Source organism: Ursus americanus, chromosome 26 (genome assembly GCF_024610735.1).
Source record: "Ursus americanus isolate L20-20 chromosome 26, mUrsAme1.1.p, whole genome shotgun sequence".
NCBI lineage: Eukaryota > Metazoa > Chordata > Mammalia > Carnivora > Ursidae > Ursus > Ursus americanus.
The window spans coordinates 35,543,524-35,685,905 of NC_142152.1; the positions used below are offsets into that span (position 1 = coordinate 35,543,524).

The following is a 142,382-nucleotide window of genomic DNA, read 5'->3' on the forward strand; positions in this document are numbered from 1 at the left end:
CTGGGGAGCCCATGAGCCTGGGGCCGGCCTGTGCTCTGCTCTTTGGACTCCCTCTGCTTGGAGGTGCGGGGCAGGCCACACCGCGGTGGTGCTCCCAGCCACTGGTCGGGTGAAGGGGTGCTGCAGACCAACTCTGGGGGCGGGGGCTGAAGTCTGGACACTGGACCAAGTAGGAGGCCACAGGCCTGACCCATCTCCCCTCCAGCGTGGCCCGCCGTGATTCCCATGAGCACTTGGCAAATGAGGGTACCCGGCTGGTCCCATCTGCCTGGTACCTGGACAAACTGGGACAGTTGGTCACCCTCTTCTCAACTGAGTCAAAGGTCAAGATGGCTGGGTGGGGGGAGGAGGGACAGGATTGGTAACGTGGAGTCCCCATCAACGCCGGCCTTGGGGTGTTCTGATAAAACCGTATGGAAATAAGGCAAGCAAGTTACGGAGCCCAGCCCTGGGTTTGTAGCAAAGCCTCCGGGAAAGGTCACAGCCCCACACTCAGCCGGCTCTGTCCTTCCCATGCCCCCCACTGCCCAGGACCCGCCCCCCGCCCCCATCCGCAGAAGACAATGGACAGTCATCTTTATAAGTATATTTTTATTGAAAATAAAAAAGGCATGGTACTTTCTTCCTTGTAAGTGGCATCCAGCCTGCCCCCCACCCCGGCGCTGCCTGTCCTGCTCCCTGGGTGGTCTCTGCACAAAATCCACAGTCGTGGCTCGCTGGTGGACCCGACGGCCGGACCCCACATTTGTCCATGGAGACGGAGCTCCTAGAGACAAGAGCCCTCTTCCTGTGGGTGCTCGGCACACCGTCCGGGAGGCAGACCTCAGGGTATTTACCTTCATGCATTAGATGGCGCACTACCTGGGCTGTTGAATTGGGACTTTGTACAGATCTGGAGAGTACAGTGATTTTATATAGATATAGATATCTCTTTAAATATATATATATATATAACTATATATAATATATATGTCTATATTTTTACAGCTATTAGTCTTTCTTCCAAAACTTGCTTTAGAAGCTTCTAAGGAACACCTAAAAACTCTGGGAGATCCTATGGGCCATTCTAAGTTGGGCTCAACTAGGAGACGGTTAAAAAATATCTATTTGAGAAAAGGCGGAGAAGAAATGGGCATTTCATTCTCGACCTCAAGGTTTGGGCGAGTCTGAGGATTGGTCTGTGTGGAGGGACTGCAGATACATTCCTTAAATAAAAGTTCTGAGCTCAAATACCAGGCCGTGTGGTTTTATGGACGCTTCTTGTCACTTAAGCCAAAACTCCCGTGAGGTTCCCTCACTGCCACATGTGAGAGTTTCCTAATGGCCAGTTGTAGGTTTGGTGGGTTGACTTCTCAAGTAGATTCTTTCTTAAGAACTGGGTTGGTTCTTCTCTTGGTTTTCACTGAGTGAGAAGAGACTACAAATGTGATTTGGGGCAATTTACACATAAATGTTAGCTTTTCCTGTGTCCCCAGGGAAGGGGACACTGGTCCCAGAGTGTGGTGGGTGGTTGTCAAGGTTCCTCACAGGGAGCCTTGCCAGGGGCTGAAGGATCTGGCTAGTGGTAAACCCTCCCAGGTGGAAGCCAGCGTCAGGGAAGGTGGGACCAGTGGGGTTGTGCAAAGTGGGCCTCTGCCCTGCCTCCCTGATGTCTCTTCAGGCTGGCTGCCCACCCCCTCCACGACCCCTTGGCCAGGATTCTCCCCTCCAACTGAAGGGGCCTTCCCATCCCTCTGAGCCCAGGGGGTCACGTGCTGAGGGCGGAGGTCCTGCCTGGGTGTCTGCTCAGGGAACAGGCAGGGGCTCGGCGGGAGGCTGCAGGCCAGGAGGGAAAGCACCCACTGCACACCCGCACCCTCTGGCCTCCTGCCCCCCCGCCCCGTGCATCCCTTGGGGGAGTGGAAGGCGTGGGCGGAGGGGACTGCCGAGCGCCCACCCGCTGGGGGCACTGAGCCTGGCCACCAGCGGCGCCGTGCCGCACTAACGTAGGTAGGGAAGCAAAATCCAAATCCTAACCCCGAACAGGTCCTCACACTGAAGAGAACTGAAGAGAAGAAAGAACGATTCTGGGAGGGTCTGGGCCTGGGCCTGTCTTCAGCCTGCTCCTGGTGACCTGGGGGAGGACCCGAGTTAGGGTCCCAGCAAACTCACCTTCTCCCCTCTGCCCTCCGAAGCACAACGGACCACAGACCCCTGCATGGACACAAGGGCTCCGGGACAACGGGTTTCCAAGGTTCAGCCCGAATGGGGACTTGTTTTCTGTCAGGCTTACCTGGATGGGCAAGTCTCACCGTGGCCAATACCCTCCAGAGAACTACGCCTGGTGGTCTGGAAGACAGGCAGGGCCCACCTAGCTAAGTTCCTACACAGAGAGAGTCGAACCATGACATGTGTCCAGTTCCTTCTGAGCAATGGTATGGGAGGTGAGGGAACCACGGGGTGGGAAGTGTTCTCCCAATCCACCAGGGGAGGCCAGACCACAGGCCGCTGTCTCCACGGGGCTAGTCGTGTGCCCACTGGGCCGGTGGACCGGGATTACCAGGCATGGAGCGTCTTCTCCTTCCATCCCCTTCCTTCCCTTCGTCCACCAACCCCCTCCGGAGGTTTTAGCACGTTTGGAACACAAGACCTTGGGAAGAGACGTTCCAAGGGGAGCACTGGGGAACACCACCTCCTCGTGGGTGAGGGGAGGCCGGGGGCTCTCAGGAGAGGGTCTGAGAACCTGGTCAGGGCCTCGGCGGGGAAGGGGTGTCATCAGGGGGACCCAGCACCAGGCCGGGTCGGCCTAGCCCGGGGCGCCCGCAGAGGGCTTGGCACAAGTGGCGGCCTCCGCCGGATGTAGGCAGGGCCTGGCTCACACGGAGCTGTCCGTTCCTAGGAGGATCGGCTGGGGGATGAGTCTGAGGACAGACAGAGAGGCTCGGTCCTTCCTGGCTCCTTGGCCTGGTGTTCAGTGAGTTGTTTTGCCCCTGGAAGGTCAGATGCTCAAAGAGCCCCCTTTGTCTGCTGTCAGGAGGGGGCTTTACGGGCTGGGCTCACAGCCCTCCGTGGCAGGGGGTCAGGGGCCAAGAGCCAGGGGCCCCGGATGTGGGTGGGAATGGGAGGGAGGAGGCAGGCCCCGAAGACTGAAGACAGTCACAGATGCGGTGACAGGTGTGTGGGAAGCACCTCTGGAAGGGGACGTCTCGTGGCTGTGCCGATGGCTTCTGTGGGGACACGTGGTGAATGGCGAAGCAGACGGTCTTGCTGGGGAGGAGGAGAGGTTTTCGAGCAGGGGAGTGGCCCCTGGATCACCCTTCTCTTGGCTAAAGTGGGATGCCTCCCTGGCCCAGCAGACAGACAGCCAGACAGACTCCCCGCATTTGTCAGAGCGCGGCTGGAAGACAGGAAAACGAAGACAAGACAGGGAGGAGACGTGCAGAGCCTGGAAGGGCGGCGCTGCCCCTGGGAGCTGCGTGCAGGGGCGCCCAGCTCGGCCCGCGGTCTGCACTGCCCTGCCCGCGAGCCGACCAGGGGCAAGGCTGGGAAGAGGATGGTTCCGCCTTCGGAAGTCCAGGACAAGCCCAGTGTCAGCTCGGGTCCACCTGCTTTCCCGGGTCCACTAACGCCACCAATGTGCCCCTCTGGCCAGCAGGTCCGGGTCCGCAGACTCACACCACGGCACTGTTCACGTCCACCCCTTTGTTGCTCTGCGAGGAGGTCATGGGGTATTCAGCGACACTGGTGCCGTTCTCCTCCTTCCTCAGGGGTTTCCTGGGAGGGGAGGCAGGGACAGACATTAATGACCAGTGAAAGGGTGCGGGTATCATGTCTTTCCAGGGAGCCCACCAGGCTCTGTTCTGGGTTAGCATCCTTGGGCTGCTGGCCCTGCTGGGGGCCAGGCAGAAGCTGTAGGTGGTCCCAACGAGGGTGACCACATCATGTGTCGTGCACACCAGGGCACAGCTGAGAGTGAAACAGGAGTTTTAATAATGAAGCAGGGACAACAGGCATGAATTGGGACTGTTCCGACAAATGAGAACTAGGTCAGCCTAGTAGGACACATGGTCGGGGTTCGATCAATCGCTTTGATTATGAGCGAGCAGACGTGAAGATGAATATTTGGGGTGCAGGGTGAAAAGAGAGGCGCCAGAGGTTGGACTTTGCAGCCTTGCCTCTGTGTGGTCAGAGGTCAGTGGAAAATGTGATGAAGAGGATGGTGGGGAAGGCGATGCTGGTGGTAGTGATGGGGGGTTGAGGTGGCGGGAATAGTGATGGGGGTGGACTTGGTGGTGAAGTGGTGGTCATGGTGGAGTGGGTGGTGGTGGTGGTAGTTATGGTAATGGTGATGCAGCTGGTGTTGGCAGGAGTCATGGTGATGGTGGCGAAGGTTGTGATGGTGGTGGTTATGGTACTGATGGTGGTGACAATGGTGGTGGCGGTTGGGGTGATGGTGATGCAGCTGGTGTTGGCAGTAGTCATGGTGATGGTGGCAAAGGTGGTGATGGCTGTGTTGGTGGTGGTTATGGTAATGGTGACAGTTTGATTGTGTTGGGGTAGTTACGGTGATGGTGGTGGTGACAATGGTGGTGGTTGTGTTGATGGTGGTGGTTATGGTAATGATGGTGGTGACAATGGTGGTAGTGGTGGTTGTGGTGGTGGTGGTGGTTATGGTAATGGTGATGCAGCTGGTGTTGGCAGTAGTCATGGTAACGGTGACAGTTTGGTCGTATTGGTGGTGGTTATGGTAATGATGGTGGTGACAATGGTGGTGGTTGTGATTGTTGATGGTGATGGTTATGGTAATGATGGTGACAATGGTGGTGGTGGCAGTTGTGGTGATGGTGGTGGTTATGGTAATGGTGGTGACAATGGTGGTGGTTGTGTTGATGGTGGTGGTTATGGTAATGATGGTGGTGACAATGGTGGTGGTTGTGATTGTTGATGGTGATGGTTATGGTAATGATGGTGACAATGGTGGTGGTGGCAGTTGTGGTGATGGTGGTGGTTATGGTAATGATGGTGGTGACAATGGTGGTGGTTGTGGTGATGGTGGTGGTTATGGTAATGGTGATGCAGCTGGTGTTGGCAGTAGTCATGGTGATGGAGGTGGTGGTGATGGTGGTTGTGTTGATGGTGGCAGACGGTGGTGAATGTCAAACTAAATGAGTGCCCGCTAGTGGTTCTCAAACACTTCATGTTGGGCCACCTGCAGCTCATTCCAGAGGCTGTTTAACCCCAAGAGCCATTGCTCCCATCCATACACGGCTCAGGAAGGCTGGGAGGGAGGCTCTGAGAAGGCTCTTGCCCACTCACAGAGGTTCCGAATCTGCAGTCCTATTTTCTGGCCTGGCCCCAATCCCACCTCCTCTCCTGACTGGTTCAGGTGGGTTCCGGCCCCAGCGCTGGGCCTGCTGGCTACAGCCTCCCGATCTCGGCCCTGCAGGCTGTGCAGCCCAATCCCATATTGCAATACTGCTGCCTCTTGGGTGACTCTGAGGCCTGTGGGGTTGTAAGCTCAGTCACTTCCTGTGTCCCCACTACCGCTGGGGCCGAGCCTGACCTGGCCTTTGTTGCGCGTTGTCTAAATTGAATGCCATGGCCATCTTTGAAAGCCTGGTGTTCGGTTGCTTTTGCCTTCTCAAACGTCCTCAGAGCCTCCCCAAACCCGGGCTGAAGAGGACTGTACCTGGTGACCAGTTGGGTGCCTAGGGGATAAAGCCTAAGGTGAATTAGTTTAGGGGAGGCAAGGTCTGCAGGGTGGTTGTCAGTAGTTTCATGGGTGGGATTATCAGGCCCGCTCAGAGGCAACACCCTGAGAACACATCTATTCACTGTTCCCTTTTTCCTCGCTGCAGAATGAGCTCACAAAACACAGAGAAACCCAAGAGCACTCCCTCCGGGTGTCAGGCTCAGCCACGGTGGCTTCTAGAAACGTGAGATGCAAACCAGCACTTTCTCCTGCGGCCCATCACACTTTGTGCAAAGCACTCTTGGTTACAGATTTTCTTGTCCCCTCTCACAATGGTCCCCTGAAGGAGCTCGGCCTGGGGTAAAGAGATTCATTTCATGGGGAAACTGAGGCTTAGGGAGAGCTGTGACTTGCCCAAGGACGCCCAGCTGGTTGGTGTCAGGGCCTGGACCACCATCTGTTCCTACCATATCCTGGTCCAGACATCTTTCCATTAAGTCAGCATCCCCAGCAGGCTTTTTCCCCCAACACAGGCTCTGGTCCCATCAGCTTGAGAAGGCCTTCCTCCACCCTTGTCTGGGGAGTTCCAAAAGTTCTCAAGAGTCTTCCAAGAGGCCTGTCTCATTTTGCTTGAACACAGCACATCCCAAGAACCCCATTTATGGAGACGCTCAGGGACACTTTCCGGAACCCCCAGGTTTGTAGGGGTCAGATAGATAGTTTGCCTTGTTTGTGACAGGCTTGTGGAAATGACAGCCTCTGAGGCAGCCTCCTTCCCTGGGCCTTTCCCCCTTCATCTCCTTCCTTTCTCCCCTGGGCCACCCACCCTTTCCAGGGGCTTCGAGCAGCTCTGACCTTGCTGGGTGGGCTTCAATCTCGACTCTGAGTTTGCATGGCCCGGGAAACCGGCTAAGGGGTGCATTTTCTAACAGAGACAGCCCATGTTGACGGGCTGGAGTCAGAGTCCTGCACTTGTCATCAACGTGTGAGGGGAGCATGGACGTCAGCATCAGGATTCCAGGAAACAGGAACAGACAAAAGTCTCTGAGCCCAAATCCACCCTGCTTTTCTCCCTAATAAATGTTCAATCTTGGGCTAGGTCTGAAAAGTCAACTGAAGCAGGTCTGGGTCAGGGGAGATAAGGTTGAAGGGCCTTCCAGAGTGGATAATGGAGAGATGAAGAAACTCCCATGGAAACGGGCAAAGCATGGAGGGCACAGTTTCCACCTGTTTAGGGTGAGGGTAGGAAGTCATCAGGGTTTCTTCTGCCAGGAGAAGAGGTGAAATTTCTAGAGCCAGGTTGTTGGCTAGGAGATCCCTTTGCATTCCCCAGGGCTTTGGAGGGAAATGTTGGCACAGAAGGCCTGGCAGGAAGCAAGCCTGGCTGGAGGGACACTGAGGACAAGGCAAGGAGACAGGAGACAGCCAGGGCCTCCTCGATGGCCCCAGCCAACTTCCAGGAAGGAAGAACAAAGGGGGTCTGGGCAGGGGCTCCACCTAGCAAAGTGGCACCTGTGGCTGATGCAGCCTCCCACCACCCCCTTCCGCCGCCCCAGGAGCATTCCAAGAGTCTGGGCATGGCAAGGGGAGCGAGGGCTGGGGGGTCGCTGTCCCAAGGGTTCTCCTAAGAAATGGACTTGGTCTGCTCCCCTCCTCCACCAGAGCTGAGCCCTCAACCACTCTACTCTGGGCTGCTGCCCCAGCCCACTCCCAAAGCCCTTCTGGGGTTCACGGAAGCCCAATGGAATCTGGAGTTTTAGCTATAGTGGGAGATGGCTCTGCCTTGCCCCTCCCCACACTGTCCTTCCTCCAGCAGGGCACTTCAGGGTGACGCTGCCCACAGGCGGGGGTGTCACAGCTCAGTAAACCCTGGCCCCACCACTTCCAGCTGTGTGATTCTGGGCAAGCCACTTAACCCCTCTCTGCCTCAGTTTCCTGGTCCATAAAATGGGCACAATAATGGTGTCCATTTCATAGGCTTGTTGGGAGGATGAAATACGTTAATGTGGGTTAAGCACTTAGATGAGCATCTGGCAAACAGTAAGTGCTCTGTAAGTGTTTGTTAGCTCTCAGTACTGCCGTTGGGAAGGTGTCAGCGGGGAGCTGTCTCGTGGGCGGGTGGCAGCCAGCGCTCTCCAGTCAGCACAGACTTCCTACCTAATGCGTGCCCCGTGGGGCTCCGGAAATGCTGGAGAGGCTTGCTGGGACCCAGCCTGGCTCCGCAGCGCCATGAGCCAGCCAGGGCTGGTCCCACTAAACCAAAGAAAGGCATTTGCACCCTGGTGCAGGAAGGGATGGCCACAGACGACGGCCTACAAGGCATGGTTCCTAAAACCAAGAGAAAGGCGAGTGAGCTTTTCCTTGGCCATGTCCAGAATTCCTGCCTGCCGGAGGGTGGGCCCCCCACCCTGAGACCCCTTCCCCCTTGTCCTGGCCCGGCCAGCAGCAGGCCTTGCACGTTCTTTACATGGAGCGCGGTGCTGACAGCTCGGGGGAGTCAGGCCATCAGCCACGGCCTCCGCGGAGCTGCCCCCGCCCGCACGCCGGCCTGGACAGGGAGGGCCAGGACCCAGGCGCGCCTCTTGGGTCCTGCTGACAGTGATATGACAGGTCCCACCCTCACTCAGCCTGCTGCTCTGCTGGGGGAGCTGGAGGCAAAGCGCTGAGGAGCCTGACAAGGGAGGGAGGCCAGCTCGCTCCTTGTGTCATGCCCCCCACGGAAGGGGCTCCTTCCCATGAGGTTTCGAGGTCTTGGCTCCCTCTTCCGAAAGCATCCACCCTCCCCTCCACCCACCCCTGAAACACACGTACCCCACCCACACCCATACACCTACATACACCTACATACACACACAAGAGCGCCCGTACACTCACAGCCATGCACCCCCCCCACACACACACCCTTTCGCGATGAGATGCCCTTGTCGCCTGCAGACTTCTCCAAACCTGGGTCAAGAAGCCAGAAAAGGCCTTTGCGAGCCGCCCAGGGGAGCTGCCGACCCTGAGAAGTAGCAGCCTCATTTCTGACCCAGCACAGCTCCTCCCCTCACCTGTGGAAGGTATGCGGCTGACCAGCGTCCTCACCCTCCGACCCAGCCCCCCACCCCCAGTCCCCGCCGCCGCCGTTGGACCACCTGCCTAGGGCTTCCTTGTTTAAGCCCCTCTGGCTGAGCAGGCCGAAGGTGGGCGTTGGTGAGGCTCGCGGTCTGGCCTTGGCCCTGGGACCGCGCCAGAGGGGCCGGGCATTCGGATCTCACGCTGAGGGCAGTGGGGAGCCATCTGAGGACTCCTTAAATCAGGGACTCCTGTCTTACCCCTCGCCCCGCCCCACACCTCCACCCAGCTTGTCTAAAGAGGTGAGATCAGGAGGGATGGAGCTTCCTGGTGACAAAAGGACCCCGAGGAGCAGGGACCTGTGTGGCTCTCCCATCCACGGGTGCCGAGCATGCCCACCACCAGCCTGCCTTTCTGGCCACGACTGGCCTGTGGTGCCACGTGCCCCACTGCGTAAAGCCGCTCCCCCCTGCCGCCGGCCTCCCACCAGCAGGACAGGATCCCACCTCCCATCACAGCAGGTGGGTCCCTTGGTGGGGGCAGGGAGGGGGCATAAATGAGCCCAAATGAGCATCTCAGCCCAAGGCAGATGGGGACACACAGGGCCCCTGCCCCTTCTGGGCCCCATCTCTTCTCCTTGGAGGGAGGACTGTGAAAGAGATAAGGATGAGAGATACCATGGCCTCCAGGACTCAAGAGAAGCCTGGGTGTTGAGCCCAGCTCCGGGGAAAAGCAAGCCCTGGGCCACCTGGAGGGTGTCTGTGGGCCCCGGAGGAAAGACCACCAGCCCTGGAGTTGGAAGACTGAGTCTTGGTCCTGCAACAAAGCACAAGAATCTGTTCCCTGAATCCAGCTGAGGTCCCGAAGGAAGTAAGATGGTCTCGGAGCGGCCACGGCCATGTTTCCGCGCTCGGCACTCGGCCAGAGGTGGTCCCTCCTCGGAGCCCACTGGCTCTGACTCGACTCACAGTACCGTCAGATGTGGTGGTCTCGACTGCCAGCCGAAGAGGCTGGATTTGGCATCTGGGGGGTGGTGTTGTCACAGGAACTGACAGAGGCAGCAGGGAGAAGTGACAGATGGGAACAGTTGGGTCTCAAGTGTCCAATCACTGCATCCGGCTCCGCCTGCCCAAGAGGTTTTGGCGCAGAGACAGCTCCAGTCTCAAGACCCCAGGGATCCGAGGTGCCTTCAAGGTGAATGTCTCGCTCCCAGCAGCTGATCCAAGATGAGTCTGGATGGTTCCACTCCTGTCCCCAGTCCCTGGGCCCCACCTGTCTTGTCTTCCTCCTGCCTAGCTCTGATCCTGACTGCGCAGGCCGCAGGGGGGCGGGGGTAGGGGCAGGGCCAGGCCGGTGGTGTGTGCGCTGGGGCTGGGGAGGAGGAGGCCGCCGATGGCGGGGCCTGCCCAAGTGTGTCATGCCCAGGCGGGAGGGAGGCCGGGTCACTTGGGGCACGGGCAGGGGGCCACTGAGTCGCGGAGCACGCACACCGGCTGCGTACAGCAAGAAGGCCGAAGGCACTGGGGCTTGGAGGGAGGGGAGCCGAGCTGGCGGCGAGAGGAGGAAGCCCAAACTGGTGACGCGGGGGGCCAGGCATTTAAAACGGGGCGCACGTTATCTCCTTGAAAAGCTGATTCTACTTCACTTACCCAGAGGGAGAGAAAAAAATGGAGTTCGCTGAAATTCTCCATAGAGTTTGCTAATTTAAAAGGTAGAATCTGGGGGCCCCTGGGGGGCTCAGGCGGTGAAGCATCCAACTCCTGATTTCAGCTCAGAGCATGATCTCAGGGTCTGGCGATCCAGCCCCCGTGTGGGGCTCAGCGGCTCAGCGGGGAGTCTGCTTAAGATTCCCCCCTCCCTGTGCCCCCCCCCCCGCTTGCTCTCTCTCTGGCTCTCCATCAAATAAATAAATAAATAAATAAATAAATAAATAAATAAATAAATGGTAGGATCTGGCAAGTCTACGTAAACAAGCCTCTATTCAAGCCACAGAAAGTCACGGAATTGTGACTACAGGCCAGATGCCACAGGGGAGAGAGATGAGGGAGACAAGACGACCCCTCCCCTCCAATGTACGTGGGAGTGTTCGCGTGCACACAGTCCCTCACTCACATGCAGGGGCACATGCACGTGTAAACATCAACATTAATCTGCCTAGAGCAGAAAGCAGAGACGTAAATCAGGGAAATCTCCAACTCCAGGGCGGGCGCAGGGAAGAAGGATCTAGAACAGCCCAGGACGCTGGTCAGAGGAGGGGGCGTCTGAGCCGGGGCCCGAGTGAGAAGCAGGGAGGGCTGAGCTGTGACAGGAGCAGCAGTGCGTGGCTAGACGAGCTCCCCGCGAGCTCGCAGAGCACCGACGGGGCTGGAAACCTTCGTGACCTGAGCCAGCTCTCTTCCCCAGCCGGGACTCAGTTTCCTCCCCTGACCTGGGAGGCTCATTCTGGCTCAGACCCCTTCCACTCCAGGCCACCAGGTCATCTCTACTTGCCACACATTCAGTAAGAGCCTACCCTTCCCGGACCCCCGTCCCAAAGCTCCAAAGAGAATGTCAATTCTAAAAAGAAAATGAACTTCGCTGGCTGATAGGCTATGGAGTCTCTGATTCAGGAAAGATCTTGAAACAACTCCACCATGCCGTCAGGCTGGAGAGACACACGAAGGATGGGAAAGGGAGAGGGCTGCGTGTGGCAAGTTCCCAGGCAGCTGCCATCTGCCTGTCGGCCCCGGAGAGGACAGAGGCTCCAGGCAAACCCGGCCCCGCGGGATGGATCACCTGAGGTAGCAGCGTGCACTGAGAGGAGGTGTCGCTGGCTCAGGGCAGCGAGGTGACTGAGCCGCAGACAGCACGCTGTCTGCTAAGGCGGACTCTGGTCGCGATCCCCACCTGGGAGGCACCTGTAGGTGGGGGATGGGGACAGGGCGGTATTCTGTACCTCTGTGGGCCCTGGGAAGGCGCTGAGCCTTGCACCTTAGAAAGTCAACAGATAATGCGTGAAACGGCAAGAAAATCCTCAAGGCCGTATACACATCGCTTAGAGCAGGGAGAGAAAGACCGGAAGAGCTGACACCCAGAAGCGGTTGTCTCTCAAAAACGTGGCTGCGGGGAGACGGGTACAGTCAGGGGGCTGCTGTTTTTCTTACCAGGCTTGTGGCACGTTTGACATTTTAAACCATGTGCCTGTATTACCTCGATAAAAATTTAAAAAGGGGGTTGTGGATGTACGAAGCAGGCACAGCACTCCTGACTCTTGGGGTGCAGGGAGCAACCCTGCTTCCAACCTCTTCTCTTTCTCTCCTCCAATTCTCTCGGATAGTCCCCCTCCTTCATAGCACTCAGGTTTTTAAAGCACCTTATTTATTTATTTGCTAACAGCTTTTTTAAAAAAATGATTTATTTGAGAGAGAGAGAGAGAGAGAATAAGCTGGGGGGGAGGGAGGGGGAGAAGCAGACTCTCTGCTCAGCCGGGAGGGAGTGGGACATGGGGCTTGATCCCCAGACTCCAGAGTCAGGACCTGAGCCGAAGACAGACGCCTACCGGTCTGAGCCACCCCGGCGTGTGTGTGTGTGTGTGTGTGTGTGTGTGTGTGTGTGTGTGTGTATTTGTTCTGCTTACACTGCCAGTGAGGAGTCGAGGGCTCGTCTTGCGTATCTCCACATCCCTGGCACCCGTAGTTGCTCCACAAATATTTGCGGGCCGAGGAGCATCAGAGCCCAGTGACAGTGTGTGCTCGGCCCCCTCGGGCGCACGCGCACGGGAGCTCACTCCCCGGGAGCAGCGCGATTGCTCACCGCCTGCGATCAATGGTCTGCGGGTTCAGCCACACTGCGCTGCGGCCTCTCGCTGTCTGTCCGCCAATACCTTGTAAATCAGAATGAGATGGCCGTCAAGTGGCTTAATGGCAAATCGATGACAGAAGGTGAAGGCCCCGTGCCACGGACGGCCGGAGGAGGAGGAAAGGTGTTCTTCGTGTGCCTGGGGTGTGGGGGTGACTGGAGGAGGGGGGCCTGGAGGGGATGGGCATCCCTTCTCTGCAGCACGAGTGTTCTCTGCACGGAACGGTGTGGTTGTCAGAGAAGCTGCAAATGCAATTCCCCCCCACCCCCACAAGGAGTCTCACCCCTGAGAGTCCAGGGGCTTGTGAACTTCCTCCTGCTGGCCTGGCAGGGCTCAGGCCTGGCCCTCCTACCTGGACAGCGGGCACCTTGCGCCCTGGCGCTTTGTCTTGGTGACTCACACCGATCGTTGCTTGTTTGAGGTCCCTACCCCGTCCTGGACCAATAGCTTCTTTCCTTGTGTCTTCTTTCCTTTATCTCCGCTTGGCAGCCCCTTCAGATACTCCGCTTCCGAGCGTGGTCTGATCAACACTGTGTCCTCCCCCTTCCCGCCCCACGAGGTGTGTGCCTCGAGGGTGGGGACTATGCCCGAGCACCCACGATGGGAGCCCCTGCGCCAAGCAGAGCCCTGCCACCTGGCCTAGACCTTGGCAAGCACTTCCGTCAGCATTTATACCTCTGGGCAGTGACATGCCCTAGTGGCCAGTCCTCTAGCTATCTAGGGATGGAAACAAAGACTTAGGAGCTGGACAGAGACTTAAAGGACCCTCGTTTTACAGGTAAGGAAACAGGCCCAGGGAGGGCAGCGACACCCGCTGAGCTGTGGGGTGGCTGGGAACCGAGCTCAGAGGTCTGGACTCCCAGTCCCGGGTTCTTTGAACAACTCCAGGCTGTCTGAGGCCCCGTGCGTGCCATGTCTGGGGGTGGGGAGGAGGCCTGAGAGGAGGCTCCGTCACCCTGCAGCTGTGAATGAAAAAGCTGCCTGGGGCGCCTGAGGGGCTCAACCAGTTAAGCGTCGACTCTTGGTTTTGGCTCAGGTCATGATCTCAGGGTCTTAGGATCTAGCCCCGCTTCAGGCTCCATGCTCAGCTCGGGGTCTGGTTGGGACTCTCTCTCCCTCTGCTCCACAAACCGCCCCCCCCCCCGCTCTCTCTTTCAAATATATAAATGCATCTTTAAAAAAAAATACAGAAAAAGAAGCTGCTCATGGCAAGGACCGCTGAAATGTGAGCCGCGTGGGCTCCCACGGCTGGGACCCGGCAGAGTTTGGCATCATTGGCAGGGGACCTGGGGGCCAGTGCATAAGCTAGTCCCGCTGTGAGCAACTCCCCTTCTGAGCCCCTTGGTCTGATTAACACCCTCCCCCTTCCAAGAAACCTCTCAGGGCCCTGGGTCTGGGGGAGGTGCCCCTCCTTGGGCTCCCCGCCTTGGAGCCCTCCACCCCCGAGCACCATGTCACCCAGCTTGGAGCTGGGACTCTGGGTGCACTTGTTGACTCACAGGATGCAGTCTGATTCACTAAGTCTGTGAGTAGGAAGTGCTGATTCGACCCCACCTCCCACCAAGGTCTACCCAGTGAGGGCCCTGCGGGGTGCCACTTCTGCACCTCTCCGGTCTCCTCCCACTCCTGCGGAGGCCTGTGGACCCTGAGGCCTGCACCCCAGAAGCCAAACCACGCTGGCGTCTCCAGAACCACCTTCCTACTCCAGCTGATTCTAGAACCATCCTCCCAGCAATCTGGTTCCCAAAGGCTGTTTTGGGGCCATTCACAAAGATCTCTTGGAAATCCTCCCCTAAGACTCCAGGCTGTGGGAGTTAAAAAAAGACCCGGGTTTATCACTGAATTTTTCTTTTAATGGTTTTACAGTGACATGAAATGCTTTTGTTTCCTGAGAGAAGAGGCATGTTTCAAATGAATTATTAACCAAAAAGAATTGGCCGTGAGCAAGAAATCCTCCATTGACTCTGGAGACAAATGCAGACAGACAGCTGGCTGGCCTGATGCTATCTCTTACAGCCCCCAGCAGAGGTCAGCCCGGGCAGCAGTGGGGGCCATCTGCTCACAACAGGACTATAACTTGGGCTGCCCCCCCCTCCCCCAAGGGGTTAAGCCTCTCCCACACAGGCCTCCTTCCAGGCCACTTCTGGGAGTGCTGGCCTCTATTTCTGCCTCTGCTTGACCCTGAACAGAGCCCCCTCCAGTCACTGACTATCTGCCCTTGTGGGCTGGGATGCCCTTGCTGGATGATGAGGTCTGGAGGAGCGGAGGGCTGGGTCTTCTTCCCATACCCCAGGGCTTGCACAGAGAAGGACGTGGATCATGGGGCTGTTGCAGAGCAGGGGCTGTGCTGGTTTCTATTTCTGTCCCCACTCACCCGTTCTGTCCTCTCCCTGCCCTCTGCCTTGGCAGACTGACACCTACCACTGCAAGTCCTGGGCTCCCCTGTTCCTTGGGTTTAGCCAATGAGACGCGCCCTCAGGAGACGAGGGAGGGTAGAGAGAGGTTGGGGTGTTTTTCCCATTCCTTTCCTGTTTTGGGGCTCATCTCCATCTGTTCCAACCATAGTTCCTACTAAGCGGCCCCTCTTTTGAGTCTCGGGCTCTCTAGGTTCTCTAGTTTCTGTGGCACGATTTCCTCCGCTTGTCCTGGTCCTAGGGGCGCTAAGGGCCCCCACTGCTACTAGTCCTGGAGTACTTCACCAGCCCCCATTTGCTCCCAGGACCCGCCCAAACTCCTCGAGGAAGCCCCGCCCACACCTCTGGGTGGGAGCCACGCCCACACTCCTGGAAGGAGTCCAGCCCACATTCCTGGAAGGAGCTCCGCCCACAGCTCTGGAAGATAGCTCCGCCCACACCCCTGGAAAGGAGCCCCACCCACACTCCCGGAGGGAGCCACGCCCACGCCCCTGGAAGGGATCAACTGAGCCACGTGACCTGGGTTCTGTGTCTTTCCAGGCCCCTGACAGATCCAGGAACCAAGAGCTCAGAGCCTGTGGTAGGGGACAGAGGGCAGAAAGGAGGCCCCTCAGGCTGCTCTGAGGGGAGACGAGGGGGCACCCCCACAGGCCTTCCTGGGAAACCCCCAGCTCCACTGAAGCAAAGCCCAGCACCGCTGCCACAGTCAGCTATTAATGTGAGTTAGTTCTCCTCTTGCCCTCCTGACGCTGGAGCAGACAGCACGTTTCTTCAGAAGCTTGGGGCAGAGAGGGAAGGCAGAAGTGACTTCTGGAAGTGACCTGAGAATGCTGCCTCTCTCCGAGGGGAGGGCCAGTGGGAGGGGCGTCCTGGAGGGGACAGTGGCCCCCCTCTCTGGCACTGCCACTGCTGGGTCTTGCATGCTCTTCCCGGCAAACCTCCAGTAGCTTCCTGTGCCTACCGAGAGTACCCCCCCCCCCGCCCCCCGCGCCTCCCCAGTCAGACACTCAGCTTCCTCCAGCCTCATTTCCCATGGTGGTCCGGGAGCTTCCCAGTGTCCTGGGGCTTTTGCGTACACAGGTGGCTTTGTGTGGAAAGCCTCCCTGCTGGGCTTCTCAAAACCCTCCCCCCATTGCCGCAGGCTCTTAGCTCAAATGCTTTATCATCCGGATCAGAGCTAGCCATGACTCCTCAGCGACACAGGCTCCCAGCAAGCCTCCCAGAGCCTCACCATCACCTGCCTCGTAACGTGGTCGTGGTCGTGCACACATCTGCCTCCCACCGCCCTTCGGTCAGATGAGCAGCCCACGGGCACGGCCTGGATTTCACTGTCTGAGGGCCAGGCACACAGTAGGCGCCTGCAAAACACCTGGGAATCAGACTGGCTGTGTCCCCGGGAGTCTCCTAACGCATCCTCTTTGGTTTCCAAGGCCAGGCCTTCCCCTGAATTGCAGGGTCTGGGAGCCTTGGGGCCTTTCTGTCCATCTGTCCTTCCAAACTCAAAGGAGCACAGCCACACCCCAGGTCCCCGGGCACCGTTGAGGAAGGGCAGACAGGAATATTGAGGTCTGCTCTTCAGTGGTAAGGAGCCGCAGTCAGGGCTGGGCTTTGGAGTCACATGGTTCTGGGTTCAAATTCGGGGTCCATGGCTCCCTGGTTGTGCCATCCTGGGCAGTTCCCTTTACCCCCTTGACCCTGTTTCCTCATCTGTAAAACACAGCGGATTGGAAAAAGATGTGACAAAGATGAACTGAAGGAATGTTGGGGGGCCAGGAGCATTCCCCTCCGCACTTGCTGAAGAGAAGCTGGGCCACAGCTACTCCCTTGTGATTTGTCATTGGTTTTGGACATTATCTGACAGCATGAGAGCAGGCGGCAGAAGGGGCTCTTGGCCGGGAGGCAGATACCCAGGGCGTGGCCGATCCACGTGGAGCGGCTGTACCTGGACCCTGTCCCCCTCGCATCCTGCCAGGATGTCCCACTTGATCTGGCCCGTCAGCTTCCGTGCCTGAACATGAACTCGTCATCAGACTTTAAACCTGATATTTTACTCATTCTACTTTTGAATTATTCAAGTGAAATCACATAGAACAACGATGGAAAAGCTAAAGTGAAATAGTTTAGGTGTTACGATTGTTCTTAATAGAGACCCCCTAACTTCGGGCCTTCGGGAATTTTCAAAACCTTTATTAGAAATATATGAACAGGGGCGCTTGGGTGGCACAGCGGTTAAGCGTCTGCCTTCGGCTCAGGGCGTGATCCCAGCGTTATGGGATCGAGCCCCACGTCAGGCTCCTCCGCTATGAGCCTGCTTCTTCCTCTCCCACTCCCCCTGCTTGTGTTCCCTCTCTCGATGGCTGTCTCTGTCTCTGTCAAATAAATAAATAAAATCTTAAAAAAAAAAAAAAAGAAATATCTGAACAATGCCTAGGACCCTTAGGTGTTTTGCAACATTTTTGTCTTTTGACTCTACCTTCCCCCAAGGTCCCGGGAAGCTAGGTTAGAGGGGGGACGTTTTTTGGAGGCTGGGAAGCCTGGAGGTCAGGGGACCTAGGGAGAGCTGCTGTGCTGTAAATCGGGGTGGGGGGGGTGCGGGCATCCACAACATGGCCCATTCTACTGGACTTAGGGCCCCGATGCAGCTGAAACCTCTTCAGACCCCACCCACAGCCACGCTCCGTGGCAGATCCCAGCTCCATGAGGGGGGTGGGGACTGGTGGTCGGTTTTGAAAGGCAAAGTGGGTTGAGAGTTACAGAAAGGACCGCAAGCGTTGGTGAAAGCGAGCCTGCTGTTTGGATCATTCACGACTCCCCTGTTCATCCCCCAGGACCCAGCTGTGATCACGTTCCCCGAAAATCTCTGAGGCATCTCAACCTCTCTCTTCCCCCCAGAGAAGCCTGGCTCCCTCAGTCACCCTCCCTCCTCTATCTGCAACCAACGAAACAATGGACGCCTAAGGAGTACTTGGCGAGCACTTACTGTATGCCAGGCACTGCGGAGTATACATGGAGCGCATACTGTGGACAGAAGCACCTCACTACGCCTCACGACAGTATACGGTTGTCATTCTTTCCTCCCCGTTTTACAAGTAGGGAAACTGAGGGTCAAAGAGGTTACAGTGATTTCTTCCTGGTCCCACAGTTTGAACTACTGTCTGAATGTAGATAGGACCCCAAAATCCAGTTCCTGCGCCAAACCAACATGGCGCCTCCCTCCAGTGGCTCCATCCCCAACCTTGCAAGGACTATTTCCGTACTCCTAGGTCCTAGGCGCCTTGAGTGAGCCTCCCAAAGACAGGGCCTGTTACTTTCAGAGGCGGGGGGGGGGGTCACTATATATATAGATGGGCATTTACTATTAGTCTTTCTGCTTATTACACGCTTAACAATTTTTGTGTTAAAGAAACATGACAGGCGTGGGCGGAGCGGCCCCCAGCCCAGGAGGGGCCCCCTCAGGGCTCAGAGCCCCGTGAGCACTCACCTTTTGATGGCTTTGTAGCAGATGATGACAAGCACAGTGAGAAACACCAGGGAGGCGCAACATACCGCGATGACGATGACCAGCCCCGACCACCAGCTTTCCTCCGTGGGGCACGAGGTAGAGTTGGGGGCTGAAAGACACGGTAACAGGCTGAGTCTCCCCCGAGGAGCAGGTGCCGGCCGCGCCAGAGGTGGACCATTGTGGGGGACACCAGCGGTGGCCTCACCATCATCAGTCCTCCGCCCTCCAGGAGGAAGCTCTTGGGAACCTGTCCTGCCATCCCCACCCCCATCCCAGCGGCAGGTGACATCATGGCTGGCCCCCAGCCAGACACGTGCTCCGAGCAGGGGTTAAGCGCTGAGGCCCGGGCCATCCATCCTCCCTTGGCATGAGCTAACTGACAGCAGGGTCAGGTTTAATTTCCCATGAAAAATAACAGAACATCTCATTCTCTCAGTTGAGGCATTAAATCCGCTTCCCCCGAGGGTGGGGGTGGGGAGCAGGGCTCACGGGGCACACTGCGGGAAGAAGGAGAGAAAGGGAGGCCCATCAATGTCAGTGTGGTAAGCTGATTTCTTCTAAGAGGCAGGCTCTCTCCTTCCTTGGATTCGGCCCAGGCGGTGAGCACCTACAACCACCTCATTCTGCATGGGTCGCCAAAATCCGGAAAAGTCTGTCACTGACAAAGCATCTGACCCTGGGTGCCATGAGGCCCCTTGGTCATTACTCAATCCACGGAGTCTCCGGGGTGAACCTGTCCTCCCCCCGGCACCAGTTGTGTGGGGTGGACCGCAGCACAGGGGTGGATGAGGCTGGCAGCAAAGCTGGTTCGCTCTTCCGAGAAAAGCAAAGACATCACACAGCCTCATCCCAGAGGTTCCGAAAGGTCCAGACACAACTGGAAAGAAATGTCCCGAATTGCAAGAGAAATGGGAGAGGGAGAGAGAGGGTGGAAGAAAAGAGAGAAAGAAGAAGAGAGAAGAAGGAGGGAGGGCAAGAGAGGGGGCTGGTGAGGGAGGGAGGGATGGATGGATTGACAGATAGACAGACACTACTAGCTTTGGGCAGGTCTTCAAGACCTGTGACTATAAGAAAAGGGGTCTAGGTTCTGTGTCCAATTAATAATAGACACCTTCAGGGACGCAACAGCACGTGGGGAATATATGACTGATTTCCCAAGGATACCGTGGGTGGCTTCATCTCCGTCGTCATTCTCATTATGGACGTTGTTGTCATGATCATCCAGGTGTAAATCCCATGTGGTGACGCTTACCCGTATGAAGTGTGTGGTCTGATCGGCTTTGACAAATGCGTTCACCCGCCCAAGCCACACCTCTCTCATGACATGGAAGAGTTCCATCAATCACCCCAGAAAGTGTCCCTGTGCCTCCTTGAAGTCAGTCCCGCCCTGCAGGCCACCACTATTCTGCTTTCTAAAATCATAGCTTAGATTCACTTGTTCTTGAAAGTCAGAACATGGAACCAGGCAGTATGTATTTTTTTTACTCCTTTGTGTAGCAAAATGTTTCTGAAATGTATCCACGTTGCTGCACATTTCGTCGTTCCTTCTTTTTTATGGCTGAGAGGTGTTCCATTCTATGAATAAACCACAATTTGTTTATCTGTTCACCTGTTGTGGACTCTAAGCTGTTCCCACGTTTGGCTTTTGTGAATAGAGTTGCTATAAGCATTTGCATACGTGATTTAGACATGTTTTCATGTTTTTCTTGGCTAGACATCTGGGAGTGGGTTCGCTGGGTCCTAGCCTGTGTGTGTTCAGTAACTTTATTTTTTTTTCTTTTTCTTTTTTTTTCTTATTATGTTCAGTTAGCCACTGTCTAGCACATCGTTAGTTTCTGAGGTAGTGTTCAATGACTCATTAGTTACGTATAACACCCAGTGCACATGTGAGTAATTTACAAGGAGCTGCCATGCTTGTTTTCCCAAGTGCTTTTTCTCTCGTATACGCCTGCCGGGAACAAGGAAAGAGGGACCAGCAGAGCAGAGTGGTTATAGGTTACCGAACTGTTACGGGATTGTGGCATCGTTGGAGAGACGCAGGAAGCCATGATGTGCTTTGCACCGAGCAGGTGCTAAAGCCCCTTTAACACATGCAAGGTCCCCAGAGGTGGGGCTCAGATCACCGCACAACCAAGGAGATTCGGAAATGCTTCCTGAGAGATGCTCGGGACGAGGATGTCCCAGCCACAGGGCTGTTCTCAGCCAGGCGAGATCAGGCCTTTAGAAACCCCAACACTGAAAAGATATAGAATACGAAATTCAAAATAGGAATAAACTCTAAAATAAGGGAAAGGAGATTCAAGAGGATTCCTCATTGTTTTTTTGGTGAGATATCAAACATAATCCTCTCTCTTCCCCTCCCCCCCCCCCCCCGAGAAGCCTGGCTGCCTCCCCCGGCCCAGTTCCTCATTTTGGGGTGTCCCGGCTTAGCCGAGTCTTCCTGGAGTGACCCAGCACAGATCCAGGCCCCGTCTTCCCTACAGTGGTCACTGCAGGTCAGTCTGAGATGCAACCAGATACATGGGGTCCCTACCCCAAAGGGCTTGCCTCCTGGTTTGCACTGCAAAGGGAAGCAATATTGGTTTCTGTCAATTCCACCTCAGGTTGTAACATTTCCGGGCCAAGTCCCAAAGGGCCATGCCTGCAGCCCAAGGGGACGCTCACACCTGCCCACCAATGGCCCACAGGTGGCTGGGGCTCACATCACCAGTGTGTGTCCTCAGCTGGGGGCAGACCCCCTCCAGAAGGCGCTTGGAAATATGGCGGCAGGGGCTGTCTTTGGTTGCCACAGTAAGTGAGCCCAAGAGCTCCAGAAAACGACAGTGACCCGGATATTCCTACCAGGTCGAACTGTCCCTCCAAAAACGCCACCAGGGCCTTTGTTGAGACATCCCCTCAACTGGAAACAGAAGGGTTGATCCTAAACCCCATTCGGAGTTTGACACTAAATTTCAGAGCGCCTCTTGCGATGTTCCTTACATTCAGTGGTAATGAGGTGGGGATTTCCTTCTTGCTTACTTTTTTCAAACACAGTTGGTCTAGAAAGCAGGGAGTCTGGTTTGAGAGGGTCCTTCTGCTTCGGGCCCCGATATTATTCAGCGGCGTACTGCTCAGCCCACGCATGTGAGGAAGCCACTCAAGGCCAGAAGCTAACGCATCTGAAAAGAGGGAGGTATTTTGTGAATCTAGTCCAGGGCATAAATCTTGGGTTTTGCCAAGAAAACAGCTCTTGTGTTCAAAGAATGCGTCCTTATTTATCCTAGCTCTAGTCATTCTTTTTGCATTAGGAAGGATCAGGGACTGTTGGAGCTGGAGGAAACCCAGTAAGTATCATTTCAGAAAAAGGACAAACAGGGTCGCTCGGGATCAAGAAGCACCCTTCCCAGGGGCCAGGGTCGGGACACCAAGCTTTGGGCTGCAGGCCAGGTCTGCTCTTGCTCGAACGTCCTTCCTATTGGTGTGGCCAGTGCTCCTTCAAAGAGATGATAAGCTTAGCACATGAGCAGACTGATGGTGCACATTGGAGAAGGTGGCATCATGAAGCTGCTCATTCATTCATTCATCCATTCATTTGTTCGTCCTTCCACCAGCCATTTGCTGAGCACCTGCTGTGACCTGGCATCATGCTAGGAGCTGAGAGCACAAAGACGCATTCGATAGAACCTGGGCCCTTACCAGGTCTGCTACCAGCTGCCCACCGATCATTAAGGTTGGCCGAGACCTGGACGACTTGCTCAAGGAGCCAGCAGGCTCCAAGACGAGACGAGACATGCAGGTTTGCTAATGTGCTGGGTGAAGGTCCTTTGCGGCTGAGGGGAGGAGGCCATTCGGTGCTGGATCGAGGGGTAAGGTGATGTCCGTGAGAGGCAGGTGGTCAGATGGGGAAGGCGGAGGCAAGCAGAGTGTGAAGTCCCAGACGGGAGGCTGCCGGAGCTCGGCCTCCTCTGGCACTCCCCTCCCCAACCCCCCTGCTCGGGGCCAAGATTCTGCAAACACTGACAAGAAGACAGGAGCTGTCCTGACCTCTCAGGGGTCGCGACACCGTCTCTCCCGGGACTCAGTCAGGCTCTGTCTGCTGTACTCACTGAACGCTCCCGACATCCGTAAAGATGATGAAAGTGACAACCTGAGAGTGCAATGTAGAGCCACCCGGGCCCAGTTCCGCTCCATCAAAGGAGCTGCTTTCTTTCCAGTCAAGAAATGCATCATTTAAACTTCTATTTGGGGGGCTCCCGGGTGGCTCAGTCAGGCGTCCGACTCTTGGTTTCGACTCAGGTCGTGATCTCAGGGTCGTGGGGTGGAGCCCCGCGTCGGGCTCCCCATTCAGCGCGGAGTCTGCTTGGGACTCTCTCTTCCTCTGTCCCTGCCTCAGCTCGCGCTCTCTCTTTAAAATAAATAAATCTTTAAACAAACAAAACGCTTAGACTGGGGACTTCCACTTCCAGCTAAGATGCAGTAACAGGGCTAGATGTGCTGTCCTCCCCACACACGAAACAGCCACAAAACATACTGAACACATATAACGACGGTTTTCAAAATAGCGGATCTCACGGCAACGGAAGATGGGGGTCTCTGAGGAACAAGAAACGAAGGATGGGGCGTTCTGGCTGCCCCAGCTTACTGTCCGAGAGTTTGCAAACAGCAGCCCCAGAAGGGAGAAGCCAGCAGGGCCCAGCCAATGGGGTGACGTTGGGGACATGGAACCGAGCGTCCAGGGAGGGAGCAAGCCAAGGGGACGGGGATCCAACAGCGTATTAGGAAATCCACCAATGAATATATAATTACGCGAGTGGCAAGTGCTAGAAAAGAGATGGAAAAGAGGTCAAGATGCCCCCACATCTTGTGGATGTGTCTGGAAAAGATGCAGCGTGGACAGGGGGGCTGTGAATGTGCCCATCTGAACCGTATCAAGGAGCCTGAGCAAACCCACGAGATTCCTGTGGGCTGGCGGCCCGGTGGCCCAGGGGAGCTGTGTGACGTCAGGCAGGCCCCCCCAGGTGCTCCTGGGGACCAGAGCCTTCCCTGTATCACTGCTCGCAGGTCTTTGAGACACTCAGATGGGACAGCAGAGGCAGGGATCTTGAGGGTACCAGAATTAGCAACCACCATCTGCTGAGGCCCGTCCGAGGCACACGACTAGTCACAGCGGTACGGAGCCCACCGATACCCTCTTTTGTAAGTGGGGAAACTGAGGCCACACAGTCAGCGGAACAATCAAGATTCGAACCCAGGTGTGCTTGTGACAGCACTCACGGCCTACTCAGCATGTACTTATGTGCGACCGGGAACCTGCCACTTCCGTCTCCCCGGCCGGCTGTACCCAGGAGACGCGGGACGGACAGGAGGGTCCCCAGAGGGGCACGGATGGACCAAAGGGACAGCAAGCAGGGGGGAAACAATTTGGTTTTGCAAGGTATTTTTCAATGGTTCTTAGAAGGGGGTTAGAGCCACATCCTTTGTTTTAACGTGATTTTATCTGTTGTGAAGAAGGCTCTGGATTTATCCAGGCTCGGGCTCTAGACCCTGAGTGTGGCCACCTGGAGCGGTCAGCCCCTCACTCCCGAGTCTCCTCATTTCTTGAGGGCTTCTCTCCCAACTTTCAAAGTCTCTGGTGACTCACGCCAAGGTTGCCTGTGCTGTTTCCTGACTGAAATGGCAGCACACTGAGTCGGCCTTGATTGTGCGGGCAGGAGGTCGGCCTGCAGCCCCCCTCTGCCTGCTGCTCCTGGCAGCCCAGCGCCCGGCCCCTCGGTGGGGTCACGACCACGGATCGCAGGCGTGTGGAGGCCCCCTGAGCGGCGCCCAGCTTTCTTCAAGGGGCCGATGCCCACGAAGGCGCTTCCCAGCCAGAGGACGCATTCAGCCTTGACTGCGGGAAACCGGTCAGAAGCTGGCCTGGGCCTGGTGACGTTGCCAGGTACGCGCCACTGTCGTGTCTGAGGCACCGCCCCAGGGGTCACACAGCCCCGCTCCAAGCGACGGCCTCCTTTCTGGACCACGTCCTCCCACCCACAGGAAGGGTCTTGAGGACACTGTCCAGCTGTCTGGGAAGAGTGCGCCTTGGGTTGCCAAAGTTCTAAAGAATATTTTCGAGCTGTTCACTCTTGGCCCCGGCCTCAGCCTGCTCACGCCAGACACGGCTGGTTCATGGCGCTTGTGAGGACAGCGAGGGGTCCAGGAGCTTTGCTAAAACATCTGTGCGGCAACGGAACCTGTTTCATAGGCCCTTTGGTTAAAGGAGGGGGCTGGGGCTCAGAGGAGGGGAGCAACGGAGGAGACTTGTCCTCACACCTCAGCCCTGCCCCTGGGACCCGGAAGGACACAGATTCTCAGAAGTTCCTTCCTGGCTGATGGCCCTTTCCCTGCCTCTGCCTCGGTGTCCCCAGCCCCACTGTGGAAGGAGGGGTGTGGCACAGCCTCCTCCCCCGCCCCTTGCCCCCACAGAGAGCCCATTGTTTCTGGAACACAAGGGGCCGACTCAGCCCACTGCCATCCATTCACGGGCACAGGGCATCCACGGGGAGGCCTGTGCCAGGGGCGCCCACCCTCCCCTGTGGGCCAGCTTGGGGGTGGGGCCGCTCACTCAGCTCCCACCCCAAAGGGGCCAGGGTGTCTGGCCGGACTTTACAACCGCAAATACGAGATCAGACCCTAGCACTCTATGTGAACCGCTGAAATAAGCCCCCATTTCTAGAGAGAAAATTCTCCTTTGGAACTGCGCCGGATAAAAGCAGTGAGCACATGCATTTCAGCTTGAGGGGGTGGCTTCCACTCCCTCTCCACCCATGGGAACCTGGCTCAGGCTTTGGGTACAGGACAGAATCCCCCTCAGTGATGTCTTCCCAGTTCCGCCCCCCACTCGGGCCAGAGGTTCCTCTGTGGTCCCTCACCCTCTGCAGGGCTCAGGCTTTGGGGAGGCGTGTCCAGCCCACGAGGTGGGTTTTCAGGGGTGGTCCAGTCCTTCTGCCCCTAACTGGTTCAGAGGCGGGCACACCATGCAGATCTGGCCAATGACACAGCTTCCTCACGGACACTGCCATGTCCTTTTTCACCCCTGAACAGAGCAGCTTTGGGGGCTGAGGGTGCTGGGGTGTAGACTGCATGGGTTGCCATGTGGACTAGGGCAGCCATGGTGGCTTCAAGGGGCAACATGTGAGCAAAGACCGGGATCTGATAAGGGGGTTCATCACGCAGGTGCCTGGGGGAAGAGCTAAAGCAAAGGCCCTGAGGTCAGCGGGGACGTGGCATGCCTGCGGAGCAGCAAGGGGGCCTGTGTGACCGGGATGAAGCAGGCAAGGGAAAGACAGGGGAGATGAGAAAGCTTTCGGCTTTCACACTGAGAAATGAGGTGCCACTGGTGGGTCTGGAGAGGGGGTGGTCAGGCCTGACTTCACGTTGGCTCAATCGCTCTATATTTAGAGTAGACTGTGTGTGTGTGTGTGTGTGTGTGTGTGTGTGTGTGTGTGTGTGTCTGTGGGGGGGGCGGGGGGAGGGAGTATAGGAAGCTGGGGGGGAGGGGTCATTGCCAATAGCCCAAGACAGACGATGGTGGCTCCAATGGTGCTCAGCAGTGGAGGTGGGGAAAAAGGGTGGATTCTGGATACATCTAGAAGGTCAAGTTCATGCAAGTGTGGATGTGTGTGCATGAGAGTCAGAGAAGAGTTACAGGTGACTCTGCCATCAATGACGGGGAGGCCGGGGCTGGGCAGGCTTGCTGGGAGTGCAGGTGGGGAGCGAAGTCTGGCAATCCCGTCACACCCCCCGAGAGACGGCGAGCAAGCAGCTGGACCTAGATTCGGAGCTCAGAAGCGAGGGCAGCTGGAGCTGTCAGCACCTAGGCCGGAGATCATCCAGAGCGGGAGCACAGGCAGAGCGAGGAGAGGGTCAGGCTGGAGCCCTGAGGCGCCTCCATGTGAAGAGACCAAGGAGAGAGGAGGCCAGGAAGAGAGGCCAGTGAGGGCGGAGGGAGGCCAGACGAGGTGGAGTCCCGCGGCCAAGTCAGGGAAGGACACGGAAGAGGAGGCAGTCAGCTGTGTCCGCTGCAGCTGACGGGCAAGCGCGATGGGGCTGAGAGCCAACCACCGGAGGGGACAACGGTCACCGTGACCAGCGCAGACACGGTTTTGGGGGAGTGCTGGAGGAAGGCTGATTGGGGCCATTTAGGAGAGAATGTGGGGAGAGGAAATGGACATAGCAAGTATGCACAGCTGGGTGGTGGAGTTTTGCTGCAAACGGGAGCAGGAACAGGGAGCCACAGCTGGCAGGGGGGAGTGGTGGCTAGGGAAGGATCGTAAGATGGGGGATGGCATATGCGTGTGCACGCGCGAGCACATGGGTGCATGCTGGCTGTGACCCAGGAGAGGGGCTGGGCCCCCGTGCACAGGTGGGCCCCCCAATACGTAGGTAAGGGGAGAGAGGTGTGTGCGGGTGGGTGACAGGTGGGGTCAGTGGCCGTTTCCTTCCTTCCAATGGTTTCCGTTGTCTCAGCGAAGCGGGCAGTGAGGTCAGCAGCTGAGCGAGGATGGGGGAGGTGCTGGGCATCCAATGAGGTAGGGAACCCAAAGTGGGGCCTGTCCAGAGCCGGCCGTTTCACCCCACGCACCTTCACCCCATGCCTGGGATGGCAGGGGGCAGGCCGGTTGTCCCCACGGTGTCTGAAGGGAGCGCATAGCCAGGCGGCTGAGGGCGCAGCCGGGGTTGAATGCAGTGCTGGACCAGGAGGGGGAGATGGCTGGTGAAGGGGCCCGACCTCACTGGGGCAGGGGGTGGAGCTGGGATCGGAACCCAGACATCTGGCTCCAGGGCCGACCTGCGGCTGCCGTACAGACAGAAACAAGCGAGCAAATCCAGACGCGACTACGAAGTGCCGGAAAGATACACTTTGGACAAAATGAGACAGGGTGGCGTGGAGGGATCAAGGCCGTGTGTGGAAAGGGAACATCGGTGTCACCCTGGGCATCAGGAAAGCCCTTTTGAGGAGGTGATATTCAGGCTGAGCCCTACAGGGTGGGGGAGAGGGGGAGCCCAATGGAAAGGTCCTATGTGGGTTCGCCTAGGTCAGCAGGGGAAGGAGCAGGGGGCACGGGTGGCTGGCACCCAAGCCTCCCCCCCGCCTCCCCGCTGGTGTCCGGGATCTCCCTGGCGGAGCCCCAGTGAGGGGCTCCATGCCCTTCCGTCTGCGACTCCCAGCCTGTTGCCCGAGCCCCACGGGACACTCACTTCTCTGATTGATTGATTCCCGCCTGGTGTCCTGGGCACGGTGCCCAGCGTGGTGGCGGTGTAGCTGCTTACCATCACGGACACCGTTCTCAGGCCCGGCTCCCGAGGGGGGCATTAAAAACCCCAATACATTATTAATAATTGTCTCCATCATTCCCGTGCCTAATTAGGAAAGGAAAATTATGAATTGGGTTTCAGTCTCCATGGCGGGGGCAGCCGTGGCTTTTCCTGATGCAAGGGAAAGATCTGGGCGGAGGCCCGGGCAGGAGCCGAGGACAGCAGGCCGCTGCCTGGTGCAATTAATTATGCTTCTGCTGATGACTGCAGAACACGCCTCCCCTTGTTCCTCGCCCAAACAGCCCTCTTTGTGAGGCTCCTTTAGGCCAGGACTTCTCAAAAGCATTTCTCCCTCTCGGTAGCTGCAATCCGTCCTTTCTCTGTTCCTTGCCCTGGGGACCCTCCCCAGATCCCCCCGCTCCGAGCCTTCTGTGCCCACCCAGGACTGCGGGTGTGCTGCTGCCCAGAAGGTCTACACCCCCGGCTTCAGCACAGCACAGAAGTGACGGAACGGTGCCACATCGGGAGAGCTCTGGGTGACGGCTGGCCCCCACCCTCCTGGCCCTGACCCCTCCTCGTTCGTGCGCTAATCAAGTCATTCACCCATATCTGCTAAGAGCCTACTCTGTGCCGCGCACGCCCTGCGCTGGGTACCGGGGATATGAGGGTCAGCAAAACAGACAGGGGCCCTGCCCTCATGCTGCTTACAGTCTCCTGGAGTAGGACGCTAATTCAGTAATCGCCAGACGAATGCCTACTGTTTCCTGTCTCCCCGAGACAGTTGCGCACGTGCCTTAGGTACAAACGGCAGGAAACCAAATAGCAAAACACCATAATGCCCTGAACATGGGAGCCAACGTTGGCTGACCGGGAACAATGAGCTTATCTTTGTTTGTGAGAGACTCATGACCTTGGGATGGGAAAATGCTCCCAAGAGTATATATTAAAGGCTCAGCAGGGCCCCGGTACCTAGTTGATACCGAATAGATGTTGAATTGCTTTCTTCCCTTCCAGAGGGCACTTAATACATGATGGGGCCTCACGAAGGCCGATCAGATAGAATCTGCTATGTCTGAACAGTTGTAATCACGTTGAACAGCGGTTCACGATCAACTTGGACCAGTGGTCGACAAACTCTGATCTCTAGGCCAAACCTGGCCCACCACCTTTTTTTTTAAATAAAGTTTTATTGGAACACCCATTTGTTCATATATGGTCATGGCTGCTTTCTGGCAGCATCCGCCAGGGTGAGTAGCTGCATGGGAGAGAGAATCGGCCAGCAAAGCCTGAACTGTTTACTATCTGGCCTTCGACAGAAAGAGTGTGTCTGTCCCTACCTAACTTGGGGTGATCTTAAGCTGAGATTGTTAGACCAGCTGAGCAGAGTGCTCTGAGAGCATCCTGAAATGATACCCCAAATTTCCATTTTGCAAGTCCACATCCCAGTCCTTCTGTATCATTTCTCAGATGGGCGCTTTGCTCCAAATGTCACACCAAAGCCTTGGTGGGAGGTCTCTAGGCATGGGGCTCAGGCTCTGTCCAGCCTGAGAACTTTAACAATGACAGTGTGATGACACAGCAAAAGCACAGAAGAGGACACACAGACCCGAGTCTGGATCTTGGCTTGGGCACACCACACATGCCAAGTGACTCTGGACAGAGCACTGAAATGATACAAGCCCCTCATCCACTCCCTGGAAGATTGGTGGGGAGAATCAACCACGGTAACGTGTCAAGTATCATCCGGGGGTCACCACAAGAACGCGCAGTGGTTCTCCCAACGGCAGAGGCGATGACATTTCGGCAGATTTAGGACTGACATCCCAAGGAACTGTCGACGCTCTTTAACTGCCCGACAATGGAACAGGCTGGTTGCTAAGGCAGGTACGGCCCGCCACTTTGGTGCCAGCCTCCAAGGCTCTTTCTGGCTCCCAGTCTGATGAGAAGCTTACCCTCAGCTTAGCTGTAGGGTAGGACAGGCAGCCCCGTCCCATCCCTCGTCTGGTAGACTGAAGCACACCAGGAGCACCACCGGCCCCTCCTCTCACCCCCGATCCCTCCCGGTACACCCTGGCGTCTATCTGTTTGGTACTCAGACAGCAGTTTCTGCACCCACCCGACTCAGTCTTGGCTATGGAAGTGCGTCCTATAAGGTGGGGTGCTTCCCGCCTGTGCTGGGGTGCAGGAGACATGCAGCTACATTTTGACTTTCTTTGGAAGACTGCCCTCGGGGTGCTGGAGTGGATATGCATGAGGCAGGGAGCCTGGAAATTGACTCCCCCACACCTCGGAGAGTCCAGGCCCAGTGACGGACAGGGGTTAAGGGGGGACAGTCTAGCCCCCTGCTGCCGGCCGGGAGCCATGGTAGGACTTACGGAATCCTCCAGAGTCCCCCCACAGGACCGGGCTCAGGCTGCCTGAACTCTCACGTGGCTTCTTCCCCTTCCCTGTCCCACCCTCCAGGCTCCCCTGGCCACACTTCCTTTAAGAATCCTTGTCTCTGGCTCTGAGAACAGGTTCCATGGCGGGAACCCCAGACATCAGGTCGCCGAGGTGTGGAAAGATCCTGGCCTGCCTTTTGAAGTTTCAGATACACAACATCACCCCCCAACGAGATTCACGCGAGCTTCCTATGTTCCAGATTTCTTCCCAGAATCACTCTTTGCTAGTTCTCTAGACAGAGACTAAGTCCTGTTTAAAGTCTCCTGTTGGCTTAAGCTCTGAATGACTTTTGTCCAGGTCGTGAACACAAAGGGCTGGTGACACAGCTGAGAAAAATCAGTACTGCTTTGTTGCTCTTTGTAAAAAAACCCGTAGTACTAAAGAGGAAAAAAAACCCCATGCTAATGGTCCATGGCTGCACTCTCATATAATATATAGAGAACATGTGACTACTTAAATTTAAATTAATTAAAACAAAATTAATTAAAAATCCAATAGCCACACGTGGCTAATGGCTACCACATCGGACATCACTGACAGATCATTTCCGTCATCACAGGAAGTTTCTAGAGATGGCGCCGGTCCAGGGCAATGAGACGTGAGCTGCTCTGCTTTCCTTTCCAAACAGGCAGCAAGAGTCATTTCATGCCTCTCTGAACACCAAAGCACCTTCTTACATTCTTTTTTTTTTTTTTTTAAGATTTATTTATATATTTGAGGAGGGGCGGGGCAGAGGCAGAGGGAGAGAGACTCAAGCAGCCTCAGCACAGAGCCAGACAACGCGGGGCTCGATCCCCTGACCCTGAGATCATGACCTGAGCTGAAACCTAGAGTCGGACCCTTGACCGACTGCACCACCCAGGCGCCCCTCTTACATTCTTTTATTCTCATATCCCCTCCCGCAGACATAGGCAAGGCGGGGATTATTGGTACCGTTTCATAGGTAAGGATACTGAGGACTCCTAAGGGCCAGAGGCAAGGTGGCAGAACTGCTAAAAAAGTGAAGAGTCAGAGGTTCCAAAGCCGGGACAGTCCCCAAGTGTACAGGGGCAGATGCTAATGTTTGGCACTCACGCTCACTCGTTTAACTGCCACAAGGCTTGGGGAGGAGACGGACCCTTTCTGAGCAGATAACAAAGCAGAAGGCTGGGGGTGGGGGGGCATCCCCGCTGATCAGTGATGTGGCATTGCCATGAAATGGGACCAAGTCTGCGGCCGAGAGACCCCGTGGCCCCACGATCCATGGACAACTTCTGGGACACTGGCCTGCCTGAGGGACGGGGCATGCTGAGACCAGGCAGAAGGTCCCGACTTGGCAACAGCTCCTGCCTGGGAATTTCCTTCTCTTTCTGGACACGCGGCTCACTCTACAGAGCCACGCCACCTGGCTTCTGGCATTGTCTTGGAAACCCTCTGAACTTTTGCAAGCACTTCATCAATCTGGACCTCAAACATCCAGCTGCCAAATGAAAGTGCCACCCTTGGCCTAGGGTCCCTCAGCCTCGCCGCTACCAACATTCGGGGCTGGATGGCTTGTGCCCCAGGCAGCCGCCCTGCGCTCTGCGGGACATTTAGCCGCATCCCTGGCTTGCACCCCTAGATGCCAGCAGCTGCCCTCTCCCAACTCTGATGCCCAAATGTTCCCCGGGGAACACAAGCTCCCGGTTGAAAACCGGGGGCCTGGAAGGTCTCCAGGACTCTTCCCTGGCTCTTACACTTGCTGCAGAGACGGATGCCTCCCACAGGGGCACGGCCAGCAGCGCAGACCTGACTCAGCCTCCCAGAGTGCACCTCGCCAAGCCCAGCCAGCGACGCGAGGAGTTAAGCTGGATGGCCTTCCAGCTGGAACCTCGGATTCCGAGCCAGTTGCCTCCACGATGACCTCCCGCTACTCAGAGTCTCCACGGCAGAACGGCCTGGAACTGGGTCCAAATAGAGCCGAATGCCTTATTTTCCAAGGCATCCATAATTCTCTCTGCCAAGACAGGAGACAATGTGCCTTTGCCACCCACTGGGCCAGTTCATTCTCGATCTGAGAACAAGGAGCCCATTGACTCTCTGGAGGGGCAGGGGGCAGGCCACCAGCTCTTCCAGGAAACGGTGGCCTTTGGCCTGGGGGGCTGGCAAGGGTGACACAGAAACTGGGGAGTTGGGAACAGGAGCTGTTCAATTGCCTTGTTTTCTCTGGTGGAAGAAGGGACCGTCCACCAGAGCGTGTTCCTTGCTGACCCGCCCGGCTGAACCTCATCGTCTCTCCCAGGGGAAAGGCGCACCCAGAGGGGCCCTTCTCAAAGGCCACTGGAACCCCCCCGTGTCTAACTGGAGGGATGGTCCTCCCCTCTTTCCTCTTTTCCCTTGATAAATGGGAAGCACTTTGGAGCACGGCTTCTCTGACACGTTCCCAGTCCGCCAAACGCCATGATGCATTAAATCCCATAATTCGAACCTGGAACATCTTTGCCATCGTAAAAAGAAGTGACGATCACCACCTACACGGTCAGGCCACTCTCACCCATGTTCATGCAAAACGCCAAACCTCTGGCCTGGGCCTGCTGGCCTGTTTCTGAGCCTCGATTAGTGTTGGTTCTTTGTCACCTGTTGGCAGACAGGCAATTGCCTAAGGTTTCAGAAAATGGTATGGAGGATATCTTTATATATCTTAATATTTTCAAGGAGCTTAATAAGAATATAATGGTACTAACAGCAGCCCCCCCACCCTGCTAAGCATCCGTTCAGCCACACTGCCTGCATGGATACGACCTGATTGAAGTCTTCTGATCCATCAGGAGATGTGGGTGTCACTGTCCCCATTTAGAGAAGTGGGGACAGGCTCTGTGAGGAAAAGTCAACAGAGAACCCAGCATTCCAGGACAATCTGAGGCCAAAGTCCATCCTTCTACCACATCCTACTGCAAATCTGTCAAAGACCAGATTTTTCCGGCAAAGCACCTTGGTCCAGCTGGAAGAACGGGTTTTAACATTGCCTGGAGATGCTGTGACCTCTGACCCGCGGCCTCCATGACGGCGTCCGTAGCCGTGCTCCCAGCCTCCTTCCGCCCCTTACTTACTCCTCTTGAGGGCAGAGGGCAGGACTTACTCAACCAAAGAGTCTGGGGGGAGACCTAGGAGCCCAAAGTTGGCTTCATGCCCACCTTGGACCCCAGGAGTGATGAGAAAGGGAAGTAAAATTCCCCCATAAGGGAGAAATTAGGGAGTAACTTTTTATATCACATACAGGATAAATTCTCCCCTCCTTAATTCCTTATAGTCATGAGCTCCCTGGACATATTGTTCTACAACCCGATGGACGTGGAACATCTCAAGAACCCTGGGGCTGCTGCCTGCTCTTTCCTTTTCCTGACAGCTGTGGCCAGACAGGTCACCATAACCGACCGTCCCATCATCTTCCTTTGACAGGGACATTAATGGGGCCTCGGAGGTGAGGACCGCCTCATACAAACAGGGTGAAGTCTCAAAAGCTCTTCTGAAGCACACTTTCCCCCATGCTGGGGAATCTTCTGAGCTATAAATTAGGATCGATAACCCTGAAGGTTCTCGAGACATCCAGAAAGTGGTCAGTGACAGGAAAGGAGGCCCAGGGATCAGCTCAGGGACCCGATTCCCCTCCCCAGAGGCCAGCATTACCGTAAGCAATTTCTGATGTACCCTTTGAGACAGAGGGCCTACGTGTATTTTTATATATTGCAAGCGAGAGCCCCTCCAATGCCCCCTTCCAGAATTCATATGTTGAAACCTAACCCTTTAGGTGATGAGGAAGTGGGGTTCTTGACGGTCTTGCCATGGGATATGGTCTCATTTAGTGTGACGGCCACACATCTCCCTGCAGAGACATCGCTGGGCGCCGGCTGCTGGCCCCGTTAAGTCTGCCATATATACGTGATACTGCTTTTCCAAAATCAGAAGCATTCCGATTTCTGAAACACACGCAGCTCCATGTTTCTGATAGGGGACGTGGAGCTTTGGTAGTACTTATGTTGCATGGAGGTCTGCTAAGCCAGAGGGGAGGGGCTCCTGGGGCCAAGTGCACCCGGAGCCTAACTCGGGGTCCCTACTGCCCTCCCCCCACCCCAGGCAATTTGCAGTGAGGAGAAGTGGGTCCTTGCTGCAGGTTTCCTGGGGGCAATGCAAGGAAGGGACCACCAAGCAAAGCCAAGAAGAGAAACCATCTCTAGTCCTCCAGGCACCCTGTCCTCCTCCCCTGCCCCCTCGAAGGCCACCTTCTCAGCTCCTCCCCTCCCGGACCCGACACCGCCCCAGACTCTCCCTGTCCCCTCGAGGAACTCCATTCTGAGCCTGGCTCAGCCTTCTCTTTCCACAGCATTTCAAGATGCTGATTTTTAAAAGAGAATACAGGAATCAAGATTTTCAAAATGTGAAGTATCTTTGATGGTTAAATATTGTTTCTTTCTTTTTCTTTTCAAACCCTGGCTGTGGCCACGGCCCACGGGTGTGGCATCCACGAAGCTTGCCGTTCCCATACCTCCGGCGGGGGGCGGGCAGTGACCCGGGTAAGGGATCAGCTTTAATCTATCTCTTGGGGAATAAAGGAGGAAAGGGAAGCTGTCATCTAGAAAAATGGGAGTAAAAGCGCATGCGGTGTTCTTAGGTCCTGCGGTCGCAGTTGGCCTTGACCTGGCCTACCTTAGCTTCTTACCTGAGGGTGGCGGGGGCAGAGGTCCTGCAGCTGCGGGCCCCCGGCCCCCGTCTCTCTCCATACTCTTTCCCCAGAAGCTCTCTCCAGTCCCTGGCTTCAAAGACCAGCCAGATGCCAAGCGCTCCCATATTTAGAGCTTCGGCTCCAGCGCCTCCCCCAAGCTGCTGATTCGTACATTCAACCGTGACTCAGTGTCTCCACCTGGACGGTCCACAGGCTGGCTCAGACTTCACATGCCCCAAACGGAACTCCTCATTTTTCACCCCTCAACCTCTTCCCCTCCCAATCGCCCATGTACCCGGCGGCTCAACGTAAAGATGAGGGGGTCCTTCCCGACAACCCCCCTCACTGGCCCCTCTGTCCAAACAAATGTGTCTCATCAGTCCTGCTTTCAGATTTGGTCTCTGCCCCCCCACCCCCCGTCCCTTCGTCCCCCTTCACCCGCACCCTTGATAAGAGCCTCCCAGCTGCGCTCTCCCTGCCCCCAATCCATTCTCTGCACAGCGGAAGGTTCCTTGTAAAATGTAAATCAGATCATATCACACTCCTGCTCGACCCCCTTCACCGGTGTCTTACCAAATGTAGAATAAAATCCAATCTTTTCACCACGGTCTTTGCTAAACTTCGCTCCCCATTTTGGCCAGTTCAAACCCTTGTAGGGAAGAATCTAGAAACTTTCCAGGCAGTTAACAGAACTGCCAGGGCCAGCACTTAATGGGATACCTTCCAAGGGAAGGATGGATAAGTTGTGGGATGTGTGTTAGAAAGGGGGGGGGGGGAAGCAAGCAAGCAAGAAATTAGTCGTCTTTCTTAGCGGGTGGACCTCCCCAAGGGGGCGGCTCTTCATAAACGTCAGCCTGGGCTCGTGCTCCTGCCCAGCGTCCCGGAAAGAGGAGCGGCTCGGTGGACCCGTCAGACCCGGCTAATCCCACAGGGCTTTAAGTGGCTGGCGGAAAGCATCTTAGAGTTGAGTAAGGAGATAAACTGCTTTGCTGGTTATAAGGCCCAGAATGTTCTCAGAGATGAGACTTAAATCCTTTGTGTATTTCTGACTGTGGAGGAATGCAGGGTTCCAGCCTGGAGGCGGGGGCGGGGGTGGGGGTGGCCCGGGGAGCAGCAGGGCTCTGCCAACCAGCCCCAGTGACCCAACCTCTCCCCAGGATGCCCTTCCGGCTCTCCAGGGCACGCAGGGGCACTGGGCTCTGGCTTGGTGGGAGCAGGAGTTCTGCGGAAAAGGGGCAAGGAGGGAATGAAAGGAACGAGAGGGGAGAGAAGCTGACATCTTGAAAGCAGGAAGATGAAATCTGGTAGGTCTTTACAGGGATAGATGGTGCCGTAGTGGGGCCAAGAAATTGAGAGCACATTGCGCAGTATCTAGCTGGACGGAGGCTCTTCTCGCATCTAAGAGATGCTGTCAGCCCCCCCCCCAGCCCCCGCAGGTCACTGGCACAGTCAGGGGTCAATGACTCACTGATAGGGAGGCATCAACAGCTGCCCCTTGCCTCAAGGCTTCCTCCTTGGAGCTGTTCACAATCCACCACTCCCTATGGGCTCTCCTGAAGCTAGGTTCCGGCTGAACCCGTACCCTTACAGGACTTCTTCCCCTTTCCTGTCCTGCTTCCCTCACTTCCCTGCCACTCCCTCCTGAGAGCACTCCTTCCATAATAACACACACCTGAATCCTTGCCTCAGGCTCTGCGTCCAGGGCACCCAAGCTAAGATAGGATGACTAAGAAATATCAAGAAAAACATGAAGTCTGTCAAGATACAGCCCAACAAAGTACCTGACCTCATAGCCCTATGTGTAAAAGTTCAATTTCATGTATCAACATTCAAAAGCATTGAGTAGAACAAGAGCCCTGTCCTCTGGCCAACCAGAGTCAACAGCCATGACTGGAGTCCTTGGGTCAATTCAACACGCTCAAATTTACTGAGCGTTCTGTCAGCAAGACGGTGTGTGGTAGGCAGGGATGGACGCAGGGATGGAGTGGACCCATTCTCTGCCTCCCAGGGGCCTGCACGTCAGTGGGTCCCCAAAGACTACTAGTCATTCCGAGATGCGAATCACGAGCCCTCTGAAGACTGGACCAGGTCTTAGATACTTTGCTTTTCTGCTGTTGGCAAGGTGTTTCATAAGTGCCTTATAAATGAATGTGGACTAGCCCAACAACATCATACAAGAGTGAAACAGAATCATCCAGAGAGACAGTAACTGTCTTCCATGGTAGCAAGGTGGGTCACTGAGTTTTCCAAAAATGGAAAGAATCTGCTCTCCTCGGGACATCAGGTTAGGACTTGAAACCTGGCTGGTTCGAAACAAGGCTTATTGGCTAAGCAGATTCTCAGCAGGGTCTCCATCAGTATAAAGGGGAGGGACTTCACCATGTAAAACTGTCCCTTGCATGACATTCATCACCCCTGACCCCTGTCCACTCAGTGCAGCAAGCACCCACCCCCCCAGTCACCATGGCAACAAAATACAAATACCCCCACATTTCCAAATGTAGTCTGGGGGCTGTTTTTATCCCAATGGATTCGGAACCATTGGTAGGATAAAAGTAGCTCGAGGTGAGAGAGGGAGAGTCTGTGAAGCAGACTGACGCCATTTTGAACAATGCAACAAATGCACATACCAGCTTTGCGACTGGAAGTGTTCTTGAACGCAACCCTCCCCCCATCCTTTTCTTCTGTTTCCCTGCAGAGTGTGTGTCTGTGTGTGTGTCTGTGTGTGTGTGTGTGTGTGTCTGTGTGTGTGTCTGTGTGTGTCTGTGTGTGTCTGTGTGTGTGTCTGTGTGTGTGTGTGTCTGTGTGTGTGTCTGTGTGTGTGTGTCTGTGTGGGTCTGTGTCTGTGTGTGTGTGTGTGTCTGTGTCTGTGTGTGTGTCTGTGTGTGTCTGTGTGTGTGTGTGTCTGTGTGTCTGTGTGTGTGTCTGTGTGGGTCTGTGTCTGTGTGTGTGTGTCTGTGTGTGTCTCTGTGTGTGTGTGTGTCTGTGTGTGTGTGTGTCTGTGTGTGTCTGTGTGTGTGTCTGTCTGTGTGTGTCTGTGTTTGTGTCTGTGTGTGTCTGTGTGTGTCTGTGTGTGTGTCTGTGTGTGTCTGTGTCTGTGTGTGTCTGTGTGTGTGTCTGTGTGTGTGTGTCTGTGTGTGTGTGTGTCTGTGTGTGTGTGTCTGTGTGTGTCTGTGTCTGTGTGTGTCTGTGTGTGTCTGTGTCTGTGTGTGTGTGTCTGTGTGTGTCTGTGTGTGTGTGTGTGTCTGTGTGTCTGTGCGTGTGTTGGATGCAGGAGATCCATCTGACCTTGGAAAAGTATGAACCTGGAGGATGAGGGAAAGGGTTTGAAGGGGAAGGTGGGGAGAAGGAATGAGAACACCCCGTGTACTCAAGGTAACTTTGCATTTCTGGCACAGAGTTTAGAATCTCTTAAACCCAGTCATTCCCCTGGTGGAGTGGATGGAGTAAGAAGGGAAGCCGCTGCTCGTCCCCCAACAGCCCAACATGCCTACTGTAGCCCCATTCATAATCTCAACTTCCACATGTCAGGGAGGGAAGGCCTTCCTGGAGGAGGAGAGACCAAGAAGAAGGACTAGGTGTCACCCCCCCTGCTCTGAGGTTTGCAGAGGCCCCAAGTCTGAATACATAGTCTGGAAGCTTCCCAGAGAGGCTGGTCCAAGACACCTTGAACTTCTACTGAGTTCCTTCTCCTGAGGCCAAAGGGCAAAGGGCAGCACAGAGGCTACTGCGGGTCAGACCAGTCTTGATAAGCAGCAGGAAGGCCCATGCTGCAGGACAAACAGACACCATCCCCATTTGCCACATAACCATATTCAGAGAGACAAATGGAACAGAGAGGCAGCCTAAATCAATCCCCATAAACTGATCTGTGAGGGGGAACAAAGCAAAGCCAACGTCTTGGCGCCATCTTGGAAAGAGATGGTTGCCACAGCCAGGAACCAAACAGACACACAAACGTGCAGTGGACCCAGGCTCCTCCGCATCTCTGTGAGAGTAATAGTCTGCAAACACCACCTAGGTTGCTTAACTCAGCTGCTCAAAACCCTTCAGCTATTCTAGAATCACACCCAAACTCCTTGGGCCATCCACACCGAGACACTTCCACTCCCATCACCCTCCCTGGTATCCTACACTCCTGAAAAGGAGAATCACAGGTTCCCAAAAGACCTTGGACCTTCCTGACTCCCCGCCTTTGCTCAGGCCATTCCTTCCCCTTGGACCACCTCTTTCATTCACCTTTATATCCTTCCCTGCATCTACTCTTCCAAATCCCAACTGCTCTCTGAGATACTTCAATGCCACCTCCTCCAAGCAGTCATCCCTGATGGCTCAGGGCTCACTGTCACTGTGCTCCTGCAGCACTTGGTACCATTACACTTTGGGCTGGATGACAACTTCTCATTCCCCCTCCCCTGACCAGTGAGCTCAGCCAGGGCTTGGAGCAGTTCTTACTCATGTCTGCGTTGCACAAGCCAGAGCCCAGGGCAGGGGAAGTGCTCAGTTCACACTGGCTGGGTAAATCAGTGTCCCTGCTCAGCAGATGACCCCAGGGCCACCAAACTCTTGGCAGACACTGTTTGGCAAAAACTCATCTTCGGACCTCCTCCCTTCGACTCTTCCTTTCCTTCCCTATCCTCCTCCATCGTGTGCTGCTGGCTCTCCACTGTCCCAGTCCTGCCCCGTCTTCTATCACCTATACAACTGCCATAGCTTCCTGATTAGTCTTTCCCACAATCTTCTTGCTCCTCCAACCCATTCTCCTCTCAGCCACCAATGACTATCTTAAAAACTAAATCCATTTGTGCTACCCCCACGGCCCAAGCCTCATCAATGGCTTCCCATGGCACTTCAGGGGGAAAATCCAGCTCTGTACTATGGGAAGTGTGGTTTATAAGGCCCTGCATGATGGTACTACCCTCCCCATGCTCCCCCTTGATCACTGTGCCCAGCACAGCCATCTGACCACAGGGCCTTTGTACGTGCTCTACCTTCTGCCTGGCATGCTCTCCCCAGTCTGCACAAGGCTCCTCCTTCAAGGATCAGGCAGCCCGAAAGGCCTTCCTTGGCCAAGCTGTCCTGTAGCCTCCACTTCTGCTTGCAACCACTGGTACAGCTCACATCCCCAGCTCTTGCCACAGCGTCTGGCCCTGGGTAAATGTTCAGTAGGTGTTTGTTGAACAAAAGAGTGAGTGAGCGAGTGAAGGGTCCTCTTGAACACCTGCAGTGTCTTTCTCTGAGCATCCTGATTCTACTTTCATTTGCTCCTTGACTAACAAAGTTAGAAAAGTTTTGTATCGTGAACTTTTTTTTTTTTTTTTAAGTAGGCTCCATGCAGAGCACGAAGTCTGAAGCGGGGCTTGAACTCACGACCCTGAGATCAAGACCTGAGCTGAGATCAAGAGTCAGACGCTTAACTGACTGAGCCACCCAGGTGCCCCTGTGTTGTGAACTTTTCTTTTTTTAACAGAAACCAAGATGATTTCTTACTTCCAAGCGTATTGTTCTGTTCATTTGTCAGCATTGACTTAACTTTAGAGAAACGCCCCCATGTTTCCGACGGACCTTGACTCTTCCAGGAGCCACAGGAACGACCTCCCAGGACGGTCCCCCCACCATGGGCCTCTGTGCTGGGCCAGGCCTGGGTGCCAAGATGGAGGCAGCTTTGGGAACACCTGCCCTGGGGCCCAGTGAGGGCCGACACGGAGCAGACCCAGGCCGCGCAGCCTGGTCCTGGTGCTCGTGACAGCCACGAAGCCCTCCGGGCTTCCCACCCTGGGGGGCAGGTCTCCCTCCCCTCGCCCGGCAGATGCAGAACTCATTTCTCCTTTTAATTAGACCAACACCAGGCCACTGGCGAGGCCACTTCATCAGAACCCTGTGGAAATCGGAGTTCTCCGCGAGGGGCTGTCTGGGACATGAGACCAGATGGCTGTGTCCTGGCTCCAGGACAGCCCCAGCTGCACTGTCCCTGGGGCCGCTCCAGGGAAGACTCCACCGCTGCGGCTCGCTTTGGAGCAAGGGCAGGGCCCGGCCAGCCCTCTCTGCTCCTCGTCCTGCTCCCCCAGGACGCTGCCCTTCGGGCTTACTCCGAAGTGCAGTGGGCCCCCCCCCCCAGAATCGGACCATTTTCACCATCCAGTTGCTGCCATCTGCTCCCAGCAGCCATCACCTCTCACCTGAACTGGTCTCCCTGCTTCTGCCCCGGCCCCCCACGGTCTGGTCTACACAGCAGCCAGAGCGAACAAGTCCCATCATGCCCCTCGTAGGATCCACCCTACTGCTCCCCATTTTCATTTCCTACCCCTTCCCTTTACTCCACTCCGGCCACACGGGCCCCTGGCGGCTCCTCAGCCACCCCGGGCAAGTCCCCGACCCACGTCCCAGCCTGGCTCTGCTCTCCACCTGGGACAGTCGTGGGACAGGCTCCCAGGGCCCGGCGAGCTTTGCTCCCTCTCCGACCACGAGCCTTGGCCCCAGTGCCATCCGCTCTTCAGACCGCCGCCTGGCCAGCCCCGGCCTGCTCTAGGTCACTCCCCACTCCCTAGCATCTGCTGTCTCTAGCCCGTGGTACAGCTCGCAGGAGTATCCTGCTGGCTTCTCTCTGATCTCTCTCCCCGGCCGGATGTCTGCTCTGTGCTATTTTGTTCCATGGTGTATCCCAAGCTCCCAGAACATAGGAATTGCTCACGAACTGTTTGAATGAACAAAGGGCTGCCGGCCCTGGCATCGCCTTCCCCCGCTTCACTCTCAGCGCCCTGGAAACTCTGCCTCTGACCCCTTAACAGCACACATGCCTGTGACAGTGCACACCTCCACGGGGGCCCTTGGTTGCTCCCAGCCACGTGCAGCCGGCTCCCTGACGTTCCTCGTGGCCTCCCCACTCTGGGAGGCCAGTCGTACTGCTCCCCACCTGCCAGGCCCACAGTGAGCTCTGCCTCCTCCCTGGGGACCCCCTCGAGGATCCTGGTTTGTATCCCCGCCTGCCTTCCCATGGCCCCTAAATGGAAGCCACCCTTCTGTTTCAGCTCTAAGTACTCACCCTCCTTCTTTCTCCACTCTCGGGGGCACAGCTCAGTGGAGAAGGACAGTGGACAGCAGCGCCTGGTTACTAACCCCGTGAGCTCTCCCGAGCCCTCGGCTGCCTCCCTCCTCCCAAGTCACCTCTCTGGTTCTGCGCTTTCCCAGGACCCTCTTCCTCCCGAGCCCCAGGCTCGGGCCTCCCGGAGCACCCTCTCCCTGGGTGGTCTCTGGTGGCTTTGGCATCACCGCTAACACTTCGTCCTGCCCTCGGGCCCGCTCAGGCCTCTGCCCAGACCCAGCAGCTGAGCGCCCCCTCATCACATGGCCCCTCCAACACCACGTGACCAACCCTGGCACTTCTGAGCCGTCGGAGCACTCTCCGTCCGAGTCCTGTCTCCACGAGAGCAGCTGATCAGACACTGTCATCCGGGAGTCTTCCTTTCTTCTCTCTCCTGACAGGAATGGGTCGCTGAGTCCAGAAGGTTCTCTAGCGCACGACCCCCTTGCTCAAAGCCGCTGCCTGGCCCAGACCACCATTCTCTCCCCTGGTCCACCACCCTCTCCCTGCTGTCTGTCTTCAGTCTCTTGCCACTGAGCCCCTAACCAGGGCTGTCTGGAGGCAGCTTAGCTAGACGCTTTCCATGCAGACCCTCCGGCGCGCTGCACGGCCTGGAGTTCAAGTCCAGGGCTCCTGAATGCTGGGCCTTGTCCCCTGCTCCTCTAGCTCACCTCTCGGGCCCCTCGTGCGCTTGCAGTCCTGGGATGGACAGACTGTCTGTGGCCTCCAGTCCTTCGCTCCTGCCGTGCTTCCTGCCAGAAGCACGCCCCTCTTCCCACTTCCACTCGCAGCCTTTACCTGGAGAACCACTGCCCCTCCGCGCGGCCCCCCATCTTCTCCTGCGGGGTACCTGCCCCACGTCAGACACTCTCCACTCAGCTGTCTGTCTGGGGGTTCTTCGCGCTCCGTTTAGTCTGCAATCCCTGTGTCCCGCCTCCCCGAGCTGTCCATATGCCTCCCAAACTCCACGTGAGAAAAAGCAGAACCCCGGGCTTCCCCCATGAGCCTTCCCTGTGGCTTCTCCCTGTCTTACCCACTGGGCTGTCCTCGGTCTGGGACCACAAGGGAGAGATCTACACATCTCTGTCGAATGAGTGAATGCTTGTGAATGGTTTACCGCTCTTTAAATGTATAAATCAGGTATCCCAATGATAGAACACTCACATTGAGTGCTGATGTGCTTTCTTGAGTGGGAAAGAGGGGTGTGGACTCTCGGAAGGTGTAGACCCATCTGGGTCTGACCAGGGGTGAGGTCACCCATGGCAATCCCAGTGGAATAAAGTGATAGCCCGTGGCCTGTAGCTGGTGTCCTTCTGGGGCTCACTGGCTCGGCTGCCACCTGCCAATGCTTTATCTTTGCCTGGAGAAGGGGATCCCCCACGCCCCTTGGGATCAGCTCTTAACTGTGACGCCAGCTCCCTTGGCCCTCAGGTCTGCTCACTCCGCGATGCTGTCCCACACCGTTTCCCAGAGCTCCCAGCAGGACTGAGCTCCCTCCAGCCGCCCATAGGGACGACTGGCTTGACGTCACACCTTGCCCCGTCTCCCACTCCCACTCCTTATTGGTTTTTTTCTGGGATCAACTCCCAAATAGCTACCTGTCCCTGAATTCTTGTCTCAGGATCTATTTCTGGAGCCCAAACTGAGATACGGTCCCAGAGGCTCCCTGGCGAATGGCAGGCTCGAAACTGTGAGTCCCCTCCCCGCCCCTTTGCTCCTGGAGAGTTTATATTCTGTCGTCACCACCAGTCATGCATTTATTCAAACACTTAGCACACACCTTCCACGGGTGAGGCTCTGAGCTGTCTCTGGGGACAAAGGTGAAAATCTATAGTCCTAGTCCTCAGGGATCCGATCAGAAACTTAATAGGTCAGACCGGCTGCTTTGTCCCAGGTACAAGCAGGACATCCTATATGAGTTTCTGCAATAATATGAAATCACTAACATCGACAGGGTGATCGCCCTGGGCTGGTGGTGTTCTAAGCACGGTCGCACAAGCCAGTCTGACCCACTCAACAGCCCCATGACGGAAATGAGGTCCACACCAGGCCAGAGTTCTGAGATACCAGAACCAGCTCTTGATCCCAATGCAAGGGGTGGGGGGCTTTCAGCCAGGATCATGCCCCCCACCCTGCAAGATCCCTTTCCGTCACCGGGTCACCCTCTCCGAGCAACCTGCCCTGCTCATTCAGCAGAGCCTGCACGCGGCCTCTGGATTCCCCCCCACAGCCACATTGCAGGAGGAGGCCTCATCCCCACAAGGAGGAAACTGAGGCTCACACTGCTTCGGAACACCCAGGTTTATGCAAAATGTCCAGAATAGGGACTGCGAGAGGGTTGTCTTAGGAGGTATGAGGTTTATACTTTAGGGGTGACGAAAATGCTTTGCCTTCAGAATCGGGCGTGACAGTTGCACGACTCGGTGAATGTACTAAACACAGCATTGAACTATACGCTTCAAAACGGTGAACTTTATATTACACGGACTTAGAGCACGCAGGACGTTAAGTACACATCGGGGCTGGATGTGAGCTCTGGCCAACATGCCTATTTCCCCATCGTCACCCCCGTGCTGAGTCCAGACTCCTCCCCAGATTCCAGATTCTCGGAGGGTCTCGGAGCGTGGCCTTGACCCTGGGGACCTCCCAGCGCCCATGGTGGCACCAAGATGCCACTCACTGGTGTGCAAGTCTCACCGGCCTTTCGGCCCCAAGTGCCACTGCACACACCTGTTCAGCTTCTTGTGGCACAGACCCCTTCCTGCCCCGCACCTCTGGTGACAGCCGAGGGTCTCCGCCTTGATTCAGGCAAGAATCACCTCCCTCCAAGGGAGGCCGGGGCATCGGTCATCTTTTAGAAGTCTCAGGTGATGCCAACACCTCCCAGTAGCCAGAGCTCAGGCATCCACCTAGAGGCGCGGGTCTGTATTCGATTCAACTCTGCAGCTCTGGGACCTGCCAAGGACAGCCTCTTGGCACGTGTTTCTCAGTAGATCAACAAATAAAGGTTGGTTGAGCAAATTAGAGTCACATAAATGTGTCATCTTTTATTTGCTGGATACCAGCAAATAAACGGAGGACAAACAATTCCATTTATTGAATTGGGAGAAGAAAATTCAGTACTTAAAAAATAAAATCACTTAAAAGAACGAGCCAGCAACTGTTAAAGCTCTTCTGGATATCAGATGCTCAAGTCCAGAGACAAAAGCCGCACTCACGTGTGCACCACGCTCAGCATAGAGCGGAAGGCGAGGCAGAGCCGGCCCATTTCATGGATGGGGGAGTTGAGGCCAGTTTGGAGAAGAGATTTGCTCAAGCCAGGATTATGTGGACAAGAGACCCTATTGACTGAGAGTGGGGGAGGGGGTGCCAGGTGCTGGGCAAGGCCCTCACGTGCATTTTCTACTCCCACCTCCGCCTTCGGAGGACGGCCTCATCCTTCCTCTTCAGCAGATGGAAGCTGGGAGAGGTGCAGTGACCGGCGCACAGGTGCTAAGAGCCGGAGCCAGACCGAGCCCCCAGACCCTCCTGCTTGCAGGCCTACAAGTGGCTCAAAGATGACAGGATGGAAACTGCATCCAGCAAATGATGAATGTCCAATACCCCGATGTCCCAAACCATGGTGACAGTGAAGGCCAGCTTCACCAACCCGGCCCATGAAGCAAGACACGTGCAAAGTGACACGGCTCCTGTTTGATGCCTATGGTCCCTTCATCAGGTCGCACTCTTGGCTAGGACAGTGCCATGGCGGTCACGCACTTTCGGAAGGAGCCTGGTGCCCTGTGAGGGCTGGTCCCAGGGGTCGGCCTCACCCCCTGCCCCCATCCTCAGCTTCAGGGGCCTGTGATGGCCTTCTCCTCTGCTGGCCCCCAACTGCTCACAACCTGGAAGAAAACCTGGCTGGCTTTAATGCGAGAAGTGTGGTTAAACCTTGGATTTATGCTAAAGCCCCAGAGGTTGTGTCCTTAAAATGGCAGCTGCTGAAACGGCGGGACGTCTGAGCCTCTGCTAAGCCCTTCACAGCACCAGCCGAGTCTGCCTGATGACCCCACGGGTGAGATCACCGACATCCTGAGGACCAAGGAGAGGAGCCATGTGGGTGGCGTCCCGTGGCTTCTCCGCTCCTTTATCCCACAAAACCCAGCGGCATGCCCGCCTCCCGACCCTCCCCTACAACCACAGCCACCACTGTGTCCCATCACCCCTACCTCCAAAACCATCTTAAATCAGACCAGGGCTTGACACTACTGCCTCCTCTCCCTTACCCCCACCTCCCCCCCCATTCTAGGCCACACCGCTGGCTCCCCCACCACCATCTGTAGCCTGGACCCAAGTGACAGCCTCCTCACTGGGGACCTGGTCTCTAAAAGGAGTAAAGGAGGCCGTGGCAAACCTCTGCTCTAAACCCTCCAGAGGATTCTAGGTGCACTTAAGATAAAGCCCAACCCCTTCCCTGGCCTCTGGGGCCCTGCGCGGTCTGGGTACTACCTCCCTCTGGCCTGCCTCCTCCTGTCCTCCTTCACCCAGCAGCCAGAGCCCCTGGCCCTTCACACACCCCCAGCGCCACCCCGCGTGAGGGACTTGCATTTGCTGTCCCCTCCGCTGAGAATGCTCTTCGCCTGGGGTCCTCCTCCCCGTCTAGTTCCCTTCCACCAGCTCTCAGCTGAAACATCACCTCCTGTCCCCAGACCACTCGACCTAAATGACCAGCCAGGGACGCCCTATCAGATCACAGGATTTTAACGACCTTTGTGAAACATGTTTCCCTCTATTTGTGACGGTTTTTGTTTGTTTATTTCCCTGCCTGAGCCTACGCGTAGTAAAATGTAAGCCCCGTGACGGCGGGGGTCCCTCTGTCAAGTTCACCACTGCATTCCCCGCACCTAGTCCAGGGCCTGGCAATAGCAGATAGTCAAAGTTATTTGCAAAAGACATGGATTAGTAGCTACTGAGGACCTGTGATATGCCGGGCACGCACTAAGGGACTTTGCTGTATCTAGGAAAGGATCCAGGCATTAGTCAATTAATTAATTAATTGCTAATGATCAAATTTGATACTTAAAGGACAGGATGATTGCTATAAAGGAAAAAGAAAGTTCAAAGAGTGGGTGCGTGAAGATGGAGGGTGGTGTGCTTTTAAAATGCAGGCGGGTTCTCTGACACTACTCCGTCAAGAGGCGGGAGCTGAGAGTCCCACTCCCCAGATGTAATGAGCAGCTTCGGGCCCTTGATTCCAAGGAACAAAGGCAGCAGCAGTGATGCTACATGAGCTCCTCAGTTGGGTTCCACCTGCTCCTGGCGCTTGGCAGCGGCCGCCATGCTGCAAGGAAGCCCGAGCCCCAGGGAGACAGCACGTGTGGTTGGTGGACACAGCCGGCTAGGGACCCAAGCAACAGTCAGCACCAGCCACCAGACGTGAGCGGGGGAGCCCTCAAGGTGGACCCAACCCAGGCAACTGATGGTCATCGCTGGAAAGACCTCCAGTGAGAGCCTCCCGGTGGACCCCCGGCGACCCCATACCCACGAGAGGAAAGGATAATTCATGTGCTGTTGTTTTCACCACTAATTTTGGGGTGATCTGTTTCTGAGCCATAGATAGGGCTGGGGATGGTGTGATGTCTGTGGAAGTCACGGAGGGCTTCCCTGGGGGATATTCGAGCTGAGGTCTGCATGAGTTAAGGTGAACTACTCTGAGTGGCAGTCAGGCAGAGGGAAGGACTCATACATGCAAAGGCTCTGAGATGGGAAGGGGCAAGTCCCGTCCAAGGAAAGGAGGGTGGACCCCTGACCTTGACTGTCGCAATGGAGGGGCAGAGGTAGGCAAAAGATGCAGCAGGAAGTAGGAATGACCTCCCCTTCTTACCAGCTGGGCTGTCTGGGACAGGTAAGTCACCCTCTCTGAGCCCTAGGCTCCTCATAGAAATTGGGGATAATACCACTTACTACCGAGGAGTGTTTAAGGATTAAATGAGCTGAAGAGTTCCACCTCACTACCGGGAACTAAATATCATCTTCCTTCTACTGTTCTGGGTGAGTGAAAAAAGCATTCTAGAACTTCCACAGTCGCACTTGTTTCTCTTTGTTAAAACTTGGCCCTTGGCACAAGGGATGGGGAGCCGGGAACCCCATCCTCGCTCCACCACTGCTGGGGGACCTTTGGGGAGTCACTTAACCTCTCTTCTGGTTTTTCTGAGGATAAAACAAATGCAAAAATAAAACCTCTATCAGCGACTCGACTCCGTAAAGACAGGCACTATGGAAATGCAGGCTCACGCCTCTGTTCTGCCACAGCTATTTTTGGCCCAATCAGCCTCAGAAGCAGGTCTCACGGAGGGGTGTACGTGCCTTTCCTTGAGGGCTGGTACACGTCTCCTTTCACGGCCTCAGCCGTGTCTGAGTCACACACGGGGACGAGTGGGCATCGCTGGCATTTACCAAGTGAGGCCAGGTCCTGAGCTCTGGCGGCTGCCGTGGGCTTTCTGCTCGGGCCCCTTGAGCGTGCCTTTGCCAGGATTCAGCCCTGCCCACGCCTTCCAGAAATATCTTAGCCTGGAGGACCCGGATTGACCATGAGCCTGGCGAGGGCTGCCCTGAAAGGGGCCCCGGGCGAGACACTCTGAAAACCTTTCCTTTCTGTTGAAAACCTAGGGGAGCCGACACAGCCTTAAGGAGCCAACTTCATCCTCAAGTTTCCAACCTGACGCTCCTCTGTCGGCAGACGAGTGCCAGCACTGTGACCGTGTTTAAGTAACTCCCAGCCTGGAGGCCAGCGACCTTTATCATCACTACTGTGATCATTAATATTTATTAGCTGCTATTTATTGAGTGTGACCTGGGCTCTGGGTGCTGCACTGTGTTAACTTTACGGCACCGAATCCCCCCAACCACCCACACGCCCCCGGTGTTGTCATTAGCCCCATTTTACAGATGCAGAAACTGAGGTCCCAAGCAGTTAAGGATACCTTGCCCAAATCACTTAGCTAATGAGCAAGATTTGGCACCAGGTCTGGAGGCCGGGAGAGCTGGGCTGCCACAGGGCTTTTCAAGCCTGTAGTTTCTGCCACGTGCAGCCTACGTCATCTCCAGTCTTCCCAGCAATCCCTTCTCCAGGGGGCACCGCCAGGCCCACTTTACAGATGAGGGAACTGCGACCCTAAGAGGGAATGTGATGTGCCCAGCATCACAGAGCTGGCAGTGGGAGGGCCGGGTCTGCCTCTAAAGTCCCCTGACCTGACTGTCATTCTCTGGGACACCAGGACAGTCCTGGGCAAAACAGGACACGTGGTCGCCTTGAGCAGCAGGGTGTTGTTTGGAAGAAGAGGGTGGCCGGCCGGCCTGGCCGTGTGAATGTCCAACAATTTCTGGCAGTCACTTTCATGGGAGAGCATGGGTCTGCAGGAAGATGCACAGAGCTTCTTCTCTTCCCTCTTTCTCCCTCTATCCCGGCCCCACACACCGCAGCCCACACTCCAGCCAACGAACATTCCTTCAGCAGGGAGTCTTCGGCCTAACTCTGGGCTTTGCTCCGCGGCTGCCTCTCTTCCACGGTCTGGCCGGCCTCCCTCTGCTCTAGCCTGGCCCACATCTACCAGAGAATTCTTTCATGCCATCCCAGATCCTCCCTTCCAGCCCCTGCTGGGGAGGCCAAGTCGCTGTGCGCCTCTGTGTGCCACCGGCGTGCCCACCGCAGGCACTCGGCAAACGGTGGCCAGTGAAGGAGAGGCCCTTGCAGGCGGAAGGGATGCGAGGACAAATGGGCAAAAGGCTGACACGCACCCAGAAACAGCGTCTCCAGAAAGATGGTGGGAAAGGACATTCCCTCTGCAAGCTGAACTTCGTGACGACAGGAGCCATCCCCCTTGCTCACTGCTGACTTCCTAGCCCTTGGCGCCATGCCTGACACCTGCTGAGCTCCACGCACACCCAGTGAACGAAACGACCACAGAGGCTTCACAGCCCTGAAGCCCTGTGCCTGCTGGGACAGGCGGATTCCCTGGGGACTACAGAACAGGCTGCAGTTGGGGGTGTGGCTCGATCTCTGACATTTATTGGGCACTACCTGGGTGCAGGGTCTAGGCTGAGCTCAACAAGGATGGAAAGAATTACAAAATATTTTCTCTGCCACGGGTCTCATCTGTCTCACACGTCCCCAGGGAGGCCATGGCCCCAGGGGCATCCTCTGTCCCATCCCTGCCCAGTGTCCATGTCCTCATCCTTAGGCTATCGCCCCTGTACCTGGCTCTTCCCTTGGAAAGCCACCACTCCTTTAACCTCCATCCCTGCGCGCCAATGCCAAGGGTGGTCACATGGCCCAGGCCCGACCAATCAGCTCATTCCATCCCGCAGGACTGACCACCACTGACCCAAGGACAGAGCTATGTGACCCAGGCTGGCCCACTGAAAGTCAGCCCCAGGACTTTCATCGAAGGATTCGGAAAGAGAAGCTCCCTTTGTAGGAAGATTACTGATAGTAAGGTTGATGGAATCCGGGAGCCTGGAGTCCTCAGGGACTGGGCCAGCCTCAGAGAAGGGACAACCCAGGGGAAACCAGAAGACAGAGAGAAGAGACAGAAATCCAATACTGGCATCATACGAGGCCTGCCGCTGGAATATCCTGACACGGGAGCCGGGAAACTAACATCTCTCTCCCTAGTTTTAGTATGGCTTCAGCCGCTTCGAGATGCGTCTCTGCTCCGTGTAACTGAAGGAGCCCCGCCACAGGACCAAGAGACACCTGCTCTCCTCAGCCCCAGAAGCCCTTGGGCCCCAAACCCAACAGGAGGCATCTGTCCCCCCATATGACGCCTGCCTCCCCTTCTCTGCAGCTCCCAGCCTGGCTCCAGGCCCTCAGGGGTGGTCTGGGGCTTAAAGTCTCTTATGAGTTCCCCACCTGACTCCAGTCTGGCTCCTCACCCCCAGGCTACCCTCCATATTGTCAGGAAAATGGATTTCTTAAAGAAGACAATACAGAATCAGGCCAGTTTCCCAGTTCCCACCTTTGTGGGCTCTCGCTCTCCACGGCAGATTCCTAAAGCACGGGGTGCGGGTCCCTGCAGGTAAGTGAGCTGACCCCAGATGGCACGTGGACCCAGCACGCTAACACAGGGAGACGGAACAAGAAACTTCGGCCCCTTCTGCTTCTCTTAACAAGCCTTCTCATTTCTTTATAGAGAAGATCTCTCTCCATGGTCCTATGAGGGCTCTGACATCTCTCTACCATTTGCTTCTCTCCCTTTTTAACAAAAAAGGGGGAAAGCCTTGAGCTCAGCCCCTTCCACTAGAAGCTCGAACTTTGGAATATTGTTTTGTGTTTGTTGCATTTGTCTTTCACCGTCACCTTTCATGTCTGCAAATGATACTGGTTTTTCATTGATGGTAGTTACATAAAGTTTTCTTTGGAAATTAGTTTGTATAAACACAAAAGTGAGTCTATTTAAAGAAAAACTAAGGCAAATAACAGGACGGATTCAGATCCAGTGAATCATGTTTGGCAAACAGTGATTCACAGGGTGCAATGTGATGTCCTCAGCCGGGCACACGAGGGCCTCCCGGTCCGCCCCTTGACCACTCCTTCAAACCCACCGACTCCCACGATGAGACTCACAAAGTCATACCTCCAAGCCTCTGCCCACGCTGTTCCTTCTGCCTGATGTCCTTCCCTCACACCTTCCTTCTCAACCTAGAACAATCTATTTATTCCTTAAGACCCAGGTGAATGTTGCTGTCTACTGTGGCCCAACTATTCAAAGATCTCGAGGCCACCTGTGCTCTCCGGGGCTACTTTTTGTGGATTGCTGACACTAAGACCTTCCCTTTGAGGCTGAGATTCCCCAGAAGAGCAGAACGGTCTTTCACCTCTCTGTCTGGCACAGAGGCTCGGTTAGCATGGGGTGCACGGAAGAGACTCCCGTGGCGGGGGGGGGGGGGGAGGGGGATGTGGGCCCATCAGACACAAGCACAACTGGGGACCACGCAGGCCCAGAGCCCAAATGGCAGGAAGGGAAGGGGGAAGGGAGTGATCTCCAGACACGGTGCCTGAGACTGGGCCCCACGGCACAGCCCAGGGATTCCCTCGGGAGAGAGGAGGAGGTGAGCGTTTGGGCTACAGGGTCCTGCAGAGGCCTGGAGCAGACAGCCGGGCAGGCCAAGCTTCTCAACTTTAACTTGCTTTGGATCATCTTCGAACTTGTAGGGCCAATTCCTAAGCCTCACCCCAAAGATGGCCCCGGGGGGTTTAGAGTGGGTCCTGAGCTACGCTTTAAAAGGAATGCCTCGGGGCGTCTGGGGGGCTCAGCTGGTTGAGCAGACAGCTCTTGGTTTCGGCTCAGGTCAGCATCTCAGGGTCCTGGGATCCGCCCCGTGTTGGGTTCCACGCTCAGCCGGGAGCCTGCTTGAGGATTCTCTCTCTCCCTCTGCCCCTCCCCCCACACGCTCTCTCTCGCTCTCTCTCCCTCTCTCTCTAAAATAAATAAATTAAAAAAGAAATGCCTCAAGTGATGTCGAGGGCCACACCCAGGGAAGCACTGGGTCACAGGTGTCAGGTAGGAATGGAGACAGGTAAGGGCCTGGCGGACAAAACACAGAAATTCATCTGAACAGCACGGACCCTCCAGAAATCGCTCCCTGTCCGGACACCGGGAGCCTGAAGACACAGTCTAGTCGAGAATGAGCATCGTCAAGCGTATTTAAAATGTGCCCCCGAATAACTCAACGGAGATGTGCTTAATGAGGTAGTCATACACCATCACAGGCAGTGGTACAGGCCGACCCTGGAGGGATCCGTCCAAAATACAGAATCTCTTGTTAGAGACCTTCTCCACTAGCGATTGCGAGCAGGAAACTTAACCCCTCCGAGTCAGGATGAGGCCATTTCTGGCTAAAGAAGCCCTCCTTTGTTTGAATGACCAGGCAATCAAACCGTTCGTAGATGAAATCAAGGCAAACCAGAGAAAGGGAGGTCTCTAGCAGAACTCGCCACAAAGGGCAGTAAGAGCCTCTACTTCCGCACGTTACCAATTGCCTCCTTCCGTGCGAATTAAAATAGAGAAATGAAAGCATGTGCACCCGTGGGGTCTTTAAGACCAGCCCGGTGGCTGCCCCCCTTTCAAGCTCTGGCCTTCAGAACGATCCAGGCCGAGTCACTCATCAAATGGAGATTGACTTTTATCTGATTAACCGTTGGAGAAACTTCCCCCTCCATCTCGCAGGAACATTCTGTGGGAAAGGCGTTTTGCAGACTGCAGGGAAAAGTTGGGCCTTGGCTTCCCTCCTGCTCGGCCAGTGGAAAATTACAAAGGAAGCAAGGCTGTCCTCTGCTCTGCTCACGGGTTCTTCCTGGGCCCGAAAACACAAAGAGAACCCCGGAAACGGAGCGCGCCTTTACTTACCTGGGGCGGAGAGGAGTCGGGGAGGCGGTGGGGGCGGGGGCGGTGGGGGCAGCAAGGGTGGGGGCCGGCACTGGCAGATGTGTTGACAGCTGTCGGTCACCTTGGAGCAGGACTTCTGGGGCTCACCGTGCGTCACCTGCGGAAATGGGCAGGTGCCCGACAGAAGACCGTGAGGCCACCGGGAGCAGAAACGGGCCCACCCCACCCACTCCCAGCCAGGCTGGAACTCGAGATCCTTCCCCCAGACCACGTGGGAGGAAGGCAGGAGTCGGGGTGGCTTGAAGGGAACAGTGGTGTGAGAGGCTGGCCTGGTGGGTTGAGAGACCAAGGTTTTACTCCTAGCTCTGCCAGGGACCAGCTGTGAGACCGTGGCATGTGACCTGGCTATTGAGAGGGAGACAAGAATTTGATGGCTAACTCTTAAATTTTCCCAGGGCACAAATGAGGGAACTGAGGCCCAGGCTGCCCAATGTTCCCATCCCCAGGCAGTGCCAGGATACCAATTTTACCTCCTCAGTAACCTGAGCCAACCATTCCTGCAGTCTTCCTTGGTACAGTGCAAGGCCAAGCCCTCCTCTTCTCTCCGCCCACAGCTCCTGACAGCCTTCCTATGTCCACGCAGGGCCAAGATGCCCCCATCTGGAGGCAGGAGCCTTCCCCAGCCCGGCCATGTGAGCAAAGGCAGCCTGAGTGGTCTTGTGGGAAACACACTGGACCAAACCATCCACATCCTCCTAACAATCCCTGGGCGCCTGCCCACAGCTCGGGAGCTCACGTGGCCACACGGCTCTGCTCCAGAGGCTGCTGACGTTTCCAGCCCCACCTCACTCCACGCTCTCAGCTTCTGCTCTGCTCTCAGCGCCCTTCTTCTAGGACCCTGGCCACGTACCCCCACCCCTCCTTTATGTATGCTGCTCCAGTGTTCCAGAACGTTCTCCCACACCTTCTCTGACTTGGTCCATTACTCAGCTTGCCTATTAGCTCTCAGGGAAGCACATCTGACAAGGTCAGATCTCCTTTTATAGGCTCTCCTGGCACCAGGCTGAACTCCGCGGGGCAAAAATCTACATTTGGGTAATTATCTGATTCCTACCTGTCTTCACCATTGGACTAGATGCTCTGTAGGCGTAGGGGCCCAGCCTTCTATTTTCTCTCACTAAGGGAATGCCTGGCATCCAAAAAGTATTTGGTGAATGAATGAATGAATGAATGAATATTAAAAACTGGACCAGAATCCATGCCTCTTGACTCCTGACCTGGTGTTTTTCAGTCCTTAGTTCGTCACCTGTCAACAATGATGGGGCTGGGCTCGACCAGCAGTTCTCAACCCTGACTGCACACGAGAATCTCCCAGGCAGCTTTAAAAAATACTCACGCCTGACGCTTTCGCAAGACCGATTAAATCAAAATTTCTGCAGGTGGACCTGGGCATGGCTGTTTTGTGTCACTTTCCCAGGCTAGATTCCTACTGGACAGCCCGCGTGAGCACTGCGGGTTTAGACAAGCCGCCAGCGTCCCTCCCTATGGCGGAGTGCCCTAACCCACGAGCCTAGGGTTCTTTGTCTGTCCCGGGGAACAAGCGGATGTAAAGGCATGAAGGAAAGAGTTGGTGGGCATCCACACCTCAATGACGCCCACAGTAATTTCTCTGGCTATCCTCTCGGGGAAGTAGAAACCCAAAACCCCAGCTTCTCTGCAGATAGCCACATGCGGCCTGCCGTTGGGAAGGGCATTCTATAGACTGCCTCTGGAGGCCAACACAGCCCCTCCACCACGCGTGTCCTGGGCCAGAAGGGAGAGCCCCTGGGGCTCCAATGCTCCCTTCACACTCGGCAGCTGTGAACAGGCTGGGTGAGGACCACTGGGTGATCGCAGCAGGCAGTGGGCTGATTTACAGTCCTAACTTAATACATACGAGAACGAGAAGCTGCTGCTACCACCTTTTAGTACTCTTAAAGGGCCACTGACTGCGTTTCAAACTCCGAAGGCAACTCATCTCCCACTGGAAAGAACAGATCCTTGGATGGGGACCCTCTCCTAGTTAGTTGATGGGGATGCCTACCGCCCTGTGCAGACGTGGTACCCTACCGGCTTCTCCACCAGCGCACCTGTCAGCTCCTCTGTGGTCACCGAGCCACTCTCCTCCTGGTTCCACCCTCCTCCCGGTTCCGACCTTCTAAGACCATGGGGGGTTGCTCAAAGGCTCCATTCTGCCAACGCTGGCCTCCAAGGTCGCTTTTCTGCTGGACTCTACCGGTGTACAAATGTCATCAAGTAATGCCACTGCCAAAGCAAGGACCCTCTCCGAGGGGCAACGTATGAGAGTTCGAGAGGAGCACGACTGCTTAACCTGGCTCAACATGATGACCCATTTTTGTGAGAGTATATAAGGGCACCGATGTATACGAGAGCTTAATGCTGTAAAATTATCGGCAGGGAAGCTGGGGCCAAGCTTCAAGGCTGAAGGGGGAGGGAATGAAGGAGAGCATGGCATTTAAAAAAAACTATGTGGGGCACCTGGGTGGCGCAGTCGTTAAGCGTCTGCCTTCGGCTCAGGGCGTGATCCCAGCATTCTGGGATCGAGTCCCGCATCGGGCTCCTCTGCTGGGAGCCTGCTTCTTCCTCTCCCACTCCCCCTGCTTGTGTTCCCTCTCTCGCTGGCTATCTCTATCTCTGTCGCATAAATAAATAAAATCTTTAAAAAAATAAAAAATAAAAATAAAAAAAACTATGGTTCCTTGGTCTCTCGGATTATGGCCCCACTGGAATGGGAGTGGGCACAACTGCTTAACCAATCGCCCTCACAAAACTATCCCATTTGGGGTGTCCATCTTCCTTCCTGAGGGGCGGGACCCGCTTGGGGCCCTTCACTGGAGTTTGGTCCGGCACAAGCCCGCGGCCACTGAGCCACTCTTAACTGACGTTGGTTACGCAGACTTTGATCCACTTGCCAACTTCCGGAACCCCATGTTCCCCACCCCCCACCCATCACATCGGATCCACCCGCCGGGGGCTGCTGCTTCACCCTGTAATCTCTGGGGCACTTTGCCCACTGTTTTGTAACGTCTGCTCCCTGCACTGAGCCTCGAGCGTCATGGGGCAGGCAGGTGGATGGGACTGCGTTTCCTTAGTCCTAACCCAGTGTGCCTTCCTGAGCCCTACTGTGTGTGAGCCACGGCTCTCGGTCCACCAGGAGGATAAGTGAGAGAGGCAAGTGCTATCTATCATGGACGCTTATGGGGTGGGGGGGCAGGCCAGCAAGGCTAAGTAACGTACTAAGATTTCACAGGGCCCTGTATTCAGTTGGTACACAATGAAAAGATGTGTTGGGGGATGGTCTGCCCACCAGTGGAGAAACACAGCATCTATTCTGCTCCCCAACTCTGGGTCCCCTTGGGGGTTCTGTGGATCAGCAGTGTTGAGAGGAGACCTCAGCATTGAGAGCTTGTCTCAATGCCTGGCTTGCTTGGTTTGGATCTTGGGGAGTCCCACAGGGAGAAGGAACTTTCCCGGAAGCCACTTGCTCTTGGTTGGACTTGACTAAGCAGGAGCAGAGGCTCAGAGAGGTCAACGACTTGCTTAAAGCCCACAGAACAGAAGCTGGCATCATGACTTCCTGCAACCACTTTTTGTTCAGTTTTGCTGTCCCCTGCCTTCCCGCCCCTGCTCTGCAGTATTGCCCTGGGGCCAGAATCTTGTCAATGCTGCTGTCGTGGAGAGTGGGTTAAGGCACAGGTAAGCCCCGCAGTCACCTGAATTTGGTACTGCCACTGTGGTCCAGTGGCCATCGTGCTCCATGTTCCCACTCACTCCTGGCCAGTAAATGCAGCTTTCTGGTTTAGTGGATGTTATCTCCTGAATAGTCCCTGTGCCCATCAGTTTCTCCCCATTCCCACCACTACCACCCTAAACCAGGACACCATCATATCTCCACGAGGCAGCACCTGCCTCTCACCTAGGACTATGAGATAAAATAGAGGACCCCTTGTTAAATTTTCGAGAAACAACAATTTTTAGTATAAGTATATCCCAAATATTGGATGGGATAGACTTATACTAAAGCCGTGAGGCGTTGTTTATTTGAAATTCAAATTCAACTGGATGTCCTATATCTCTACCTGCCTAAATCTGGCAACCCTCTCCTCCCCAGCATATTTGCCCCCTTGCCTCACCCCGACCTCCCCAAATCCATCTTTTTGCTGGGACTGGACCGAGATTTCTAAAATGCCAGTCTGAGACTGTGTCACTTCTTGCTTAAAACCTTCAACAGCTCCCATAGCCCTCAGGATCGTGTCCAAACTGTAAGGCATTATGTTAGTGGCTTACGACAGTGGCCTTACCTGGGGTTCCCTCCCCCGGGTTCTTCCAATGCTCCATTCTCTCCTCTGGCCTCGGGGCTACTCCCTCTGCCTGGACACTTCATTCATACCTGCATCCTGCATCTATCTTGTCCTTATTCATGCTGTAGCCGCAGCACTACCTCTGTGAGCCTTCTCTAACTCTTCCAACAGGTCTCGTCCCCAAGCCGTCTGCTCCTGCTGAGTTCTCTTGCCTATAATTACTTAATTTTCTCTCCAGTGCCAGATTGTCAGTGCCGCGAGGCCAGGGACCACTAGGTCCCTTGCACTTAACAAAAGGCCTGGCAAACAGTAGGTGCCCAATAAATGCTACAGACGAGATAAGCCAAGCTATAGTGACTGATCATAGGAGGAGCTCAGCATTGCTGGTGGCTGCCCTTCAGCACACAGAGACCCACCGGCCCGGATCACAGCCTGTCTCCCTAGAGGACGCCCACAAAGATGATGGCTTCTGGCATCTTCTATGGAGACAGGCCAGCACCACAGTAACTTGATGAGACACACTCCTGTCACACCTAATAAATTTACCAGCCTGTCATCCTCTTTGCTTGCAAAAAAGGAATCATCTGGAAGTGAACTTAGAAGAACCCTAAGTCACAAAAGCTCAGAATCTCAATTCAAGCCATATTAAAGAAGAAAGGGGGAAGGCTAGGGAACGCACCCCCCCCCAAACCTTGTGGCAATTTAAATGTCATCCGATTTTAATGATTATGTTTCTGTTCCTCTGGGCAGCAGCCAGAGGCTTCAGGCTGATTTCAAGGTGGGAACCTGGTGCTTTGGAGGGAACACAGGTCTCTTGCTTCACCAATTACCCTATTAATTACAGCTCTTTGAAACGTTGATCTCACTCTTGCAAATGTTTACAACTTTGGGGGATTCTTCTGGCAAAATGCTTACAAAAGCACAGATAGCTCTGAGTTCTTTCTCTATATTCAAGAAAACTCCTATGATGTGCCAGATTTCGACCTCTCCCCTTAGAGGGAAATACATGGCCCTCGTGTACTTATATCTTTCTCCTCTCCCCTCTGTTCTCCTGGAGTCAGCTCTTGCCCTTAAAAACCAGATCCATCCATTCCAAAGCCCCACTTCCCCTTGGCTTCTCAGTCCCTTATCATTTGTAGATTAATTTTTCCAGAGCTTCCTGCCAACATTTTGCCCATTTTACTTGTCTGGAGGACTCCTTTTCTAATTGATTTTCACGAAAATTGATTTGTAAAGAGTAACAGCATCTGAAACACACGCACACACTCACACACACACGCACGCACACACACGCACGCGCGCGCATGCTTGAGTAAGCACTGCCTGGCTGAAGGGCATTGCCCCAAAACTGAGCTGCATTCACAAAATTATTTCTTTTGGTGGTGACGGCGGGGAGGCAGTGGGTCTGCTGTTTGAATCCTACTAGTTCACGCCACAGAATGCCAGCCTCGGAGACTGACAGCAGCGTCATGTTGCTCTCTAGGAGTGTTAGGGAAAACTGTAAACAGATGAATAGAAAAACGAAGTGAACTTCACACCGGAGGTTCCACTAAAAGTTGCACGAGGGAAGCTGGTCCCAAGCCACCCAAGTGTTTAGAAGTGACAAAATCCTGAGGAGGCACAGCTGAGTTTAATAACTGCTGTTTCACACATTAAACAAAGCTGTCAATTCCGGAAGGAAAACAATCGTGACGGAGACAGGCAAGCCAGAGAAGCCAGAGCAGAAGACGAGCCTGGGGCTGGGGCTGGGGGTGGGGTGCGGACTCTGGCCAACCACCTGCTCAACCAGCGCGCTCCTTCCAGCCTGAGAGTCCCTGGTGTTCCCCAGTGGTCACCCGGGCCACCATCCGAGCAGGACGGACAGCTGGTTCCCCGCGGGGCCCCATGGCTTGGGGCAGCTCAAGGACCGCGGCAGACAGGCGAGCGGTCTCACCCTATCCCCTCTTCTTTGGTCGATCGCCCCCCTCCTCAGGGCAACCATCTGAAAGATCCCCAACCCCCAAAACGCTACCAGAAGAACCTGAAGCCGCAAAACCTCCGGAGTTGGGGATTTCAATGCTCAAAACAGTAAAAATGTCATCCAATGCCTGTGGCTGAAAATTCAAAAATCTCCAACAGACTCTCGTGATCAAGACAGTAGCCGGCCATCCAGATGGAAGAGCCGCACGACAATTCCTAGTGTGGGTCATGGCAGCCACAGCCACCAACGAGTGTTTGCTATGGTCCAGGGGCTGCGCTAAGCGAGCTTTGCTTGCTTGACCTCATCAAGTACTTACAAGAGCACAGGGAGGAACAAGAAACCAGCGCTCGGAGAGGCATTGCCTGAAGTCCTGAGCCGGTGAGGGGCAGAGCTGGGGCTCCAAATGCAGAGCTGACACCAAAGTCCATTTCACCACTCCACTGTACCACTGACCATGGACATTCTGGAAGGTACCAGGGGCCATGCCATCTGACCCTAACAGATGTCACTCCAGCTGGTGGCCACCTGGCCTGTGCCCTAGGGTCTCGGGGTCCCAGAGTGAGGGCTAAAGCCCCAGGCAATCCTTACAGATGGACAGTTTCTTCCTACAGCTCCACTAGGGGCCACCATGCCCAACCTGTCCACATCCCCAACTCTCCTGCCTACAGGGAACACAGCCCCAGCTGTTGGGAAGCCCAGTTCCAGAAGACTAAGTCGAAGTTTACTAGTGATTCTGGTGGGAAATAAAGAATGTATCATTCTTGGGATCGTTTTCTTCCTAAGTTTGTAAAAGCTCTAAGGTTGCTTTCCTCACATTTCTGCAACAGAATGTTATCATCAGGAAGGCACTCTCAAGCCCTCTCTGTTCCAACGCCCTGTCCTGCGGGCCTTAGCAGGCCAGGACTAAGGCCTACTCCAGAGTTTTTCCAGATCTTTTCAGGGCCAGAGTATGGAGAGGTAGGGAGAGTGGGAGGGCATGCACATTTTGTTTTCCTAAGCTCCCCCCAGGAGCAATGCAGGAAGCCAGAGTCGTGGGAGTGAAGTGTCACCCCCCCCCCCAGTCCTGCCGGGGAGGAGGTCCTCCAGCCCGCGGAGCCCACACCACCCCGCCACCGCTCACCTGCACGAAGCCCCAGAGCGGGTGGAGCGCGCAGTGCAGCAGCAGTGAGGGCCAGCAGCAGCCACGGCGCAGCACCAAGTCCCGGAGGAGCATCTCGACCCGCGGCACCAGCGCTCTCGGGGGCGAACTGTCAGGGGAGCAAAGCCCGGGTCAGGCGGGCGCCGCATGGGCACCATCGCCCGCGCGCACCCGCACACGTAGCCTTCCGGGTTGGGCGGGCACGCCCCGCACCCTGGGGCACCCTCATAAACCAAGACTGCCCCTTCACTCCAGCTTGCACATTCGCTGACCCTTCGTGCACACTCACAGAAGCCGGCATCCCAGAACCTTCAACCCCGGTGCACACCCCCAGAACCTTAGGTGTATCCCTTGGCCCCGTGCACACCCCCAGAATTCCTCCGTGCACACTTTGACTCCATGCACACCTCCAGAAACAGCCAAGCACACCTAACCGAGCCCAGTGCATCTCCTCAGAAACCTCCCCAGCCGTGCACAACTCACTCCCACTGTGAGCACACTTCAAACCCGGCGGGCACACAGAAACGGCCGTGCACACCCACCGACTCCTGGCTGCACGCAGAGTCGCTGACCCTGCATGCACAGCACCAGGAAATCACACGCTGCGTGCACCCTCTCTGCCCCGCCGGCCCTCACTGCGCACACTGCAACATAGGCACCTCCGTGCGCACCCCATCTGCCCTCGCGCGCTCTCCCGAGCCCCGGCCTCCCGCTTCAGGGCGTGAGCCTCCCCCTGGTCTCCCTTTCCGCCCGCACCCCTCCAGGGCCTCACGCCACCTTGCCTGGCGGCGGCCCCAGCCGATCCTCGGCGCGGGGAGGGGAGGTCCGCGCTCCCCCCGCGGCAGACTGTTCCGGAGCCGCCGGACGGCCCCCATTTAAAGCCAGCCGCCTCCCCGGTCCCCCGCCCTCTAGGCGGGGCCTCAGTCCTCACCCTGGCGACTGCGCGGGCGCCCGGGGGCTTCACATGCCGGGGAGGAGCGCCGGGCACTGGAGCAAAAGTTTGCGCGCGGCTGGGGCCGAGCGGGCTGCCGAGCGGGGGCCGGGCGCAGCGCGCCCGCACGGGGCGCAGGGCGCGGCGGCTCCGGGCTGCTCCCGGCCGCGCGCGGGCCGGGAAGGGCGGCACCCCTCGCCCGGGGCCGGGGCGGGCGGCCGAGGCGGAGGGGAGGGCGGGGAAAGTCTCCTCCGAGCCGCCTGAAGCCGGCGGCGCGAGCCTCCCCGGATCCCCGCCCTTCCCGGTGGCGCCGCGCGGCTGCCCGGGGTGCGGGGGTGCCCGAGCTCTCCCCTCCCGTCACGCCGGCCCGCGGGAGGCGCTGCCCGGGAGCGCCCGTTAGGGCAGCAGGGCCGCGGGCGGAGGCGAAATAAATAATGCACGAAAAAGGAAAACAGACGTGAGCCTCGCCAGAGCCTCGCCCGCCTCCCGCCCCGGGCTGCGCTCCCGCCCGCGCTCCCCGCCGCCGCCGCCGCCAGCGCCGCTGCAGTGATTCCTCGTCTCCATCTAGCGAGGCTATTGTGTATTGGGCGCTTAATAATTTATTTCTTCACCCGCGAGGAAGAAGACTCCCAGCTCCAGGGGGTCTTGCTCTACGCTGGCCCTACCCCAAGTTTCTCCGCGGCAGCGGGAAGGGGGCAAGGACCGACTCGTGGAGACCCCATTCTGCGCTCCGTCCTTGGGGACTGTCTCCCCTCCCCCGCCCCATTTCAAAGGGCAGGCTCCCCTGGGTGTCAGGGCGCCAAGGTGCAAGACGGCCCACCCGGGGCCAAGGGCCCTGTTGTCCCTTCTGTGGTCTCAGCACCGGGACGTCTCCGACCACACGCTGCGTCTTGGAGGGAGTTGCCTAGGGCCCTGGGGAGGACCTCTCCACCGCAACCATGTCCAGCTCCTCTGTTGGAGGCCAGATTATCAACAAGTTGGTAGGGAAGTAGCCTGCCACGTTTCTCTCAAACCCGTGGACCCTGGCCTCCCAGAGGTATGCGCAGCCGCTCTGCAACTCGGGTGTCAGCGCTTAGGAAGCGCTTTGACCGATGGAGTGGCCTTCCAGAAGGTCCCGGAGGCACGAAGAATCCTATTTTTAGGTTGGGCGAGGGAGGGAACCAGGGGCTGGGGACTAAGAGTGGAGAGTCAGACACCACCGTTTATTCCCTGAAAAAACATTTATTTAGTTCTTTTCTCAGTCTCCGTGGGCACCATAAGTGACATAAACACACAGTCTAAATATCAACTGGTCAGCAGACAGTTTTCAGACCAGTTTCCTAGGGACCTCTTTCGTGCAGAGTGCGGACCCAAGCCTGCTCTCCGTGTAAATTCTGTAAGCTACTTCTGAGCCTGGGAGATGCAGGGGGACAATTGTGAATGGGGGACTCTGTGCCTTTGGACAAAAGCTGGGGGTCGGGTCAGGGAGACAGATCATGGAATCAGCCATTCTGCCCTCTGGGGCTGCGGTGTGAGAAAGGGGCCTGCACTGTAAGCGGGGGACAGGAATGAAGACGAGGGAGGGGGCAGCCAAGGCTTCCAGGGTAAAATGACCTCCTGGGAGTGGGAGAGCATTCCAAGTGTTAGGAACCGCTGGGGCAAAGATGTGGAAATACTTGTTGGTTCGTTCATTCATTCATTCATTCATTCATTCCTTAAAGAGTGTCCGTAAGCACTAGGAGCCTGACAGAGCATTTGAGGCTGGGTATGCAACAGGCAACCATCCTGGAGGGACCATCTTGGAGGGAGGAGGCATGGGAAGACAACGTTGGAGACGGGGCTTCCCGGGGTGACTTTCTCTCACCCATAGTTTGAAGCAGGAGAATGAGTCACAACACTGAGCCACTATTTGTCAGCTGAGGTCAAAAGAACACTGATTATCTTAATGCCTTTCTACTTAAGCCCGTCAGGGTATTTTGTTCAGTTCACGATTTCAATCTTTCAATCTGTCATGTTTATATATGGAGCTCTTTACCACTTAAAAAATGTCCTTGGGGCGCCTGGGTGGCTCAGTCGGTTAAGCGTCCAACTCTCGATCTCGGTTCAGGTCATGGTCTCAGGGTCGTGAGAGCGAGGCTGGAACCGGGTTCCCTGCTCAGTGGGGAGTTTGCTTGAGATTCTCTCCTTCTGCCCCTCCCCCCCAAATAAATCTTTTTTTAAAAAACAGTCTTTATATCACATGTTAATGCACTTCTCACAGCTCTGTGAGATAAAGGTAATTGCCCCATGTGACAGGTACGGAGACGTGAGGAGCTCGCACAGCTGCTTAATGGGGTTCGGAAGTCCTGACCCCCAGACCTTCTTTGGGAGGACCCGGGCAGCTTTTACGTGTTGAAAAGCCTGTATTGTACATTCTGGTCTTCAGTACTCCTGGACTGGACCTGATCTGTGTACCTCTGGGGTGTCACCTGACCCCACAGCCTCCTGGCCCTCCTAACACTGTGGAATATCACAGCTATATGGTAAAGACCAGGCTCTGTCACGGGCCCCTCAAGGCCTAGCAGGACCGTGGGGGGCTCTGGTTCCTCTCACCCTTTCTGGACTCAGATGGCAACCCACAGCACAGTACCTGGGATCTGCCTACAGGGGGCCAGGTAACTCTACTCGGAAGTGCCCTGTCCTGATTGCAGTGGTCTCATCTGGCCTGCCAGGAGATGCCTGGGAGGCATGACTGGCAGTGTTTCCCTCTGAAGACGTGGCCCGCTCAAAAACACACAACCTTGTGTTTCCTTCCCTCCTTGCTTGCTTCCCTCCCCTTTCCCCCTTATTTTTGTTACCTGAGGGTTGTATCCCTCAGTAAAGTTTCTGCAGGCAAGCATCCCTTCATGCTCTGTGTCCCCAGGAACTACGGACAGTGGGTACCACAAGTGGCCCCAGAAGGCAGAGCTTCAGGATGGGATGTGGGAGCTGGGTTTCCCATCTGTTTGAAGGCAATAGAGGCCCCATTACTGGTGGCAAAAATAGGGTCCTACGTGACATATAGTGATGTCACAATTTCTTTGTGTGTGTGTGTGGGATCATATGTATTATTTTTGTTTGATAAATTTGACATGTTACAATTTATAAATTTAAGGTGTACAACATGTTACTTTGACACATTTATGTATTGTAATATGATTGCCATTGAAGCAATACTTATCACATTACTTCATTATAGTGCAGTATTGTTGACACTTTTCATTGTACTGCACATTAGATCTGATTTCTGTAAGTTGATTTTGTAACCTGCCACTTTACTGAAGTCACTGATTAATTTCAACAGCTTTTTTTTTTTTGGTCGAGATCCATCCCTTTTATTTATTTGTTTGTTTGTTTATTTATTTATAATGTGATGTCACAATTTCTAAAGCTTCACCCGCGGCTACTTGGCATGAGATGCAGGTAGGAAGCGATGCTTTGAGAGGTCACGTGGCTGCCGTACTTGGACCATGTGAGGGAAATGATCCTCGTAAGGATTGTGGGGTTGGATGGTTTCTGACGGTGCTGGAGGTTTTTTGGAGAGACGATGACAGGCTCACGGAAGGCATTTGCCAGCCGAAGGCTCACTGGTGAACGCTTTAAGGTCACTCTTCTCTTTTGACAACCACAAACAGACTGCACTGAAAATCAGGCTCAGGAGCTGGTTGTATGGTGGCCAGGCTGGAAAGGAGACTAAGCTTACAGCCACACAGGTGTCCTATGTCCACGTCAGAGCTCTGATAGGGAAGGAGTTGGACCTCATGATCTGGAATAGAGACATTTGGGTGCCAAGCCTGGAAAATCTTGGACCCCCCAAATCTCCCTAAATCTGCTGGCTGGTAGAAGCACCTCTGTCCCCCTCTGTCAGAATGCAACAGCTCCTCCTGGCCTGGAGAGCAAGGGATGACCTAATTGCAGCAGTCGCCTTGCAGCATGGCTCTTGTTCTCATGACGAAAGCCTTTAGGAAATACGGTGAGATGCCAGAACTTCTTTGGCACAATGTTGAAAAAGGAACAGAGGCCCAGAGAGAGCTGGGACTATTAGAATCATCAGACCCGAGAGTCTACCACTTGGCTGTGTTTCCTGGGATGGCCCTGAGGGCATTCCCTTCATTGAGCCGGAAAGGAAAGGCCTGGTGGGAGTGGGGGAAGTACCAGCATCTTTGAGAAGCTCCGTCGTGGCAGTCCTCTGAAGGCCAGCTTCAACGATGGGACATGGCGGCGCTGTTGACTCGCTGCTATCAAAGGCCAGCTGACTTAGTAAGTCACAAGAGGCAAAGGGGACCCAATTACCAAGCGGAAAGCAAAACTGGAGTGGCAGTTAGGGTGCCTTGAGCCATAGGTGTCTATGTCAATGGCTAGTGGGTCATGGTGTCGCTAGGGATGAGATCGATAGAGTTGACAAAGTAATAGCTCAATTTGTATGAATTTTCTTTAAAATAATCAAGAGCGTTAGAGCAAAAAGATGACATCAGCTACTGCAATGGAAAATTATCTGCGTTTTTTCACAGCGCAGAGCCCATTGATTGAAAGGGAGGCTGGGTTCCTCTGAAGGGCATGCAAATACCACTGAGACCGAAGATCAGACAGGACCCAGCAGCGATCTGACATGTGACAGGCGTGGTATGCTTAGGACCAGGCTCTAACAAGTCCAGAAGGAACTGGTCAATTACCTAAACACGCGCCTCAGATCCTTCTCTCACCCACCTGGAAGTTCTTTGGTTGTACCCAGAGTCTCAAAGTGGAGCTTTCGTATGCCAGTCTGTTGGAGGAAGAGAGGACCAGGGCCTCATTTACACTGAGGTCAACACAATATGTTGGTGCTAGTTGGGAACAGCACTGTTGCATTACGTCCCCATGCAAGGGTGGAAGGGGAGAGGGCCGCAAGTGCAGACATACATGGGCTCCTGTGCAGGGTAGGTGTTTAAGAGCATGCAAAGAACAAGAGTAGAAATCCAGGGGCACAGAGGTCAGGTAAACAGTAAAGGCATGAACGCATGGGAGTACACACAAGGGGTATGGATGTTTCTGCCCCATATTAATACTCATCAGAGAGCATCATTGCCAAGGAGGCTCTGGGCGATTAGGTGGACAGGATGACACATGCTGTGGAGGTCAACCAGCCTCTCTCTCTGGCCAGCCTAGTGTTTCTGGAATGATGACACAGTCTGCTGAAGGTTCAGCCATGGCATCACCTTGGAGACAGTGGCTTGCAGGGTTAGGGCATTGTTCTCCTGAATGAAGTGTGAGTCCATAGACATGTCTCCCACAGCTAGAATATACAAATCTGGGAGTGGAAGTAGGATCGGCCCCTCTGAGCCCAACTGCCACTCTGCTTCTGTTTCTGCACTGAACAGAGTAAGGGTTCCACTAGACCCCAAGCTGTAACTACTGCCAGGGGCCTCGGGCTCCTTGTGCCAGTGAGGCCGCTGTCAGAGAGGAGCTGCTGTACCATGGGCTGATCGTCCTTGATTGCCACGAGGATCTAGGCTTGCGGTTACACGGCGGGCACAGAGCACAGTATGACTGGTGCTACAGACTGAATGTGTTCCCCCAAATTCATAGGTTAAAGCCCTACCCCCTGATCTGACTGTATTTGGAGATCGGGCTTTGGGGAGAAAATTAAGGTTAAATGAAACCATAAGGATGGGGCCCTAATCCAATAGGATTCAGGTCCTTATAAGAAGAGGAAGAGAAATCAGAGCTCTCCTCTCTCTTTCTCTTTCTGTCTCTGTCTCTCTCTCTTTCTCTCCTATTCAGAGGAAAGGCCACGTGAAGACAAGGCAGCCGTCAACAAGTCAAGAAGAGAGCTCTCACCAGAAGCCGACTCTGCTGGACCTGTCTCTTGGGACTTCCAGCCTTCAGAATGGTGAAAAACTTAATTTCTGTTCTTGAAGCTCCCCACCCTGTGGTGTTTTGTTTCAGCAGCCCAAGCTGGTAGAGGCTTCTCTCCTCAGAGATGACCATGGATGGACAACTGCAACACGCACAGACCCTCCAGGGAAGAACCCCAGACCAGCTGAAGAGCCAGCCATAGACGTCTGGAATGGGAAGTGTGGGTGGGGGGAGGTGATGAATGTCAACGGTGACCCTAAGACGAGCTCCAGCAGGGGGACCACAGCCTGGCTTGCTAATCCTCTGTGTCTTTTTAGGATGTTACAATTAACCACTTCAAAACTTGAACGTGAACCTTCACTCTCAAACTGATGGCATTTTGTTCTCAAGTTAGATCCAAGTATCATAGGAGGATGAGAGTAATTCAGAATAACGCAAGGGGCGGACTGTCTTGGATCCTGTTTATATACTTTCCTGTATTCCGTGGCTCCACTTGGCTCACCACACTGCTCAGTGGAGAGGGTGGCGATGGCCACCCTCGTCCCATGTCCTAACACGATGACCACGTCAGCATCCCTCAAGGTAAAGCTGAGCTTAGTGTGGCCTCCCTTCATGTCCACCTTGGGTGGGGCCCCAGTAGCAGTGGAGGCCAAGCCCAGCCTGACCAGACTCCCAGAGGTTTCCCTCCCACCTCCAATCCCGTACCCAGATGAAGCCCCACACAGTGGGGAGTGGGATCTGATGCCCCCAGCAGCTGTCGGGAGGGGCCCAGGCTCACAACTTCCGCGTGTGGTAGAGGTGACTCCCTGCGGTATGAACTTTGATCAAGGAGAGACCAGGTAGATAACCCACCCCCCTTTCCCCGTCCACGGTTCCATATGGCCTTCTCAAGTGTATCTTGTGTGACCGAGCAGTTGGCTCCATTCCCTGGAAAGCCGTGGCCAACGGAGTGGACACGCCACACTGGATCTCCTTTCCTTCCTTCCTTCCCTGCCTGCCCGCCTGCCCACTTCACTCCTTCTGACCTGGGATGGCACGCCCCCAAAATGTGTTATTACGCACTCTTTGCTTCAGTGCCCTCTTTCTGGGGCACCTAGGCCTCGGTCTCTAGAGGTTGAGGCCACATGAATCAAATAAATCAGGACACCAGGGCAACCAGGATATTTTATATCTGGAACATCTGTAGAGCTGCGGGGAATTAAAAAGGGTGGTTCCTTAAGCAAGCAGATGAGTTTCCTCAGGCCACCTCTCTGCTATGAATCCAGGAAGGTTCTAGGAGGGAAGGGCCGATGCTGGCCAAGGGTACCAGCTGTGGAGGCAGACTGCCTAATCCTCTCTAGCTGCCTCATCTTTGAAACATTTCCTAACTTGTATTTATTTATTTATTATTACTATTATTATTATTATTTTTTTTTTAAGTAGGCTCCACACCCAGTGTGAAGCCTAATGGGGGGCTTGATCTCAAGACCCTGCGCTCAAGACCTGAGCTGAGATCAAGAGTCAGACGCTTAACCCGCTGAGCCACCCAGGCGCCCCTGAAGGATTTCCTAACTTTTAAAGGTAACTTTTCCCCCTTGTCTTTCAGGAATCATAACACTATTCGGATATACAGTTGACCCTTGAGCAACGGGAGGGTTGCACCCCCTGTACAGCTGAAAATCCCCCAAACTAAACTTCTAACAACTGACTGTTGACCAGAAGCCTTACTGAGAACGTAGTCAGTTAGCACATACCTCGTGTGTTATGTGCACTATTACTCTGTTCTTACAACGAAGGAAGTTAGAGCAAAGGAAATGTTATTAAGAAAAGCATAAGGGAGAGAAAATACATTTATCATACTATACCGTATTTATCCAAAAAAAAAATCCATGTATTAGTGGATCCATGCGGTTCAAACCCGTGTTGTGCCAGGGTCAAGTCTAATTAGATTGTAGGGTTCTTGGAAGAATTAACTGAGATAATTCATCTAAACACTGAGCCTGGCACATGGTAACAGCTTAAAAAAGGCTATCTGCTTATTCTGAAGGATAGAAGGGCAAAGACGCTGCCCTCTTGTAAGAATGCTCATTAGCATCAGGGATTTTTTTTTTTTTTTTTTTTTTAGTAAAACACAAAGAAAACAAAGGAAATGCTTTACGAGTACTCATTACTGAACCATGAAATCATGCCGGCTAATTATGTTTTGAAATGCTGCAGATAAACACACAATCATTGAAGAAGACATCGGGATTGTCCAAATTGTTCATTTACTTCAGCTTGAATTAAATATGTAATTTTCAATGTCAGGTTTTATGGGTCAGCTGTGACTCTGTCCAGAGAGGACGTCTTCCTGATTGACCAGTGGGGGAGGGGAAACCCAATCTCCCCTAGACTTTGTCCAAGACCTCACTGGGCCTTCTGAGGTTGGTCCCACACCCCAGCCTGCAGGATTCTTTTTGTGGGGCTAGGTGGGCAGATTTGCCTTGCCCACAGACTCTGAGAGAATGCTTTCCCCAAGAATATTTTGGTCCAAATCCCTTGACGCTAGATGTTTGGACATGGAGGAGAATCAGAAAGAAGCCCAGATTTTAAACTTTACTTTAAAACCATCTGCATCTTCCCTCCCTTGTCATCTTTTCTCAAACCCTAAGAAAACACTTAAATTTTGGGGAAAAAATTGTCAGGACTGGGTAGGCTTAGTAGCCCAGCCTGGCCCCGTGCCTTTTTCCTATGTCAACGGTGGTTCTAAACAGAGATGACTTAAGAAGACATGTGACTGGTGGGCCACCCCTTTGGCCAGGCCAGTCAAATTGAAATACGAGCCCAGCCAGGAGAGCTGACCCCATCTCTTCAATTCAGCTGAACACCAACCTATGCTGGGCCACACCTGAGCCCACAGAATGAAGGAGTTAGGTCCTATTGTCCAAGATCTCACACTGTGTTAGAGGGAGGAGAAATATACATGTCTTCTAACAGCAAATAGGGGCATCTCTCCTCCCTGCTGAAAACTCCCCAGAAGACTCCCTAACATAGCACCAAGCACCCCCCAGCCCCTGGCCCTTCCTGCAAGCTGTCCACACTCACTCACCTCTTTGTACTTGATCTTTGCAGTTCCCCAGGACCCGTCTTGCTGTTTCACATTTCCCTGCCCTGGTCACCATGCTGTTTCGTCTGCCCAGAATCCCTTCCCTCCAGTCTGCTTGGCTAACTTCCACACCACCCTCCCTGTCTCCCTTCTCTCGGTCTTATGCACCCCACCGATATGGTACCCTTCCTACTGGACTCTAATTATTAGGACATGCGCAGTCAGGGATGTGCAGGGCATGGGCTTCGTGGAAAGAACTCTGATTTGGGTGTTACTTGAATCTGGGTCCAATCTGGAAAGTTCCCTTAACCTCTCTGGGCCTCAGCTTCTCTGACTCTAAAGCAAGGCACTGCTGTTCGCCTTGCTGGGCTGTAGCGGGGAATACTAGAGCTAAAGTGTGTGAAGCTTTGGTCCCCATGCCGGGGTGGGGCAGGCCTCCCAGGAACCCCATCTAACTGAGGCTGTCTCCTCGCCTCACCGTGCTCACAGTGGGGGTAGGGGCTCTCTTTTAGTCATTTTTGAGTTCGGGCACCCGGCAGCACCCCACCTGCAGTAGGAGCTCCATAAGTATTTGAGGGTGACTCAGACCACGTGCCACTGGGCCTCTGGGGAAGGGTGCCCCTCACCTCCAGAACTTACCTTCTCATTTCTCGTATTAACCTCCCTTCCTCTGGCCTCACTGTTTCTCAAACCCTCAGGTCCAAGCTGCCCTAGCGCCCTGGCCTGGCTGTTCCCATGGCCTAGAAGACTCTTCCCCCCACCATCAGCAGGGCCCACCCTTTTAAAGTCTGTTCGCTTGTCACTTTTTTAACTAGATCCCCTGTGACCGCCCTGTGCAAAATTTTATCCCACGCCTGCTGGCTGTACCCATTCTCCCTATTTTTTCTCCCTAGGATTCATTGCCTTCTAACACATGCCTTGTTCTGTTTTCTTTGTTTGGTATGTGTCTCCTCTCCCTAGAAGCTTCCTGCACCCTGCACCACATCCCCCAGCCCATTCCTGGTTTCAGAACAGCCACGAAGGATGAGGGACGGAGGGACTGTTTGCATGCTGGGGTCTTCCCCCTCCTCTCCCTACCGAGTTGCTCCTCTCTGCTTTCCTGCCCGAGAGCTGAGGCAGCCCATCCAGCAGGCCAAACCCAGAGTGCAAGAGATGAATGCCTCTAGAATGATCTGAACCATAGGGCAGAGTATGGACATGTACTCCCACTTCTCCTTCTTTGGGGCAGTGGTTTTTTTTGTTTTTTTGTTTTTTTTTTTAAGATCTTACTTATTTATTCGTGAGAGACAGAGCACAAGCAGGGGGAGCAGCAGACAGAGGGAGAAGCAGGCTCCCTGATGTGCGACTTGATCCCAGGACCCTAGGATCATGACCTGAGCTGAAGGCAGATGCTTAACTGACTGAGCCACCTAGGCGTCCCTTTGGGGACAGTTCTGAGGCTCATTCTATATGGTGTCTGGGGGGGTCCCCAGTGAACGGACACCCAATCGCCCACAACGTTAAATTAACAGCTTAACCAGCTCCTCCCTCCTCCTTCTGGGCTCACCTCCCAAACAGATCCCCTGCACGAGTCCTTGTCCCATGCTCTGCTTTCAGGAGAACCCCAACTAAGAAACCCCCATGGAACGGCAACTGACCTCTGACCTCGTACATATTTGTTGAGTGAATGAATGAATGAAAAGAAACAATTTACAAAGTTTTACCTTTTGCGTCTTAGGATGAAACGTCTGGGTGACTTTTCATCACGGAGAGCTCGCCATACTCTGCTTCTCGGTGTTTACACTAGGATTTTCACAGAATGGCTTCTGACTGGAAACCTGTCTTTGAGCTTTGTAGATTTTTCAGGGAGTGAGGATTTTGCCATTTACTTTAGTCAGAAATGTCAGAAGCCATCCGGGAGCTTGAGGAGCTCCTGCTAACCCCTGAGCGGGGCAGCCCAGCCCTCAGCGCCTCACGGTAACTTTTCTAAGAGCTCGCCTGCCCCAGAGTACGAGGTGGGATTCCTTTGGTCTGATAGTCCCGGGAATGTGGTTGAGAGAATCCGTCCTTCTTCGGGCACTCATCAAACACGCACAGAATGCAGTTTATGTGCCAGGCTTGCACCCGGGGATCAGAATTGCCCAAGACAGGGTCCTCGCCCTCCCTCCAGGAGCTCCGGGGCCCGGTGGGGAGGCAGAGAAGGGAAGAGGTGATGACAGACGTGGTGTGGGAAGGACTGTGCTAGACGGGAGCGCAGGCTGCAGACTTGCAGGAACAATGTGGTGCATCAGTGTCTTGGCACAATGTACTTTCTGCTTTAGATTCACCAAACCCGTTTTCTGCACCCGTTTGCTGTGCGTGCCTCCCTGCCTTTGTACGGGCAGTTTCCTCTGCCTGGAAGCGTTCCCTCTGCCTTCCTGGCAAAGTCCGTCTCACCCTTCAGATCCCCGCTGACATCACTTTTCCCAAGAAACATCCCCTCCCTTGACAACTCCCACTGAGCTCACCCAGCCTCTGTGCTGTCTGTAGTCTGCATTATAAGGATCTGTAGAGCTGCCCTTTTACCCTCTAGGGTGAGTCATGAGTCATGGGGAGGGTCATGATTTAGGAGGAAAACATACTGATTCTGGCATCAAACAGAGCTGGGTTTGAATCTCAGGACTGTGGTTTCCTGCCTATGTTCTGGAGGGAGAGGGGAGAGGACAAGAGACAAAGCTGTGGAAGGGAAAGGCTCCACCGTGGTGGGACTCGTGAGCCCTGCTGAGACATTTGGGATTTGCTCTGGGGGCAGTGGGGAAGCACTGAATGGTTTCAAGGCAAGAGAACGGCATCGTGCACACACTGGCAGGCCTGGGAGGAGGGACGTGGGTACGGGTTGGGCAGATGGAAGGCAGGCGAGCCAAGTGCAGGCTGGGAGCCTGCCACTAGGGTCACTCAGTCTACGTTTGAATAGAAGATTTACCTAGCTGTATGATCTTGGACAATTGTCTAAAAGCCTTGAGCCTGTTTCCTCAACTGTAAAATGGGAAAAATAATATTACTTTCTTTGCCTGGGAAGATCACAAGAGTATATACACAGGATGGGTTTTGTCCACTCTGAAGTGCCATGCAAAGCCTAGAAGAGATCAATAATCAGAAGAAGCTTAACCATGGTAGAAGTTTATTTTGGTAAAAGGAAGTCTGGGGCTGGTATGGTGTTCCATAGAGCAGGGTCCAGGCTTTCTCTAGCTTGTTGATCTGCCATTTTCAGCATATGGGTTTCTTTCACCTCATGGTCTGGTGTGGCTGCTCAAACTCCAGCCATCAGATCCACATTCCAGGCAGCAGGAAAAAGGCAGAGAAAAAGAAGGGTGTGTTCCTTCCTTTAAGGACACTTTCTGGAAGTATCAAATGACACTTCTACTTATATCCTACTGACCTGGGCATAATCACATGCTCACACCTAGCTGCAAGGGAGGTTGGAAAACGCATTTCTTATTTACAGCAGCCATGTGCCCAGCTGAAAATCAGAAATTCCCCTACGAATGATTAACAGACATATTGATATTGGGGGACAACTAGACAACTAGCGATTTCTCTCACATCTTTTTAATGATTTGCATGATAGAGTTTCACACGCTAATTTTCTTAAAAATGGAATGTGCATCACCCATAAGACATTGGACAAGAAACCCCAGGGGCAGAGTTGCAGGAAGGATGCTTAACTATGTTACATAAGAAGCTCAAAGGTTTCCCTTTCCTCCCATAATGTGGGCCCTGTTTGGGGTCATATTCCAAGCAGAAAGAGACACTTATCTCCTCAGTAAGGGGAGGCTTAAGAAGTCCCTCTCATGGACACAATCAGGATGAATGGAACAGAGAACAGCCTCAGGCCAGGGAGGCAGGGGGCTGAGTGCCCCCAGGGCAGCAGCTGGCCAGCTGGCCAGTTGGGAGGGAAGCAAACCTTTCCTATAGCCAACCGATGAAGATGCTGGGCTTTGAGAGCAGGAAAGAGAGCTCTAAGCAAGTAGTCAGCCCACGCAGGTGGTGTGGGGCCAGACTATCTAAGCTGCACACGGATATCGCTGGAACACCAGATCCTCGCTCAGCCCCGTTGCACTTCCTTCGTGGGAGGAGCAGAGAACGAAGACCAGGTACCACTGGACCTCCCCTAGCACCCATGGTTCATACTTAACTGAGCATAAAGAATACTTTGAAAGAGCCCAGAGTAAATCAGCCTTTCAAGCATTTTTATCGTTAGATCTCAGAATGTATGGATACTACGAAGCTATTAGAATTAAGATGTTAGTCCCAAGAATAGGTAAACCAGGCAATAAAAAGGACATCTTGGTTGTTTACCAGGTACCAGGCTCTGTTCTAAAGACATAACAAGATTTACTCCTTATATCCTCATGGCAACCTTATTATTTTTCTCAGAGTAACAGCATTTAATGTTAGAAATGCAATGGAAGAGGCACTTGCAAACCTTTGATGGTGGTGGGGTACATGATACGGCTTCTGGGGAAAGCAATTTGATAATACAATTCTGCTTCTGGACATTTTCTAAAATTAGAATTATTTCAGAACCCCTAACATATTGGTTTCAGCCAAAAAAGGGAATTTATTGACTCATAAAAATAAAAAATCTCCAGGTGTCTCTGGCTCCTGGGTTACGATGAGGACTCTGTCTCTCTCCGCTCCTCAATTTGCTTTTCTCTACGGCTTGTATGCTTTCTCCATAGGGAGGCTCACAACTTTCACAGACGGGTTTCCCCCGATATCCGGAAGCAGAGCATTTGTTCCTAGGAAACCTTCCTCAAGCTGAAAAGTGAGTGATTCATTGCTTTCTTGGAGCTCTGACATTTCAACATGTTTTTGATGCATGAAGGACCATCCTGGGGACATCACGGAGCAATCTTGGTGTGGCATAAGGCTTGTATCAGGAGGCATTTGTCACCTGATAAACGTTCTGGAAGCGGGAAGTCTGGGATCACAGTACCAGCGTGGTCAGCTTCTGAGAGCTCTCTTCAGGGTTACAGACTTCTCATTATAGTCCCCTGTGGGGGGAAGATCCTTCATTATAGCTTCGTGTAGGGGGAAGATCCCTCCTCCCTACTTTAGAAGGTAGTTGCTGCTGTTGTCACCATTTTATAAATAAAGAAACAGGCGAAGAATGGTGAGCTGACATCCATGGTTCCACCCTCGCTGCACCCACGCCCTCTGCCCCATGACTTTGGTACTGCCCTCCCACTCCGAGTACGGGCCCCTGGGCCCTGCTCTGGACCGGCGGGCCGCTGGAGAGCGTGCGGCAAGCAGAAGCTTGGAGGGTTTGCTTGCTTTAGCTTCTCTCCCTACAGCCCCAGGAAGAATGCGCCCTGCCTAGCCTGCTAGAAGATGAAAGACCCATGGAACAGAGTTGAGCTGCTCAGGCCATCCCAGCAGAGCCCCCCCTGGTTCAGCCAAGAGCCCCAAGCCTGTGGGCGAGCCCAGCCAAGATCAGCAAATCTCCTTAGTCCATCTGCAAGTCCCTGCAGGTGCATGAGCCAGCCCCCCTAGACCCGTGGAGCCCACCCCCGATCAAGGGGTCCCACAGATTCAGGAGCTGGGCGAATACTTCTCAGTGTCCACCACTGAAGGGTTAGCCACCTTATTGTCATGGTAGATGGCGCGTTCAAGTGATGACATAACTTCCCAGCTAATCCCTGGAATGGCCAGGAGTTGAACCCTCGTCGTTCGACTGTGGATCTTACACTCTCAGACACTATTCAATGCCCATGGTTGGCAAACTACGGCCCACGGGCCAAATCCAGTCCTCCGTCTGTTTGTGTAGGCTGCGTGCTCAGAATGCTTGTTACGGATGAGTATTTTCAATCAGTGTGATGACAGGTAAGCTTACCTTTGAACCAACCCCAGTCAGACCAATGCTATCTCATAAGAGGAATTCCGTCCTTCTCTTTTGTGGATCTAAATGACAATTATATTTAATTCTTACACTTTGTATTTCATCAATAATTTGTGAAAAGGTGTTCCCTCTTACTATTTAAGTATCTACATTATATCCCTGATGTTCCCTCTTGGCCCGTAAAGCCCAAAATATTTACTCTCTGGCTCTTTATAGAGCAAATTTCTCGACTCCTGTTCCGTATGATAGTTTGATCTTCGAATTTGGTCCTCAGGCCAAGAAATGGAAGGAATCAGACTGTTCACAGCACGGAAGGCCCTCCCAGGACTTCTGATCCAGCCTCAGAAATAGCATCAGACCTTGGGTCTCTGGTCTCCTGGCCCAGAGCTCCCCTACTGCTCTCTAGAGAGGCCCGTGACAATAGTTGCATTTGTCTCCACCTCTCCAGCTGGAACGTTCTCCATGCTCAGAGGCGTCTCCAGGCCTCCCACTCTGGCCCTCTGTCCCGAGGGCTCACACTCACTCACGTAGGCGTGGATGATTCCCGTCTCTTTCTCCAGCTCCGCCCTGAGCCATCGAATATGAATTTGTGCCGTGTGCCTCTGTGATAATTAAAAACATTGAGCATTGAAGACGATTTTTACTGGGGACGATGGAGAAATTCTCTGCTGAAGAGTTTCACAATCTGGCCTTATTACAAAGGAGAAGCAGAACGGGAGAATTGAAAACTCATTTCTTCCCTGAGTGTGTTAATGAGCGGAGCCACAGGAGGCCATGTGTAAGTCGGGCTGTGCACGGCCGTAAATTAAATTTATTATGTGCCAAGGGATTCTAATAAACATTACTTAAAAATAGCAACAGTCATTTGTATTATGTCATGCGACCTGGTTATGGCGACACTTTTGTGCCTTTGCTATTAACCAGAGTTACTTTGAGAGGCAGTTGGTAAATTCTTCTAGAGCTACTGGCACCTTCCACTTAATTAAGATTGTTCTGGAAAAGAGCAGAGTGAGTCAAAAATAGTCATAGTGTATATCATTGCACCCTAGAGGTCCTTGTTGCTCGTTAGGTGATGCTTGTTACGCTTTCCAGGGGGAATAAACCTGAAAGAAAATGTCTCTGTCCTTAATAAAATCCTATACCCTGGAAGGTTAGTATGGGAGAGGGGCAGAGGTTTGAGGTCGGGGGCTGCTGGTGAGCTTTGCTGGGAAGAAGTCTTCACGGCTTGGGGGGGGAACCATGTTAATAACCGCTGCCAACCCACTCCAGCCTTCTGGGGGTGCTGCTTGCCCTTTACCCCTCTAAGCCCAGTATGGATAAGGACCTTTCCCTTATACTCTGGAACATGGAAGGGAATGTTCGCAACGCCCAGAATTATCTTTGGAACATCCCGAATGTGATCTTGTCACTCCCTCATTTAAACTCTCAGAGTCTGCTGCTGTCTGTGATCTAGTCTCTACTCCTTCAGCTCTGTGCCCATGCCACCCCCGGCCTTACCCCCCACCTCTACCGCTCTCCACGCACACCACTGACTGGAGAGGCAGATGCACTCTGGGCTTAAGACCTTGGGATCAGAGTCAGACTGACCTATGTTTCAATTATAGTTCTGCTCTTTGCTAGCTGGGAAAACATGGGCAAGCTACTTAACCCTTACCTCCATTTTCTCATCTATAAAAGGGGGATAATTATGCATATGGCACAAAGTTATGAGGATTATGTAAAATAATCCATGGAAGGCTGGGCATTTGGAAGAGCTCTCCAGAAGGGTTCAAACAACAGCCAAGAGGCTTGGCAGTAGTTCCTTGAGGATACTGTTCCCTTGGGTTTTTCTTGAGCACTTCCCTTGGCCCCAACCAATCCCACCCCTTGCTTTGTCTCGTTAACAACTTTTCCTCCTCTGTACCTCTCAGCTCAAATATAAATTATCTGAGAAGACCTCCCAGACCCCCGTCTGATTTAGAGACCCCTCTTCTGGGCTCCCGTCACATCCTGGGACACCAGGTCCCTGCCTGGGACACTGGGTCCATGCTCCAATCTTCGATTCCTCTGTCCAGGGCTGCTGTGCGTGAGGCTGAGGTCTTTCGGGCTGACATCATGTCTGGTTTTCCTTTGAGTCCCCGTGCCTGGTGCAGACGAAGCACTTAAAAAGTGTCTGCCGGAGAGGAGAAGCAGCAGAGAATATCATGAATTTAGAAAACGGGACCCACAAGGAATAGGTGGTGAAGCTGACTGTCTTAGTTTGGGTTCCCCTGCAAGTAGAGTCTGAAGCAAGCGGTTGGGTGAATGGAGAGAATTCTGAAAGAGAGAGTGCAGGGAGGGAGAAACAGACAAGGAGAACAAAAGCAGTCATGAGGGCATTATTGAGCTGTTGTGGGCAACTGGGGCTCATATCCACTGGGCACCCCCCAAAAAACTGAGTAGAATGAGCCTCAGCATTGTTTCTGGGAATAGAAGGGGGGCCAGGGCTTGGATCCATTGACCTCCATCCCCTCTTGGTAGGGGTTAACCCCCCTGTACTCCTGGGCTACCCTGTGGGGGGCCCAGCAAGCAGCAGGCAGGGCAGCAAAACGTAGCTGGCCCCGGAGGTGGGACTCCGCAGCGTACCCAGGAACAGCTCACCATGGCTGCAGCTGGCATCAGACCTCAGTCTTATTTTGTGTGGTGAGCAGACTGTGACAGCCATAGTTTAGGAAAGCCTGTCTGGACAGCTTGACATTTCCAAATCTAGAACCTAGGGAGCAAAGTGACATCTCCTCTTTGAGCCCTGATTTTATTCCTACCTGGGGGACCTGATTTCTTCTTGGGAATGCCATCTATGGAAGCCAGAGTCCAAGATGGCCCCAGTGATTATAGGCTCCTGGTGTTTATGCACTTGTGTAGCCTCTTCCCACAATGGATCAGGGGCTGGCCTGTGTCACCCTTAGAATAGGGTGGATGTACGTTGTGTGACCTCTAAGACTAGGCCATGAAAGGTAGCCTTTATTTTGCAGCTTCCAACTTGGCCTCTTGGATATCTTATGCTGGAGGAAGCCAGCTGCCATACCATGAGACCTCCCAAGCAGCTTCACGGAGAGGCCAACGTGGAGAGACACCAAGGCTCTTGGCCAAAAGCAAGTGCCAACTTGCCAGCCACATGGCTGATCCACTTTAGAAGAGGAATCCTCCAGCCCCCATCAAGCCTTCGGATGGCAGTGGCAATCAACATCTGACTATACGTTTATGAGAGAGTCCAAGCAGGAACTACAACTGAGCTCTTCCTGAAGTCCTGAACTACAGAAACGATGAGCAAAGGGCTGTCTTATGCTGTCATGCTTTGATTTGCAGCCATAGTAACGGGAACACCATCCTCTCCATAGGGGATCCTCAACTTCTCTCTAAAGAGCATAGGTTTCCTCTTGTGGCTTTAACAAGTTAACCATGTCTCTACATGGTCTTTCCCAACCTTAGTAAGAGTCATACCCCTGATGTTCCATGTAGTCCTACCTTTTATAAAACCTAAGAGGAGAGTGGGAAGAAAAAACTGGGGAGGCAGCCCAGGATGGTGGCAGTCATCAAGCCCATTAAAGTAGGTAATCAATCACTTATTGGTAGATTTGGTCCCTGTGGGTGGTCAAATGGGGAATTTATGTTCTAACCCTCTCTTGGCCACAAGGCAGGCTGGGGACTCGGGCATACATTTGGGGAAGGGATAATGGTAAAGCTGTTTTGCCCTGTTGGACTGGCCCCAAGGGCAGATCCCGCAAGTCACACCCAGTATCCCGGTATTAGAATGCACCTGGACCCAATGTGGGCCAGTGTCCTTGCCTAAGAGAATTCAGCTCAGTGGATGGACCTGGGAAATTAACAGCCTCAGTTCTGAAAGGCAGGTTGGATAAGATCCTAGGTGTTCTGTTCATGATGGATACACAATCTAGAATGGGGGTCTCAGGGCTTCCATCAAAGGAACCAGTTTTCTAAGACCAGGCCCTACTCCCCAAACTTGTGTAGGGATCAGTCATATGAAATGATATTTACCTATGTAAAGCAAGTTAACATCTTTTGGAGTTGTTTCCCCTTCTACATAAAAAGAATGATAACATCTACTCTGCAGGATTGTCACAGGGATCAAATAAGCATGTGAAGAGGCTGGCACATAGTAGGTGTTTAATGAAAGGTGGCTCTTATTGGCCTTCAAGATTAAGCTCAGGAGACACCTCTCTCCCAAGGAGCTCTTTCTGATAACTCTATCTAGAGTTGGTTGCCCCTTCTCTGTATCCACAATATCTTGGACTTACCTCTCAACCACACATTATGGTATTATCTGCACATCCCAGACTCCCGTGCTAGCTTGTGAGTCCTCCAAAGTAGGGAGAGCTTGCAATCATTACTGCTTCCCTGGCTTATAGTAGACCCCCAGTGCACATCTGTCGCACTCAACAGAAGCAGCCCTTCTCTGAGAAGCCAGGAGCCGTGATACAGTCTGTACAACTTATTACAGTTTGCAGCATGTGAGAGGAAGCTGCAAGGTTCTGGGAACTCCCCACAGGCAGCAAACCTGGGGTCCCCTGTGCCTGCAGCCCTGCAGAACTATAACTGAAGCTCATGCTGCCTTAAGCATTACTTGTAATCAGGCCTTGTGGAAGTGCAGTTGCACTCTGCCTATACCATGCCACTGACATTCATTTTCATGGCATCAGTGTCTCATTATGACACACTGCTCCTGCCACAAGACCATAAATACCTGGTACAAGCATGAGGCTTTTTTCCCCATGTGGCACTCTCCTATCTGAAATCATTCCCCATCCTCTCCCTCCCCTCTAACTCAACTACATGACTCCCGGTCCACTGTTCTTTTCAATGAACTTGGGAAGCAGATATCAGTGATGGTGAAGATGTTGATAAACAGGATGATGAAGACTAAAGCTAATGAACTGAGGGATTACTATGTGCTCTAGACACTATGCATGTTATTCTGTTTAATCCTTATCACCCCGAGACGTAGGTGTCACTATTCTCATTTAACAGAAGAGGACTCTGGGGTCTCAGGGAGATGATGGACTTGCCCAAGGTCATAGGAAAGTCCAGTCTTGCAGACTCTTTGCTTAGTGCTTCTTTCGGCTGATTGTTCATGGTACCCAGCTCTTTCCAACTCCATGGACAGGTGCATGTGCCTGACCCCACCAGTCACATCAAGGTGCTCATGGTTCATGAAGCTCTGAGCAGTGATGTTTTTAAAAGGGAGGTGACTATCTTTGATAGAGTGGGTGAATAAGGTGGGTGGAGTAACTCAGGATATCTGGAGGGGGTGAGGGCTGATCCACATGATAATTGTAATGAAAGATGTCACTTGTTGAGGGCCAGTTGGAGTCAGAGCACACACTGAGCAACTGACCTACATTATCTCCCTTCAGTCCTTACAGCTATCCTGTGGGCTGTTATTCCCATTTCATAGATGAAAGAACTGAGACCCAGAGAGATTCATTAATTTGCAGCTCCCCAATGGGCCTGTTATTTCTTATCCCTAGGCCTAGATCTTTCTTCTGCTTTCTTCTCTGCTTGGTTCACTCCTGGTCACGCAGATAAAAAGTGAAGGAGATGCGATTTGAGTTGAATTCCTGTGTGTCCAATAATTAAGAAAAAAAAAAAGAAGTCAGTAGGAACAGACCCAGAGATACCCAGATGTTAGAATTAGCAGACAAATACATTAGAGAAACTATTATAAATATTTTCAAAGACTTAATGGAAAAAATGATCTGGTTGAGTAAACAGATGAGAAATCTCAGTAGAAATGGAAACAATGAAATCATATAAATGTTTTGGAACTGAAAAATACAGTTTGAAATGAAATGACACATCACATCCACTCTCCAACATCAGATCAGAGAGTCAGTGAACTTGAATTCAGTCCACAAAAATTATCCTATTTGAAGAAAAGAAAAAAAAAAGATTTAAAACAAATGAACAGGACCTCAATGACCTCTGAGCCAATATCAAGCAGTGTAACATACATGTATTTAGAGTTCCAAAAGGCACCGAGAGAGAAACTAAGGCAGAAAAATATTTGAAGAAATAATAGTTGAAAATTCCCAAAAATTTTTAAAGATTTTATTTATTTATTTGAGAGACAGAGAACACAAGCAGGGGGAGCTGCAAGAGGGAGAGGGAGAAGAGGCTCCCCACTGAGCAGGGAGCCCGACTTGGAGCTCCATCCCAGGACCCTGAGATCATGACCTGAGTTGAAGGCAGATGCTTAGCCAACTGAGCCACCCAGGAGCCCCTGAAAATTCCCAAATTTGATGAAAACATTAATTGACAGATGCAAGAAGTTCATCAAGCCTTTGAAAATCACACCTAGAAACAACTTAGTCAAACTTCTGAAAATCAAAGATAAAGACCAAAGTCTTAAAAGAAGCCAGACAAAAACAACACATCACACATAGAAACACATGCATACACAAAATCAAGGTTGGCTTCTCGTCAGAAACAGTGGAGGACCTCAAGGAAAATGGAACAGGATCCTTAAGTCAGAGAAAGAAAAAAATAAAGCATCAACATAGAATTTTGTATCTTTCAAAAATATGGATGAACTCAAAGTAATTGAAAGCGGGGACTCAAACAGATATTTGTACACTCATGTTCACAGCAGCGTTATTCACAATAGCCAAAGGTGGAAACAATGAAAGTGTCCATTGTGAATGGTTGGAAATGTGGTATATCCAGACAATGGGGACTGTATCATTCAGCCTTAAACAGGAAGGAAGTACTGATATCTGCTACGACGAGGATGATCTTTAAAAATATATGCGAAGTGAGATAAGGCACATGGAAAAGGACAAATGTTTTATGATTCCACTTATATGAGGTACCTAGACTAGGCAAATTGATAGAGACAGAGAGTAAACTAGAGGGGCCTGCAGCCAGTGGAAGACATGGGGAGTTATTGCTTACACGGTTACATTTTTTATTTGGGCCAATGAAAGTTCTGGAAATGCTAGTGATGGTTGCACAACATTGTGGATGTAATTAATGTCACTGAATTGTACATTAAAAATGGCTGAAATGGAAAGGTCTATGTTATAACTATTTACCACAGTTTTAAAAATCAGTAATGTAATAGACCAAAAACCACTGTACACTTTAAATGGGTGAATCATGTGGTAGGTGAATTAAATGTCAATAAAACAGTTAAAAACATGGGGAAAATAAAGATATTTTCAGATAAATGAACACTGAGAAAGTTTGTCACCACCAGACCTGTGCTACAAGAAATACTAAAGGAAGTTCTTTAGGCTGAATGGAAATGAATCTACAGGGTAATTCAGATCTGAAGATAGGAAGGTGAGCACCAGAAATGATAGAAATGTAGGGGCACCTGGGAGGTGCAGACCGTTGAGCGGCCAACTCTTAGTTTCTGCTTCTGTCATGATCTCGGAGTCATGGGATTGGGCCCCACGTAGGACTCCATGCTCACTGCAGAGTCTGCTTAAGACTCTTTCTCGCCCTTCCCCTGCCCCCAAGCTCTCTCTCTTTAAAAGAAATAAATAAAATCTAAAAAAAAATAAGAAAGAAATGATAGAGATGTAGGCAAATATAACATAACATATAGCCTCTGTTAATTCTTTAAAGGACACATCACAGTGGGGCTCCTAGGTGGCTCAGTGGATTAATTGTCTGCCTTTGGCTCAGGTCATGATCTCAGGGTCTTAGGATCCAGCCCCGTGTTGGACTCCCTGCTCTGTGGAGAGTCTGTTTCTCCCTCTGCCCCTCCCCCCACTTGTGTGTGCACGCGCGCGCTCTCTCTCTCTCTCAAATAAATAAAACCTTTAAAAAAAGAGACATATCATAGTTTAAGGCAAAAATAATATCACTGTAATATCAGGTTTATCTATCTCAAAGTAAATTAAATGGCAATAATATCATAAAGGATAAGAAAGTAAATATAATTGGACTCTTGTAATGTTTTTAAATATGAGAAATGTGAAAAGCACAATATGAAGTGGTGCAATATTGATTGTAAGGGGACTGCGGTAAGTGATGGTTGTATATTAGAATCCACAGAACAGCCAGTAACATTAAAGATAAGAAGTTTAGCTAAAAATGCAGTAAAGGAAATAAAATAGAATATTAATGAATTAATCAATGCAAAAGAAAGCAGTACAAGAGAAACAGAAAAGCAAAAAAGCTGAGATAAGTAGAAAAAGTTAGCAAGCTCTTAGGCTTAGACTCAACCATAACAATAATCATACTAAATGTAAATGGATTGAACACTTGAATTAAAAAGCAGAGATTGTCAAGCTGAAGAGAACAGCAAGACCCAACTACATGCTGTCTATAAGAAATTCACTTTAACTATAGACACATAGGTTAAAAGTTAAAGGAGGGAAAAGATGTACCACATATATGCTAACCCGAGGAAAGCTGATATGCGACTGTCTTAATATTAGACAAAGTAAACTTCAGAGCAAAGCACATTGTTTGGGAGAAAGAAAGAGTGACATTTCACAACAATAAAGTGGGCTATACAACAGAAAGATAGAGCAATCATAAACGTGCTGGCACATGATGGCTTCAAAATGCATGAAGCCAGAAGAGAGAACTAAATGGAGAAGTGTTGCATCTGCTCTCAGAGTTGGAGATTTTAACACGTGTTTCTCGGTAATTGATAATACAGCCTGATGCCAATCTGTGGCACTGGGGGACATGGGGGATGTCTAGGTGCTCTCCCTTGGGATAAGCAGGGGATGAGTGAACTATTATCATGACCCAGCTGGGTACCAGCTACTGTGTCAGGGTCAGCCCACTGAATTCTCCCCAAGATCTTGCTGGTTCATTTGTTCCTGCCTCATAGTTAATGGTGTCCACTTCCACTCGAGGAAACTGAGCCTAGGAGAAACAAGGCAATTGGGCCTTATTGTACAGCCAGTGAGTAGTAGAGACCAGATAGGAACTGACATCTATCCCTTATCTCCTATTCTTTCCACTTCCCCTTATGCCCCAGGGACCCTGGGCCCACAGCACTCACTTATCTACAAAGCTCTAATGATGGCCTTCAGTGGTTGTCAGGCAGGGATTTACTCTAAAGATTTTATAAGTAGAAGCCCAGAAACATTAATACGGAACAACTGCAGGACACAGGATATTCGAATTGGCCAGGAGAGCCATCACATCCTCAGACTGAGCCCCAGGCCCCTCCCCCAACGGGGTCCCAAAGAAACTCTGCTGATGCTGTGAGGTCAAGGTCAATGGCCTGCTTAGCCTTCCTTTTCAAAGGAGCTGCTTCTCCTCTTTATCTTTTTTATTCTTCAATGACCTGACCCGGTCACGTCATGCACCCATCACGAAGAAGCCCAGCTCCAGCTCAGGGGGAATAAAGGGGAAAAAGGAAGTGATGCTCCTTATCTTTCCCCACTGTCCCCTGCCCTGCTCCCTACTGGTCTCCAATGCACCCGTATTTTTTTTTTCATTTTAATCTGAAATCTGGATGTTTTTCTTAAGACTCATCTGTACAGATATTGAAGAAAAAGCTACCAGTCCCACCACCAGAGACCAAAGAAGTTAGAACAATGTGCAGAATGTAAAGTCAGCAGAGAAATACCTTTTCTGCTCACTCTTTCAAGGATAAATACCTCCCCTGTACACTCACAGGGCATGCATTCATATGCACGCTCATTCACACACTTGTTTACACAAGGCTTCCACACCCATTGGCATACGTACAGTTGTGTGCACACGCTGGCATGTACGCACACACAAAGACACACGGACGTGCGCACGCGCCCGCTCACGCCCTCATTCACACATGCGTGGAACTACAATCAGGGTTTATCCCAGCTTCAGGAAGACCGTGGGTTGACTTGACTTGTACTCATGAGTTTTTGATCATGCCTTCACCAGCAGGAAAATCATGAATTATTTATTAAATTATTCAATAATTAATAAAAGTCATCACAAACAGCTCAGCTGAGATAGAACCCTGTAAATAATTCCTCACTGTTGTTGGCATGTGTCTGTGTTTGTCTGTGGGTATGTCAGAAGGGAAGAGGTGACAGTTTAGACAAAGCCTTTGATCTTAAATTAGCTTTAAAATAGGCTGCCTTATGGCCCTGACTCAGTTTACTGGCTTTTTGTTTCTTCATGCCATCGCAGCTGCCAGGAGAGGGAAGAACCACAAGCTTGCTTCCTCTCTGCAAGCTTGCTCCTGGCTTCCCTCCTGATGGGCTTTGTGGCCATTGTTTCACTAAGATTTACCTCGGAGACTCTTTAAATATGCCGCAAAAGGGCAATCTGTAATAAGAGAAAAGACAAATAGCTAATAAGCTTATGAAAACATGTTTCACTCCACCATGAATCAAAGAAATGGCAAAGCTCTAAGCACAATAATGAAATACTCCTTTTTCCTATCAAATTAAGAAGGATTTTTTTTTTTTAAATGACAGGCCAGCATTTGGGTGATGGCGCACAGGGACGAGAAGCCTCTCTCTGAGGTTGCTGGGGCGGCGAGAGCTGGGACAACTGTTTTGGGAAAGCAACTTCACAATATGCTTCCCGCGTCGTTCCAGCATGTTCATATGTCTTGATCCATGTCCACTTCGAGGGCACAGTTCTGAGAAACTAGCGTGCACACTGTAAAAATGGCTTCGTGTGCAAAGATGGTCACCAAGCAGGGGCCCATGACCCGCAGCCTGGCCACTCGCTCAAGGCCCTGGGTGCCCTGGGTGCCCTGGGTGCCTCCACCCTGCCCCCAAATCCTCCTGCACTCCTCTAGGCTATCTGAGTCAGCAATGTTACACCTGTCCTCTGTCCCACGTGTTTTCCTGGTTCTGGGTTGGTGGCCTTGCCTCATCCAGGAATCAAGGGGATGCACCTGTCTTCACCGTCTTGCCCTCCGAGTAACCAGCTGTGTGCTCGGTCTCCGAACTCTTTACCTGCCCTCCAGCGACCACGAAGCAAGGGTTCCTGTCTCGTGCTGGGTCCCCTGCCCTCTCACCTGCCAAGGACTTTGCGAGCATCGCCAAGCTTTAAAATGTCCTCCTCTGACCCCACGTCCCCTCCAGGGGGCCCCCATTTCTCTGCTCTTCTTCAGGGCAGAACATTCTGAAGAGCTCAGCTGAGCCAGGACCTGAAGGCAACTGTCGGACTCCAGCGAGAGCATGCAAGCCCCTGTTTGTTTTTAATGAGGTGAAATTCGCAGATTTAAAACCAACGTTTCCAAGAGAAAAACTTGGTGGTATTTAGCTGACTTACAAAGTGGCGTGACCACCCCCTCCACAGCTTAGTTCCAAAGCATTTTCATCACCCCCAATACAACCCCAAACTCATTAAGCAGCTGCTCCCCTTCTCCCCTCTCCCCAGCTCCAGGCAGCCACTAATCTGCTTTCTGTCTCCACTGACTTACCCAATGCGAACATCTCATATAAGTGGAATCATACATATGTGACCTTTTGTGTCCAGCTTCTTACAGTTAGTTTTCCAAGTTCACAGGTGTGTAGCGTGCACTGGGACTTCAGACTCTTTCTGGCCGAGTAACGTTCTATGTATGGCGAGAGCAGCGTTTCCCTACCTGTTCGTCCATCGGTGAACATCTGGATTGTCCCCACCTTTTAGCTGTTGTGAACAGTGCTGCTCTGAACATGTGTATTTGGGTTTGCTTGCTTTTTAAGATTTATTTATTTATTTGAGAGAGAGAGAGAGAAAGAGAGAGTGGGGGAGGGACAGAGGAGAGGGAGTCCCAAGCATACTCTCCACTGAACACAGAGCCGGACCGGGGCTCGATCTCACCACCCTGAGATCATGAGCTGAGTGGAAATCAAGAGTCTGAGGCTTACCCGACTGGGCCACCGAGGCGCAGGGAACATGTGTATTTATACTTGGCTAGAGTCTCTTTTGCATTCTTTTGGGCCTATACCTAGGAGTGGAGTTGCTGGGTCACATGGAATTCTGGGTTAACCTTCTGAGGGGCCACAAAACTGTTTTCTCACAGGAGCTACACCGGGTTACGTTCCCATCAGCAACGCAGTGGTGTTCCCACTTCTCCAAATCCTGGTTGACACTTGGGGTGCCCTCTTACACATGATCTCATCTAATCCCTCCAGGAACCCAGTGAGGGAGACAGCGTGACAGTCCCCCCTCCCGCAGTGCAGGGCAGGTGAACTTGCTCAAGGTCATCCAGCTGAGAAGCTGCAGATGTCAGCTCAGACCGGTCAGAAGCCCAAGGCTCTTTGGCACCATCCGCCCCCCATCCCCATCCCCAAGAAGCCGATCTCACCACCCCCTTGCGCGATTGTATCATAACCTCGTAAGCTGCCTTTTCCTTGAGGGCCCTGCCCCCAGCTGGCAGGTAAACCCCGGTGCTGGGGGCAGTAGGGAGAGAGGGCCCTTAGGAATACCCCCGGGGGTGAGCACACAGCATGGCGGGGAGTGCTGCTGGCTGGGGCTGGGCCACCAAGAACGGTGAACGGAGGGCCAGCGGCCTGGACTTGGTGTCTGAATTTTGTGGGTTCCAGCCCAGGCTCTGCCACGGCCAGCCGTCTGACCCCCTCGCTGACCCTGAGCAAGGGGTTTTGCCCCTCCCAGCCTCTGTTCCTCATTTATTAAAGCAGCTCACCTTCGTCCACTCACTGAGCTGCGGTAGTGACCGCTCTCCGTTGTGTGCCAGGCACCCTTCTATGCCCTTTATGCCCATCGGCTCCTCTAGGCCTCCTGCCAGTAGGGCCGTGGCTGTGATGACTCAATCCTGCCGATGGGGAAACTGAGGCATAGGGTGTGTGTGCCGGGAGTGGGGGAGGGGGGAAGCCGGACTGGAAATGCGCTGTTAGACTCCAGGGCTGGCTTCTTGACCACCGCCTTGGTACACAGCAGGCACTCAGAAGGTGCTCCAGAGCAGCAAAGGTGGAAGCCAGCGCCTGGAGCCGAGCACATCAGGGTAGCACTGTGACACTCAGAGGCGGTGGGCAGGGCGGCACTTCCCCCAGCACCTACCACAGGCGGGGCTGCGGGGTGGTGCTGACAGCAAGGCTGCTTGCTCCTGACTCAGCCACCGTGCACTCTGCGTGGGAACCCCCGGGGGAGGGGGGCTCTCGTCCCATCGGTTTGGGTTCCCGCGGGGGTGGGGCTGTCACGTGGCTGCTCCCTGAGCGCTGCTGAGCCAGGCGTGGGCGAGGTCCCCGCCTGGGAGCTCACAGCGCTGCCATCACCACGGGGGTTTGTCAGCATTGGGGTGGGGGAGGGGCTGTGCTTCGTGGGGTCTGAAAAAATAGCTCTGTTGGCTTCAGACACAGGAGCCAACTGACCATCAGGTCATCTCCAGTGAGTGGTTTCTGCTGCTTCTTGCATACCTCCTGGGACAGGAGTCTCACTACTGGGTCCACTTGGCGTCAACCCCGGCGTTCAGGTGTTTCTTGAATTGAGACAGGTTTCCTCTCTGTGACTTCTCTCTATCAGATTCAGTTCCGCCTGGGGAGCCACCCACCTTTTGATTGACTGATTGATTTTAGCAGGCTCTATGTCCAGCATGGAGCCCAGATGGAGCTTGAACTCATGACCCTGAGACTGAGACCTGAGCTGAGATCAACAGTCAGAGCCTCAACCGACCGAGCCACCCAGGCGCCCCTTTATTATTATTTTTTAGCTGCAGGGAGGGAGAGTAGTATAGAGGTTAGGACAGGTCTGCCTTCAAATCCCGCCTCCCCTCCTTACTAGAACTCTGACTTCGGGCAGGGGGGGCCACATGGGAGCCTCTGCTTTGTCATCTACAAAATGAGAGTAAGTGGGGCTCCTCTGGAGTTGGCCGCGGGATTGGATGAGAAGACGAAGAGCCCCAGGGGCAGGGCTTGGCACACAGTAGGCGCTCAGTGAGCAGTAACTCTTACTCATATTAATTCTAGTTTCTTTCCCACATAAGAATCCCTTGAAGTATTTGCAGTTCTCAAGGGCCCCCCAAAGCTCTGTCCCTTGCCGTTGCTGGTTTCCAGAGCCTCGCGTGGTGTGTCTGTGAGTGCCCTGGCTGACATGTACACAGCGTGGGCATCTCGGTCCGACTCGGTGCTCCGCCCCGTGTGAGGTCTCCTGGCATTTCCCTCGCGTGCTGTGCTCGCCTTGCTTCTCCCTAGTTTGCTGTGTTTTGTCATTAGCAATGGCCTCATGCTCTGAGAGCGAATTTCATTTCGTTACAGAAATGCCAGCTGGCAGCCCTCAGGAATGCCTTTTTGCTTTGAATTGGATGATAGAGAACTCGAAGAAGGGACTCTATCAGCCTCGAAAGGCCGTCCCTGGTTCAGGGGGCATCGCCTGGATCCTTGGCTTGGGTACTTACCGCAAGACCATGCCGGGGCGTTAATCCCAAGTCCTGATAGGGTTCCAAGTTCCCTGGGCCAGCACTGGGCTGTTTTCAGGGGCTGGGAACTGGAAGACATCATGTACCATTTTAATTATGTCCTGATCCTGAGTCACGTCCCTAAAAGGCCTTGTTAGGGGGTCAGTCGGGCAGGGAACGGAGCTTGCCTTTCTGCTGACAGTTGCAAACTTCATCACCTTGTCAAGTCGGCTCGCCCCCCTGAGCCTCCGTGTTCTTATCTGGGAAAGGGGAAGAATGGTACTTCGCAATCGGGATCTTCCGGGGGCTCAAAGGCGAAAAGAACTTGAAGGCATGACCTGCGCCAAAGCATATGCAGCTCCTGACATGACTGCTTTCCTTGGTCAGGCTCTCCGGGGGCAGCAGGGTCGTCAGGGGCCGTGGCCCATGCAGCAGGCTGAGCAAAGGCAAACTGCGGCCAAGGCTTCCTTGGATTTGACACAAACCCCTCGGGTTTTTCATACCACTGTCTGAGGCGCCTTGTCACCACTTGCATAAGAGTCTCAGGAGTGGGGGACAGTGCGCTGATGGTCAGGAGCCCCAGGGCAGTGATGACTAATAATGGAAAGGTGCCTGGTGGTTCCGGCAGGTGGGTCTGACCCCCCATCAGACGTCACTCTGGGTTTTCTCCAGTCTTGTCAGTGGTCCTTGCCTGGCCTCAGTCTTTGGCTGGTCATATAATCCATATAACAGATGGATCTCGGGGACCAGGAAATACTGATTAAATCACATCTTGAAATGACTCTGCTGTTTTCTCCTGAAGTTGATGATCATTTTCTGAGAAGTCTCCTGCCAACAGTGAGCTTTTCACTTAGAGACCAGGCCCCATTCCCCTTTCTTTAAATCAGAGGCCTATCCATGGTGGTACTCAAGAAATGCTACTAGACGCATCGATGGATGGATGACGGAGAGAGCAAGGGAGGGAGGGAGGGGACTAAGGAGGAGGGAGGTAATGATGGATGGAAAGAGGTATGGATGGGAGGAGGGAGGGAGGGAGAGATGGAGAGATGCAGGGATGGAAGGATGGATGGAGGAGGCCATGCTCTCTTTTCCTTTGCCTGACTCTTCAGGAATGGGCACAGCTCTTTGATGGCGCAGTCACTAACTTAAAACCTGTTTCCTGGGCATCTACCACGTGCTGGGTAATCAGAGCACAGCAGTAAGGGAGGCACTCCTTCTGCCTTCAAGGAGCTTCTAGTCCATGGAGAAGAGGTCTGTTAGGTTCAAGTATAGATGAAGATACAGGTACACAGCACCAGGGCTGCTCGCTGGAGGCACCAGTGTGGCCGGAGGGGAGTCAGGGAAGGCATCCTGGAGGAAGGGGAATCAACTGCACCTCATGCAGGACGCCCTCAAGAACAGACCTTCAGAAGTTGTAACCTTCATGTTTCTTCTTGATTGTATTTCTTCCTGGGCTCTTGCTCTTTTTTGTTTGTTTCTGTGAGTTTTATAAAGACCTTTAAAATACCATGTTATGATAGCTCCCGGGTTCCATAGGGAACACACTTTCTTTGACTACTGCCCAGGGGAGCACGCTGGCCTGGTCCCAGCTCTGCCACTGAATTGCTGTGTGGCCTTAAGCAGGAGGCTCTCTCAGCCTAGGCCTCAGCTTTCTCAGCTGTAAAATGGCTCAGTGAACCCTCTCTGCTCCAAGAGGCACACTGCAGTGTGAGGCTGATCATTAACACGAGGCCTGCCCCAGAGTTGCCCTTGGTCTCTGTTTCCCCGCAGAGCCTCCCTTGGAGTCGCACTGGGCCTCTCCAGTCATGCAGTCCTCACAGTGCCTCAGTGGCCTTGGGGCCTGTGGCTCTGTGGGGGCTGGGCCAAACCAAGGTGACAGAGGGCCCATTTCTTCCAGTTACCTCCATGCGGCGCTGGGATGGTAAAATGGTGCAGTGCACAAAGGGTTAGGAAGAGCACTGGGCAGGGAGTCCACATGTAGGGGACATGGTAACTCTGCTTTGATCCTCCAGAAAACTCCTACACACCCAGACCAGACATATCCTCCCCTGGGAAGCCTTCCAGGATCACAACTTGTCCAACCACCTTGCCACCCCTGGCAGGACCTCCACACCCTCTTCTGCTCAGGTTGACCTCTAGCCTTGTCCTTTCACTCCCCATGTGATCTCAGCCTCATGGGAGCTGGGGCCCTCTCTTCTTCAGCCCTGGGTGCCCACAGTCTGGCGTGAAGGCTGGAATCTAACAGGGGCTTGGTAAGGCTGCAGGATCATTAAAAGAACAAATGACCAAATGATTGGATGAATTAAATGATTCCCATGATTTCTAACCGGAAATCCATCCCCTCTCCGAGGCTCCTTCTGTCTAAAGGCTTGGACTGAGTTTCTGCACAGCCAAGGAAACAGTCAGAAAAACTAAGAGGCAGCCCACGGAATGGGAGAATATATTTGCAAATGACACTACAGATAAAGGACTGGTATCCAAGATCTACAAAGAACTTCTCAAACTCAATACACAAGAAACAAATAAACAAAGCAAAAAATGAGCAGAAGATACGAACAGACACTTTTCCAATGAAGACATACAAATGGCTAACAGACACATGAAAAAATGTTCAAAATCATTAGCCATCAAGGAAATTCAAATCAAAACCACGCTGAGATACCACCTTATGCCGGTTAGAATGGCAAAAATAGACAAGGCAAGAAACAACAATTGTTGGAGAGGATGTTGAGAAAGGGGATCCCTCCTACATTGTTGGTGGGAATGCGAGTTGGTACAGCCACTCTGGAAAACAGTGTGGAGGTCCCTTAAAAAGTTAAAAATTGAGCTACCCTATGATCCAGCCATTGCACTACTGGGTGTTTACCCCAAAGATACAGACATAGTGAAGAGAAGGGCCATATGCACCCTAATGTTCATAGCAGCAATGTCCACAATAGCTAAATCGTGGAAGGAGCCGAGATGCCCTGCAACAGATGACTGGATTAAGAAGTCGTGGTCCATATATACAATGGAATATTACTCAGCTATCAGAAAGAACGAGTTCTCAACATTTGCTACAACATGGACGGCACTGGAGGAGATAATGCTAAGTGAAATAAGTCAAGCAGAGAAAGACAACTATCATATGATTTCTCTCATCTATGGAACATAAGAACTAGGATGATCAGTAGGGGAAGAAAGGGATAGAGAAAGGGGGGGTAATCAGAAGGGGGAATGAAACATGAGAGACTATGGACTATGAGAAACAAACTGAGGGCCTCAGAGGGGAGGGGGGTGGGGGAATGGGATAGACCGGTGATGGGTAGTAAGGAGGACACGTATTGCATGGTGCACTGGGTGTTATACACAACTAATGAATCATCGAGCCTTACATCGGAAACCGGGGATGAACTGTATGGTGACTAACATAATATAATAAAAAATCATTAAAAAAATAAATTAATTAAAAAAAAATAAAGGCTTGGACTGGGTGGTCTGAAGTCTCTTTCAGGTCTGATGCTCTGTAATTTGACCGAAACTTGCCCACCTGGGATAGCCCTGTCCTCTGGGCTTCCCCTACACACACACACACACACACACACACACACACACACACACACACACCTGCCCAGCGGGTGGCCTCTCTGGCCCCTCGGGTTTGGTGGGTGACTCTTGGCATGACTCTGTTCTTTGATTTCACAGATGGCAGGTGGGTGTGGCTCCCTGGGAAGCCGTTAGCTGTCCCTGGGGTTGGGGGGACCACGTTCTCCTCAAGTCCTCTCTGCCTGGGCTCTGTGTGTCACACCCCAGGCCTTGGGATGGGTTCTGATATGTGACGTGGTATACGACAGATTCACAGCAAAGGGGGCCGTCACCCACAGTTCAGAAAAGTACAGTCCAGAGAGGCTTCTGGAGGAGGCGGCATCTGAGATGGGCCTCGAGGCAGGGAGACTGCAAGGGCAGCCACAGACACTCTGAGCTGGGGAATACTTTCCACAGGGCAACGGTTTGGAAGGACAAATCCGTCAGGACGCTCAGGGTTAAGCTGGAGTGTGGGGGGCAGTGAGGGTGGAGGTGGAGGAAATAGCTGGGGGCTGTTGCAGGGGGTCCAGACAAGAAGCCATGAGTGGTGAGTGAGCTCCGTCCCCTCGCTGCGTGTGTCACAGCCCATCTCACTGGGACCTGTTGACTTCCCGCCTCCTGCTGAACTGAGGGTGGGCAGATGGGCCTGGGCTCCGAGGCCTCTGCCTGTTCTGGGAAGGCCCAGCCTCTTTAAGCAGAAAGGCGGTCGGTGCCAGGGCTCTGGGGACGTTGGGCCACTGCCAAGGCCAGCGGCTGCCAAGCTGCAGAGCGTGCTTTCTGCACCGAGGACCTCATGCCAGCACGCTGCGTCCCGACCGCGGGTCCCAGTCCCCAGGCTGGGGGCGTGCTCTCACTCCCATCTCTCTGTCCGCTTGTCATCTTTGGGGAAACAGAAGGATTTTATGATCCCGATGCCATCTGGGTCCCAGGGGGGGGTCCTCTCTGGAACCCCCACTCAGACTGGATCTGCAACCAGGCAGCCTTGGCCCAGAAGCTGCTCCCAATGAAAGAAGAAATCCTTACCCAGCCTCTTTCGGCTCCCAGGCCTCAGGGGCTTTGGAGAAGTTGGAGGGGTAGAGAAGAACCCTGGGGCCCAGTTATTCTGGGGAGGCAGCGCCCACAGAACACTCCCCAAGGGCATGCGGGTGACACGCACCTCCAACAGCCTGAACCTCACCGTCCTGCCACCTGCCTTCCCCCCACCCTTCCTAATCACTTCTTTGACTAGGTTTCCCACTCCTTCTCTATTTTAACCCAAATCCTGGTGAAATCCAGCTCAAACTTGCTTGCTCCTGCTGCCAGTGGGCCCTGCTGCCTGTCACCCGGTGCCCGGCAAAGGACACTGAAGCTTGGAGCCGTGAAGTGACTCACCTGGGGCCTGGTCCCTTGAGCTGGTGAGCTGGGGCTTGAACCCAGAGGGCCTGACTTGTCCCACCACATCCCTGCTATTTTCTCCTGCATTTCCACTCTAGGCACTCATGCTAAATTGCTGACCCCTTCTTGTGGAGAAGTCAAAACCCCAGCTTAACAGAGCCACGGCTGTTTTTCTTAGTGGTCACTCTCCTGCTCCAGAACCTTCCATAGCTCCCGGTGCCTTGATGATTAAGTGTGAAGTCCTCAGCTGGCCTTTTGGAGCCTCCCTAGAAGGTACATCTTATCCATAAACACGCTTGGGTTCCTGCCCCACCAGCCATACCCTGTCCGCTCTGCCTTGGTACAAATGCCCCTCCCTGCGTGACACTTTCAGAACCATTCCTGACAAAGTGATTCCCCATTTCTGAATCCTTTGTGAGTACCATTCATGTGCCACTCGCTAAGTACCCGTCACCACCTTCTGCGTGATTCCTCTGAGGCCCACGGGACACAGACAAGCGAGCAGGGCAGAGGGTGAAAATGGTGAGCCTGAGCTGAGCTGTCTTTGCCCCAAACGCCTCAGGACTGTGTCCCACAGAGCCAGCCCTCGCCCTGCCTGCCCTCCTGGCTCTCATCCTACCCTTCTGGGCTTGGGCCCAGACCTGGCTCTCTCACCTGGCCTGGCCCTTGCCTGGGCACCTGGTACCAGGTGCCAGCTACTGTGTTTTCCTTGTACGATGCCATTTCGTGTTCATAACAACCCCAGTAGATATTCCTGGTCCCATTTTACAGATAAGGAAACTGAGGCCAAGATGGGCCATTTGACTTGTCCAAAGTGACCTCCTCAAGATTTCATGGCTAGAAAGACAGAACAAAGATTCATTCATTCATTCAACCAATATTTACTGAGTGCCTAGTGTGTGCTGAACCAAAATGGACTTGGTCCCTACTGTCCTGAAAATGAAGGCTCGAGAACCTGGGCCTGGACTCTCCCCCAGGAGCACAGGGATCTGTCCTGAGCCTAGGAGACAAAAGGAACATGAGTCTTCTTGGGCCTGACTGGCTTCTTCCCATGAAATATGGAGATTCATGTTATCTTTCTGTGTTTCAGGCACTCAATCCATCACGCCTTCTGGCATTCAGGGCCGCCAGTGGCTTGGGCTGAAATCCGATGGAGTCATGCTTCCTCCCATTTAATCTTTAAAATGAGAGCCGAAGGGCTGTTGATCACTTTCATGAGCTGCAGGAGATGATGGGAGCCTGATGGGGCTGTAATTTCCCAAGCCCTGTCTTCTCTCCTGTCCTGCAAATTGATGGGGCAGGGCTGTTTACCTTCAGGGACTGCACTCTGTCATCCCAGCGATGCGTCCTCTGTCGGCTTCCATTTGATTTGCTCTTCGGCCTCTCGCATTAGAACCCGTGGGGGCAGGAGCAGAGGCAAGAGCTGTCTACGGGTCCACGCAGAAGCCAGCCGGTGCCAGCAGCCTGGCCAACAGCTTCCACTTGTGTGGGCATCACTGTAGCAGGGGGTTGGGGGGGTGGGCAGAGAGCATCTCTGCTGGCCTCCCATGGCTAGGCTTTCTAAGGGTGGTGCTGCAGTCGGGGAAGGAGGGTTAAGGGACCCCTCTGTCCAGAACCTGCCCCCCACGGTGCTGGGAGAGAATTAAACATTATCAGCGGTGGGTTTATTATGAGTCACGTGCTGTGCTAGATCCCTTACGGACTCTATCTCATTTAACTACCACAACAGTTGTATGAAGGAGACATCCTTGACCCAATTTATAGACAAGAAAACTCAGACTCACAGAGACCAAATGCCTTGCCAGAGCCCTACACGGTGGCACAGATGGGATTTAGGCCCTGGGCTGAGATTCAGCCCGTGATCATTCCTCTGTACTGCGAGGGAGCCCCAGTGGGACTTGAGCCACAACTATCAAAGTCATAAGAGACTGATGTACGGACCAGAAAGTGGGGTTATTGGTTTGCAGCATGGATATGACTTCTCTGGTGTCTAGAATAGTCCTGGCCATCATGGCTGAGTTAGTTATCCACTGGTTTTCTATAGGCACAAAAGCAGAGGGAGCAAACTTATGCATTCCTGGGGGCTATTTCACTGAGGCTACAGAAAAATCTAGTAACTTCTTCCAACCCTGTGCATGACTCCTCGGTGAGGGAAGTGAGTGGTGGCTTCCACCAGCTGGTAGAGAAACAGATACATCTTCCCTATTTGGCTTCCTTTTCTTTCTCACTCTTAATTCCTTCTAGACCACCATCCCGGTTATCTATTGCTTTGTAACAAAACAACCCCCAACTCGGTAACATAAAATACCCACCAGTTTTTGGAAGTTTTTTTTGTTTGTTTTTTTGTTTTTTTGAGGGCACAAATACTGGGAGTCAAGAATTTAGACGGGGGGATGGCTTGTCTCCATGATGTCTTAGTAGAGAACCTCAGTTGGGAACACCCAGAAGCCGCAGATGACTCAAATGCCTGGGGGTCGGCATCATCTGGAAGTTTCTATATTCACAACTGTGGTGCCCTGGCGAAGATGCCTGCTTGGACCTCTCTCCCTTTTTCTGTGGTCTCAGGGATTCACCGCACGGTAGCACCACTAGAGCTTTAAGCATCAGGAGAGTCAAACTACAAATTAATAGTGATTCAGGACTAGAAAAGCAGGAATTCCTGCATGTGAGGCAGAGGCCGACTCAGAAGTCACATGGCCTCACTTCTGCCCCGCTCTACTGGTGGAAGTGGTTGCAAGTCCACCCAGACTCAAGGGAAGAGGGTATCAGCTCATGTCTTGAAAAAAAGAATGCTGGAGAATTTGCAGGCATGTTTCAGATCTCCCATAACCACCCGCATTGTTTGTACCTTTTTCCTTCAGAAGCCATAGCTGAACGAAACCACGTGTGAGTTTCTTTCTCAAGATCTGGCCTCACCTTCTCCAGATGATAGTTGATAAAAAGTAGCAATTACAAAGCTCTCACTTTGGGCTAGGAGCTGTGTGGACTCCTTCAGGTGAGGATGGGAAACCAAGGCTTCCAGTTGGCCACGTGCCTGCCCCAGTCACCCACGGAGGAAGCCTCAGAGGAAAGACCCACACGCTGAGTTCCTTGTCTGCAGAGCCCACGCCCTTAATGCATCACCCACCACAACACTGCCTGTGAGCCCACTTGGCCCAGTTTGATAAGCAGGATCTGGTTGCTTCCTACAAGCCTTCTGATATCACTCAGGGCCCCCACATCTGCTGCATGTGGGTCCCTCGTGCCCTCGCTCCCAGGGGGGAATCTTATCTCCACAATCCCAGGGACACCTAGTGTTCCTCTCATTCTGGTTATAACTGGTGTATGTTTGGCAGCTTACTAGATGGTTTCTCGATAAAAGTGCTTTACGAAGTTGCAGTAATTAAAACTGGGAACAATCCAGATTTATTTCCAGCTGGGAAATGGGTAAACTGAGTCACATCTATACAACAAAATATTACTTATACAATGAAATATCATTATATAACCATAAGAAGGAATGAATCATCTACTGATACTTAAAACAACATGGATGAGCCTCAAATGTATTATGCCGAGTGAGAGAAGCCAGACTCAAAGGGCTGTAGACCGTTTGATTCCATTATATGACATTCTGGAAAAGGCAAAACTGCATTGACAAAACACATCAGGACCTTGGAGAGGGGTAGGAGTTGCACACGAAAGCACATGATGGATACAATGGAGTATTATTCGGCCTTGAAAAGGAAGGAACTCTGATAAATGCTACAGCATGGATGCACTTGGAGGACTTTACATTAAGGGAGATAAGCCAGTCACAAAAAGCGAAATACTGTGCAATCTCATTTGTATGAGGTTGAAGGGAGTAAATTCACAGAAACGGAAAGTAGGATGACAATGGCTCGGGCTGACAGGGGGCAGGAGAGTTGCTGTTTAACGGGTCCAGAGTTCCAGTTTTGCAAGGTGTAAAGGGCCTGGTGATCCACTGGGCAGCAATGTGAATATACTCAATGTTACACTTAAAATGGTTAAGCTGTAAAGAGTACACTTACCGTAATGAGCACTGAGTAATGTACAGAATTGTCCAATCACTATATTGTACCCGGAAGCTAGCACAACATTGTGTGTTAACTCTGCTGGAATTAAAATTTTGAAAACTTAATTAAAAAATGGTTAAGATGGTACATTTTACATTATGGGGTTTTTTTAAAACCACAATTTAAAATAAAAAATGAATTTAATAAAAGCCATGATAGAGTTCTTTTGAGGTTTTGAGGTTATGATGGTGATTCCCTGAGTGTGTGTGTTAAACTCATTAAACTGGACACTAAAAAAGGGAGAATTTTTACTGTATGTGAGTTATGCCTTAATAAATCTGACTTTAAAACAAAAAACGAAACATGGTTCTGGCACAGAAATAGTCCAGGTACGTCTGGGTGGCTCAGTCGGTTAAGCATCTGCCTTCGGCCCAGGGTGTGATCCCAGGGTCCTGGGATCGAGCCCCTCGTCGGGCTCCCTGCCCTGCTGGGAGCCTGCTTCTTTCTCTCCCACTCCCCCTGCTTGTGTTCCCTCTCTCGCTGGCTATCTCTCTCCCTGTCAAATAAATAAATAAAAATCTTTTTAAAAAAAGAAATAGAGATTTATCTCCATATATTCATAACCATATAGAAATGTGCGTATGTATACGAATTTAATAAAGGATAACGATGACATTCCAAATTATAGAAGAAAAATTAATTATTCAATGAATTCTAATTTTATACTATATCCCCAAATAAATTCCATGTAAAAATTGAAATGTAAAACAAAATTTTAATGTTAAAAATGTAGAAACCTTAGAGAAAATAGAAATAGCTCTGTAATTTTGGCCTAAGGAAGAGCTTTCTAAGCATGAAACCAAAGGCGAGTGCATGAAAGAAAAGATTAATAGATTTGACCACACGTAAATTGAAAAGCCTGACATAAAAAATGCTATAAATAAAACTAAATGTCAAACCACAATAAGAAAGTATTATTTGCAGCATGTATTGTAGAGCAAGGATTAATATCCTTAATGCATAAAGAAGTGTTGTGAATTGATAAGAAAAAGGCAAATATTGTAATAAAAATAGGCAAAGGACATAAAATCCAGCATTTTCATTATTTTAGCTTTATATTTCAATGATTCGTAAAACAAGTAATAAACACGATGGCCAAAAATATAAGAAATATGGTCAGCATCACTGAAAATCAAGGAAATGCAGAAGAAGAGAAGGAAGAATTTTTGAGGTCAAAGCTTTAAACGATGACATCCCGTGTTGGGAAACTGTGGGCACTAGATATTCCCACGCTCTACTAGAAGTAACTTGTAGTGTTAAGTTGATGGAAACTTTCTGGAAGATGATGGAAGAATACATAGCAAAAGCCTCTAGGACAGTTATGTCTGTTAGCTCATCAATTCCATTCCCCTCCCCCCATCTCTGCTCTAGAATGCAAACTACATTTTTCAGACACCTTGTTGGCTTGTAGTTGGTCAATGGGAGGCATGGGTGGAACCTGGAAGGCACGGGTGGAACCTGGAAAGCACAAGAAGATACAGGACTGTCTTCTGGTGTCCAGCTGAGGTCTACAGCCCTCCAGCAGCTACCGTGTAATTCAGGCCCCTGGGGATCGCTCAGAGAGCAGGTGTGGGCCCCCCAGTAGGGTGTATTGGGTTGATCTGTGGCCCCCCAAAAGTTAAAGTTGTAACTCTTCCAACAGCAGAGTATGAACTTACTTGGAAGTAGCGTCCCTGCAGATGAATTAGCTAAGATGAGGTCAGAGTGGAGCAGGGTAAATCCCTAATCCAATATGACCGGTGTCCTTACAAGAAAAGGAGAAGAGACAGAGAGACGCACAGGGAAGACGACCATGGGAGGACAGAGGCAGAGTTTGGAGTGATGCCGCAACCGGCCAAGGATGCCAAGGATTGCCTGCAGCCACCAGCATCTAGGAGAGGGGCCTGCGTGGAGCAGATCCTCCCTTTGAACTACCAAGAAGGAATCAACCCTTGATTTCCAACTTTTGGCACCCAGAACCGTGAGACACAGGTCTTTTGTCTTAAGCCCCCTGTTGGTGGCACTTTGTTATGGCGGCCCTAAGAAGCTCCTGCAATGACCCTGGTTAACGAAGAGTAATGTCACAGAGTGGAAACCAGTGCGATGATTAAAATATAAAAATCATATTATGGAAGAATTGGTAATGACAGGATTCGATGTTCCCAATGTGTTACGTTAAAACATAACAGTTTACATAATTTGAACCTGTTTCTGTAAATTAACAGCAACGATACAAACATAGGTGTGGGAAACAACAATCTATAAAGTAATACACAAAACAATGACCTCAGTTATATGCTGGGGGGCAGCGTTGTGAGTGGCTTTTCTTTCCCTTGATTATCTTGGTTTCTGAATATCCTACAGTGAGCGTATCTCACTGTTGAACAAGAAAACGAAGGCTTTAAAAAGAAGTGTGTTCAGTTCCAGCATTTTCTCTGACCCTGGCAAGAACCCTATAAGGGAGTCCAAGTGGGGAGCCTTGTGCTTCATGTCCTGTGGGGGAACTGAGGCCCAGAGTGGGGTACGGGGCAGGGAAAGGCACTTGCCTCCAAGGCCACATCCCGAGTCGAAAGAGCAGGTATTCCTGGAGGGGTGGGGGAACATTTCTTCCTCCCCTTGAAACCAGGCTCCATCTAGGACGTCCAGAGCGCAACCGGAGTGAATGTGGGCTTCGATGATAAATTATCAGAGACGTCATGTGGAGAAACCAAATAAATCTCGTGGCTATTTTTAGCACCCTCTGTTTCCATCACTAATTCTACAGACAGAACCTGAGGCAGCTTCCCTGGGAGGTTCCTTTGTCATTTACTTAGAAATTTGTTTTTCACTCATTTAAAATTTTTATTACAAAATTCCCAAACGCTTAAGAGTAGAGAGGACAGTGATCTGCTGAGTTTTAACCACCATCAAAATCGGCCACACGAGTTTTATCCTCACCCGACCCCCCTTTTATTTTTATTTTTTTTTTAAGATTTTATTTATTTATTTGACAGAGATAGAGACAGCCAGCGAGAGAGGGAACACAAGCAGGGGGAGTGGGAGAGGAAGAAGCAGGCTCATAGCAGAGGAGCCTGACGTGGGGCTCGATCCCGAAACGCCGGGATCACGCCCTGAGCCGAAGGCAGACGCTTAACCGCTGTGCCACCCAGGCGCCCCCCCCCCTTTTTATTTTAAAGGAATTGGCAAACTTTCTGTCGTGTAGCTCGGAAATACTTCCATTTGCATCTCAGAAAAGGGGCGGGGGGCTTGTGATACCAGAGGGTGGTGTTTCCCAAATCTCTGGAATTTTTGTCCTACTAGCACTCTTCGTTCCTCGGCAAGGGGCAGGGTGATGGGTCTGCTGTTGGAGAGAGAACAGGTACAAGATGGAGACACAGCAGAACTCAGTAGGAAGAAGACTTCAAAGGAAGACTGACTTGGCTCTGCTGTGTGACTTTGAGCAGGTTACTTAACCTCTCTGTGCTTCAATTTCTGCTTCTGCCAAGCGCAGAAAATGATCTGAGGCTGTGATTTGCCTGTTTGTCCCCAGAGCCACTGCCTGCCCTTCCTGTCTGGGTCTATAGGGCAGCAGCTTGAGGGCCAAAGTTGGGCCCCAAGGGTGGCCCAGGGAGGGATCGGAAGAATCGGGGTTCTTGATAATGTTGTTGGGCCACTGAATTAACTGCCCACCTCTGGACAAATGTGTTCACAGCTCAGCAAGTGGAATGGGGTTTTGACATCTATAGGTGACAATGTTTCTACGGAAGGGTCATACCTGGCTTTTTTTTTTAATTGGAGACTTAAAAAAAGAAAAAAGGAAAACAAAACCCACAGGCAGTTAGTCGAGAAAAACTGGTCTTCCGCGAGAACCTAATCTATCCGGATTTAGACATGCTTTGAGAGCGCTCACTTGAGCGTGATTATGGAGCAAGTTACAAAGTAATAATCAGACGCAAAATCATAATCAGAGTATGATTCTATTGTCCACCACTAACTCCTAAACCGGAGTTCATTAGCCCAGTCATTTGTGCATCCTATGAGTATTTATTGAGCACCAGCTGAGTACCAGGCACCATGCTAGACACTGGAAAGTACAAAGGTCAAAGGCACAGTTCCTGCCTTCAAAGGGCTCACGGGGCAGGGAGACAGATCTGTAAGTAGACAATCCTGCTAAGGGGTGATGAGCACCGTGAGTGGCGATCACATGTCCTGGGTTGCTTGGGACCATCTCATCTTATGCCTGTCCTGGAGTTAACCATTCATAGTGACCCTCTCTTACTCTCAAGTGTGTCCTGGGTTGGTCGCTAATTATGTGATTCTCCTAATAATGACGGAAGTATGAACAGAAGTCCCGCGGTATAACGGAACGTTGTGATTCTTCTATAATATCCTGGTGTTGTGGTGTTGCTTTTACTCCCTCCTGGTCCAGGTGGCCCGGGGCCGCAGCAGGGGGGCCACTCTCCTACGGACACAGACTTCATCATGGCGTTTCTTCCTTCCTTCCTCCCTCCCTCCCTTCCTCCCTTCCTCTTTCCTCTACTCCTCCCTTCCTCCTTTCTTTCCTTCCCCTCCTTCTCCTCTCCATCCTTCTTCTTTGTCATCACTGTCATTTTTATTTTGATCAAATTTATACCTTGCACATGAAGAGTCAAATGTTGTATTTCATTGAATCAAAGATGATACAGATAGCAAATTACCCCCCAGGTCAGCAGCTCCAGGAAGCTCTGCATGATCTCTTGTTGTGTTTCTGCATTGCAGGAATCTAGGAGGGGCTTAGCTGGGTGGTTCTAGATCAGAGTCCATCAGGAGGTTGCAGTAAAGCCGGCAGGCAGAGCTGTGGTCACCTGAGGGCCTGTCATGGGGGAGGGGATCCATCGCTCACAAGGCTGTTGACTGAAGACCTTAGTTCTTTGCTGGCTTGGTTCCTTGTCCCAGGAGCCTCTCCTCAGGGCTGCTCGAGTGTCCTTACCACATAGCAGCTGGCTTCCCCCGGGGCTAGCGAACCAAGAGAGAAAGAGCAAGGCAGAAGCCACGATGTCTTCTATGACTCAGTCTTGGAAGAGACATACCATCAATTTTGCTGCTATTTTACAGACAGACTCTGATGCAATGTGAGAGTGGAGGATGGAATACTAAGACACAGAATCATGGGGCCATCTTGGCGACTGGCCAGCCCAGGAGGTAAACACTCTGAGACCTTGCATTTCTGGTCGTCTCACTGCAATACACGGAATTGAGAGTCCACTAGCTACATTGTTCTCCATGGGGCGTCCTTCTTCACAATCCTGAAGAATTTCCTTCATTAGTCCTGGCTTGCATCGTTGCTGTTGAGAATTCCACCAACATTTGGATTTTCCATCCTTTCCTCTCTCTCTTTTTTTTTAGATTTATTTATTATTTGAAAGAGAGAGAGAAGGAGAGGGAGAGGGACAGACTCCCCGCTGAGCATGGAGTCCAACGCAGGGCTTGATCTCATGACCCTGAGTGGAAATCATGAGTCGGGCACTTACCAGACCTAGCGACCTAGGCACTCCCATCCTTTACCCTCTTTTCACATCTTCTCTTTGTCCCTTGCATCCTGAAATCTCACCAGCACATATGGGATCTTGGTGTGGGTTTACTCCCACCCATTGTGCTGGGCACTTGGCAGACCCTTTCAGTCTGGACCCCACGTCTGTCACTTCTTCCTGCTCCACTGCCTTCTCCTTCCCCTCCTATCATTTGGTTATTGAAAGTTGAATCTCCTTATTTTTAATTTCTTTGCCTTTCTCTCCACTTTCTGGGAGATCTTCTTGGTGCTTGGCTGGCTCAGACGGTGGAGCATGCAGCTCTTGATCTTGGGGTTGGAGGTTCAAGTCCCACATGGGGTGTAGAGATTACTTTAAAAATAAGTAAAATCTGGGAGATCTTCTTCAGTTAATTTTCCCACCTCTCTGTTGACTTCTCATGAGGACCATCATGTTTTTATTTCCAAGTACTCTGACTTTTTCCCTGGATGTTCCTTTTTTTAAGAAAACAGCATCCTGGGGCATGTGGGTGGCTCAGTTGGTTGAATCTCCGATTCTTGGTTTTGGCTCAGGTCATGATCGCAGGGTCATGAGATCGAGTCCCGTGTCAGGCTCTGCATTGGGCGTGGAGCCTGCTTAATATTCTCTCTCTCTCTCTCTCCCTCTGCCCCCCCCCAACCTTCTCAAATAAATAAATAAATAAAATAAAGTAAAAAAGAAAGAAAAGAAAACAGTATCCGGCCCTTGTTTCAGGACTCCAAGTCTGTCGTAATGGCTCTGGGACCAGAACGCCTGGATACACAGCCTGGCCCTTCCCTGGCAGCTGTACAAACCCGGGGAAGGTACTTAACCCCTCGGGGCCTCAGTTCTTCCATCCATCAAATGGGGATTAAAACAATAATGCCTACTATGCTCCTTTTCTCAGGCTGCCATAACAAAGTGTCACAAACTGGGTGGCTTAAACAGACAGGAATTTATTCTCTCACTTCTGGAGGCCAGACTTTTGAAACCAAGGTGTGAGCAGGGTTGGTTCCTCCTGGAGGCCTGGAGGGAGAAGCCGTTCCAAGCCGCCTGCTGGGCTCTGGTGGCTGCCCACAATCCTTGGCCTGAAGACACATCCCTCACATGCAGTTCTTCCCATCTTCTGTATTCCAGTCCAAATTTCCCTCATCTTACAAAGACACCAGTCAGTGGATGAGGGCCCACCCTCCTCTTGTGTGACCTCATCTTAACTTGCTTCCATCTACAAAGAACCTATTTCCAAATAAGAAGGTAGGGGTCGCATGTATCTTTTGGAGGGACACAAGTATATCCACTCCATCTACTCATAGGGTTTTTGTAAAGATTAAATGAAATACTATGTTGGGTATATTATTCTTATTATCATTCTTTTATCACTCTGAGGATGTTAATAATAGCTTGTGTGGTTTTTTGAAAGTTTGCTTCTCCCCGTGTAGTCCTTGTTTCCCCAAATTCCTTTCTTCTGTTGGCTTTGGCCTCTGTCAAATGTCCTGTGGTCACTGATGGATGCTCCCACCTTAGTGTGGGAACTAGCAAGCTGATTGGAGCTTAGGGCCAGGGGGCGGGGCTTGTCCCTGCAGGCTTCACTGTGATTGGTCAAGTTCTTTCATCCGCATACTTTTAGGTGTTTTCTCTGGGGCTCCTCAAATTCCCCATCCCTTACCACAAAATGAATGCTAGTTGCTCCGGGGCCCTCGGACCCAGGTGGGCCTGACTTAAGCAGAGTGTACTTAAGCCATCCCTGGGCTGTCCCTGGTGTCCCTGGTCCAGTGGCTTTCTGTTGTATCCTCTTTGGAGAACAAACCCCCAGCCTTCTCTGCAAAGGTGGGCAGGGCTGCTCCGCCTCTTCTTTTTTTTTAACCCCATGTCACCCCACTTTCTAAAGCATCCATGGCTGCTGGGGTTTTAATCTTTGGGGAAGTATCTTTAGCTGTTTTTTGGCTGTCTCTACTGCTGACTAAGGATTCCACTGTCTTGCATTGGCTATTGGGTCGGCCCTCCTCCAGCAACTGTTCAAGTTCCAACAGGCCACTGCCTATGCTTCCTTCTGGGTTGTCTTAGTCTTTGAGGGTATGGCCTGGACAAAGGCATAGAGGTTGGACGGCGTAAGAACAGGAGCTCCGTCCATGCACGAGACACTATCCTAAGCACGTCACATATATTTACCCACTGAATCCTCACATCACCCTCTGGGGAAATGGGAGATGCAAAAGAACAAAGGAGGCTAACTAACTTTCATAGGGTGACCCAGCTAGCACGAGGTGGTGCCAGCACTGGGACCCAGAGTGTCTGGCTCCAAAGCCCACACGCATGTTCTTAGCCACCCCACAGCAAAAGGTGAAGGTTTGCTTCCTGTGTGCACCTACAGGCAGGGAGACATCCATGCCTCCCATGGGTGCGCCTGTCTCAGGTGTGCTCCAGGCACCTGTGCTCCAGGAAGCCCCACCCCCAGCTCCTCTTGTAAGGTGTGCAGGTGTTTGAGGGTGGCTGTCCTTTGGAGACAATAGTGCATCCTTAGTGGCGGGGACTCTATCCTCTCTACCTCTAGCACCTGGTGCAGTGCCTGACACATAGTAGGTGTTCCATCAGTATTTGTTGAATGTGGACATTAATGCTGAGCCTTCACCCACCTCTCTTCTTTCTCCTGGTGGTCCCAGGCCAGGCTGACTACCCTCCACCTCTCCTACTCCCTCATGGAGTACAAACAAGCCCACTTGATTGGATTCTACCCTCATTCCTTGGTTTCTGATCTTTGCAGGCTAGCCCTCTGTTTCTGGCTCCAGTTGCCTCGTGGACACGGTGATGACGTCAGCTTTTCTGACTGTGGACTGCGGGCTCATGCTTTCGTTCCTCCCGATGCTGGCTGCCCTGGGCGGATTACGCCCTAGGTCTTATGGTAGCGTACAGACTGAGCCACCATAACAAAGAATCCCAAAAGACGGCTGCTCACATAGAGGTTTCTTTCTTTCTCGCATCAATGTCTAAATGTGGGCAGGGGTGGTAAATGATTGGCCCATCTCATCACCCTTTCTAGATTCTCACTCTTTGCCGTGTGTCTTTACACTTTCCACGTTAGAGGTACTGGGCACATCCCTGTACCATCACGTAAGTAAGGCTCAATGATTTGACTTGCCAGAGCCAGTAACATGTGGATGGAAGTGAGAATGTTCCAGCAAAACTAGGCTATCGGAAGGCTTCCATGTTTCCCCTTCCCCTCTGGTTCTCCTGCTTTTCATCCTGGGAGGAACCATCTCCAGCTAACCATGAGAGAAAGTGGAGCCCACTCAGAGCCAGATGGACACTCAGCCCCCCAGTTGAGCCCAGGCAGGTCTCAGCCAGCCCACAGACCCATGAGTGGATTGCCAGCCGCTGGCTGTGGGCCACCCAGACTCTGTGGTTATTACAGCGACAGTCCGGAATGGGCACACAGCGGTGCTTCATGGAGTGTTTCATGGACCCAGGTGAGTGGTCAATCTGCTGTTCTTTTTTTTTTTTTTTAAAGATTTTATTTATTTATTTGATGGAGAGAGAGACAGCCAGTGAGAGAGGGAACACAAGTGGGGGGGGGGAGGTGGGAGAGGAAGAAGCAGACTCCTAGCTGAGGAGCCTGATGTGGGGCTCGATCCCAGGACTCCGGGATCACGCCCTGAGCCAAAGGCAGATGCTTAACGACTGAGCCACTCAGGTGCCCCTCAATCTGCTGTTCTAACACGTGACTCCCATCTGTGTCCACGGCATCTGCACTAGCCACGGGGAGGAGGAAACCACAGAGGGGCGGGGGGCGTGGCTCGACGTTAGGGAACTGACCCGGAAGCTGTCCAGAGCACGGCTGCGCCTTAGCTCGTGGGACTGAGCCTGGTCACGTGGCCTGCAAGGAGGCTGGGGAATATGGGCTCCCTACGGGCCGAATTGTGTTCCCCTAAATTGCTACGTTGAAGTCCTTACTTTCAGCATGTGACTGCGTGTGGAGTCAGGGTCTTTGAAGAGGTAATTACGTTAAAATGAGGTCACATGGGTGGGCCCTAGTCCAATATGACTGCCGAGACGACGACCCAGACATGCACCGAGTTGACTGTGTGAGGACACAGGGGAAGGACGGTCATCTATAGGCCGAGGAGAGAGGCCTCAGAGGAAACCAACCCCGTGAACACCTTGAACTCGGACTTCCAGCTTCCAGACTGTGAGGAAATAAATTTTTGTTTCTTAAGCCACCCACCCTATGGCAGCCCAAGCCGACCGGCACAGCCCATTCCCGGCGGCCATGTTCCCAACGTAGGGGAGCGTGGTGGTTTTGTTCGGGCAGCTGCTGGGGGCAGTTAAGTCTCCACCACCATCTCCCTTCTGTGTCGGATCTAACGCACCCACCTTCCCAGCCCGGCAGGCTCCACTCCCTTGTGAAGTGTGGGCTCTAGAATGTTTCTGTTGGGTACTTACCCACAGTCAAAATCGTGATTCTCTGCATTTTAGTGTATGCATTTGCAAACATTCTACTGAGAGGGGGTCTGCAGCCTTCACCAAATTATGGCCTGGTGTCTGGTTTGTTGTGCCCTTCCCGAGTCAGGGACAGGCCCACGCTTGCACGTTACTGACACCATCTTTAATGTAGTGGCCTGCTTGGCTTAGAGACCCCTCAGTAATTCCACCTGCAGTGTCTCACGGCAGGATGGGCGGAGAAAATGGGGCAATAGAGGCCCCTACCAGTCAGTCCTATGGGGGCTCCGGAGCAGGGTCACCATCCTAGTGTTCCAGATTAAGGCAAGGGGTTGGGCCTTTGCGTCCCACACAGTGACCTTCTTTGGAGACAGGCTACCTGGAGATGAAGAATGGCCTTAGGTACTCAGCTCCCTTCCGCTGAAGGCACTTGCGGGGGGAAGGGGGGCGGCTTGGCCATGAGCCCCTAGCAGTCAGAGGTCCCGGCAGCTGGGAGAATGGGGGCTGGGACCTGCAGGGGCATCTGGGTGGCGGTACGTTGCTGTGCAGGCTAATTCCAGGGCTGACTGCCCTCGCGGACATGCACCTTTCTGTTTTTGTGTCCCTTCCTTGGCACCTGGGGCAGCTTTTGCCTATAGTTCCAAAAGACATGTAAATACCTAGGAATTATCCTTTTGGGCCTAGGAGGAAACTTTCCCTTTCTAACGTCAGATCCCTCAAAATTTCCACCCAAAGGATTCTTATTTGAAGCCTGCTGCTGGCGCAGGCGGGGATGCGAAGGAGGGGGCCTGGCCCAGCTCGGCAGCTCTCAACGATGGGCTTGCCTCTCCTTCCACATCTCCCCGAGGGAGAGCAGACATCTGTGCTCGGGGCTCGGAGGAACGTGGGTGAGAGGCGGTCAGGCCAGGGCCGTCTAAGCCAGAGGCTTTGCTCTCTCCCTGGGCTCCCCACACTCTTGGGGGCTGCCTTTGACTTCTGTAGGTCCTTGGGGGGTTTTTTTGCACATTATCCGGAATCAATTTTTCTTTCTATTATGTTCGGTTAGCCAGCGTATAATCCACGTAGGCATTCTTAATCACCTCTGTGCATGGACCACTGAGTATAACATGGTGGAGCCTATGAACCCCTTCTCAGAATGACGTTTGTAAGTGCATATGATAAAACACAGAGAATTTTTTAAAAATCAATGATATTAGAATAAACTTACCAAATATTGTAAAATCCAATCTCGTGACATAGTACTATCCGTGTTTCTTTTCCAGTGCTTTAATACTAAGACTGGGCAACAGTGATCCATTGCTATACATATCATAACAGTCCTAATATCAAAGTCGTGATGAGCATAAATGATATTTTGAGATATCTCTAACAACCATAATATGGTACAAAAATGTCTGCGATTCTTCTTGTTTTCAAAGTACTACTACCATTACTGACGTTTGTTGCCTGTGACATAATTTATCTCATCTACGTTCATGGACTTCCCCAAATGCTATCTACACATCACTTGGGGGTCCACAGACCTCAGATGAAGAACTCCTGCTAATTACCAAGTTGACAGCTGGGAGCAGCTGAGCCCCACCCTGGAACCAGGAGCTGGATTTTACAGCCCGGCTGCTGTCCCCCACTCCTCAGCCTCTGCAGCCAGTGATCAGCCGCTGCAGTCATCTGGCAAGCCTCAGCACGTGGCCTGCGACCGATAATGACTTGTCCATCCATCCATCCATCCATGCATCCATGCGTGGATCCCTCCCGGCATTCACTCAACAAATGTTTATAGAGCTGAGCTCTGCACTGCTATCTCAAGGGGTTTCTGGGCTGGCGGAAGAGAAACACAGGAATAAACAACAATGTAATATTAGTGCTAACAAGAGGTATGAACCAAGAGAGGCAGACACAATGTTGGGGGCAGGGAGGGCATCCCAGACAGAGTGAATGTCACACGCCATGTCCTAAAGGTGAGGGAGGGTCCAGTACGTCTGAGAAAGTGTGGTGTGGTGTGGTGTGGGTCACGTTCGGGGGTATGGATTTAATCAGCCACTGAGATCACCAGACAAGACAATGACACGATCAGCTCTACAGAGACAGGGATATGGGTTGGAGAGAGGAAAGACTGGAGGCCAGAAGGCCAGTTAGGAGTTTTTGGAATGAGCCCATCATGAAGTGATGAGATCAGGAACTGGCAGTGGCCATGGAAAGAGAACAAGCATGAGAGAAATTTCTTACATGGAACAGACTGGAACTGATGACCAAAGGGGTGTGGGGAGTGAAGACGACTCGGGGCTCTCTGAATTGGGACCTGGGAACTGACGCATACATTAATCCAGGTTGGGGGACATGGGGACAGAACGGGGAGGGAACAGAGATCACGAGTTTGATTTTGAGTTTGCTAAGTTACAAGTTCCTGCAGCACCCCGTGGGGCCTTGTCAGAGGGGGAGCGGCCTCCATGGGGCGAAGGGCTGGAAATCTTTCCTGTGTTTGTGTCATCTTTCCTCAGAGAAGGAAAGAAAAAGCAACAGAACGCAACGGACCCTTCCCTGATGTGCCTTCCAGTATTGCCTGGGGGCTGCCAATGGTCATGTCAAGTCTGTTGGGAAAGGCGTTGAGTGTGAGCAGGTCATGGGGTGAGGTGAGGAGGAGGGAACAACTCAGCTGTGTGTTTGAGGCAGAGCTGGTCAAGCAGAGTGTGTCCATTTCCTATGGCCGTTGTGACAAAGTACCACAGACTGGTGGCCTTAGCATGAATTTATGGACTCACGGTTCTGGAGGCCGGAAGTCCAAACTCAAGGTGTTAGCAGGGTTGGTTCCGCTGTCCTTGGCTTGTGGAAGGCCATCGCCTTCCTGCGTCTCTTCGCACCTGTCTTCCCTCTGCACCTGTCTCTGGGTCCAAAGTTTTCCTTTCCAGAAGGACAGATTGCATGAGTGCCCACCCCAGGGACCTCATTTTACCTTGATTATGTCTATAAAGGATCCTCTCCAAATAAGGTCACATTCTGAGGTCCTGGGATTTAGAACTTTAGTATGTGAATTCTGGGGTGTACTTAAGTCACCCCATAACTCAGAATGGAAGCCAGTGCAGAAGAAAGATCCAGAGATCCTGTGAAAGCCCGAGAAACACCAGCCTCAGAGTAAGCAAGAGAAGCATCAGGGGAGTGAAGAAATCTGCTTAAATGTAGCCCCAGGGCTGAGCATGACCAGATGGACAGTGTGGCAAGTGGGAGCCATGAAAGGCATTTGAGCAGGGGAGAAGTCACTCATATCTGGGCTTTGGGAAGATCTTGTGGGGAGAAGCAAGCAGCCGTGTGACCACCAAGAGCCATCACCAGGGAAGCAAATGAAGGACTCTGAGCCTTCTGGGATATCTTGCCTGGCGCACAAATCAAGACAAGCACAAGGAAAAAAGATACAAATAGATCCGCCCTGGCGGGGATGTGCGTATTTCCAGCAAGTCCCCTAGGACCGCCCTTCCTCGGAAGAGGCAGGAATCCCAGGGATTAGAGGGGGCCGTGGCCCACTGGGTTGAGTCAGCATGGACACCTGCGACGTGCGGGCTCCAAAGTCCCTCGTTGATCCCCCAACCTGTAAAGCTCCTGCAAAACCAGAAAATTAATGGCAAATCATTTAAAAACAGTTCAGTTAAGTCTCGGAGATTCATGTCAGGCTTGCCCTCCGGAAGCCAAGCCGGAGCTGTGGTGGCATCGCGTGACACATGGTCTCGGTTTTCCAGAAGCAGAGGGCAGCAGAGGACACGGCTCCTTCCTGCTCAGTGTCCTTTGCAGGCCTTCCTCAGAGGGGTCATTGATGTGCTGCTGCAGGTTCAGTGTCCCCCTCCCCCCAGGATGCGTGTCCTCGGGGTTCGGCACAGCGCACTGCCCCGGGGGGAGCTCAGAAGGAGGCGGATCGGCTCTGCTCGCACATCCTCACGAGCAAACGCTCTTCTGCCTTAGGTTCAGGGACTGATGTGGGAAAAACGTTAGGGTTCAAAGCCAGCGGCCAAGAAAGATTCTTGAGGCGTCTGATGCAACAAGGTGGTTTGATTAAAGCCCAGGGACAGGACCTGTGGGCGGAAATAGCTGCACTGGGGTCTGAGGAGCAGCCCATTATATTCTCCCCATTATATTGGGAGGGGGTTAGGGAGAGCGTAAGCCTCCCAGGTATTTTGGAAACACGGTTTTCAGGACCCTGAGGGGGCTAGCTCTTGTTAGGAAAGGTCACTTGTCACTGTTTAGTAAGCCCTCAGTCATGAGATCCTTCACATGTATATCCGTGGGTCATACGCTTGGAGGATGATGGTCAACGTATATCTTGGGGGAGTGGAGATAAAGGAAGTTTCCAAAGGAATTTTTATATGTTAAAGTAGACTTACTGGTCCTGGGTGTTGGGCTAAGATTGCTTTTTGCCCTTAGCAAAGTATTAACATCGAGGCAGTTGAGTTCCTAGAGGAAGGTCCCTCTGCCTGTTTCAAGGACTGGTCAGTGGGCTGTAGGTAGCAAGGAAATTTAATAATTTTTCTTCTGCCTTTGTTTTCCATGTCAGCACTGCCAATCGGTTCTCTCTCTTTGGGTCCCTGTCTCTTCCTGTTCCCATCTCTGTGGTTCTGTCCCTGTTCCTGCGTCCTGCCTTCCCGTTCCTCTTTCCTGCCCCTCCCTTTGCATTAAGTTCTCTATCACTCCCTGTGTCTCCGTCTCTCTGTGCGCCCCATCCCTCTTTATGTCTGCCTCTCTGTGTCCTTCTGTCTGTCTGCTTCTCCCTTCATCTCCAGGCCTCTGTCTCTGTGTCCACGTTTGCCTCCAAATCTCTCTGTCAGCGTATCTCAAAGTGCCGGGTTTTCCTCGGTGGGTCTTTGGTGGCTGTGGGGGGTGGCGACCTTAGCTGGGAAGCCCCACTGTGAGTCCTGGCCATGCACACCTACAGCAGCGTGTCAAAGGCACAGACCCCCCTGCAGAAAACCACCTTTCTTGGTCCCACTGTGCCCTGTGCTTTCCACCTGACTTGTTTGACGACAAGGACCATTTCTCCCCCCAGACACCTGCTGACATCCTGCGGAATAATCTTAGATGTCTGCTCTGTGCCTTGGCCATGCTCCCTGTTTGTCTTCCCAGTTCTCGCTCTCTTTTCTCTCTGCATCTCTGAGTCTCTGTCTCCTTTCTTGAGTCCTTGCCCTCCCCCTCTCTCTGGGTTTGGCGAGTCCGTCACTAAAGGTCTCAGGGAGTTTTTCTCCCCTCTGCCGGCTGTCGCTGACTTGAGCTCTCTGTATTTCCGTGTGTTTCTATTTCTCGGTGTCTCTCTCTGTCTCCCATTTCTGCGATGCCCTGGGACAGCCTTGGCCTGAGGCCCAGGGTGGGTGGGGGCTCCTTGGCCTTTCCCAGGAGCCGGGGTTGCTGGAAGGGGGTGGTGGTGAATGGTGAGCTATGTGGGTCAGACTGAGGCAAAGTGAGGGTGCTTTTCCACCTGCAGAGGAAGAAGCCGAGGATCACCATGCCGCAGACGCCGCGTGTGCCTCCAAGTGCTGGGCAGCTGGTGCAGGTGAAGGGGCATGGGGCCAGCCTGCCACAGGACCCGGGGGGGGGGGGGTAGGGGATGACGAACCTGAGCCCTGCTGACTTCCACGGCACTGCTGGAGATCAGCACGGGCCACACGGGCCGAGGACTCATACAAAGTATATACAAGGGGGAGAGGTGCGGAAATGGGCTTTTGAAAGCCCGTTGCTACTGTTTCTTCCTGTCCCCGCTTTTCCTCCTGTGTCTCATTTGCTTGCCCTATGACTCCTTTCCTTAGCTCAGGCCTGAGGCCTACTTCTGTTCTCTTGGCCTTCTGAGCAAGCCGTTACCTGTCTCTGCTCTCCAGGAGGGTCCGAAGAGGAAGGCCGGGTGTGTGCCCGATGCCTCAGACTGGAGATGTCACCAAGATCTTGTACACGTGCTTTGCCAACGACCCGGGGAGGGAGCAGCCGTGTTCCCATTTCACGGATGAGAACACCAGGTAGGGTGAGTGACTTGCCCAACATCACACAATAAATAAGCAAAGCTCAAGTCCGCCAAGGCAAGTCCGCCTTGCGACCACCCCGTGGCCCCCATGCACTCCTCTGGAGGGGTGGGGCCTTTCCCAGGGATACGCCGTTTCCCTCCCCCTCCTCCTGGCTCTGGCCCTGTCTGCTGCGTGGCTCTGGGCAGGACAGCACGCCAGGTGACACCAGAGCCCCTTGGGCTTCGTGGGCTCACCCAGCCCTGCTGACCCCCGCACTGCGTTGGAGGCTGGGCACCTCAGCCCTGGCAGGTGCTTTGCTGATATGTCTTCTTTCCTTCCAGCCTCGGCTGTGTTGTGCCAGGAGGAGCCGCAGAGAAGGAGCTGGCCCTGATACAAATTATTGTGGATTCTGGAACACTGACCATCAGCGACTTTGGCAGCAGGTGAATTTCCAGTCCTGTCTTACATAAGGAAACACCAAGTTCGTGTTTCTAAACATACCAGAAAACTGTTCCTCAACTGTGGCCTGCCATCAGGAGGGGCAAAATGAGGACAGGCGGGGAGCCAGAGGGGCCGAGAAGGAAGGGGGTTTGAGGTGGACCTGATGGTGGCCAGCCTTGGAGGGGGGCGAGGATGCCAGCAGCAATGGTCCCGAGCACCGCACAGAGCTGGTAGTGGGCCAGGCCCAGGGGCCGTCCCATCTCATTTAACCTTCCCAGAAGCCCTGGGGGCAAGGTCTGTCGTTCCCGATCTAGAGAGGAGGAATCTGAGGCTTAGACCCCAACGCCTCAAGGCCCCCAAACCAGAAATGTCAGAACACAAGCCCGGTTCTTCCTGCCTCGAAGTGCGTCCCCCCCGGGGGATGAGGAGCCCTGTTAAGGCAGGGACTGGCTCGCAGACAAGGGTGGGATGAAACGCCTTTGGTCATAGCACTGGAAGCTTCTGAACATCCTCAGACCAGCGGTGTGGCCAGAGCGCAGACCTCTGCTGTGCACATTGTCTAGAGGGATTCCAGAGTTTCCCTGGGGCTCCAGCAGGAATCTGGAAACTGCTCGCCTGGGAAAGGAAACTATCTGACGGGTACGACCACAACAGCGTTTGAGGGAAGGAAGAACTGGGGAAAGCCTCGGTGCCCATCAAGAAGAGTCTAGATAAAGAAACAACAGATCAGCAACTATAAAGACCTAGGGAGCTCTCCGAGACTGACGAGGGGAGAAGTCCAAGACCAAGTCTGTGGTCAAAGCAGGCTGCAGAGTGAGACGCATGGCGGGACATCGTTTATGTTAAAAGATCCACAAAATGCAAAGCGTTATGTTTCTGTGTGTAGTTGTGTGTCAGTGCAGGTCAAGAGGTCCGGAGGGAGACGCCCCAAACTGATGATGGGCCTGGGCTCCTTTCAGGGGGAGGACTGGAGTGAAGGGGGCAGAGGGCATGGGTAGGGGTGGGGTTGGGGGGGTGGGGGCGGGAGCTGGGATTTCTCTGCAGTGTTTGAATGGCTTACAGCAAAAGTAGAATCATGGGCTTCTTGAGCAAAGATAAATGCACAAGAAAATAAAGAAAAGGGCAAAGCTGCTTTGCGGATAATAAATACATGGGATGGCAGCTTGATCTGATGGATCGATTCGTTTGTTCATTCAGCCAATAAACATGAAAGAGCATGTGTCCTCTGGGACAGGCCCTGTGCTAGGGGCTGGAGCTGCAGGCGTGACAGACGGAGCCTGTGTCCCCAAGGAGCTTAGGATCAAATAAGGAAGGTATACGGCAAAGCCAGAATGACAACCAGGGTGATAAACTCGTTCCGGAAGCTGCAACAGCCCGGGGAATCACGTCATCTGTCTGGCCTGCAAATATCCTGAAATTTTTTGTCAAAAGGGTGGCATTCAGGTGGGGCTCTGCAGAAGGAGTAAGAACAGCGTGAGCAAATGCTGCACAGCAGGGGAGCCCAGAGCCACCCTGGGGGGGGCTGTGACTCGTCTTCCCACCCAGCTCCCTTCATCCTGGAGCCCACCCAAGCTGGGTGACAGTGTCCACCATGAAGACACCAGATTCTAGAGCCTCTCGGACACATGATCTCTCTGATCCTGTTTCTTGTCTGGAAAAGGGCCGGGGGCGGGGGGTGGTACCGATCCCCACCCTGACAAGTTTCCAGGACCATCACACGGACCAGGTGGGCTAATGGTTGGAAAAGTGTTCCGTGAACCAAGAAGCACCAAACAGATACTTGGATTCCAGTCTTGCTTTTAGAGTCGGAGCCATTTGCCTATCCAGAACAGTAAGAAAAGAGGACCCTAATTTCTCCCTCTTATCCCCGGGCCTCCATCAACACCAGGCACACAAGACCCTCTCAGGCCATCAGAGTTAGGGACAACCAGGGCATGGGGGTGGGGTAGGGGAGGAGATGGCCTCATCATAGCCCTGGGTCATGAAGATGGTTGTCCTTTCCAGCAGGTCTGTGGTGAGGCCCAGCCAGGCTCAGGCCCAGCTATGAAGTCACCAAATAGGATTTTCTTTGCTCTCAGACTTGGCTGTTTTCCATTGTTTTAGTATCTTGCCAAGGAAACCAGCTCTTGGGAAGATTCTGCACTCTTCTATCCTGCAGAGGAGAGATCTGGTCTTTCTCTCGGCGGTATCCAGGGGCCGCCATGTTGACATGGCCATGGTCACCTCAGGTCCTCCATAGCCTGGGATGTGAGTGGAAAGTGCCACTTGGAGCTCCCACGGCCTTGAGAGGCTCCTGAGAGAAACCCTCCTTGCCTTTCTCAGGGATCAGAACAATGAGGTGAAGGGAGGCAGCTCAGTCAGCAGTGAGCAGTCAGGACTGGTATTTACTGGGGATGATGGTCAGGGCTTCCAAGGCTCTGCTATCTTGCACAGCTTAGCTCATTGTGGATTTTCATCCAGAACGTGAGACCAAGGAGTGGTCCCTAAAAGCTGTAAACGACACTGTGGTCCCAGAGAGAAAATAGGCAGTGGTCTGCAACGGGACTGTCGTGTTTGAGAGTCTTGACCCTCAGATACGACATTAGCCTGAGAAATCCAGGTTCATAATTTGTCCAGCAAAAATCAGAAGGCAGTCTAGGGGAGGTATATGGTAACCTAGAGTCTTGCCTGTTGTATCCACTCATGGAACAGGGAGCAGTGTGGATGGTAGGAAAGTGAGTGAAATCTGGACACCCGGGATCCTGGCTTATGGTCTGGGGGGGTGGGGATGGGGGGCACAAACATGTAATGAAACAGGATGGATTCTGTGATAGCAGTTGTGTTCGAGAGCCCTGACGCCACGCATAGGTTTGATGATTTGCTGGAAGGACCCGCAAGACTCAGAGAGCTATTGTACTCATGGTTATGGTTTATAACAGCAAAAGGACACAGATAAAAACCAGCAAGGGTGAAGGTGCATAGGACGGGCTCCAGGAGAAACCAGGCACCAGCTTCCCTGTGCCTCTCCCAGCGGAGACTTACAGACTTACTGATTCGTGTGGCAACCATATGTAACAGCCAGAGAAGCTCATCTGAGCCTTGGTGTCCAGGTCAGCATGGAGGCATGACTAACCACCATGTGGCTGACCCTACTCAGCCTCCAGCCGCTCCAGACATCAGACTGATACCATGTGGCCCAAAGCCCCCCCCCCACCAAGTCCCATTGTTTGTGTGGACTCTTGGGCATGGCCCAAAGATGCTCTTGTCAGGACGAAGAGTCCAAGGGCTTAGAGGGTTTCTCTCAGGAGCCTGTCAAGGGCCAGACCTCTCTTTGGAATGTGCAGCATGTGGACAGCCCAGGTCTATGACGACAGTCCTTTACACACAGCAGAATTCATAGAGAACTCAGAAAGTCTGCATCTTTCCCCTGCTGGGTAAGACAGGGTGGGGAGAGGAAGCAGGAGAGAAGCTGGCCTGGCTGGCATAAAGCCCTCAAAGTCATGGCTGGCAAGAGAAAGTTGCTACATGACACTGAGGGAAGATTGAGAGCAACAAGCAACCGGAGGGCCAAAGCCATCCATTCAAGGAGGGACATCCCACTTGGTCCAATGTTGTCATAAAGAGTTTGTATGAGATGAGGGACAACCAGGGAGGGCTGAGGTGAATGGCAGGGCTGCCATCGGGGACCTCTGGCACGGCCACTGGCTTCACGTGACGACCTCCAGTGCAGAGACCCCCCTGCCCCCAGCCCAAGACAAAACAAACTGGGGCAGTGTCTCAGGCAGCTAAGAGTGGCAGAAGGAACCGGCGGTGCTTCATTGAAGGTACAGAGGGAAAGTCTCTTATTTTTAAGTGTCTCCTCTTCTTGTCGCTAAGGTCATGGTTCAGAAGTTAAAATAAGACTTTGTCACTTCCTGAGATGGGAGATGGCAGTGGGGAAAGCATGGTACCCTCAGAGGAACCCCAGGGCCCTATTATCAGAAAAAAAAGGAAGATGTGGTGAACCACATCTGTTGATTCTAGCAGATCATGGCAAAGAGGGAGCTGACCAGATGGGCTGGTCTCCAGAAGACAGAACCAGGACAAAGGAGTACAATCAGAAGGGAGGTTTTGGCCCACATACAGAAGAATTTACTAACAACCAGAACTTCCAGAAGTAGGCAGGACTGGATTGACCGGTCATGAGCTCCGTCATTGGAATATGAGAGCGGGGGCTGGGTAGCCACCTGTCAGAGATACCATGGAAGGAATTCTTGCTCTGAGAGGAAGAAAGAACTAAGATGCCCCACCCCTCCTACTCTCTCCCTTGGTGACCTCATCTGGACCTGGGCATTAACCACCTTTGATATGTTCAGATCTCCCCAATTTAGAATTCCAGCCCAGACCACTCTCCTTAGCTCTAGCACCATGCCAATCTTCTCCACTGAATGTCCAGTACCTGGAGCACATCTAGCACACAGTGAGTGTTCGGTAAATATTTTTGAACAATTAGATGAACCCCAGCTCCCTCTTTTCTTCTGCCTTGGTGTTATATAATCACCACTTTGGGCATGCAACCTTTATGCAAACCATGGCCCCATGAACCTTACGGCAGCTATGCCAACTCCATTCTTGACCTCCACCCAACCCCCCAGGACTCCCCGGAGCAGAGGAAGGATTTTCTATGTTTTTTTCCCTTGTCCACCACCCTGTCACTGTGCCTACCCTGCATTGTGTGGCTGCCTCCTCCTCCAAGACTGAGTTGCTGGAGGTAGTGGTTGTATCTGGTTCCTCATTGCTCACCCGATGGCCAGCCTAGGCACAGGCACAGAGCAGGTGCCCAGAACCCAAGCACTGCACCAAACCATGGCGTTTCCAGCTCTGATCTCAGCCTGGGTAGGCTGGGGTTGGCCGTCCTTCCCCATGCTGTCCTCCAGTAGAGCATGTATGAAATTAATGAACCCGCTCTTCCCGTGCTAGGAAATCTATTTCACTTTAATGAAATCCACTTAATGCCTTCAGTATGGAGCCCTGGGCCCTTCTAGACTAAAGATGCTGAATGAGGGGCTGCCTCTTCCTGTAACCCAGATGTGTCTTCCCGCCATCATCTCCCTTCCAGGAATAGCACTGCCAGCAACGATTTCCCAGCTTCTTTCATCTCCAAATGCACATCTGTTGCCCATATTTCTCTATCTTGAGTTCTTGGAGTGTTACTCTATGGAATAAATGGAGAGGATACTCTCTCATGCCACCTACTCAGCCACATGCCCATCCTTCCACTTACTCATACGCCTATCTGCCCACATGCACATCCACTCAGCCACCTTAACAACTGAAACGCATCCATTCACCCACCTGTTCTCTCCACCCATCATCCATCCACTTATCACCCTACCGATCCAACCCCCCCATCCATCCACACAATCACCTACCCACCCATCCCTCCATCTGTCCATCACCTTAACCATCCATCCGCCCATCCATCCACGCATGCACCTACCCATCCACGCACCCATCCATCCATGCAAACACACTCAATACCATTTCCTTGAGTGTCTGTGTGACGTCCTCTGCCTGGCACTAGGGAAATAAAATTGAACAAGATTTAGATTCAATGACTCCCTCGGAGAGGCTAGCAAGCAACTTCTAGCAACTTTTCTGCTAGCCTCCAGCTAGCAACTTTTTCTGGTTTAATAAGAGAAAACCAACACATAGTGTTGTGGTTAAGAAAAGCATGATTTTGGGGTGCCTGGGTGGCTCATTCTGTTGAGTGCCTGATTCTTGGTTTCAGCTCAGGTCATGATTTCAGGGTGGTGGGATCAAGCCCCGAGTTGGCCTCCCCACTCAGTGGGGAGTCTGCTTGTCTCCCTCTCTCTGTGCCCCTGCCCCCCACTCTTGTGTGCACTCTCTCTCTCTCTGAAATAAATAAATTAAAAAAAAAAAAAGGAAGAAGAGCATGAGTTCTTGTGCTGGAAAAACTGGAGTAAAATATCAGCTCAAGAACTTAGTAACTCAAGAACGTGAGCAAATCGCTAAAATTCTTTGTGCCTCGATTTTTTCATTGCAATGAGAAACGGAACCCTGGTATGTCTTAAGTGATCAACAAGTGATCAGTAATACTATTATTTAGCGTTGTTGCTCTGATCATTACAGTCTCTTCCCTCATATAGTAATCGCAAGACATGATTATTTGTGCATTTAATGATTAACTTATACACTCAGTGAGTATTTATTACCTACTGCATATCCCAGCCTGCGCGAAGCTCTGCGCGCTTCAGAAGCTTAGAATCTCATTGTGTAGACAAGGCAGACACACTTGAACTAGCTCCACCGTAATAACAACCACACGAATGGTTGTAATAATAAAGACAGCTGATATCTATCAAGAGCTTACCATGCGGGCATTGTTCCAAGCGTTTTTTGTATATGAACTAATTTCAAATTCATAACAGCTCTGAAGCAGGTCCTAGCATGCTCCCCATTTTACAGATGAGAAAATCAGGACACGAAGAGGTAAAGTGTCTCATCCAGTGTCTTAGGGCTGGTTAGTGGAGGACTTGGGATTTGAACCATCACAACAAAGGGGGCTCAGCCAGAATGTGCCCTTGGAGTGTGCGGAGGAAGATTCTTGTAGGCAAGCTACTTGTGGAAGGTGGGCAGATGAGGGAAGATCTTCTTTGTGGAGGGGAGCATTTAATACCCTCCACCTGCCCCCTCCTGCCAAGATGTGGGCCATGGGCCAGTGGCAACAGATTCCTCTGTTCCTGAGACTCAGCCAGAACTGCTAACTCAAAACCACCGGGTGCAGGGCCCAGGAATCTGCATTTTAAACATGAGCTCCCACTCTTTAAAGCTTGGAAACCCCTACTCTAATGTTGAAAGTAGAGGCCCGCCCTCAACTTCACCACCTACTCCTTGTGTGATGTCAGACACATTGCTTAGCCCCTCTGGGACTCCGTGTCCCCTCTAGGAAGTGGGGAATGATACTGTGTGTCTCTTGGCTCTTGGCTTAACAAGGCAATCAGAAACTTGAGCGCAAAGGTATGGAGGCCGGGGAGGCATACAGCGCTTGGGTACCAGGTGCTGGAGATGCCCTGCAGGTGGAGAGAAGTGCCCTTTGTGGTGGTGGGAGGGAAGTCAAGGGCAAGTGCGGATGCTTTCAGGGTCTGAGGATCCCTTGTGAGCTTTGTGTTGGACTCATTAGGCTCCTTTTGGGTTTCTACGCCTTTCACGTAGCTGTGAAACTTACACACTGTCCCTTCCTCGCCAGGAGACATGCTTGATGGCTTGGTTCTTGGAACCTTCTTCTAAGATGACTAGTTGGAGTGAGTGGCAGAGTGTGCTTGCGATCTGATGGGAGGTCATTGCGCCTGCCACCCTCAAGCCCACGTGGCATCTGTGTCTGGTCCCCACACATTCCTAGGAAAGCTTCCTCAACCCTTCGGCTTTGCAAGCAGCAGACAGGCTGGTTTCAGGGTGCAGCACCTGCTTCTGCCGGGTGAGTGACGGGGTCGCCCCTCAAAGGGGGGCTCTCTCCGGTGGGTGTGACCGAGGGTCACTGTAACTGCTGAGAGATGAAAACTCATCCATCAATGCGTCTATCACCATAACTGTCACTGTAAGCAAATACTCCTGGTGGCCCGTTCATTTGCCTTGTGGATGCAGACCGCGTCACCTTAGAGAGCAAGAGTGGCATTTGGCCGGTATCTGGCCCAGCAACAGTGCCCACGTCATGGCATCCTGAAGTTCGGATCCGTCAGCGTTTGGTCAGGGAAACAGCCACTGCCAGTGACACGGGACTAGGGCTGCAATGGAGGAGGGGAGGTTTGCAGGGTGTGGGGAGAGCTGGGGCCTGGAGGCCTAGAGAAACAGTCGCCAAACCTCAGCCCGAGGCCCCAGAACAGGGGAGCAACGAGATGCCAGGTGTCCCACTGACAGTACTCATGGGGTGGTCCTGGAAGCCCCACATCTAAGGGAGTGGCTGGCTCCACGGCCTCCCAAGAATAACCGAAACTTCCAGTCTCAAGGGAGCTTGTCACACTGGCCAGCTCCAACCAGAAGCTGCCTAGTTCCCTGGGTTGTAGGAACAGCAGCAGGCTGGGGGGCTTAAAAAACAGAAATGAACTGTCCCACCGTCGTGGAGGCCGGAAGTCAGAGATCTAGGTGCCGGTGGTGGGCTGGTTTCTTCTGAGGCTGGGTGAGAGAACCTGCTTCAGGACTCTCCCAGAGCTGCTGGGGGTTTGCTGGCGATCTCTGGCATCCTTGGCAGGGGAAGCATCACCCCCATCTCTGCCTCTGTCTTCATAGCACGTTCTCCCTGTGTGCGTGTCTGTGCCCAGATGTCCCCTTCTCAGAAGGACATTGGTCATATTGGATTAGGGGCCCACCCTAGGCCCGCATGACCTCATCTTAACTAATTAGATCCGCAAAGACCTTATTCCCACAGAAGGTCACCTTCTGAGATATTGGGGTTAGGACTTCAACATATGGGTTTGGGGCGAGACAATCTAACCCACGACAGAGAGGATTCTGGGAAACGTAGTTCCCAGCCTGAGATGGGCATGGTGGTAACAAGACCAGGACAGCCCCACACAGAGCTGGCAGGGACGCTTCCCCATCCACTCCTCCATTCACAACGTGCCAGGCTCTGTTTGGTGTTGGAAATACGAAGGTGAGTTAGGTCTTTCCCTTGTGTTTGTCCTGGGCATGAGTTGACAAGTACACCAAGAAATTGTAACTTAGGACGAGAGGGCTCATGGGAGCACAGAGGAAGGCCAGCCCACCCGGAGACCAGCGATGGCCTCCCTGAGGACTGGCCTTGCAAAAGAGGAGGTGGAGCCCAGAGTGGGGGCCAGTGTAGTTAAGAAGGCATTCCAGCTGGAGCCACTAACCCGACCCAGCAGGCATGGAGAGAGGAGCTGGGAGGACTGCGGGGAGTGGGGACGTGTGCACGCCCACCCCCAATCCCGGACTGCTTCCCCATCTCTGTGTGGTAAATATGGGGCAGCTGGGGTGGAAGCGATGTCAGGAGGTGGCAGGCAAGCGCAAATGCCAAGGTGAGTCACTTATGCTCCTTAGGGGGCTTTGATCACGCAAAGTCCTGCTCCTTCCACATTGTGATATATTTAGAGCCGGCCACTTCCGCCTCCGAGTGCAAGCTCTGTCCTGCCACCTGGGAGTCTCGAGAGAGGGGCTTGGCCTTCCTCGTCGTAGGTCCCCAGTACCTGGTCCAGCACCTGGCCTGGCAAACTGTGGGCTCAGAAATGCTGAGCATGACAGCAAAGAGGTCTCTATGACCATCGCCGCCCACCTGGCTGCTGCCAGCAGACGCCTTACACGAATGAGCAGCCGTCTTCCGTGTTTTCAGATCTCGATCTCTTCTGTTTGTACAGGTTGAACAAACAGGTTTATAACTGTTACCTTAGTTCGCATCTGGACGACAGGCAGGGCGGGTAGAAGGTGCTTCTCTCTCCAGTGTGGATGAGGGTGACGAGTCTGCTTGGAAGTGTCTTGTCTGAAGGCAGGTGGCAGGACTCTGGGGGAGGCAGCCTGGTGTGCTTTGCCCCGGAGGCAGTGGTCTGTCCATGCTGGGGGACAGGGGACAGGCCCATGGGGGGTGGGGGGAGTGGAGAGGAAGCCACGTGGCCGGATGGGTGGTGCTTTGGCTTTTTTGCTGAATGGCTTCTTCAAAATAGAATCTCAGCCAGAGGCGGGAAGGGAAGTGGGCAGTGGCCACAGAGGCGGTGGCAGTAGCTTAGGGGAAAAGTCCAGGCGGCTCAGATGCTGGAGGAAGCCATGCGGATGCTTGGGTGGGTACGGAGCTGCGGGGATGCTCAGGGTAGATGGACTGGGCAGAACAGACAAGACTTTCTGGTGGCTTTCGGGGGTGGGGGGCACAGGGATGACCCCTGAGGTCTGACCTGAGCGCCTGGAAGGTCACATTGACGGCACAGGGAGGGGCTGGTTAGAGATTTGGAGGGTGGATGGAAGGTTTCATTCTGGATATGCTAAGTTTAAGACGCCTGACACTTCTGGGCTTTTCCCTCCTTGAACTCTTTCACTACCGGCCTCCCCAGCCCGTCACCCAAGCCCAGGTTCCTGGTGGGATGCGAGGTCTCTGAGCAGGGCGGGGCCACACATGCTTCTAGGAAAGCAGGGGGGCTGGAAATGTATTCAGCCTGGGGGATTTCCTTTAAGGAAAGAAACAAAATCCTGAGTAGAAAATTTTACATGATTGTGTGTATTTATTTGGCTGACAAATATTACAAAGGGAAGGGGCTCCAAGCAAAAGTGAGGGACTGAAGCCCAGGGTGGGGCGAGGCTCTCCCGCTGTCCCCACTCCTCCAGGCTTTGCTCAAGCTGTCCCTCTGTCTCCTCTTCCTCCCCAGTGTGTCCTACTCCTTCTTTAAGTCTCAGCCTACATATCCTTGCCCCCCGGGATGCCGTCCCATACCCTCGGGCTGAGTGACAGCCTCTTCTCTCACCCCGTGGCCAGCTGTCCCCTCCCCTTGAGATTGTAAGCTCTTCTAAGGGGGCAAGGCTGCATTCCATGAGGCCCTGGCACATGTAGATGGTACTTAATCAAGGCTATTTGACTGATAATTAATAACCAATTTTTTAGTGAACAGATAGTTAATTCAGGAGTTCATGTTCTAGAGGATTTGGCGAAACAAAATTTTCCATAGGCAAAAAGCAAGCAAAGGATCCCAATATTTTAAAGTTCATTAAAAAAAAAAATTTCCTGGGGTGCCTGGGTGGCTCAGTCAGTAAAGCATCCAGCTCTTGATTTCGGCTCAGGTCCTGATCTCCGGGTTGTGAGATCAAGCCCCAGGTCGGGCTCCTTGCTGGGCATGGAGCCTGCTTAAGATCCTCTCTCTCCCTCTCCCTCTGCTCCGCCTCCCTCTAACCACCGCCCCCCGCAGAACACCGTTTCCTGTGTGTGCAAGTATAGAGAGCCTGAGAGGGCCCCGTACTTTTCAGAAGGTCTCCCACCTGAGTCATCTTACCCGAGTTTCCAGGAGGTCTGCAGGGAAGATGGGACGGGATTCACCCCTGTCTACAGGGGAGGCAGTCGAGGCTCATGGTTGTGTGGCATTTGCTCCAACTACAGAACCCCTTGGCTTGGATTCAGGGTCATAAGGGGTTTTGGGAGGGGGAGGGGGAGGGGAGGCAGGGGCCATTAGCAGGAAGGAGGAGGGGTGACCGTGCAAAGGCCACCCGGCACCAGCACCACTAGGCAAGACCGGTCCTTGCCCTCAGGAGGCTTACAATCAGTGGCAGAGAGGCCAAGAAGAGAGTAGTACCTTAGGGGCACTCGAGGAAAGAGCAGAGACCAGGCACTTGTGCCCCTGGAGGGCACTGGTACTGGCCGGGGGATTAACTCCAGGGCCACCAGGTAGCAGGCTCTGCCCACTGAAAGGGCGAAGGCTGCAGGACAGAATGCCAGACCGGATCCCTCCTCTGCACGTTAGGATTAGGCAGGAATTGTTGCCACTGAAATTCTCCCATCCTTCCAGGCTAGCCTTAAGCCCCCTTTTCCATGCAGCCTTCCTGGATTCCCCCGCTGGCAGGATGCTCGCTTCCTCTAATCCTCAGGGCATGATACCTGTGCCTCTCTTCTGGTGGAGTCCATGGGGCCATGGCATCGTCTCCATGTCACTCTCTAAGCTCTGGATGGACGTCACCTGTGTGACTCAGCACCTCTTTACCTGCACCTCCAATAACAGAGGCAGCTGACATTTGTCGAGTTCAGTGACACTTACCAGTTGCTTCTGGTAGATCATCTCTTCTGACCCCTTGCTGCAACCAGGCTCTGAGATCAGTCTTGGGTGAAACCTCATCTTCAAGCTCCCAGGGCAGGCAGCTTTGGACTGGTTACTGAGCCTCCCCGAGCCTGGTATCCTCGTCCGCGGTGGGGACATCACGACTGCCCCTCCACCCCCGGCCCCGTAACTGTTATCATTATAGGAACCGGGTGCAGAGTGGGTGGTGATAAATGTATATTCAACCAATGGGCTCACTCACGAACGTGCAAAAATGTGCCTTGCCCTTGAGCAAACTTTTTTGCGCCTGGAAGGAGGCGGGTGTCAGGGGAAACTTGATGATGCTAGTTGGAAGTCAGGTGGTGCTAAACTGCTCGGCTGGGGGAGGCAGCCACGAAGCCATCCGCCTTCTTGTTTAAAGTGAGTTATAATTCTCCAGGGAACGAGGAACCAGGCAGTTTGCTCCAGCAGAGGAACGGAAGCCGAGCACCTCTACCTCTTGTGCCCCAGTCAGGTCCCCGGGCTAATCAATACTAGGTTGGGACGCAGGCAGGCCCCTCGGGGGTCCAGGAGGAGCCTCGGGAGGGGAGGGACCCAGGCCAGACTGCAGCATCCAGAGGAGGTCCCAACAGATGCTGCTGCCAGGGCAGCTGAGAGCCTTGGCCCTCTTCCCCCCCGCCCCCAACCCCAGTCACTGGTGCCCAGCAGGGACTCAGCGCAAGTTCACTGAGCAATTCCCTTCCATGGAATGACCGCATTATTACTTGTCCTTCCGGGGCTACTTGCCTGCATCAGGGAGTGTGCTCAGTGCACAGGAATAGAGCCCGTTCTAGCCCACTCTGCCCTTTCCTGGCTCAGTGAGCTTAAGCGAACCCCGAGCCTCAGTTTCCCCAATTCTGGCTTAAAGGGTCAAATTTGCTATGCCCTACTCAAGCCTTTAAAAAAAAAGTGCGTCTGGACCAAGGCATTTCGCCTCTTCCTGGTCCCTCGGGGATTCATTTGCATTCTTGGGATGAAATTGTTGACTATGCTTCATGCTCAGCCGCACATTTAAATGCTTATGGGAGGTTTATTTTGGAGAAGTAACTCTTCAGAATGCTGGCAGGGCCAGCGCCCCCGCCTCCCCTCGGTGAGGCAATCAGCCCCCCGCCGAGGCTGGAGGCAATGCGGGGCGTAGGGCCAAGCATCCTGGACCCGGGGGAGGCACTGTCCAATGAGAGCCTCACCCCAGGGGCTGTCTCGAGGCTGTTGGGAAATGTCTCATTTTTATATGTAAATAAATCATTTCCAGAGATTGCTCCGATCGCAGCAGGCTGCTGCTAAAATGTTTTAAGTGGGTCCTTTGCCACTGTAAACTTTGTTAAGCATTATTATCATGTTTGGTTCTGTTTTCCTCAGCTGATCTCACAGAGCCGTCCACTCCCAGCATTCTAGCCTGTTCTGTCACTGTACCTGGTTGCATACCTCTGGGGACAGAGAGCTCACTACCTTTAGGCCACCCATTCCACGGTAGGACACCACTGACTGATGGAAAAGTCTTCTTTCTAAGAGATCTGGAATTGAAACTCAATTCCTATCTCTGTCATTGCCACACCCTTAAGCCATGCCTTGCTCTGGTCCTGTTAGCACCAGCTTGCCATCTCTTCCTCGGCTACTTCCTCCCTGTACCTGACCGGAGCTCCAACCTCCTTGCCAAGGCCTTTGACATCCTGCATCACCTACCCCCTTGCTCACCGTCATCTGCTCTCCCCCTTACTTACTATGCCCCAAAGGTGCTGGCATCCGTTCCTCCAATACCCAAAGCACCGTCCCACGTTGGGACCTTTGCACATGCCATTCCCTCTGCCAAGATGCTCCTTTCGTGAGTTTCCTCCTCAAGGACCTCAGCTCACTGTCACTTCCTCAAAAAGGCCCTCCCTGCCATCCTCGCTAAAGTGCTCCTCTTACCGTCAAATATCTTCCCATGTGGTTTCCTATCTGACTACCATATAAGGCAGCACAGTGTTTACTGTCTGCCCAGTTTGAACGTGAGTCCCCCAGGGATAGGTCTGTGTCTTGTTCCTGCTGTGATCCCAGGTCCAGCACACAGTAGATGCCCAATAAATGCTCCTTCTGCAAGTGCGATGCTCATGTCTTCAGAGTCTCCATGCCGCTGGCTCCTTGATGGTCGCTGGCAAAATGCGGGATGGGGCACACCCTCGGTCTTTTCTCTGGATGGGCTTGCCTCTGTCTACATCGAGAAGGTCCAAACTCACTTAGCAGCGGCAGCTGTTCCCCAAACATACTCTTACAGCAGGCCCAGTCTACAAAACAGATAAACAGGGAGGTGGTCTGCCTGAAGCAATGTCCCTTCACCCCTTTACTCCTCGGCCCCCTGGGCTCCCTGTGTGGGCCCTTGGCACCTGCAGAGATGTCTGCTCTATGCCTGTGGTCTGGCAACAGCCCCTCCTTTTCCTCTGGGCACCCACCGTCTCCCATTCTCAGGCAGGGATTCTATCCACCAGATCTACCTCTCAGCTAGGGATTGGCTGGGGGAGGACACATGACCCAGGCCTGGCATCTGGCCTTGGAACGTTTCCTAGAAGCGCTGAATAGGAAGTCCGCTCTTTGTGCTGGGGTGGCTGGGCTGCTTGAGTGTAAGCCAGGACCTGCGGGCATCCACAGGAGACAGCCTTCCTGATACCAAAGCATATCAGAGGATGGCGGACTCAAGAGATGGAGAGAAAGTAAGCAAGTGCTCTTGACATGGTCTGGGCTCCTGGATCTAGCTGTACCTGCAGCCCTGAGCTTCACAATTACCAGAGCCAAAAGATGTGCTACTTGGCTTAAGCCTGTTTGAGCTGGGCTTTCTCTCACTCATAACTGAGAGAAGCCTGACTGTGGCATTGGGGGCCATGGACGTGTTTTAATGCCACGGCTCCCTCTCATCCTTAAAGTCAGGCAGAATGCATTTGACGTTTTAACTCCTATGGCATGTTTGCATGGGTAGTAATGATAGCAGTAGCACCTCTCTCTTCCGGAGTGGTTTGCAGCTTTCACTAAGTTTCCAGGAGAACAACATGAAAAAAATTACCCTGTTTTTGTCTTGTAGATGAGGAAACTGAGCTCGGGAGCTCGGGGGCATTGCACAGGTACAGAAATGCCTCGGGGTCCTTTTGGGGTTTTGGGTTTATGGGATTATGACACGTATGACAGAGGTGGATTGATAGTTTATGTATTTATTTATTTATTTATTTATTATTTATTTATTTATTTATTGGCTAATATCTGGCCTTTGGGCCTTTTAGAGTCATTATTTTAATTACACAAAGAGCTTACATAAATCGGTAAACAAAATAAGAACAATCCTCCAGCAGATAAGTGAGCAATAGGGAATTTACAAAAGAAATGATCCAGGAAGTAAATCAAACATGGAAAAAATACTCGGGCTTCCTAGTAATCTAAGATCCTCAAATCAAAACAAGATACTATGTTCCTCATCTTTAAAATTGGCAAAGATTAAAACAAAAAAACAAACATGGAGTGCTGTCCTGGATGTAGAAAGTTCTCCCATGATGATCGTTTCGAAAAGAATTTGGCAAAAGCATGTTTTAAACAGGGGTTGGGAAACGTTTTCTGAAAAGGGCCTGATGATAAATATTTTTAGCTTATTGAACCCTCTGGTTTCTGCTACTCAATCCTGTTGTACTTTGAAAGCAGCCATAGGCAATGTATACGTTAACGAGCAAGGCTGCGTTCCAATAAAACTTTATTAATAAGAACAGGTGACAGGCTGGATTTGCCCCTCAGGCCAAATTTTGCCAACACGCCCCTCCCAGTTGTGGACATGTATTATTAAGTAATTATCAAAATGATGGTTATACAAAACATGTAGTTACATGGAAACATACTTAGGCTATAAAGCTAAATGGAAAATTCCTGGCTACCCAATTATATGCCCAAATATCTATCATCATAGCTATGCAAAGAAACCCATAGGAAAATATTAGAGAAAGGAGATAGACCTGAGTTAGTGAGCTATGGCAGCATAAAATATGCCCAATTTTAGGAGCTTAAAACAGCCATTTGTAGTTCTCCCCAGGCTCTGGCTGTGTCAGCTGGGCCGTTGTGTTGATGTGAGCCAATGTTGGCTGATTTCTGGGCAGGTGGAGCCGGGCGTCCTCTGCTGCACCTGGGGGTGCTGACCGTGGTCCGAGGAGAAAGCCAAAGCACCCCAGCCCTCTCGAGGTCTAGGATCAGAGCTTCTAGCACAGTCACACGGCCAGTGCAAAGTCATACTCCCAGGGTGCAGACGGGAGGGGGTTGGTAGAGAGTTTGACTGCAGCCCCGAAATGCTACTCGAGAGGGAAGGACCCCAGTCTTCTCTGATGCCCGCTGAGTCAGAGGTGACCTCGGAAGGCCCCGAGCATTGCTGCCTCCAGGCTGGCATTGGCAGGTCCCTGCTCCACTCACACCGCCCTTGGCAGTGAACCTTCATGTCCATCTTCCTCCCTCCTGCTTGTTCTTCCTCCTCATTTCCATACTCGGCCTCCTTCCAGTTCCTGCAAGGCCTCCGATCCTTCTCAGTGGGCAGGAACTGAAGGCCGGAGCTGGCGTCCCAGGAGGCCGTGATCTGCAACTGCCAGAGCAGAGAGCAGAAGGGACCCGGTGCCTGCCGTGGCATTCTTGATCGGAGGACAAACGCAGAGGGTGAGCACCACCCCTGCCGGCACCGGTGCCCGAGAGTTAGATGCGAAAGAGGGGGAACCCAGCGCAAGAACTCCAGCACCTTTCTCTGATGGATCCGGAGCTTCTGAGCTGAGAAGGCCGCTCGGCCCAGGCACTTGGCATAGCTGGTTCCTCGGTTTCATTTTTAACCATCTTTCCCATCAGGAAACTGCCTGGCTGGCTCAGCTGGTTGAGCAGCCGACTATTGGTTTTGGTTCAGGTCGTGATCTCAGGGTCGTAAGACTGAGTCCTGAGTTAGGCTCAGCGCTCAGCGTGGAGTCTGCTTGAAATTCTCTCTCCCTCTCCCTCTGCCCCTCCCCACTGTGCACACGTGTTCTCTCTCTCTCAAATAAATAAATAAATCTTTAAAAACTCTTTTCCGTTAAAAAAACCCACACACGTTCTATAGAATTCTATTGATGGTGAGCCCCATTCTAGAATGCCATGGAAGCAGGGGCCAGGTCTGTGGTGGTGGAGCCGTCCGAGCTGGCGCTCCCTGACCTGGTTCAGTCCCTCGTTTCCTGCTTCCTCGTGCTTGGGCCATTCCCTCCTGACATCTGCCTCTTTCAACTAATGTGAGTTGTGTCCGACTCTTACCATCTTACAAAACTGAGTGCTCTTTGACATTGAGACCCTGTCGACGTAGACTCTGAAGGCCCCCGGGGGTTTTGGCCGTGGGCTTCCTGTGGGATAGAATCCAGCCCAGCCCATCCGACAACACGACAGCACCCCCAGCCCTTGGCAGGTGTTGGTGACCTTTTACGCGTCAGCTCCTGTACCAAGTGCTTGTCCCTCATCACCTTGTTCAAATCTCACAGAAGCCCAAGGAGGGAGGTATAAATGCACCTCCTCGTTTTTTAAATGGACTTCATTTTTTTAGAGTGGGTTTGGGTTTAGAGAAAATTGAGGAGCTAGTGCAGAGATTTCCCATAGGCCCCCCTTACACACTCTGCGTCCCCTATTATGAACGTCGTGCGTTAGTGTGGCACGTTTGCTGAGCTGAATGAGGCAGTTTAGGTATGTTACTATGAACCAGAGTCTGTAGTCGAGATCGGGGTTCACCCTGTGGTATAGTCTATGGGTTTCAACAAGCATATAATACCACGTAGCCACCGTTACAGTACCATATGGAATAGTTTTACTGCCCTAAATCCCTCTCCTTTGTTTCGTTATGTAAGAAACCACCAAACTGTCTTCCAAAGTGACTGTTTGGCATTCGCACCAGCAATGGATGAAAGTTCCTGTTGCCCCACACCCTTGCCAGCGATTTGGTGTTGTCAGATTTCAATGGTCCAGATTTGGGCTCTTCCGACAGGGGAGTGATGGCGTCTCATTGTTGTAATTCACGTTTTCCCGATGACACACGGTGTGAAGCATCTTGCTGTACGCTTGTTTGCTATCTGTATGTCTTCTTGGGAGAGATGTCTGCTCAGACCTTTTGTCCATTTTTTAAACTGGGTTGTTTGTTTTCGTAACTGTTGCATTTTTAGCCTTCTTTTTGGATTGTGGATATAAGTCCTTTATCAGATACATGTTTGGGGACTATTTTCTCCCCGTCTATAGCTTGTGTTTTTGTTCTCTCAACTGTTTTTTCACAGAGCAGTTTTTAATTTTAATGAAGTCCCACTCACCGTTTTTTTTCCCCCATGGATTGTGCTTTTGGTGTTGAATCTAAAAACTCACGGCCAAACCCAAGGTCACCTATGTTATCTTCCAGAAGTTTTAGAGTTGTGTGTTTTATGTTAAGTCATGATCTGTTTTGAGTTAGTGTTTACAGAAAGTGTAAGGTCAATGTCTAGATCTTTTTTTTTTTTTTTGGCTTGTGGATGTCCATTTGTCCCGGAGCCATTTGTTAAAGAGACTATCTTTTCCCCATTGTATTGCCATTGCTCCTTTGAAGAGCAGTTGACTATACGTGTGGGTCTGTTTCTGGGCTCTTTACTCTGTTCCTTTGATCTATCAGCCTGTTTTTTCACCAGTACCAGCTGTCTTGATTGCTGTGGGTTTATAGTAAGTCTTGATGTTGGGTGATACCGGTTCTCTGACTTTCTTCTTCTCCAGGGCGGTGTGGGCTATTCTTGGTCTCTTATCTTTCCAAATAATCTTTAGAACCAGTTTGTTGATACCCGCAAGATAACTTGCTGCAATTTTGAGGGGGATTACATCAAATCTGTCGATCAAGTTGGGCAAATATACCTTGTTACAAATGAAACCACAAAGGCCCAGAGAGGCAAACAGACTTGCTTAAGGTCAATGGAATTAAAACTCGTATTTCATTGATTCTGACACACATGTTGTATCATCTCTGAAACGGAGGTGCCCTTTACGGTTGCTGCTGACGTTCGAGAGTCATCATAGAGTTGGCATTGCCCACACTTGCACACAAAAATTTGCAGAATGTGGGCAGTGGCTTGGGAAAAAATCCCCAAGACAACAGCGGAGCACGTCTTTAAGAAATGTTGCATCACCAGTGCCTGTGATGACCCGGAGGCAAGAGGGAGCTCTGAGTGTGAAGGGAATACCTTAATACCTTAATTGACTTATTTTGCTTATATTTTCCGTTTAATGTGTGTACAAATATGATACATTATTTTAAAAAATCCTCAGAGCTTCTGGTGGCTCATTCAGTTAACCGTCGGACTCTTGGTTTCGGCTCAAGTCACGATCTCAGAGACCTGAGATGGAGCCCCTTGTCGGGCTCTGAGCTTCGTGTGGAGTCTACTTGTCCCTCTGCCCCTCCCTCACACTCGTGGGCTCCCTATCTCTAAAACAAATACATACAATCTTAAAAGTCTTAAAAAAAAAAAAGATTCTCGGGGCGCCTGGGTGGCACAGCGGTTAAGCGTCTGCCTTCGGCTCAGGGCGTGATCCCGGCGTTGTGGGATCAAGCCCCACATCAGGCTCCTCTGCTATGAGCCTGCTTCTTCCTCTCCCACTCCCCCTGCTTGTGTTTCCTCTCTCGCTGGCTGTCTCTATCTCTGTCAAATAAATAAATAAAATCTTTAAAAAAAAAAAAAGATTCTCCTTCTCCCTCTCCCTTTGCTCCTCCCCCCCTTTCTAAAAAAATAAATAAATAAATAAAATTAAAGAATTTAAAAATATAAAAACCTTCTGGGTCTAAACAAATCTAAAAAGTTTTTTTTGTTTGGATAAATATGGAATTAAAAGTTTACAGTGACCGGGAAGTATCACTGGTTTTTTAAATTTATTTTATTTATTTTTTAATTAATTAATTTATTTTTAAAGATTTTGTTTATTTATTTATTTGACAGAGAGGGAGAGAGCACACAAGCAGGGGGAGCAGCAGGCAGAGGGAGAGGGAGAAGCAGGCTCCCTGCTGAGCAGGGAGACCGATGTGGGGCTCGATCTCAGGACCCAGGGATCATGACCTGAGCCGAAGGCAGATGCTTAACTGAAGGAGCCCCCCCCCAGGTGCCCCAGAAGTGTCACTGTGTAAGGGTCTCATTTGTGTCACTTATGGCAGAGGTGTATTCTTAGTGGGAAATAGAAACGATAGTGCATCTCGACGTCGCTAGATTCTCTGATGCACAGAAACGTTCGCATTGCCAGCATCCGCGGAGAAATCCCAGCATGGGTGAAAGAGGTCACAAGTGTGAGAAAGGGGACAGTCACAAAGTGGTGGGCGGGGCCAAGAGAAATCAACAAGGGATAGTGAGGGTCTCAGGGCTGACAACCCCTGGGAGCTGTTGCCACCTCTCCGCCCCAAGGGCAAGGAGTGTGAGAGGTTCCCAAAACCCGAGGGGGAGGCTGTGGGAGCGAGGAGGCTGGCTGGGAGGGAAAGAGCCAGGGGAATAAACCCCACTCCTCCAGGTACCCCTACCATTGTGGGAAACCACTGAGAAGCCGTGATCTACCTGGGGGAGACAGAACAGCATGGAGAGTGGGGGTGGCCCTGGGGGGGCGGGGCTAGGGGCAAGCGTCCTGCTGACCGCAGGGTTAGTACGCCAGTGCCCAGGTTCTACTCACCGCCCCGGCTCCTGACCGCAGTGCTCCGCGCTTGCGCTCCATGGGCAAAGACAGCTGACCAGGTGGTGGGGCACCTTGAGCTCCCTCCTGTTGTGGAGGCTCACTAGTCCTCCACCATCTGTGGGCTGTGGCTGCCCCCCACCATGTCCTGGGCGTGGCCAGGGCCTGTCTCTTCACTCCCCTGTCCCCGCCCAGCATCTGATTTACAACGTGGGACTCTGTGGGAGAAATGGACTTCTGCTTCTGGGCTGAAACTTGGCTCAGAAACTGCGGACGTCAACTCACAGGCCTGGTGATGGACAGCACGAACTTGGATAGCAGTGTGTTTATAGCTTATAAGGGTGAGTTGTGCGTATTTCCAACTTGGCCCAAACACCTGCTTGCCCAATTGGCTTGTCAGGCAGGGTCAGAGCTCTAGATCTGCCAGCTTGATTTTTGAAGTGAACTCCTTTGTTTGCCAAATCTGCCCGAGACAGGGGATCAAAGGATCTGTGCGTCAGAACTGGGTTCCCATCCAGGGCTCCCTCTCTCTGTACAGACAGGGACATGGGAGGAAAGGGAAGGTGTTGGCCCCAGGCCACAGCACCTGGGGGGGGGGGGTTTACAAAGAACCTGGGGGCTAGAGTCTCTTGCCGGCCTCCTGAGCTTAGCTTGGCCTTTAGCTGTGGGATCTTGAATAAGCCCCCTCATCTTCCGTCCTGTTTCCCACTCTGCAAAACGGGGGAGCATGATTGCTGTCTCACAAGGTGATTGTAAGAATCAAATGAACTAGGAGCCAAGCAGGCTGGGAGCAATTCTGAGCAATACCTGGAGCTGATTCCTGTCCACAGCTCCTGTGAGCTAGTTCAGAGCAGGCCCTCAGTGTTTGTTGAATGACTTAATGAGTGAAAGGAACTTCATAGACTGAGGCGTGGAGGAAATGCTACTCATTATGTTAATTATGTTCTGTACCGGGCCAGGTTCCTGCAAGGCAATGAATCCCATCAACCCTGTCCGTCTGTGGGCTAGAGTCCCCCAAATGAACACCCTGTTTGCTTTCCTCAGGAGCAAATCCAGATGTTTTATTTAAAGGAGATAATGACTGTTTGAGCAAGAACCCTCCAGCTGTCACGTACCGCCATGACCAACTGCTCAGCCTGGACATGTAATGCTGGCCTGGCAGCCAAGGCAGTCATGAAGCCCTGGGTCACGGCCATGGCCAGGAGGAAGCAGCCGATGCTTAGAATCTGAGTCCCCTGGGGCTCCCAGGAGCCTGTGGGTTGGACTGAGCCCAGCAGAAGCTCTGTTCTGCAGCACATAGGCCCACAGACAAATCTCGGCTCCCAGGATTGGCAGAGAGGGGCCATCCAGGAGAGGCCAGGACCCTGGAAGTGGTCACGACCTCTGAATCAGCCATGGGGGAGCTGCTGCACATTCCTCAGAGGTGAGTGGTTCTGGATGTGTGGACACAGCTGCTGGACAAGGCCTCAGAGGCCACTCATCCCAGTTACTTTATGGAGAAAGGGACAGAGGCCCAGAGAGGGGATGGTTTTGCCATGTGACACAGCAGGTCAGCCTAGAATCCAGGATCCTGGGACTAAGCATTCCAGGTGGTCTGCGTGTGACATGTCCATGAAACTGCTGGGATGTTCTCAGCAGACAGCATGGCTCCATCATACTCTGATCTAAAGAGATAGCAGTGCCTGGAGTTGTGCAGTGTGCAGCCTGTGCAACCATATGCAGCAGCCCTTGCTGGAACTCTTCAGACTCTTCAAAGATAGACTCTTCAGACAGTTTCAAGGGTATATCCAAAAGTGACCCATATGTGGTGTAGATGTCTCCATCATTCTTGTTAGCTGGTGTTTTCCTTAAGGAATGAGGATATGCCCTCGTCAGACAACTCTGGAAGGTCCACACTGGAAGGGCCTTTTGAGGCCACCTCACCCAACTTTTTTTTTAACTACATAAATAAGGAAACTAAGGCTGAGAGAGAAGAGACTTGTCCACAATCACGCAGCGAGTTGGTCCCAATTATGCTTCACTGCCTGCTCTGCCGACCCCCTGTGGCCCTGGAGTTTCAGAGAACCTACCTTTGGTTCCACTCACACCAGAGCTACCTGTGTCCCCTGCACTCGCGGGCTTATGCCTGCCTCCTCACCCACTCCTCCCCCATCCATTCTGCTGGCCACGGAGGGAACTGTCCCAGAGAGCGGAGACCTACCGTTTGCCTGCTTCTCTCCCAGCTCTTACCCTGGCCAGCTGCTCCAGGTTCTCCTTCCCCAGGGGCTGTCCTGGAGCTCTGCTCACCAAGGCATGGCTCCCAGAACAGCCGCTGCAGAGCTCCCAGCCCACCACCCACGGCCCGCTGCCTTCTCTCTAGCCCTGTTCAAATTCCAGCCTTTTGCAGACCTGTGTCCCTTTTCCCACAGTCCCTCACTTCCTGGAGCATCGTCTCGCCTCCTCAAAGACCCAGCTCCAATGCCCTCTTCTCCAAGAGCCATTCCCTACACCCTGAAGCTACAAAGAACCCGTCTTTTCCACTGTCCCAGGGCAGCCTCAGCAGGACACAAGTCCATGGGTCAGACCCAGTTCTCTTCATGGTTGTGCAAACTGTACCCCAGGACATTCTAGAAATCCTAGATGACACTGATGTTTGTATAGGAACAACTTGAAATCCTCTTTCATTTGTAGAGTCAGTCACCTTAAGTGCCAGGCTCTGGGCCATGGCTGGTCACAGACGCCTTACTGCACCTCTCCCCGAGGGGGATAGCATCCCAGCATGTGCCACATCCCACTGCCAGGTCACCCCTTTCCGGACAAGGCTGTAACAGTTTCCATGTCCACCTCCTGCCAGACGGTGTTCCCTGGCATGGCAGGTGTCACAGTGGGAAGACAGGGGTGGTACAGTGGGGAGAGCTCTGGGCCAGGGCCGAGCGGCAGGACACCTTCTTCCCTCGCCAGTATTCTGTGTGGAGATGGCAAACACAGTCGCATCGCCACCTGCCTGCGAGGAGGGAGGAGCCTCCCTATGGACTGGCCTGCTCTGAACCTTGTCCATCTGCCTCCGTAGGGATGGGCCCCAGATGATGTTTAATAACAAGCTCCCAGGGGATCTGCTTTGCAGTCGGCATTTGGAAACTTCTGCACAGCTATTCCCACAGTGCTTTGCACCCATTATCATCATTATAACTCTATGGAGCAGGTGGCTAGTAACGCACCTGTTCACAGGTGAGTAAGGCAAGGCTCAGAGATGGGAGACGAGATGCTCGGGACACATGCAGACCTCTCCCTCCAGCCCCTGTGCTCCCGCACCTCCCAAAGCTTGAATCTGCCTTTTCAGTGTTCAGTGGGTCAAATTTACAATGAGGGGGGAGGGCAGGGAACACTGAGAATTCTGCACTCTTATTACCCCTGGGAGTGGAGCCAGGCTGTTTGAACCTGGAAGCTGTGGTTGGTGATGCCGGGGGCCACCAGGTGGCGGCTCTTGGAACTGCAAGCAGGTACCCAGAACCCTCCTCCCTCTTCCACCCCCTTTCCCCCCTCCATCTGTACAACCAGTCTCTTGAGTGTCAAAGGCCCCTCCATTTATTACGGTGACGGGATGGCGCCACAGAGGCACCGACATCCACTTGAGGTCTTGCTCCTTTTGACTCAGGTTTAGAAATCCAGAGTCTCTAACTTGGGTCTGGCTCGGCTCCAAGCAAGTTAGGGCTCCTTTGGGCCTCAGTTTCCCCCGCTCATCAGTGAAGAGGCTGGGATTAGATCTCTGGGGAATACTCTCCACTCTAAACGTCTTCTGCCTTATTACTAGGGACAACCGGTGACATGCTGATAGGGCTCGCATAATTCTTTTTCGAGACGGGGCGTCAGGATTTGGGGAGCGATCCCAGACTCCTTGAGCTGGCAACGTGCTTCGTGGGCTTCACGGGGAAAGAAACAAGACAGGCTGAAACGTGCTTGGTTCTCCTCCTGGACTCTTGTGTTCACCAGGCATTTTTGGAAGATGTTCAAATTAAAGCATAATTGAAAAATGAGGCTGTAACTGCAGGATACGGGGTGGCGGGGCCCGGGGCTGCTGACTTAATCAGGCGGCCTAATGTCATTACGTCCGTATTAATAACAGGCCGCGCGGGAGAGGGCCCTTCCCCGAGTCGAGGACACTTTCCAGCTGACAGGGCTTTTCTTCTTCTGTTTTTCACTGCAAACAAATGCCACTTGGGTTCTTTCTCCATTCCAGAGAATTCCCTGGAGTGAGATAAACATATGGAAGAAGATGGACTTTTTCTTCTTTCTTCTAAAAGCCTCTAGAAGGAAAAAGCTGCCCCGGTGTGGGACTTGGGAAGAAGGGTTGGTGTGTCTTCAGCAAGACTCTGCCTGAGGGGCTCCCGAGGCAGGCCTGCCCCTCCGCAGCCCCAGAGATAGGGCCACTCACGTGGGGCACCCCTCTCTCTCTCTGTCTCTGCCTCCCTCTCTCTTCTTCCCTCATTCCTTCAACCCCCTCCTCTCCCTCCTCCTCCCGTTTACCAAAAACATGCACCGTCAAGCCCCAGGGAAGCCGGGCCTCGGCCTTCTCCCAAATGCTGGGGTCCTCGGGCTCTGCTCCCCGTCCTGTGCCTCATTTTAATTTGGGGAAATTGGACTAATAGGAAAATGACAACATCACATGCCCCACGACTCCGAATGAACCACTGTTAATATGTGACATTTTGGCATTTTTGCTTTCAGACTTTTTTTTTTTTAAGAAAAACCACTCTCCTTTTTTTTTTAATTAAAAATGACACATGCTCATTTTGAGAATAACGATGAAACAACCACCACCTATTCCCACGACCCACAACCAGCTCTTGCTGCCAGTTTGGAATATTGGCTCTAAGTCCTTTTGCTCCGCGTTACGTCAAAGAAGCGACACAGTATTACATATATTCTCCTTTACAACATCAGGGGCCTCTCACGTTCCAGTGACAGATAGAATCCCCCTGGTCCATGCCCCCTTTACTCCTGGGACCCCCGTCCCTCCCACTGCCTACTGTTGGCAGCTTGTCCTGGGTTCTCTGAGTCCATTTTAAATGTATTTACATATAATTCTGAATTCATTGGGAACGCACGGCATCATTTGTGCTGTATTTCTGTCATACTGTACGTGTCCTTCTCGACTTGCTTTGTTCTCTGCCTCGAACCCTGTTCCTTAAGCTCATTCTGTCCCTCCCTCCCCCTCTTGCCCCACCCCTCCCCTTCCACCCTTCTTGCCTCTCTCTCTCTCTCTCTTTCTCTCCCCACCCCCTCCACTACCCTCGGGGCCTGTCTGCACCCTGAGCTTTTTGTTCCTGCCCCCAGCGATGAACAACTCCCTCTGTGTCCTGCTGCCCAGACCAGCCTCTCAGCTCCCCCATCTGATGCGCTCACCCCACCTACCCCCCCAGAAAGCCTCCCCAAACCCCCTTCTCTCTCCCACCTCTGGCTTTGGCTTTGTATTACCCTTTCGTGCTTATCCCCTTCTAGGATTGCCCTCGCCACATTTTGAGGCAATTATTTTTTTATCTCCCCTGAGGGCTGTGGTCACCTCTCTTTCTGGCTCGGAGCCCGGGAGTGTTCAGTGTGTTAACAGACGTGAATTAAGATCCTTCAGTTGGGTCACTTTCAAACCCAGTTTGGCTTTCACACCTCCTGGGACAGAGTGCTCACTACCTAGGATCAGGTATAACCCATGAACTCCATCACTGAGACCCACGTGGCAAGGATGGAGTGTCCTCCCAAGCTTTCAGAGGGAGCGTGGCCCTGCTGACACCCTGGTGTCAGACCCGTGGCTTCCAGAATGCTGAGAGGATACATTTCTGTGGTTTTGAAACACCCAGTAGCTGGTTCCTTGTTACAGTGCCCTAGGGAGACTGAG

General features: G+C 52.7%; 1 protein-coding gene across 2 annotated transcripts; it reads right to left on the reverse strand.

The window, feature by feature from the left end:
- Positions 1–576: 576 nt before the first annotated feature.
- PRIMA1 (proline rich membrane anchor 1) lies at positions 577–61,685 on the reverse strand. Of its 2 annotated transcripts, XR_015721866.1 has the most exons (6): positions 61,559–61,685; positions 60,764–60,890; positions 53,344–53,479; positions 18,459–18,588; positions 7,829–7,999; positions 577–3,753 (listed from the first exon to the last, which is right to left on the reverse strand). XR_015721866.1 is itself a non-coding variant. In XM_087856197.1 (5 exons), exons 1-5 carry the CDS (start codon positions 61,654–61,656, stop codon positions 3,651–3,653), a joined length of 594 nt encoding a protein of 197 aa, XP_087712323.1. In that variant the 5' UTR covers positions 61,657–61,668; the 3' UTR covers positions 577–3,650. The 2 variants fall into 2 exon arrangements, 1 of the variants encoding a protein (XP_087712323.1); XM_087856197.1 differs by lacking the exon at positions 7,829–7,999 and having other exon boundaries at positions 61,559–61,668.
- Positions 61,686–142,382: the final 80,697 nt, after the last annotated feature.

Coding starts and splice junctions, on each gene's coding strand:
- PRIMA1 (XM_087856197.1), bottom strand. CDS start 61,656: ATGGGGGCCGTCCGGCGGCTCCGGAACAGTCTGCCGCGGGGGGAGCGC. Junction 53,480..60,763: donor CGCTCTGGGGCTTCGTGCAG/GTGAGCGGTGGC, acceptor CCATTTCCGCAG/GTGACGCACGGTGAGCCCCA. Junction 18,589..53,343: donor CCGACTCCTCTCCGCCCCAG/GTAAGTAAAGGC, acceptor CGTGTCTTTCAG/CCCCCAACTCTACCTCGTGC.